This window comes from Buteo buteo, chromosome 23 (assembly GCF_964188355.1).
Source record: "Buteo buteo chromosome 23, bButBut1.hap1.1, whole genome shotgun sequence".
NCBI lineage: Eukaryota > Metazoa > Chordata > Aves > Accipitriformes > Accipitridae > Buteo > Buteo buteo.
In genome coordinates this window covers 204,196-344,700 of record NC_134193.1, presented here as the reverse complement: position 1 = coordinate 344,700, position 140,505 = coordinate 204,196, and the positions used below count along the sequence as shown (strand labels likewise).

The 140,505-nt window shown below is 41.4% G+C and overlaps 8 protein-coding genes across 16 annotated transcripts in view; 3 read left to right on the top strand and 5 right to left on the bottom strand.

Moving 5' to 3' along the window:
• DENND2C (DENN domain containing 2C) overlaps positions 1–25,737 on the bottom strand; it is a 26,298-nt gene extending 561 nt beyond the window's left edge. Inside the window, exons 1-19 of one of the 5 annotated variants that reach the window (XM_075055884.1) lie at positions 25,486–25,613; positions 18,165–18,290; positions 16,703–17,658; positions 14,836–14,984; positions 14,167–14,279; positions 13,625–13,792; positions 10,764–10,860; positions 9,968–10,012; positions 8,480–8,667; positions 6,182–6,291; positions 5,613–5,682; positions 5,179–5,256; positions 4,207–4,347; positions 3,703–3,851; positions 3,133–3,310; positions 2,760–2,801; positions 1,679–1,784; positions 594–833; positions 148–234 (exon numbers count right to left, since the gene is read on the bottom strand). In XM_075055884.1, the coding sequence (XP_074911985.1) occupies positions 148–234; positions 594–833; positions 1,679–1,784; positions 2,760–2,801; positions 3,133–3,310; positions 3,703–3,851; positions 4,207–4,347; positions 5,179–5,256; positions 5,613–5,682; positions 6,182–6,291; positions 8,480–8,667; positions 9,968–10,012; positions 10,764–10,860; positions 13,625–13,792; positions 14,167–14,279; positions 14,836–14,984; positions 16,703–17,658; positions 18,165–18,197 (2,950 nt within the window). In that variant the 5' untranslated portion in view covers positions 18,198–18,290; positions 25,486–25,613. The other 4 variants (XM_075055883.1, XM_075055887.1, XM_075055885.1 and 1 more) reach the window with 4 other exon arrangements.
• Positions 25,738–25,869: 132 nt separating this feature from the next.
• On the bottom strand, positions 25,870–36,500 carry AMPD1 (adenosine monophosphate deaminase 1). Its single transcript, XM_075055888.1, has 15 exons — positions 36,376–36,500; positions 32,815–32,989; positions 32,141–32,306; positions 30,861–31,023; positions 30,412–30,631; positions 29,852–29,981; positions 29,380–29,574; positions 29,012–29,143; positions 28,758–28,921; positions 28,497–28,623; positions 27,881–28,044; positions 27,368–27,488; positions 26,715–26,888; positions 26,413–26,523; positions 25,870–26,184 (listed from the first exon to the last, which is right to left on the bottom strand). Exons 1-15 carry the CDS (start codon positions 36,395–36,397, stop codon positions 26,029–26,031), a joined length of 2,220 nt encoding a protein of 739 aa, XP_074911989.1. The 5' UTR covers positions 36,398–36,500; the 3' UTR covers positions 25,870–26,028.
• Positions 36,501–39,803: 3,303 nt separating this feature from the next.
• On the bottom strand, positions 39,804–46,812 carry NRAS (NRAS proto-oncogene, GTPase). Of its 2 annotated transcripts, XM_075055145.1 has the most exons (5): positions 46,565–46,812; positions 45,749–45,927; positions 45,131–45,290; positions 44,180–44,303; positions 39,804–43,498 (listed from the first exon to the last, which is right to left on the bottom strand). In XM_075055145.1, the coding sequence occupies exons 1-4, from the start codon at positions 46,673–46,675 to the stop codon at positions 44,184–44,186; spliced, it is 570 nt and encodes a 189-aa protein (XP_074911246.1). In that variant the 5' UTR covers positions 46,676–46,812; the 3' UTR covers positions 39,804–43,498; positions 44,180–44,183. The 2 variants fall into 2 exon arrangements, with proteins under 2 accessions (XP_074911246.1, XP_074911247.1); XM_075055146.1 differs by lacking the exons at positions 39,804–43,498; positions 44,180–44,303 and adding an exon at positions 44,313–45,037.
• Positions 46,813–46,908: 96 nt separating this feature from the next.
• CSDE1 (cold shock domain containing E1) lies at positions 46,909–71,607 on the bottom strand. Of its 3 annotated transcripts, none has more exons than XM_075055141.1 (20): positions 71,518–71,607; positions 67,294–67,716; positions 61,888–62,086; positions 61,005–61,114; positions 60,555–60,647; positions 59,933–60,030; positions 59,092–59,173; positions 58,609–58,737; positions 58,318–58,443; positions 57,267–57,479; positions 55,334–55,474; positions 55,087–55,245; positions 54,383–54,490; positions 53,338–53,513; positions 52,216–52,328; positions 51,376–51,495; positions 50,967–51,145; positions 49,830–49,993; positions 48,837–48,969; positions 46,909–48,240 (listed from the first exon to the last, which is right to left on the bottom strand). In XM_075055141.1, the coding sequence occupies exons 3-20, from the start codon at positions 62,084–62,086 to the stop codon at positions 48,193–48,195; spliced, it is 2,391 nt and encodes a 796-aa protein (XP_074911242.1). In that variant the 5' UTR covers positions 67,294–67,716; positions 71,518–71,607; the 3' UTR covers positions 46,909–48,192. The 3 variants fall into 3 exon arrangements, with proteins under 3 accessions (XP_074911242.1, XP_074911243.1, XP_074911244.1); XM_075055142.1 differs by lacking the exon at positions 71,518–71,607 and adding an exon at positions 70,347–70,564; XM_075055143.1 differs by lacking the exon at positions 60,555–60,647.
• A 787-nt stretch (positions 71,608–72,394) lies between these two features.
• SIKE1 (suppressor of IKBKE 1) lies at positions 72,395–77,821 on the bottom strand. The gene is given in 5 exon segments (XM_075055093.1): positions 72,395–73,991; positions 74,387–74,500; positions 76,625–76,767; positions 77,338–77,499; positions 77,502–77,821. Coding segments are annotated over 5 exon segments (681 nt in total). The 5' UTR covers positions 77,674–77,821; the 3' UTR covers positions 72,395–73,901.
• Positions 77,822–87,093: 9,272 nt separating this feature from the next.
• Positions 87,094–98,165, top strand: LOC142043709 (bile acid receptor-like). The gene is made up of 11 exons (XM_075055178.1): positions 87,094–87,122; positions 91,677–91,803; positions 93,009–93,374; positions 94,001–94,141; positions 94,762–94,901; positions 94,991–95,095; positions 95,193–95,292; positions 96,420–96,548; positions 97,089–97,208; positions 97,633–97,746; positions 97,927–98,165. Exons 2-11 carry the CDS (start codon positions 91,713–91,715, stop codon positions 98,163–98,165), a joined length of 1,545 nt encoding a protein of 514 aa, XP_074911279.1. The 5' UTR covers positions 87,094–87,122; positions 91,677–91,712.
• A 213-nt stretch (positions 98,166–98,378) lies between these two features.
• On the top strand, positions 98,379–125,935 carry SYCP1 (synaptonemal complex protein 1). Its single transcript, XM_075055181.1, has 31 exons — positions 98,379–98,498; positions 99,541–99,625; positions 99,790–99,836; positions 101,158–101,322; positions 102,165–102,232; positions 102,426–102,499; positions 103,818–103,876; positions 105,026–105,095; positions 105,738–105,811; positions 106,804–106,912; positions 108,119–108,213; positions 108,351–108,535; positions 109,474–109,541; positions 110,685–110,746; positions 111,825–111,929; positions 112,951–113,054; positions 113,557–113,674; positions 113,887–113,957; positions 114,633–114,714; positions 115,203–115,265; positions 115,615–115,677; positions 116,366–116,428; positions 117,640–117,756; positions 118,388–118,498; positions 119,174–119,266; positions 120,231–120,305; positions 122,718–122,777; positions 122,921–123,100; positions 124,073–124,216; positions 124,581–124,667; positions 124,753–125,935. Exons 1-31 carry the CDS (start codon positions 98,391–98,393, stop codon positions 124,894–124,896), a joined length of 2,949 nt encoding a protein of 982 aa, XP_074911282.1. The 5' UTR covers positions 98,379–98,390; the 3' UTR covers positions 124,897–125,935.
• Positions 125,936–127,811: 1,876 nt separating this feature from the next.
• TSHB (thyroid stimulating hormone subunit beta) lies at positions 127,812–138,266 on the top strand. Of its 2 annotated transcripts, none has more exons than XM_075055179.1 (3): positions 127,812–128,213; positions 137,065–137,227; positions 137,977–138,266. In XM_075055179.1, the coding sequence occupies exons 1-3, from the start codon at positions 127,960–127,962 to the stop codon at positions 138,217–138,219; spliced, it is 660 nt and encodes a 219-aa protein (XP_074911280.1). In that variant the 5' UTR covers positions 127,812–127,959; the 3' UTR covers positions 138,220–138,266. The 2 variants fall into 2 exon arrangements, with proteins under 2 accessions (XP_074911280.1, XP_074911281.1); XM_075055180.1 differs by lacking the exon at positions 127,812–128,213 and adding an exon at positions 136,137–136,207.
• Positions 138,267–140,505: the final 2,239 nt, after the last annotated feature.

The following is a 140,505-nucleotide window of genomic DNA, read 5'->3' as shown; positions in this document are numbered from 1 at the left end:
AACGTGAACAAAAGGAACACAAGCGCACAAGGCAAAGAATCGGCCCTGCTCTCTTTTGCATGCAATTAGTTGTTCAACAGCTAAATTTATTTTAAAAAAGCATACAAACCAACCCCCCTCCCCCCATAAGCAAGGGTGTCCCTTTACCAAGACTCCGAAGGATTTTGTTCATTCCACTTGGTTCCGTCTCTGGAATACTCTCCAAATACTCCAAGGCACGGACCTCAAAAAGGCCTAAAGAGGGGAGGAAAAAACAAAAACAAAAACAAAATCACACAACAAAACACACTCCCCTAGATGAGCTGTTCCACCTTTTAGCATGTGGCATCTTACGTCATTAACAAGGTTAGGAAAAGGAAATCATGCATGTAATGTAAGCTGCAGGATCAAGCCCAGAAAGGAGAGAAATGCAAAAATTCTTTGCTTTGTAAGATGAATTCTGCTGCATACTTAGAAGGGCAGAGAGCCACTACATACACCAAAGTGCCAAGGTGGTAACTTGCCAGGACAAAGGGCTTCTTAAGAGTCAAAGTCACATGACATTATACTTTGAAAGTGAGTTTGTAAAACAAGAAATTAAGATCAAACCTCACCTTTGGCCACGTTCTTACTTAGCTCTCGATCCTGTATGAACCCTGCAAACATCTGCGTTTCCATGAAGAAGTGCAAGAAATGACGCACATTGCGTGACACATGAGATTTACGGAATAGTTCCCGCTGAAACACCCGCTCCCCTTTTTCTGTGACATTCATGTGCAGGGAGTAGTGTCCAACAATCTCCACAAAGAACTGCACAAAAGCTTCAGAGACCAGGGAGTTAAGAGGCATGTCACCTGTGAAGAGGACAACAGAGGAGAAATTTCCCTCTACATTCATCACTTTGGTCATTCCTCTTCTAAAAGAGGAGCAGCAGTTACTTTTCAGGCTGTCTGTCTCAGACTATGAAATTTCAGATGAGTGTTTGATATCAGAGAAGCCACAGCCCAAATATTAAGATTTCTCTTCCATGTCAACTTTCTGCTGCAGCTGAGACAGGTTCCATTCTAAAGCTTTTCCAGTAGCTAAAGCATTCATAATTTCTTTTTCCCTGTTAAACACCTAGTGTCTAATAAGCTGTAAGCTCTTAACAGTCTAAATTTAATTCTCTTAAAAAATTAGGCAAATTACAGAACACAAACCCACTGGAAAACTAACTTTGTTACTTCTGATGTGCATGGAATTATATAATTTGCTGATGCCATTCTCGCAAGCTACTCAATGCTTTTTAAAATTCTCACACGTATTTATCTGACAGATTATGTATAAAGCAGTTCAACTTTGAAAATGATCTGTCAGGTTACCCTCTAAAGTACAGAAACTTGCTACATTCTCCGTTTCAGAAAAATGTTCTCTCTGCCACTTACAAAAAAGCGAAGAAAACTCAAAGCATGGGAACTGATGCACTTGGCCCAAGGAAAACTAGAGCTCTACACATACTGATCGTGAAAAGAGGAACAACTGTTAGGACACCAAGCTTCTTTCTGACACGTTCACAAGAAAGATGTTCTCAGTAAGATCACAGGAAAATAGCTTTCTAAAATGTCGCTTCCTATTGTTTTTTCTGTTCACTCATTTTTATATCAACTACATAGAAGCTGTAGAGATTTGCTAATGTGAAAACACTTTTCCATAGAACTACCTTGTGTGTCACTCTGCTCATGTGACAAGATTTCACTTCGTTCTTCCAAGATTTGTACAAGCGCAGCTTGGAGTTTATGAGGCAGGATCTCATCTTCATCTGATACCTAAAGAGAAAAATGGCCATGAAAGTTTTTTGTGTTATATCTATCATTAGTAGAACCTTCTCATTGTGAACAGATGGGGAATACTTGTAACATGCCTCAAACAGTTACAAGTTACTCTGTGATATGGTATATCTTGGTGGAGACAATATATTTGTCTTGTAGCCACAGAAATGAAGAATGTTTGCTCAGCACCCTCTGACTACATACTATTAGAGTCACACACACAGCTGGCCAACACAGAACAACGCGTGCTATATCCACGAGACAGACTCAAGGCTTATTATACCAGTGATAAAACACACAAGAACAACAAAAGTCTGTTGAGAAAATACTACAAGTCTCAACATTATGGTTAAAAAAACCCAATCCTTTAATACCTTTCTCCAGTTGCAGGCTGCAATGCAAAATAGAACAGTAAGGCAAGGAAAAGGAGATGGAAATATCCTCCTGAACTAGTAATACTCCAGTATGTTTATAGCTACTTGTTTGGTGATGTAGAAGCACATTAGGTACAAATTCAGCAGAGAACCACAAGTGAACTGTGATAATTTGTCTCCTAGACTATCCCTCCCAGGGAGGAAAAAAAATAAAAATAAAACCAACAAACACACCCCCGCTAGACAAGAGAGGAGAAAGCCCTGTAGAGAGCAAGGACACAGAAAGACAGCCAGAAAGCAGCAAAGAATCTTGGTGGTCCACTTTACATAATGAACCAACTAGTACCTGTTTTTAAATTCAGCTCAGATAAACAGCACCTTTGGCTTCGCAGAGCTCTGTACCTCATGCGACCTCAATCTTGCAACAAGGATTTGTAAGCCTGTTCTCTCCTCTATTGATCAAAAAGGAACGCAAGGTATTTCTTCAGCCACTGGAGTCTACATATGAATACTAGCTGATTTCTTGTTTTCATTTTCTTTCATTGATGCCTTTTCCTGGCATATAACCATGAGTGACTGATACTGTTATTTCACTCACCTCTTGCAAGAACTTGTCAGCACAAAGATCAACAATCAGAACCTGGGGAAAGATGTACAAAACACACTGACTCATATAACCAAGTATGTTGCTGTACAGAAAAAAAACCACTTTTTTTTTTTTTAAATGTCCCCAGTGGCAGGGGATGTCACACGAAACACAAGTTTTGCGTAACTGCAGCCTGTCTATAAGAGCAGTGAATATTATTTATCTTTGATAACAATGGAACACCCTGACATGTATCTGGCAAGTTCACCATCTGTCTCAGAAAAGTTTAAGAGTTTATATTAAGACAGAATCCAGAGAGATTATTCCAGAAGTCAGCCTCATACCACTGACATTGTCCCTCCACTGTGCTTCACCCAATTCTCACCTCTTCTATGGGCAGGTCCTGGAGCTGTGGTAACGAGCAGGAGAGAATGCCAATTAAGAACGGGGTCGGAGAGCACACAATATCAATCATAGAAGTTGGTAGGACTGGTATGTAGGTGTGTTGCCAAGTGAAGGGATAAAGCGTTGCAACTGCTGCATGGCCACATTTAGACAGAGTGCTAGAAAGGCAAGAGAAGCACAGAGTGGATTGTCAATGTCTCGTTCAGTACTCAGCTACAGACACAGGTTAGAAATGCTCAGGGAAAATGTAATTCACATACATTGTTTATGCATCAGCAGAAGCCCCATGCATCCACTTTTAAAGTCAGTTATGGGGAGCTAGGAATAGCATCAACCCAGACTAAAGCAGTAAAGGAGATGTTCCCTTATCTCCTCTTGGGTAAATAACATACTCCAAATTCTAAGCATGCACATGTTGTGTGGAAAGTCTGGAAAAAGCTTTTAAATGTAACTACAAGAAGTTAGACAAGCTTCTACATGAAACAGGGCCAAACACAGAAATAAAAATAGTATCCTCAGAAAGAACTAGTCGCTTAGACTCATTTTTTACCTTAAGTTGTCAGCAACAAAGATCACCCTCCTTTCCAGCAGGAGAGAGGCAAAGACCCGAATCGTGTGAGAGACACTTAGACACTTAAACAGGCATTCAAAGTCAACGTGTTCAAGTCGAGAATCCAATGGACGGCAGAGTTCCATCACCTGAGAGGCAAGCAGAGATGCAGAGCGCTGGAGGAGAAAGGCACGGCACAGAGTCAGGCTGGACGAGGGGCAGCCTGGCTGGACCACAGAACTGGTGGCTCCTCACCAGTGGAACCCAGCGGCCTGGGCAGTTGGCATCGCAGAGGATTCCCAAGCAGCCCTTCCTTAAAAAGCTGTGCATCACTTCCACGGTAGATGATTCAACAGGAAGGCGGTTTCTGTGACAGCCTCCCTTTGGACTTCAGGACATGATCTTCAGACTAATTATTTACAGGCAGCATCACTCTACAGTGCAAACTGCCACTATGCCCCAGAGATACCATTGACAGAGAAAGCCCGTCCTGATTTCCGTTACCTCATGTCCTGCTCCTGGCAGGAAACTCCTCACAGTAATTGTGCGTCCAGGAGCAGGGAAAGGTGCCTCCATTACACTGCGCATAAATGGGTGTACTAGGGCTGGGGACATCTCTCGCCTCTTCTCCACTTCATCCAAAATCTGCAAGAAAATACACCGGACATTGGTTCAATGCCTGCTGGTGAGCCAGAAGAGACATGAGCCTCTGTTAGAGTATCCCGTGCCATAGCTACGTGTGAAGGCTCCAACACTCACAGCCCTCTCCTCCCTCACTTGGGATCCCCGTGAAAGCTCCCCTCAAATGTCTGCACAATCAAATGGGAATAAATACGTGTGAGTACAACCTTCCATTCTCAAATCCAGTCTCCTGCGACTGCAAGAAAACGTTTTGTATGCAGTAATCAAATTCTCATGACTAGTTAAGAGGAGTAAGAAGACCAACACCCCATCCACTTCAACAAGAAATCTTCCTGAAACACTGTTCTAGAAACTCTGCGCTACAACAATTAGAAATCAGCTTTCATCATAAGCTTGCCCCTATATTCTTCTACAATAGCTGCCCTTTACCTGCAATAGCTTTCCCCAGTCTTTACCTCTTTATCTACTCTCCTCATGGTGCTAGGAGAAACAAGCTGAGATTTCCACCCCACCCCCCAAACTGATTTTCCATTTCCAAGTCATGGAAGAAGAGGATGAAGGGGCACCATCAGTAGTATCAGGTATTAGAAGCCACTTCCTGACAGTCATTTGCTGAAGGAATAGTCATCTGTGTATTGGCTGACAAGTCTCAGCACTAGTATCATTTTATTTGCCCTGTCAAAGCAAAGATGGCAAGGAAGCACCACCCTCCTGGGATGCGTTACAATCGCTAAGCAATTCTAGACTGGACAGGAGCATCCAGTTACTTTCCAGAGCTTGCAGGTTGTCAGAGACTCAAGTCGGATAAGAACTAACAGGCTCTCCCCACTTCACCTTGGAGAAGAGGTTGAAGCAGCCCAGGCGGCTAACGATGCAGTATACCTCAGGAAGGCGCTTCCCTTTCCCTTCTGGCTGAAAGGCAACAGGAACAGTTATGCTGAGAACAGGGATGCAATAAAGAACCTAGCACCTACGCTGTAGCTGATTCGCAGAATTCCTTCTGCTGTAGTTCCCTCTACACTTCTGACTTAAAAGATTCCTGAGGAATGACCAGTTCCAGGAGCTGTCCTTCACGCCCAGAGCCCATATCACTGTATTGTTGGGCATCACCATGCTCCTTCCCTTATGCACTCAAAGGGCTGGTAACCTGAGCAACAGCACAGGCACTACATAACCCACACGGGAAATTACCACTGATTCACGTCCTGCACTTGACTGTGCATTTATAAGTGCATTCTTTACCCTCCACCCAATACACAGATGCTTACCAGGAGCTTCTTGCAGTACCCAAACCAGCGGCTGCCATCCTCACCCGTCAAGACAAAAGAAAATGTTTCACTGGGGAACCAAAGAACAGTCAGGGTTAAATTCACCATGCAGTTCAAAGAAGAGACCAACAAACAAAGCACACAAACTACAAAACACTATTTTTCTGGTCATGCTGAAGACGCCCTGCTGTGGTTAGCAAGCTACTTTGGGCTCTATTCAGGGTAAAAACCTGCAGCCCAGGGACTATCATTGAGCTACTACAGCTCTCTCCTTCCCAGCTGCTTCTCCATTCTGCCAAGGAGCAACAGAAGCACTTGCCAGCCCCGGGATCCGGCCTTGAACAGACGTTACAAACTTCCTTCTTAGAGCAAAGACAGTGCTTGGGCAGAAGCAGCACTTCTGAGTCCACCTCCATATCTCATCTCCCTCTATCACAGGAGTTAGCGATTCAGCCTTTCCCATTTTTTCCTTGCTCTGGCTGCAGTTCTTCTGGTCCAGGAAACTGGCACACACCTAAGCTCTCAGCATTGCCTGTTTCAGGCATGAGTATTCAAAAACAAGTCTTTACCTTTTAAGGTCTGATGCAGGACACCAGTCTTTGGGATCTGGAAAGCAGAATTTGGGAATGACCTTTAGCCTCTCTTCAGTATCCTTTGACTGTCTGAAGGGATGTTCAGGCTGGAGGGGTAACACATGCATTTGAAGTCACTGAAGTGTGGTGCACAGCTGCAGCATTTAAAATAATGGGAGACAGTATCTTCCTGACACTTCCAAATGCTGAACCATCAGATAGCTAATGGACAAGTATAGGAGAACATATTCTAACTATAACAGATTCCCAGTTCCCTCTTGCATCTTTCCTGCTGTAAAATTACCTGACCTTTGTAAAATTACCCAGCTAGTCTTGGTAAAAACTGAGTAAGGATTTACAAGCATGGCCAAGTTCATTGGGGAATGAAGCTAGAACTGAGCCCCCAAATGATGGTTGTGTCAGCTTGCCTCAGGTCTATTCCTAGGAGATTTGAAGACAACAAGAGGAACGGGAATATTTTCAGCTTGTAATGTGTCATAATTCAATTGCAAAAACAGTATATCTGAGTCACACATTCCAGTTACCATCTGTGGGCTCAAGTCAAATCCCTCAAAGATTACAGGACAACTTTCCATGCTCAAAACTGCCCAGAAGGGGCAAAAGGAAGGTTTTCAAATAATAGAGATCACATTTAGGTAGGAAATGCCCACGAGGAAAGTTTATTGCATAAAGCTGATTTTAGACATTGTACTCTCAAGTCAGTGCATCTAGGCTATTCCAGTGTCCCAAGCTGTGACAGCAGGACAGAGTGGTTAGAAAAACAGTACAGCATTTTCACAGAGTAACAGCTGTACAAAAGCTTTTGTGTCCTTCAGCAATGCAGCCCAAAGAAGAGGGTGACAAGCAGATTACTTGGGAGCAAAGCTATTTTTAGAAGGGAGACAACTCTGTAATCAGAACACCTCCATAATTACTAGGCAATGTTTCCTGCAAAATCCCACGACAGACTGTCCTGTATAAAGTCATTCACCAAAACACTTTAATTTGAGCAGAGGATAAATAAACACCAAGAAAATAATTTGGTTTGTTAGTGCATTTATAAAAGCCAGTGAAGAGCCACATGGTACAGTTGGGTGTGATTGTCTGCTAGGGCAGCAGGAAAAGAACAATGCACTGCCCTCCCCAAAGGCGATGAACAGATTGAGACGTTGCACCAGGGAAAAGCTAAATCTGGTTACATTCCTTTCTTCCTCCTAACACCCTAAAGCTTGCACTTTTAGCAGATATTACTTATGTATGTTCAGTTTTGCCCACTAAATTAGGACTGTGCACTCTTTCTGGCTGTAGTCCCTTATTAATTTTGTGAATCCAAAACTTTTACACATTTAAGACACTAGAGTTATTTGCACACAAATCTCTTATGCAGCTGGACACTATGGGTCCTGCTGGAGTCCCACATAACCTCCCTTAATGAATCTGACATCTCCTTCTCTATTTGGATGACATGCAGATTCCTTCATAATCTCTGGCTGACTCCTGACAGCACTGCTAGAATTACTAGTTTTGTTCTGGTTTTTAGTGGAAGGCAGCAGGTACAAGCCTAGATGGTGAAAATTGAATATTCCTTTCAATCTGGAACCACAGAAGCAAGCATCAAGGCTCCATCCTCTTAGCATCACAGTACCTACTGTGTACACTGAGTCATAATTCCGAGTCACATACTGATATTGTCATCCATTTGGGCTGAACAGACAGAAAGAAAGCTTATTTCAAATGGCTTGTTCTAGCTACAGTACTTTAACTTCCACAGTTCTCCTCTGCTTTTTGGGGGCTAGTACACATGGCTTTGCCATTTTAATTTTTTTGGTTTTTTCCAGAACAGTATAAATAAGCATAAAAGCCCTGGGATTCTAGTTCCTGTACACCATCAGTCAAATTGCTTCACTCCTTGTTTGTAAATCACAGACTACCAGGATGAGGTCACACCAGCTTTGGGAACAGAGCACTGCACTCCTTTTCCTCTCCTGCAGATTGCCTCAGCAGTGTATCACAAAACAGTATGGCTTTATGATATTTCCAGGCAATTAGAATTAGAGTAGGAGCCTTCCTAGTTTCAAAAAAAGACAGTAAACTCATTATCAAGGAAGATATTAAACAACTGCCCGACTCTATATATTAGATCTGTAACAGAGCAAGGTGCTTCATATTCCAAGCTTGTATCCTAACCGGTGGGCCAGCTTTACTAGTATAGAATTTAGGAAGGGATACACACTGCAAGAGGAAATAAACAGCTGCTGAGTGTGTTTTGTGGGCAGGTTTCCTTGCAGCTCCTACCTTGATGGGAAACTGCTGTATGATCTGTGGTGTGTATGTCATCTCAGATGCTTTCTTATGCAGAGACACCACCACAAACAGCTCAAATAGCCGCTGCTCCTGAAGCTCTATCAAATCCCTCTCCAAAGTCTGGTAGTGCGGGCTCCTGTTGGAGGCTGACTGCACCCGCAGCAGGCACCTGTGTCGACCTGAAGAAAGGAACAAATCCAAAACCAGCCTGTGGCTATCACTGCCACACACCTACAGGACACAGAAGAGGACTCATCACCACCTTAAGAAGGGGGAAAAGAAATGGGTGCATCTGCCTAACATCAATGCTGCGCTCTACGGGACTTGGACTCCTGCGTCAGCTCCTCAAGCGTGGCTGTTCCACAGAGGGAAGCACTGGCCTTGCAGCAGCTCTGCAAATTCCCTCTTGACCAATAGCTAGCATTCTCCTGCTGTTCTGACATTCTTTCCACACATCTCAGAGCAACGTGCCGTGGTAACAGTGAGGGAAGCCCAGCTCCACCAGTTCAGTAATTGCCAGGTCTCAGGCAGCTACTCTGTAAAGCAGCATGGGCATTCAAAAGGGGCAAGAGCCAGTTTCCTGGCCAAGAAACCTCCAGGCTTGGACGTCTTGACAGGCAGTACAGACTCACAAGCACAGGCACAGCACTCTGATGTAAGAAATCCCTGCGGCCCAGGCACCTTGATGCATTCCAGACACTTTGGAAATCAGGCAGTGACTCAGTCACTGTATTTCTGCAGAGACTCTTCATTCTCCATTACTCTCCTTAACATAAAAAAGTAGAATTTCCCTATTCACTCCAAGTTAAAGCCTTCTGTATGCTTCCCTCCAAGTAAATGAAACGCCTAAAACAATTCCATGGGTCCTTTTCACTAGATGCTCGCTTAGAGACATGGCAGAATCACTGATCAGGGCTGCTGGCCAACCATTACCATATTGCATTCAAACCTTACCAGCATAGAAGCTAAGACCTCTTTGGTCCTTCCCACACCAGCTAAAACCAAGTAAGTATTTCAAATCTGTAGTTTGGGCCTATGATCAAACTCAGGACTGTGGAACCAGACAAATAACCAAGTGATTTCTCCCCAGAGAAAAGGGCATTTCACAACATATAAAACTGAACCAAGGGAAGGAAGTAGGGGGAAAAATAACCCCAAGTGTTAGCAGCAAAAGTGAGCCAGGGACAATCTCCTGCAAGACATATTTTAGTTAAGTGTGACTCTACCAACCCAAAAATGAATCTACTTCTAGCGACTGGTAGATTAACGGCATTAAACCTCAAGGGCTCAGGAGAAGTGGCAGAAATAAAGGTTGATTTGTCACAGCAACAGCTCCCCTGTCTTGGCCATCCTGCTTCTTAGATGTTCCCTTTCTCTGTCTCAGCAGAAGCCACAACTAGTCAGTGTGATTATCCCATTAGAGCCTTAGCCAAATGTGCAGTGCTATGGGGACAGGACCAGCCCCTGTGATTCACTCACTTTTTGGCTGATTTTCCGTATCACTTTCATTCCCGCTGGTTTCACCTGTAACACATAGTTTTCACTTATTAGCCATGCAGAAGGAAGATAGGCAACACCTGAAGTTGGGAAAGAGAAAGAACTTTAGACTCATCAGACCAACATCACTCAGGGCTGCCCACCTATCCTGCTCGAAGCATCAGCAAAGAACAGCCAGTACTGGCAAATGTGCTACAACAGTAAATTTCAAAAAGCTGAGTTGATATCAAGTCACTGTTTCCAGTAAACCACCTGTAGGTCAGCTGAATGAAGGCAAAGAACAGAAACCAGGTCGTTATTTGAGGCTGCTACAGAAGTTGACAGAGTTGCTGAACAGAATATACTATAAATAAAGACCATAGCACAGCTATGGAATCAGAAGAACACAAGAATATCACTTTAGAGGCACAAAAGCGATGAGTGGAGTAGCCAGTGGTAGTTCTTGTGCCAAGTGGTTTTGTGGAGAATTTGGGGGTTTGTTCTGTTTTTTTGAAAATGCACGTTTAACCAGTACCCCAGCTCTTCAGGCTCAGATCATAGCGGAATCTTCCATTTGTGACAGTGTTAAACTTTGTTTATGCAAGTGTTCCCAATTATAGCGGTCCTGAAAGCTCAACAATTTCACCTGCAAGACATGGGGTTTAGGACTGTCGAGTCAGCCCAGCATGAGCTGCAGGAGGTGGTGGTGCCTGGCCTTTTAGGAGTACCTGAGGATGTACAGGAACTGTGCCACTCAAGAGGTTTGTAGTAAAGAGAATGGTGCTGGAGACCTCTATACCTTTCACTGGAGGCACTTCTCTCCCAGCAGGACTGCACAACTTCACCCTCTTCTTTCCACGCTTAGAATCAAAGATCTCCTGTATTTTTAGTACCAGCTGAAATCCAAAGCAGAAGCAGAGGTTAATGTGGGGGTCCAGAAAAGAGTCCAGGTGCCAACAGGACTGCAGCCCAACGGCTACCATCTAGCACCACAACACTTGGGAAAGGCTGCTCAACTCCTGCTTGCTAGACTACTTCTAGCGCAGCTCACTGGATAATGGATGCACACAGAATTTCTCCTACAAGAGAGAGATTACTGTTAGCACCACCCAAAGCTGACACCAAACCATACAAGCATTCTGGAAGTTATCATACTTTGCTTACCAAACAGAAAGCAGAAGCAGCAAACTGTCTGGCATCAGATCTCCATTTTCTATCAGAGACGCCAACTGCAAAGGCACTTGCAAGCATATCTTAGAAACCCTCCACCACAAAGGACTCTGAACTCCGCATGCTCTCAAGCATCCCAATTCTTTCCAAACCCAGACAAAGCAGAGCTCTCTCAATGTAACTTGGGATTTGGTTTTTGTTTGTTTGTCTTGTTTTGTTTTTTAGATTTGCTGCTGTAGTTGGATGTCAGACAGCTAGAGTAAGTTCTCCAAAGCACCATGTCAGGCACAGAACAAGACTGCTCTAAGCACAGTCCTTGTCCCAGGGTAGTTTGCTAAAATGAAAGGATTGTGTACTTTCATTTTGCATAGGTGAAGAAAGACAGTGGGACAGAATAATGGGTCTATGCTGCAGGGACACCAAAGATCTGGTCCACTGGAAGAAAAAATTTGGAAAAAAACATAGCCCAGTGCAGACTAAGCTACAGACATTAGACGCTCCAAGTCAATGCTGTTAACCGTCCTTCCACTGGTCACAACAGCCTTAAAACCAAAGTCCTAATGCTGTCTGTTACTCCTGTCACGGGCCTCCCTAAACTCCACCCCCCCCTCAGCTGCCAGGTATACAATGCTGCAGGTGGCTCGTTGATTCTGCACATCAAAGACAGCTATCACTTCATTGTGAAGAAGGATTTACGCTAAATGCAGTGAGCAGGTCAGGTTCATTCTTGTCTCAAGTTAAGAATTCATTAAATGCTCCCACTGAATGTAGGAGGGTGGGGCCCAGCCATTTGTCACCACAAATACTGCATAAAAAGGAAGATATTCAGCAAGAGAACCTGTTTTTCAGCTCAAGCCTTTATCCCCAGCTCAGCAAACTAGGCTTAGGCTCTTCTCCTTTTCAGATCTATTTCTCCCCATTTTCTGCATTAGCCAGTCCTCCTAGCACCATGAGGCTGCAAGAAAGAAAACAGCCCGCAGCAGAAAGCAGTGCTTCTCCTGCAAAATCTGCCTTCTTTCCCCTCTACCATCCAGCCTTACCTAGAGGATTTCCATTTCTGTTCTGATTTTTGTAGTTGAGTCACTAGTGAAAGATATTGGGTGTGTTTAAGGCAGCTACGTGTTTCTTAAGCAGTAAGAAAGTTTGGGGTTTTTTCAGACTCTAATCCTTTTCTCAATCTCTTGAGCAATCCTGGCTCAATTCCTTGTGAGCAAAAAGAGTAAAGTGTGCTTCCTGCATGTAAATTGTTACCAGATTTTTGGATAGGTTTGCTTTTGGAGACTGTTTTATTTTCCCCCTCCAAATGAAAAATACTCTTCATCACAGCATTTTTTATAATCCTGCCATCTCCTTCCTGATTTTCCAGGCTTACAGTTTGTTTAAAAACAATACAGAAGTCGCTTGTTACTCTAAAGTACTTAACGTTTGAAGTACTCTGCAGCTGTCCACCTCTACCTCAGCCTTGTGCAATTTGAGCAAATACATCCAATTTTCACAAGAAATAAAGATCTGCAGAAGTTAAATGATTTTACCGTGGCAAAATTAAGTTGTTGCCACCACCACAACTGCAATTCGAGTCTTATGCACAAAGTGCTACTACATGCTGCATTTTATCACTGAGGGACATGAGCTGGTAACCCATACTAGTATCTAGAAAGATTCCCAATGCATCAAATGAGAATGACCTTCTATCGTGAAGGTGGATTAAAAGCCTTTCTCACTACTCACCTCAGAAGCATATCTGCCTTTGCACACAGGCAGGAGGGAGCAGCCAGAGGCACCAGAGGAGAGAACTCTATGAAAGCTTTGTGAAATGCGCTTATCCCTAACAGCTGCTCTTCACCTTTAGACTATGAAACAGCTGCCAGGGTATGTTCCTGTTGGCAAGTCAAGGACTCCAAGCCAACAAACCAAGTAACCAAGGGCCCAGCCAGCTCCCCACAGCAGCCCCACACTGTCAGTCATCTAACAGCTCAGTGCCTGCAGCAAGAACGTAAGGGTCAGTCTGAGAAGTCATCAGGAGCAAGGGACACATAAACACAACTGTGCAGAGCTGGCCCTTTAACTCACAGAGAGCTTCCTTGCATTCCTGCAAGACATTCAGCACAAAACCAGCATCATGACACTTCATGGAAGCACTGGGAACAAGGCTTAAATGACAAAGCACAAGCAAGAGCTAGTATTCACACACAGCACTAATCTCCAGGTCAAGACCTAGTACTCCATTTGCAGATTCTTGGCCAACAAAACCACTGCTGCCCCACCTAGAACTGGCACTCTGTTTTTTGATCCCCAAACACCTGCCCTACTACTTGGAGAGGAAACGATTCAAGCAGGGTCAATTGTCCACACATACAGCAGTGCTAACCAGCATTCACCTGCCAGACACACAGCTCCCTGACCACTTACAAAGCACTTAGAAGGTGCTAGACAAAGCAGCAAGAGTTTGAAATGCCATGCACGAAGTAATGTATCATGCGTAAATCTCACCCAGGGCAAGTTCTTTTTCCTACTAGCAGCCTCTACTGCTCGGAACAGCTTCCACTCAGTCAGCGTGACAGGCAGGGTTGTGTCCTTCACCATTTTCCCTTGGAAACTTGTCTGGGAGGGCTTTAGCTCAAGAGTCTTGCGACTGAGGAAGGGAGGTTTTGGGGGAGGCTAGAAAACAGAATTGGAAGAGATGGTTAAGCATGAGATTAAGCTTTGGTCCAAGCTCAGAGTCAAAGGAGTCAGATTACAAATGATAAACTTCCTGCAGCCTCCTGCTCTACCAAGCTCTCCATCCCACCCCCAGTCCACACACTCAAGCATCTCATCAACACTATCTTGTTACTATTCTTTTGCTCCTTAGCAGCTTAATCAACTGCCGCTGCCATGGCTGTTCATTTCCATTTGCATTAATAACAAACAACAAAAAATAAGGAAAACCAAGGACGTAGCAGTGGAGAATGTGGGGCCAGTGGGGAGCACAAAATAGGGCCCTTGTGAGGATGACTCTGTAAACACATGACAAGTTAATCCCCTCACCGTACCTTGGGAGCCCTACTGGTGCTCCGGGGGGGTGGTAGCTTCCAGACAGATGGGACCTTCCACAGGGGTAAGGGCAGTGCTCCAATATCTTCATAGGGGTTCTCTTTTGTAGGACCTGGAAAAAGCATTGGATGGGGGATTTATGAAAGGAGATAAAGTCCTGCATTCTTGCAAGGGATGTAAGCAGGGAGAGCGTGCAGTTGTCTGTCAAGCTTTAACAGGGTCTGAGGGAGACCTGTTTTAAGATGGATTAGGTTCCCACCACTCAAAAGATCCTTCTAACCCACTACCATCAACTTGGCAAACTGTACACAGACTCAGGAAAACAAAACACTTCTATCACTGCAGAGAAAGTAGCTCTATTGCAAAGTAGCTAATTTTGTCAGTGTTCACACTGATCTCTGTGCAGCACTCAAGCAAAGCGTTTGAAGAGCTAATAAAGAAATCAGTTTAGCACAGGCCAATTCTAGCAACCTTCCACGACATCCGAAATCAGGCTGTTCACATGCAGATAGATACTAACATCAACAAAGAACCCCAGATGGGGAAGACCTTAAAAGTCACAGAGCTGGAAAGGGCCTCAGTGCATTCTCATCTTCATTCCTCCCCCCCCAGCAAATTTGCTACCCTTAAATAAAGTGAGCTCATCCCCCAGAAGCACAGGCACATACAGATAATGTCCTCGTAGATGTTGTCTTCTGACTGTGTGTAGACTAGCCGGGATCCTGTAGTGCCATTTGTCTCTTCTCGAAGTCTGTGGGAGTTGGTGGTTGCCATCCGGTTGCGGAAGCCCTGGATGTCCTCAAACTCAAAAGATTTCCTAGAGGAAAATCAGTGTAACTTCTTCTAAAGGCACTTGCATGTACCAGTGAGTTGCTGTCTCCAGTCCACACAGAGTATGGTCCTCCTTGAGGCCATCAAGCACATGGATGCTCCACTCTGGACTCTCTGATTTCCAAGTGTTGAGGTTTAACCCCAGCTGGCAGCTCAGCCCCACACAGCCGCTCACTCACTCCCACCCAGTAGGATAGGGGAGAGAATCAGAAGGGTAGAAGTGAGAAAAAGCGTGGGTCGAGATAAAGACAGTTTAATAGGTAAAGCAGAAGCTGCGCAAACAAGCAGAGCAAAATAAGGGATACATTCACTATTTCCCCTCAGCAGGCAGGTGTTCAGCCATCTCCAGGAAAGCAGGGCTCCATCACACGTAACGGTGACTTGGGAAGACAAACGCTGTAACTCCAAACGTCCCCCCTTTGCACCTTCTTCCCCCAATTTTTATTGCTGAGCACAACATCATATAGTCTGGGATATCCCTTCAGTCAGTTGGAGTCAGCTGTCCTGGCTGTGTCCCCTCCCAGCTTCTTGCCCACCCCCAGCCTGCTTGCTGGTGGGGTGGTTTGAGAAGCAGAAAAGGCCTCAAGACTGTGTAAGCACTGCCCAGCAATAACTAAAACACTAGTGTGTTATCAATACTATTTTAATCAGAAATCCAAAACGTAGCACCACACAAGCTACTATGAAGAAAAATTAACTCTATCCCAGCCAAAACCAGCACACCAAGCAAGTCCTACTCACTTACTCTGGGAGATTTTTAAATTAAAAAGGAAGTTGGAGGCTCCATGGCCAAGCACACTCCAAGCAGGTATGGCAAGTCCCATCCTGTCACAGAGGCAAGAACCCAAAACACATTTTGCAGACTAAGCACTTGCAGCAGTACTCAGAATTAAGGCACTGCTCTCTGCGGGACCTCTCCTACTGCTCATCCTAAGGTGTTACCATATTTGCGAGTTTGCATTTTCACACACTTGGCCTCCATTTCAAAATCATTGTAAAGAGCTCACAAAAGAGCTGGCAGGTATTAGCCCATCATCATAAAATTTGGCTTATTGCTGCACGTTTTGCCATGGTGAAAGAAGGTTTCAGGAGTCCTAGCCACATCTCCATCAATAATGTTCATGCTACTCTCTAGCACAGCTGCCCTAAGCAGCTCGTCTGTACGCAGAACTACCACCAAGCTAGCTCAGAGGCTCTTTACTCTATAACAGGGACCTACATACAGGGAAGAGGGAAGAGTAGCCAAACCTACTGGAACAGGGGTACCCACAGCTGACAGCCTCCAACTTTAAGCAACGAGAGAATCTTTCACTCACAGGAAAGCCGGAACATTTAGCAGCCATACTGCCCCAAGAGAAAGCTATTCTGTAATCCACAAATTGCAGCTGAGGACAAGCTCAGGGCAAGAAGCAGGCAGCACTCTCCCTGGGGCCAGCATATTGTCACTCAACTCTGTTTTAAGGTGTGGGACTGACATCTGTTTGGAGCTTTTAGCCTTCTTTGCAAGATTATCAGCAGCAAAAGCAGTGCACACGCAATGCTGGAAAAGGGATACTTTCATCCAGAAATATCCTCTCCCCATCAACAAAGGCATCATCAGTACTAGCACTTCCACAAGGATATCGTGGCAAGCAAGCTGTTTAAACCCATCTAGAAAGCGATTTAAGGAAATATGTTTCAGACATGAGAGATGAATCGATGTACCTCTGGGTTCTCCCTCTGATCCTCCTGCTGGCTATTCTCTTCTCAGGCTTGTTGGAGGATGACACCAAGTCTCCTTCATGCTGCTTTTGCAGGGGAGCTTCCCTGGTAGCACCGGCATCACTACAGCTACTAGCACCCTTTTCTGCAAGATAGCGGAAAGTCCTACGGGGCTTGGGTGGTGGGACAGCAGCTGGCTCCTCTTGCCCCTCAGCCTCAGAGTAAATGTTTTTCAAGCTCCTCTCTGCCCTGCAGAGAGAGTCCACTCCTTTAAGTTCTCTCTCCGTGGAGCCACAGCTCCCTTGCTTCCTCTGAAGGGCCAAGGGAAATGGTGGGGCTCTGTCAGACAGAAGGGGATCTACTCTCCTCCACAGAGTTTGTGAGGTATAGAAGTTCCCTGGGGGCAGTGTCGCCCCTGGGTCCAGGAAGCCTGCTTGCCACTCTCCTTTCTCCTTGCCTTGGGAACCTAGGATGCACGCACAGGGCTTGAGGTCACCACAGTCACCAGTCTGCATGCAGCTCTGTGCATCTTCCCTGAAGTCCAAACCCAGGCTCTTTGGATCTTTGGACCCAGTCTTTCTGCCCTTCTCTGTATGTTCTGGCTTCACTTTGGGTACAGCATCGCAGCTGGTATCATACTTTACTCCGAAGTCCTTCAACTGCTGTTTCTCCTTGCTGGAGCACCCTCGTGTCCTCCCCTCCCACTGGGAGATCTTCTGTTTGATGTTGCGGCAGTGGCTCCGGGAGAGGGTCTGCACAGCAGAACGGGAGAAGCTACTGTCCACTGACCCTGTTGGGTGCATGGCAAGTGCCAATGTGCTTACAAACACCTCATCTCCAGCCTTGTCCAGGTCCACCCGTGTTCTGCACGCATCAAGCTGGCATGAGACTCCAAGGCACCCAGTAGTGTCCACGAGCCCCTGGGTGTCAGCTCTGCAAGGACTGCCTGCTGGCACAACCTGCGGACAAAAAGAAAAGAACCATCAGCTGCACTCCAGCCATACACACCACCGGGCACTCCCAGCTGCTCTCTGGCAATTGCTGAAGAACATTCCTCCCCAAATCACATGTTCAAGACTGGCTTCCAGAGCATGCTCCACATGAAGCCTGTTTCTGTAGCACACATCTGGGAGGGTTAACCAAAGGAAGTAGGGGTCTCACCAGCTTAAAAAACAAACAAAACACCACAACAGGAACAAAACACAGCCGGGGATCCCAAGGGTCCAAACTCAAGGAAATTATTTAATGACACAGGAACACAGCAGCACAGTCTGTCTGCAACAGAGCTCTCAGGCAGCCACTCCGCAGTTTGCTTGTACCGATGCAGGTCAGGCAGGAGTGCTCAGTTTCTTCCGATGCTCCGTACTGCTCAGAGCACCTCAGGCAGCACATAGCTAAACCACTGCAGCACGATGTTTCTACCAGAGCTCTCAACACAACAGAGACACAGCAAGATACAAGATACCACATCAGCTCTATAGAAAGGGAACCACATCATCTTCTCCAGAGAGTCAGCAGCAGCAGGACTTGGACAGTTGTGATGACTGGAGAAAAGCCCAACTGCACTCCTCCTCCCAGAAGTGTTCTCCTGCTGCAAAACACAAGTAAAAACCTGTCTGATGTTCTGCTTGTCAACACCTGACCTGAATTTGCCATCAGTGAGACTGGAGGGCAGTGGTGCCCAGCCTGTGGCTTGCAGCCAGGGAAGTTTTAAAAGGCATACAAACAGAGGCCAAAAGGCTGAGGAAACTGGTGAGTTCTCATGCTCAAGAGGAAAACAGCCCTGTGTTTAGATTAGCAGAGGAGAAGGAATGCTAAAGACCCAGCACCTACAGGTCCTGTATGACCTCAGCAGAGACATTTCATATGTGGAGTCAGTCCCCAGCCTCGGAGCCCTTTGGCTCTACTTGTAGCTTACAAGGCAACCCCAATATTTTTAGATATCCCAGCACAGTTGAAAACTCATCTTGGACAGTAGACAGCAGCCCACAGGCTCTAATATGCTCTGTTCCTCCCATTCTCCAGGCAGTTACCCCATTTCAGAAGCTCCAACCCTCCAGGTCTATTTAATGTTCTCCATTTGTATTAGGAGACAAGCACTCAGCAAAGCTTGGGTTCAGGCCAGGTCGCCATGCAGTAAGCCTGACCACGCTGGCTTCAGTAACATTCCCCTGGCACTAAGAATTCTCCCTGCAAAAGGCAGAACAAGAGCAGCAAGCAGCCCCCATTCCAAACATACAGCAAAAACAGAGGACCTCTGCAGAAAGCAAGCCAGACTTGCTCCAGGTGGGAACACAGGTCATAAGTCAAACAAAGCCTGTACTCAGGCTCCACCTGACAGATCCAGCTAGCCCTTACGGCCAAAAACTGGGTACGTGTCCTCCAAAGCTGCTGTTACGACACCCAGTCTTCATTGACTCACCAGAGCCTGTAAGAATTTGCAGAACCAAGGATGGGAAGAAAACCAAGCTGGAAGACAGGAGCTTAAACCTGCCTGACAAGGGTTCATGCTCTCCACACACCAGGCTGGGTGTGGAGAGCCCCTACCACAGCAGAGGCCCACATCCTTCCCACCGTTGATACCACACCTCAAATTCCAGGGCTCCAGCGCTACCCTGGCTCTATCTCTGGCATTGCTGATCTACTTGGCAGAGGCATATGTGGTGCAATTAATAGAAGAGCACTGGCCTTGGCAGACCTACTTGATATAGTTAGTGAGAAAGCTCATTGACACAGGACAGCCCAGGGCTCCCCAAGCAACCCAGTGATGGCTTGGGCACACATGGCACCAAGCCTCGGCTTTCTGCTGCACTTTTACACTCTCTACCAAAGCAGCATTGCCTGCTGTGGCAAGAAGCTCACTGCTGCCTGTCTCCAGAGAGAACAGTGTGGGTTCTTGCAGTCTGGCACTGCTTATCACATTGTCCCAGACAGCTGCCGGTAACTCTCCCACTCAGCAGTGAATGGGCTAAACTTGGACAATCTGGGTAAGCAACTGAACTTGCTGATATTGCAACTGGTATTTGCTCCATCATCAGCCCTCTTGTCCTTCATCAGCATTCTGCCCTGTCCCCAACACTTTCATAGCCACACCGCTCCTGACCACAACCCAGCACGTCCCCAAAGAAGCGAGGTGAAGCTACTACTGTGCAGATGGCCCTGCAGCTCCAGCGCCAGCTCCAGCGCAGCACAGCACCCCCTCCCCACTCCCGCCAGTAGCAAGGTGCAGGCAGGGGACAGAAGAGGGCTGCTGATCCCCTAACAGAGGGGCAGGGAGAGAGCAGAACAAGTTTGAGAATGACAGAGAACACCCAAAACAGCAAACCACACCTACCCCACTCTCCCCGACTCCCTTGCCCAGGGTACTGCAGTGCTACCGCACCCCACTGCAAGACCCTCTTCCCGCGCAGCCAGGCTGCTCCAGGCAGCGAGGGCCCCCTGCCCTCTCCTATAAATAGGCATTGTTTCCAAAACATCCTGAGCCAGCGCAGAGCCATCCTTCCTCAATCCCTGTCTGCACAGCCCTGATTAGCAAACAGGAAAGCAACTTTCCCCTTTCCTATGCCATTGCAACTACTCTACAGCAACAGTGCTCAGGGCCGCTCCTGAGGACCTGAAGCACAAGCTAGCAAAGAAGCTAAGGGTCTGATGGGGAAAGCCAGGCTAGGAGAGGTGCGAAATGGCCTCTTCTCAGCCAATACAGCTTCAGACCAGGCACCTTTACCCCCAGCCAGGTCTTCAAACACGGGACCACTGGATGCAGAACTTGCACGGGGTACCTGAAGGACCTTGCAGTGTGGAGCAATGGGCTTATTCACAGGACTAAGCACTTCGAGGCCAGGATATGCACTCAGGGAGCACATGCAGCTCCATGCTGACAGCAAGCCCAGACACGGCACCAAATGCTCCCTTGCTTCCCAACAGCACTGGCAGCTTTCTTCTGCGAATACACCACCTGTCAGCTCCCCCTGGGCTCAGACCAGTAGCCTGGCAAAATGTCTGTGTGCAGCACCCATGAGGGCAAATCATTGCACAGAATAGACTGAGTAGCCCTACTCAGTAGCTTTCTAGTTGGGTCCACCTCAGCGTGTGCAGGGCTGCCAGTACTCAAGCAAGTCAGGTCTGCTGGCTGCCAGTCTGCCCCATATCCTTCCTCCGACTCACATTGGTAAGGGCGCAACAAAAAGTGCATTTGCTGTAGCTTCCTCAGCCAGTCTGCCATATTTCTGCTTCCTGATATAGAGCCATGGCCCAAGTCAGGCTAATGCTCCTACCTCTCCTATTGTCCACATCTGTGTTTCCATGATGAGGCACAACCAGCAACTGAGAAACACAGTGAAGCAACACAATCCCAGCTAGCATACAGGTACTGGCAAGACTTGAGACTACGTCTACACTGCTGCCACCCATTCTGCTCACTGAAGAATGCCTGGAGTTCAGGCAGCTCACCCCGTGCTCAAGCAATTACCTGACTCTAGCATCCAGAGCTATATAGACCCATACGCAGAAACAGAATCCACACTGAGTTTATTTCCTCTCCTTCAGCAGAAACCTACCAAGTAATATTACTTCTCCAGCCAGTGAAGCTCCATGCACTGGCTGGTGAAGTAGTATTACTTAGCAGGTGAAGAAATAAGCTTCACTCACCTAAGAAGCCATACGGTTTTGAGTGCAACAGTGAAGGTCCTTCCAACGCATATCCTTGATCTTTGAATTACCAGATACAATTAGAAACACATGGCTCCTGGATTATGTTAAACACAGACAGTAGAGCACAAGCTTAAAGCACCCAGTGTTCTCTCCTGCTCAGTACTGCTCTGCCAGTCACAGGCCTGAACTGTATCTTCCAAGGTAACCATTCAAGAAGGAGAAGAATGCAGCTTTTTACCTGTCCAGGCGTGCAAGGCAGGCGGCTGCTATCAAGAACTAGGTGTTTAATCTAAGCTCATCATGTGAGCCATGGCAAGGGTAGAGACTGATCTTTGGTGAAAAAAAGAGCAGACTGGGGTGGTCTGACCCAAGCTAAGTAATCCTCTGAGGCAGTCTGAGATAGGCCAAAGCACAGCTTAGGAACACAGAACTGGTAGAGACCACCTGAGTTAGGCAGCCAGCACTTGTATCTCAGGGACCACAGACACCATTCCTTTCACAAGCTAACCAGACTTAACATGACTGCTGCTCTCCTGACCACTCCTTCCAAACTTCTTCAGTGGCCCCAGTATGCTTCCCAGTATTTCCACAGAAGCCAAACTTATCATCCTTACTGCATTAGTACTTATAGTAAGTAGTCAAGAACACTGAATTATTACATTGACAGCAGTAGTTTTGGGCAAAGAGAAATTAAATAATTTCTAGACAAAGTATCACACATTTCTTCAAAAAGACAGCCTCTCTGATCCACACTGTTTGAAGACAGCTTCCATATCTTTATCCAAAGCAGAAGAATGAGGCACATTCACACCACATGATAGGCAGCCCTAACTCTTTTTCCAATTCTGAAAGCCAGAGAGCACACTAAGCATTTTCCATGCAAAGTTTCAAGACAATTCCATTTCCTGAAACCACATACTCAAGGAGAGAATGTGGTCAGTGCTGTTCAAGAATAAAATACTCTTTGATGCTGAGGTCAAGCCCACCCACAGCAGGTGCTGCTGGTACCCCACAAGACCCCGACCACACTCACATCAGCACCTGATTAGCTAAACAAAGGCACTAAGACACCACCTTACCTTATCCTGCTGCACAACAGACATGAGAACACACAGATCACTGACTTGGCAAGCCCGTGCAGTTCTGAAGCAATCTTTCACTCCTTTTATGAGAGCTGTGCAGTTCTAAACCACCCAAGAGACCTCCTTGTCACCAAGACTCCTGTGTTGGTAGCCAAATAAAAGACAGTTTCTGGTCTTCTGAAGTCTCAGGAAGCTGCCAGCTGCCAGTCCCGGAGGGATGAGGGGACAGCCAGCACAGCAGCAAGGACCCCTTCCAGAGTTCTCAGCTACTCCCATTCTGTTCAGCTCCAGAACAAACCTGATGTTTTACTGAACAAAACTCTGCCATGCTGATGTCTGAAAGACACGGGCAGTACCAAACAAGCAGATGTTATATCAAAATAAGTAACACTTCAGGAATGTGGTATGCTTAGTCATATCCATCTCGATACAAAGCAACTCTAGTTATTAACTCGTTCGAAACTTCTGCATATCATGCTGGGGAATGGAGTTCCACCTCATCAGACACATGGCCATGTAAAGCACAGCCCCTGAACATAGTAAATGTGATGCTAATCTTAATTACACGGCAAAAGGAGGTTAAGTCTGACCTCTGCCATGGGTCCTAAGACTTTTGTACTGATGAGAAAGATGTATCCGGATCTTTCAACTTTCAGTCTTTTTCTGAAGTGATGAAATTCAGCTTCTTGAAAGTAAGTTTTTACCCATGCTAAAAAAAACCCCAACACTTTAAACATATAAGCCCTGAAGGCTTTTATGCCAGAGGACACACATACAGAACCCACAACGTACTATTTTTAAAGTAATAGTTTTTTAACCTGACTCATAGTATCTGAATGCTCAGGTTAGCAATACTGAAAACAGCAGTTGACTCAGACACTACACCACAGGCTGGCTGCATGCCCCAGGAATGCTGCAGCTTCACACAAGAACTAAGACCTAAGGTGGAGACAGAGAAAAGTTAAACTCAAAAATGAGTTATCTTGGAGCTGCGTCTTGGTGCAACTGTCAGACGTGAGATTCCAGGCTTCTCCCAGGGCTGACATCACCATAAAGCCATGACCACCTTTATGTTACAAGGGCTGCCACAGATAGGCTGTGTGGGGCCACAACAACCAGCCACTCATTCCTTTGGAGAAGTCTCGGCAGCATGGAGGCTGCTGCCCCAAGAGGTTCAGAGGCTGCAGACCAAGGTAGCACCATAAAACCTTTCAGACACACATCCAGATAACGTGTTCCCAGAGCTACATACATACTGGAAGACTGAGATAAGAATTTTGCCAAGCAGCGACACACAGTACTAGGACGCAGCACTCTAGGACAGATCCTCCAGCCAGCTATTTCAAGCAGAAATGTTTTACAAGGCCACCAACACCACCATTTATTCCCCCCATACCCGACACCCTCAGACATTCTTTGCACATGCCTTCCCTTCAAGGCAAACTGGAGCATACAGCCCAAAAGACATGCTTTTTGGGATGGGGTGCCCAAAACCTTTCAGGGTCCGTTTGTTCACTCACTACATCCTACCCCTGCAGGAGTTTAACTTCTAAATGCTCAGAGAGTAAACAATTCGCCCAATCCTGCCTGCAAGCCCCTGAAGGGACAAGCCGTCTGAGTAGTGATTGAAAGACACGCCACACTCCTGGGGAGCCACTGTGCTCCTGACCCTAGTCAGGACACTTCCATTGCTCTAGCAAATACCCTGCTTAGGGCCTTTCCCTCACTCGCCCATCGGTGACTGAGCGGACAGCTGGACCAAACTCCCGCACCTCCCCTCTGGCTGACAGAGCCCTGGAAGGGCAGCAGATGGGTTTGTTCAGCAGCTTCTCATTTCTCCGTTCCACTCTCCCTTTCCATGCAGCAAAGTCATGGCTCGCTCCTCATCCCTCCCTTCTGTAACTCTGACAGACAGGGACAGCAGAAACCACAACCACCGTTGCCTGAACACACAATTCCAGGGGCTGTTTCTCCTGCAACTCCTACTTTTCTTTCATTATTAGGGCTGATGCAAGTCCTAGCTGTCAAGAGGAAGAGCTCCCACCACTACTAGGGCTCTATCAGAGTTGTGGCAGCCAGGTGCCCACTCAGACAGGCTGCGTTCAACCATGGTAACTGGAACAGAGGGGTCTACACAGTGAACTGGGAAAGGCAAGGGGAGACTGGTCCAGCATGGCAGCCTACACCCCAGGCTCTAGGACAGCACTGCCAGGAAGGACCTCTGTAACTACTCAGGCCTGCGTACCTCAGTGCAGCAAAGCACAAATATCTAGCGCTACCCAAAACATCACAGCCTACTAGCAAATAATTTGCGCCAGAGAAACCGTACAGAATCACAGAGTGGTTGAGGTGGGAGAAGACCTCTGGAGATCACCTCGTCCGACACCCCGCTCAAGCAGCGGCACCTACTGCAGGCTGCCCAGCACTGTCTCGGGACAGCTTTTGAGTATCTCCAAGGAGGGAGACTCCACAGCCTCCCTGGGCAACCTATGCCCGCGCTGGGTCACCCTCAGAGTGAAGTGTTTCCTGATGTTCAGAGGGAACGTCCTGTGTGTCAGTCTGTGCCCATCACCGCTGGTCCCGTCACTGGGCACCGCTGGAAGGAGCCTGGCTGGGTCCCTCTGCACCCTCCCTTCAGGCCTTTGGATACGTTGATAAGACCCCCCGCCCCCCCGAGCCTTCTCCAGGCTGAACGGGCCGAGCGACCGTGGTGAAACTCGAGGCTGGCGACTCCTGCAGGGCAGCTGGCGGGCTGGAGCAGGCACCTACTTCCCCCTGGGTCCAGCTCCCGTTCGTTCGCTCCCTGCCCACGGGCGAAAGCGTCCAGTCGCCGCTTCCCTGCCTGCCCGGACACCGAGTCACGGGGACCCCTCGGGACAGAGCTGCCGGCCCCGCCGCAGGCCCTGGAGAGCTCTGCGGCCGGCGGGGCTCCGGCCGGGGGCTGGCCGGTGCCGCCCCGCAGGCACGCCGTGCCGCAGCAGGGCCGCCGTCTGCCTGCAGCATCGCTCGCCTCCGCGCTCAGGGGCGGGAAACGACGCCGCAGCGCTTCCTTACCCGATCCCAGCAGTCCCAGGCTCTCGCTGGGGCCGGGGCCGGGGCCGGGACCGGCAGCGATCGGACCGCGCCGCGGCCAGCAGGCCGGCTCCGCCGCCAGCGCGTCCCGTCCAGCAGCCCCGAGCCCGACCGCGACCCCGCGGGAAGCCGTAATTTCCACCCCGCCCCGGGCCGGGCCGAACTGCCCGTCCGGAGCCCCAGGCGATGGGGCGCGGGGGAGGAGTCCCGCCGCCCCGCTCCCCGCCGCCACCTCCCTTCGCCGCCCCGCCTCACCGGCTGCCACGGCCCGGCCCCAGCCCCGCTCCCTCAGGACGCTCCCGGCGCGCACCGAGCCACCGCCCATTGGCTCGCGCGGCCGTCACTCAGCCGGCAGCCCCGCCCCCCTCCCCGCGCAGACGGCACGCAGCTGCTCACAGGCGGGTTTTACTGCGCGGCCGCCGCGCGGCCCCAGAGCCCGCCCCGCCCCGCCCCGCCCCTGGGCGGGCCCGGCCCGGCCTCCAGCCGCCGCCGCCGGCCCGCGGGTGCAGGAGCCCGTCCCCGCTCCTAGTCGGTTTTCAGGCCCTCGGCAATGAGGTTGAGCTCGTAGCACCAGGTCTCGTAGCGGTAGGCCACGCGGATCTGCGCCACGTTTGTCTTCCGGATATCGTTGCCTTGGGGCCCCTCTTCCTGGTAGTTCTCACCCAGGAACTTGGCTTTCTCCTGCCAGAGACGAGGACAGCGGTACAGACCGCAGAAGCCCCTGCGGGCAGCACCTGAGGGAAACGCTGGCAGCTGCCAGGCTCCCTCCGGGCCTGGCTCAGGAGCCCTGCCCCGGGAGCCCTGCCCCGAGCACGACGCCGGCAGAGCCGCTGTCCTGGTCCCCTTTCTCAGGCAGGCAGGGACCACTGCAGGCAGGGCCACGGCCGCCCTCCCCAGAAGGGCACCTACCTCATGGGACAGGCCGCACTGCAGGACACTGTTTCTGGCAATTTCACACATGTCGCAGGTGCTGAGCTTGAAGACCTGGGCAGCAATGGCATACTCCTCCATCAGGGGCTCCTGCAGCCACAGGCGCTGTTAGAGGCCAGCAGCTTCTGCCAGCACAGCCCATGCTGCTGCAAGGGCTGCCCCAGCGATGGCCCGGCGTGCCGGACCCTCTGCAAATGCTGCTGGCTTCCCCGAAAAACGAGGCCCACACGGGCCCAGCCCCAGCACCTCAGACAGTAGGAGGTGATCAGCTCGCACTGTACCTTGGTGTAATGAAACTGCATGGGGTCATCTGTAGAAAGGGACACCATGAGGCCCTTCTGATGGAAGTCAGGCAATGGATTTTTTGCATACTCCAGGAAGAGGCTGTTGTTGCTGAGTGGGGACATAGCAATGGGAATTTGGGCAAGGAAGTACAGATACTGCAACACCGGGCTCTGCAAAGATGAGCAGAGTTGCCAGGTTAGCAATAAAGTTGCTGCACCCTTCACCTCTCCAGAGTCAGTCCTCAGATCAGCCCAGTGCCCCAGCCAGGAAATCTGGTGCACACAGCTCATGTGTGCAAGAAAAGAGATAGGCAAGCTAGCAATCCTCCAGGGCCCACACGGAGCACAAGAGGCCAAGTGAGTTCAAAGTCGTTTGATTTCAGAACTCGGCCAGCTCCAGTGATAACGGACATATCCAGTGACAGGTCTGTGAGGCTGAACCCCTGCAATCTCAATACGTTTCTCAGCTACATCCCCAAATATGCCTGGAGAAACCCACAGAATCATGGAACACCTGCCTGAAGCCAGGCTCTCTATGCCAGCCTAAAGCAGAGGCACAATTAACTGTCAGCTACAGTGGAGGCCAGCTGCAAACATGTTTTTCTCCTCTGCCACGCCTGGGCTGCTCTGTGGCAGACTACTCCACTTACCTTCTTGAGGTTGAGACCATGGGAGATATTATCTGCTGTCATGAAGGCTGCAAGCAGATGCGTGATGGCCCCAGCTTCCCCACAGTGTGGACGGAAGAGGAATGTGTTCATACCACGCTGCCTAGGCACATGGAAGAAGGACTCAGAGCAGGTAAGCAGCAGGGTTAGGTGGCATGTGATCCAAGATCCCCTGACTTTAGGTCCAGCTCTGCCCCTACCAGTGGGTACCCAAGAATCCAGCTTGACCTAGGAGCACATTACTTGTTCTCTTTTCTCCTCTGTGCACACAATAGATGCATCTCTGCAATCCCAAAGTTTTCACCCCAATCCATCACACTTTCTACTGAGGAGGGTTTGGATTGCTCTGGGACATGAAGCTCCAAACTACACTGGTGGCAGAGGAAGGAAGGCCCCACTTCTTCCACACCAACAATCAAAGAGCTGAGACAACTCATGAGGCAGCCCCCCTTCTGCCAGCCCTTCGCAAGTCCCTTAGCCGATCCTGGGCCTCACCTGCGGAGGTTGTTAAGCACCACAATGTTGGCATACATATAGTATATATAGTAGGTGTAGGATGGGTTCTTCTCAGAAGTCCACTGCTCTGGTTTTGGGCTTTTAGTGCAGAACATATGTCCACTATGCTTGGATTCGTCATCCACGCTGTCGAAGCCAGTAATCTGCTTGGCAAGGTAACAAAAAAGCTGTGCCTCAAAGCTCCCCACTTCATCATGCCCAGGTAGGCTAGCTCACCCTACCCCACTGCAGCTTGCCATAGCCCAGCTGCAGCCTGTACCCCTGCCTCATCCAAGAGCAGAGACAGGGGCTAGGTTGCAGACCTTGCTCCTCACAAACCCCCAAGCTCTATCAAGGGCTAAAAATAGAGCTCACACCAAACCACTTCTCCAGGAGGTGTGTGGGCAGCATTTCTCACAGCCCTACAGCAGCCAGCTCAGGGAGTCTGATCCCTCCCGGCACTTCTGGACACACACCCCCTTTCCCAGAATGTGGCAGTAGGGCCACAAGCACACTGATGACATTTTCCATGTCAGGGCTAATATACCGTTTCTTGTGCACAAACAGGAATGTGAGTGCTCGCCACACCCTGACATCATCATCAGGTGACACTCACATGGCGTAGAAAGACACTCAGCTCTTTGTGGGCTTGAGGATTGACAGTTGCCTCAAACACAGGAACAAAGATATTTTCCAGCATCTTCCCAAAGTGTGGGAGGAAATTCTTAGACCTGAACACATCACTGTGGACAAAGACAGGGATTAGCTGCTAGCAGAGGAACAACATGGCCCACTGTCCCCATAATCCCTTCAGGATAAAAAAATGAGGTATAGTCCACTGTAAGGCACAGTGCTCTCTCAGACCCACAGCACATACTAAATCCTGGGTACTTGGATCATCCATTTCATGTTGGGGGAATAGACCCGATGTTTGTTGAACCAGCTGGCTAGCTTGGGCCACTCCTCAGCTGATCGCCCATAGATTGAGAGGCGAGGCTCTGCGTGCTGGTACTTGGCATCCTCCAGATCAGAGCCAACCTCCTGCAAACCAGGACAGTTGCATGGGGACCCTCTAGGCCCTGGGCACAGCAGCATCACAGCTTAGCTGCTCTCTCCTCCCCGTATTCTCACCTTGATGATGGTAGCAAAGTACTCGCCATTGATAGCATTCTCCGTCTTCAGATAGAGGTCACGCAGCTCGCTGGCACCCACGGGGTTGTACTTGTCATTGAACTTGTCAAAGCGCTGAAATGTCTGCCGCCCCTGGAGTAGGGAGGATCACGGCAAATACTACACACACAGAACGGGTCCAAGCATACCAGCTGAGCAGGGACTGATCTGAACAACCCAAAATGGGAAAGCCAGGAGCTGCTACATCCTGCTACAAACGCTAACATGCACAACATGTCATAGGTGCACAGGGAGGTGAAAAGCCATGCCTACAGGGGTGGACGACAGTGACCCAAGAGTGGTCTTACAGTAAATGCCCTACCACTTACAGCATGGACATCCAGGGAATCCACTGTCAGGTCATAGGGGTGCAGATTGAGCTGCTGGAAAAGCTGTTTCAGGGTAAGCTGTTTGCCCTTGGCATCATAAACTACACGGTCAGCATCCATACAGTATGATTTCTTGATGAAACGCAGAAGATGCTTCTGGTTCATGCAGGCTGCAGCATGGATGTGTGTGTCCACCTGAGAAACCAGAGGGACAGCTATCTAGCTTCAAGTTGGGATGCTCGGGTACCATCACAGGGAGGCTAACAAACCCCGTAGGTGAGTCCAAGTTGAGTGAGGGGCACAGCTGAGCCCAGCAGATGAACACAACAGGCCTAGGCCAAGAGCACCATCCCATTAGCAGGAACAACGTAGATGCCAAAGACCTTGACTCTCATATCCAGTTCTCAGGGAGGGGAAGGCACCAAGACAGCTTGTCTTCAGAGTCACTACGGCTGTAAGCCTTGCCATTTACCTTCCGGCAGTTGTAGAAGTCTCGGTGGGGGTTGTTCTTCAGCTCTTTCATCTCCTCCATCTCATTTAGCATTTCATGCACTTGGAACTTGGATGAGAGGAACTTCAGGCGCCGATGAGCATAGGTCTTACTAGTGAAAGCAAAGGGCAGAACAGTGACTAGGCTCCTTACCCCTCAACACAGGGGCATGGCACATCAAACACAGGGATGCAGCTTTCACCTCAGGTGGAGAGCTCACGCTGGCCTGGCCTGCTTCCCTATGGTGCCTCTCCTGGCTCTAGTACAGAGCTTCTAAGGAAGGAAGGCCTGGCCACATGTGAGCATAGCTGCAGGCCGTCTCTCCAATCCCTGACTGCTGACTTTGCTTAAGACCCCAATCAAGACAGCTAACAAGGGCCAAGGACACTTTGGTAGCCAGCAGGCTGCAGGTGTGTCATCAGCAGGTTCCTCCCTCCTCCCAGGGAGAGGAGGGAGCAACCCTGGCTCTGCCCTGATCTCCCTCTGCCTGCAGAGGCAAGACCTGTTCAGCTGCACCCAGCGGCACCGGGTTGTGCACTTACACAGGCCCCTGTGCAATCAGGGCCAAGAGGAAGTTCATGTCATCAACGAAGTGCTCGAGGCTGGGGTAGGGCAGGTCCTTTGGCTCATTTCTGCCAACCGCTGCCTTGTCTCCATAGATGTAAACCACCCCATCCTTCATCTGGACATGGTATCCCAGGTTCTCAGCAAGACTCCCAGTTTCAAAGGGATCCTGTCCATCCTTCACTGGCGGGGTGAACACTGGGCCAAAAGGAGAATACCATGAGGCACAGGCTGCCAGCCGAAACCCCACAAGCTTGCCATGCTCCTCCACTCCAGGCAGAGGGCAGGGACAGCCCCGCCACTGTGACACTGAAGAGGAGGCCTGGGCAAGCGACTACCCTGTGGAGCACTTCCACAACACCCTTCTGACCCCTGCCCACCCCATGCTGAAGCCAGAGAGGAAAACCCTCCAGGTGCCTAGGTATACCTGGGCCAGCGTCACTCGCCCTCCAGACCTCGCCTTCGATAGCACGCAGATACTGAGATGGGGTCCTGGGGAACCTCTGCACAGACTGCTGCATGTACTTTTCCCGGATGCACAGGGCACGGTACAGGCCTTTGCAGACAACTTCAAAATCTTCAACTGTCACCTGCAAGAGGGCTGTTGCTGAACACAACCACACAACTGGAACCTAGCTGCCCGAGAGATACCATGGTGCACCAAGACATAAAAAGGACCATTTTGTTCACAGTAAGATACATACGTTATCATCCCCTCCTTCCCACTGCTCTGCTTGAGCAGGGTAAAGGGATGATAGGCAAAGTCCTAGACATGGCAAAGGGAAGTTCCTCACACCAGAACCAATGAATTCCAGCCATCATCCCCCCTTACATTCCTCACTGCAAACTGTAGTTGGCACTGAAATGGAAGCCAGGCCTGGGCAAAACACTAAAAGCTATTTTTGGAGCACAGGCTGAAACTGAAGCAGGACCAACAACATACACTGACCCAATCTGTCAAGAATTTTTTATTTATTGCACAGACAAGTGTTTTGGGCAGTCAAGAGAGGTCAGACTGGAGCAGCATGGGAGAATACCATGCAGCACTTGCAGCTAGCTACAGTCATGGCAGAAGGAATGTGCCTGTGCATGGAGGGATTTTCAGCTTCCCCTAATTGCTCCTCTGCTATGCAATTCCAAGCTGAGCAACCTGCTCCAGCCCAGGAGGGAGCAACCTGCCAGCAGTATCTCAGAAGCAGCACAAATATAATAGGAGGATGTGGAGGAGGAGGAGGAATTAGCACAGGATGTAATAGCAGCCCTGGTCAACTGGCTCTAGGTGACCCTGCTTGAGCAGGGGGGGTTGGACCAGATGACCTCCAGATGTCCCTGCCAACCTCAGCCATTCTGGGATTCTATGACATGCATAGGTCTCAGACAGATATAGCTGTGTGCAAGCAGGAGCAGGCTGCGACACAATGCGCATCACCCACCCTGCCATGCTGCCCCCTTGCTCTGTCCAGAGAATCCCATGGGAAGCATGCAGTACCCCACAGACTCCTGCTAAGGAATTCAGCTCTGGATCCTCCGGGGATGCAGCAAGGCACCATCAGATGTTCAAGAGACACAGACTGAGCTGGAAGATGCAGACTATCCCCACTGCACCTGGTACAGAGTCCTGTGACACTGGGCACTACTGAGGGACAGGCAGGGACTAGATGAGATGGTAGTCAGCTTGGGGAAGGGTATAGCCATGCAAGTACCTACCCCAGAGGCATAATCCCCTGTGATCTGTACCCGCTGGAAGTCAGGCACAGTCTGGTAGATGGGGGAGGTAGAGATGACCTCATCAATAGTAGACAGTCTGGTTATAGACTTCTGAGCCACAGGGACTGCCAATGCAATTGTCTTCAGGCGGAGCAGGCGCTTCTTCCTGCCAGGGAGGAAAGCCTCAGGCAAACAGCCCCAACTCCATGGCCACATGCAGGTGCAGGGTCAGGGGCACATACCACAGCCATGTCCCAACTGTGCACAACATGAATAATCTCAGTGGTGCTTTCTGAGCACCTTAAACAGACACTGCCAAGAGTAGAGCCCACAGCACACAAAGTAGTCACAGACTTTCATGCATGGTCTTTGGAAGTTGCACCTTTCCAGAGAAAGGTCTCCAAGTCTCCCTCTCCAACAGCTCAGTGGCCTTGCTGTGCTGACACCCAGGGAAGAGGCCAAGGGTGTCTTTCTGTCCAACAGTGGGAACAGTTGGAGAGGAAACCCTGAAGTGCCCGACAGATGCCCTGGGACTACCAAGGATTTATCCCATGGGTGTGGTGAGCTGTTTTCACAGGCCTCAATTTGTGTTCCCCCTGCTTTCTTCCAGCTCTGGCTGGGGATGTGTAGACAATGCTCCTCTCCTTTCCCCAAGTGCCCTGGTTGTTGCTCACCGCTTTTCTGTTGTGCCAGAGCTCTCCTGAAGCATCATGTACGCTCTCATTTCCTGGCGTGAGATGGGGCAGATCTCTTCCACATCAAAAGGAGAGATCTCTTGCCTGACCTCCTCATCTTTCACCTCAGAGGCAAAGACCTTCTCTGCAAAGGAGCGCATTGCCTCATCCATCTCTGCAAAAAGGAGCAGAGTGCAGGGTCGCACAGGCATCTGGTTCTCAGCTACCCTAACAGGCAGGTGCCCCTTGCAGTCAGCTTAATGCTCAGCTGTCATTTCCTTATGACACATACACCTCCATGCTGCCTGGAAGACTCTGAGCAACCTTCAACATTTGCAACAAGCTTACAGAGGCAGGGCCACACACAGTGGGCTGGAGACATACATAGGCACCCCCAGTACACCAGAAAAGGTAATACAACCCACAGTCCAAGAGCAGTGCAAAAAGGCCCAGAAAGAAGCAAGTCCTTGGGAAAAGCATTTACGAGAGCATGCACTGGGGGAAAGAGGAGAGGACTGGCAGAGCCCTTACAGCTCTAGGAAGCCTAAGACCCACTTACTCCACAAGGCTTCCAGTCAGGATGAAGACAGAGGTATAGAAGGAGATGGAAAGAGCTGGCAGCCCAAGCATTTAGTTCCCACTATCACAGAGCAGCTGAAGAGCTCCTAGCTAGGGAATCATCGTGGGGACGAGACCCCTCTCAGCCCATCATGTGCAGCATGCTGCAAAGGTGCCAGCTAATAACGGCCCTGTGAAAATCACCATTGACACAAGGTTGGCTGGAGCCTTATGAAGTAGGAGAAAGGAGGTTAAAAGCCCTTCCATTGCCAACAAAATACTGTAACAGAACAACCCAAGGGCTCTTCTGGCAACATCTTCCGGAAGCACACATTTGCATAGCAGCATATGGACACTAATCGAGCAGGTTTTGCCAGCAGTTGGCAGCTCAGCACGAAGCATAGTGAGGATCGATGCTGAAAGATGGGCCACACCATTGACGTGTCAGACAGGACATGGTCAGCAGAAGAGGACCAAAGCAGAAAGGACTGACACGCATGGCGGAAGTGTGCCGGACCTACAAGAGATTTTCAGTAATGAACCATTACTAAAATGAGCCCTTTTTTTTTCCTACAGGGTGTTGGGTGGGGGGGATCAAAACAGTTTATCCTTGTAGCTCTGAATTTGCAGTTCCAAGGTCCTAGCTGTGGGTTAGTGGGGGTCGTAACACAGAGGCTTCCTTTCCCTGCTGTTATATGGTAAGGCAAAAGGGCTTGTGCTGAGCTAAAAACACATGGGAAAATTCTGGCACTAGGTCCATTTCTCAGCAGTGCAAAGTCACAAAAACAGAATTTTGGTAACAAAAGTTGCTTGCTGCTGTATCAGCAATGGGCCCCAACATGCTTCTTAGAAGACAAAATGCATTTTTTTGTACTATCCCATTATTGTTAGGGACTCTAGGATGACAGGTGTCTCAGCAAGAAATTTTTTCTGCTGACACATAAGGCCTCAGCAAACGTGAAGTAGGAAGAAGAGGGCAGGGGCACCATACTGTGGACTTCAACCTGAATAAAGGAGATGAAGCATTGGATCTGTCCCCTCATGGATCAAATCCACTAGGAGCAGGATGTATTCAAAAGAAGCTACTTTAGGCTGGATATCTGTTTAAAAAAAAAAAAAAAAGGAAAAGAAAAAAAACCAAACCCCCAAAACCAACAAAGGTGTGAATAGGTGCAAAGAAAATTGAAAAATGTTTCACTTCTGCCACAAAGAACTCCACTAAAAAAAAGTTCATCTCCTAAGCAGGAGCTCAGGGGTGCTAGGACAATATTTAACAAACAGCAGCTTCATATATCAAAGGACCAAAAAGCCATTCCATGAAGCAGTGAGGGGCACAGCTGGCACTGCTGAAAAATAGGATCTTCAACTGCTGAAGATCACCATGATCATGTAACTGCTGTTTGTTTCCAGTGATCACATCTAGGCAGTAACACAGCAGAGCATATAAAAAGCCTAGCAATACTCACCTTTGTCTTCTGCTATTTGAGATAAAACAGAAACAAAATAAAAACAGATGTGATCAGCCTTTCAAAATCTAAGCCTTTTGCCTAATCATCACATCAGCGATTAAAAAGGGATTAGTAAAGTACAAGTTTAGCCAAAGTCTTCCACTTAAAAAGAAAGAACAGTACTTGTCACTTTGTACAACATAAAGATGTAAGTTCAGCGTTGACTGTTCCATGATACAGCCTCGGTGGTGTGCGCATAAATGAACCACATTGCAGATGCCATCCAACCTGAGGCTCTTTGGCAGAGCTTCTGCCTTACAGCAGTCTCTGGGTTTCCCTGCAGCTGTCCAAGGGGAACGCATTTTCTAGAACCTAGATCACCTCAGCGAACACTACAAGCAACCAACAGATACCTAGTCATCTAATAAGACTGACTGTCTTGGAAGGTCTCTCCCTACACCTGCCTCCAGGCACAGGGATGCAGAAGAGCATAGGAACAACTTAAGAGGGCAGAATGGCATTCTTCTTCCTGAACAAGAAAGCAAATATTTTAGTGACTCGGAGCACCAGAGCTGCTTTGCTATTTTTTGTCCATGACTCGCCATCCTTTATGAAGATCAGGATGGATGGTCATTTCAAAGATGCTAAGTTTCATTCTCCTGCCACCTATGGTCACATCTCCAATTATTCACTAACAGGATCAGACAGCTGAGGCACTGCAGTTCCACAGATCTTCACTCCTGGTCATACAGTGTGGCATCAACATTTTGGGGGTGCAACTCGTGCCCTTTCCATCTGACCCAGAAAATTCAGACTGCAGCTCTGGCATCACAAGTCACCAGCTGCTGACTTCCCAAAGTCCAGCCTGCAGAACATACTCTCCTGGCATTTGAATTCATGTATTCATTTGCAAACTAAGCATCCCAGAAATGCCTAGTTTGACCTTTCATCTCTTTAGTGGATGAAAATTACACTCATGAAGGTCAACAAACTCTTACTGATGTTGCAGGGCCAGATTTTAATACTAGCTTCACGTACTAGGACAGTGTCTATCACACCACACAGCACTGCAATTCTAAACATGCTCTTATCAGGACTGTTTGGTGCCGATACTCTTCAGGGCTCTGTAATAGCAGTCGCACGTCCCTCTGTACTGTCCTGCAAAGCCTGGCTGGCCCTACCTCTGTTGCCCAGCTTGTGCTCCCCATCCCCTCAGGACTGCAGCACCCCACATCTTCTGAGCTTACTAAGGCTGACCAGATACTCCTGAAATTCCTCTGATCCCTTCCACAGTGATTTAACAGTATCATTACAGGATACGTTACACTGCAGGAGGGACAATATTTTTCTTCAGTACGAGCAGAGCAAGATTTAAACAGTAATGCTATTTCTTTCTGCACTATCCAAAAATTACTCCAAGCAGGAAGAAAAATGCTCAAAGTCCCCAGCGAGGTCCCCTGGACTGCAAAGATACCACACCATCAAAATCCCAGAGGCTGCAGGTTTACAAACCTGCCCTGTGGCTCCTTGTCTTGCTACTTGCTTTCAGACCTACCTGGAATTTTCACCCGTGACATCTTTGCAGCAAGCTTGCAGAGCCTCAAGTAATGCCCTACTGTAATGGAGCAAAAGTAGCTGACTGACTGCACAGCAGCCTAACACTAATTTTACCACCTTCCCTTCCCTGTAATTAGACTCTCCCACTCTAAAAGGAGAACCGAGGTCAACTGTAAGACTATTTAAAGTGCAACCACAAGCACTTGCACTGAAACAGGTGAAACCAGGGCTCAAATTTAATTTTTTTTTTTTCCCCTTAGGCTTTCATTTTACATTTAGTAGAGTTTCACCTGTTGTCTGGCCAGATTACTACTTCTCAGGACAGCTGCACCTTTCTAAAGTGGACTGTGGAAGTCAGTCTTTTAAGAGAGACTAAAACTGATGTCTTATGTGCTGAACCAAAGGTTTAAAGGAAATCCCTAAGGCACAGGGATGATGTTTTCATCTGAACAGGAGCTGTGGATAGGTACAAATGATGTGCCACAAGTTTCTCACCAACCACTGTGCTATTCAGAGAAGATTTTTCCTGAGTGACGGGTCTAGTTGACAGACTGGATTTTAGCAACAGGAGTTGCACAGATGTCCTTGCATCTTCCCAGCTGAATCAAACAAAAGGGAAGTGCAAAGAATTATATATTTTATTCCTGAGCTTTTCAGGAATTGCCTTTATAAAACTTTGTATTACAATAGTAAGGCGATTCTCAGTTCTGTATGCAGTGAGCCATAACCAAGGCATACCTGACAGAGACCAGCACTTAGTACAATCCAAGATGTGGCAAGAAACTCCTCCCTTAAGCTGCACATGGTGTCTTGGATTTGGCAGAGCAGGGTATCAGTTTGGGAAGTACCTCTTGGCTTGTTTTAAGTAGATTCTTTCTAACATACGGGTGTTGAGGGCTGTACCCAGTCCTTCAGGGTCTCCTCAAACCTACTTCAAATCTCTCACATGAAGTTGGAAAACACCTCCTGTCTGAAGAAAATGGCCGGAATTTGTAGTGCCCTGCATGTTGCCAGGGTAACTCTGAGCTTCTGACTCAGCTTCCTGATGGGAAGCGGTAAGCCTAAACAGGTCAGAAGGATACAATAGTTTTGATTTGAAACAGAGTCTTTTCCTGTTTGTTTATACTTCACTTCTTGATGGAGTTGAAAAACTGCACTGAAATCAGGACAAGTCAAGCAAAGCATTCAGGCTATAGTCAGCACAGTCTTGCTGCTGATTTAAAAGTTGACTTTGGTCATAACATTGAAGGGAACGGAAAAATTAGCACCCCTGGAAAAGACAACATTGTCTGGAATTACACATGCATGTAAGGGCTTCCTGTGCTATATTTTGTAGGAACAGCTATGAAAAGGCCTTGTCCCAGAAGGCAGCTGCAATAAGTGAAAGTTACTTGCCTAAGATACAGAGCTAGAAATAACAAGTCATAGATTTTGTCCATAGGTGCATGGGAAGCTTGTGGCACAACTAGTCAGTGAAGTCAAATGGCACAGCATCTCCAGCTCAGATAACTTCCAGAGCATCCAGAAAGTCTCTCTGAAAGATCACTGTTTGATGTGCACAACTTCAAAACATGCTGGGTTACAATTGAGAAATTCTCCAGAATTCAGGGAGGTTTAGCCCCACTTCCCAGATATTCCCCAAGAATATAAACTGATTTCCCCCCCTGCAACACGCAGAGGTGCAGCCAATAGGGCAGAGCTGGGATGCTGTTACAGTCTTGATCTGTAATACCTGGTCTCCCCTCTCATGCAGATAGCAGTCTGCAGTTTCTTAATTATTCTTGTTCTTACTCACTCCCCACTTTGTGAGTCTCCACACTGCATGATTGTTTAACTATTTCATTTACAGTCAATAAAAACTGGCTCCTGCTTGTTTGCTCTCCCACAGGTACTCTATCTGCCCCTAACCTTTCTGGATATATCAAGATCTTAGGATTCACATCTGAAACCAGAAATAACCTTTAGGGTGCAGAGGTCATTTTCTTCAAGAGGTCTCTTGATCCCCTAGCTTTGTAAATCCCAGGGTCAACTTAGTTGGGTTCACAGTAGAAATATGAGTAAAGCCTGGGTATGCTGTGCTAAAGTTAGATCTACAGCCTCTTTAAACTGAAGTACTGAATACAAACAAGCCATCTTCCCACTCTCTTTCAGCTGGAAACTGACTGATTCACACCCAGAGGCTTCAGAGTGGCTTTAACACCCCCCTCCCCCCCCCCTTCATCTCTGAGCTGCCTTCATTCCACCTAGGTCTAGCCAAAGGAAAATGGCCAAACATGCCAGAAATTTGGCAGGTTAGGGTATTTAGCAGGATCTCCCTCTAGTTCGCCTAGCAGAGCAGCCGTATCACAGCTGTCCAAATAGATGCCTAGGGGCAAGTTTTGCTAGAAAATGGTTTCAATTCCTGAAGAATAAAAGTATTAACAGATTGGGGATAGTCTGGAAACTCACGAGGGCATTTCTTGATGTGCTGTGCCTTTGACCAACAGCACCTTGCACTAAGAAAAGCCTCAGCAAGTTATTCTCTCCCCACATTGCTCTTAGTCATTCCCTACACAGATTCCTCTAGAGCTTTTTAAATCAGCCTCTGTTCCAGTATGCAACAAAAGTCACTAAGTCCTTAAGGTGTGAACTAGTTTCTCGGAACAGATTGCTACAGATAACAATCATATTAGAGGAAAGCTTTCCTAATAAGCCAAGAAAACCCTTGCTTTTAAGCACCCATCTGTACTCACATTCTGAATCTCTCCTTTTGGAACAGGCAGCAACTACTGCAGCTACACAGTGCAAGGAGTTTTATATTCCTGTTACTAGGAGTCTGTTCTTCCTTGCACAGAAAACAGACTGGACTCTGGGTTCCAGAGGTCTGACACAATGTCTTAGGAGAAATACACTTAAAACACACTTATTTTGTGGTCCGACACAATATGCCTTATTGCAGGAGGAAAGCCAACAGGGAAGTATTTTAGAAGACTGAATTAAGCAACTGAAAAGCCTAACAGAGAGCATGATTTGGACACAGCAATAACTTTATAGCTGATTTCATTCTTGGAATACCAAGTAAAGAAATTTCCCCTCCCCCTTTTTTTGACTTAGCAAGCATCCTTTCCAAGGGCAAAGTCAGCAAAAATATTATGAGGGACTCCACTACAAATAGACTCAACATTAATGCAAGATGCATGATGGCAGAGATTGGTGAAGTCATTAAAAGTGGACTCTGGAGCAAGCCTATGGTACATCTCAAAGCCACTCTCACTGCTTATTCATGCTATATTGAACATATATGATACAGCTGTTCATGCCACATTACAGAAGTGACAATTTGTGTAAACCTAGATCCCACAGAGAAAGCAGACGGCATTGTGATTAGCTTTCTGTAAGCCAGTTGTGGATCCCGTGCCCAAATCACTGCCACAAAAGAAACAACCAAAGAATTCAAAGTTTATTCTTTAAAAAAGTTATTTAAGAAGCAAAATAATTTACTTCAAACCAAAAGAGATGCATTATCGAAAGCAAATAATTATACAAAGTAACAACAAATTAGCCCTTGGATAAAAAGTACAGATTCCAACAGTTCCCTAACATCCTGGAGGTTATACACGAACAGTCACTCAAGGCTTGGGGAATGAAGGACCACACACACATAGGATCAGAATGTAACTCAAACTTCCACTACTCTCCTTCCCCCCATAGGCCTGAAGTTGCTTCAAATCCAATTCTAAGTCATTGAACTGTACTAAAAATTATGATGGCTTAAGCATCATGGTTACTATCCAAAGTCCTACTAATGACAATAAGAACAAAATTTGAGCACTGTTGTTTGAACAAGACCATGGAGTGGGGACACTAACAGTAACAAGCCACAGAGTTATATTATGTCATTAGACAGCTGTTCTCAGTCCCTAATAACAGAAACATTTCTTTCAGTTATTGGCACTTATAATTTTTTAACAAGATCTTTCACTCCTTTTTTTATATTTTACCTCAAAGTTGTTTACGCTTGTTCTTCCCAGTCAGGATAGTAAAGTTAGCTTGGCACTAACATGGTGTTGTGCTGTTAGTTCTAAATAACAACATTGGGACTAAGTCTACAAAACACCTTTTCCAGGGACCTGTCTTGTGCAAAAACTTCTGTGCTTATCTTCTAAATAATTTTCCCAAAAGTTCTTGGGGTTTTGTCTTTCCACAGCTTGCTCTCTGTTGCCACCAAAATCAGGGTTCTCTTATATAGGCAGCTGGAAACAAAGTACAACCATTTACTTCATACTCACAACTAGTAGTACAACACCTTGATTTTGTATCACTTGCTAGATTTGAAACTGTAATAATGCAGATGGGACTGCCACCTGTGTAGGTCAGCTCTGCAGCTTCCTAAAAGCTGATGCATCCCCCTCTAAGGTTCCCAAGGTGAAATACATACTGACCTATCCTTACCAGGTCTTCTTCCCTTTTAAGAGTTTATATAGCCCAAGAGAAAGCGAACACCGAAGAGAAAGTAGATGCATTTGCCAGTTCCCATAGAATTCTGAGAATTCACAGCTTTTGGAATTACAGCTAGTACATTTTTAATGACAACTAGAACACGCCATGCAATGTAGAGAATTATTATGATGAACCTCCATCCAAAAGATATAATTTTCCATATTTGACCACACAACCTTCAAACATCAAATGCCAGGTGCAAAAGGTTTCCCATGGCCACGGGCAGCAGGCAGTTATGCTCTGAACTCTGCAATCCTGCTTGCCAGGAAAGAAACCCCCAAGTTTCCCAAATAATCAAAAAAACCATACATGGACCTGGATGACAAGATCTCACCATTCAACATATTGCAAACTCCACATTCCTGTCTTTCCAAAATGAGTCTATGTGACCAGATGTGTATCCCAAAAGCTATCATTTTCCACGTGTAATTTTATTAAGTGGACAACAGTATGTCACATAACTCTTCAGAAGCAGACAGTCATCTCCTGCCACAGTGCTCAAAGAATGCTTTCACAAATAACTTCTCTTCTTGCACCAAATAAAAGAAAAACACTGCTTACTGATTACAGACATGACAGCTTGCAGTAATGGTAATTCTGTCATGTTTAACTTGCGGGCATGAGGTCATCTTCAAATGAACTCAACTCAAGTCACAGCCAGTGCTATCCATAATGCTGCCCACTGTTGTGTATGTTGCTGGAAAATAATATTTTATGTAAAAATGTTGTGGTTTTAATTCTTATCAGTGTCACATCAGGGTAAAATAAATTGCAAAAAGTACTTACAAGGATTATCACAGATAAAGAAAATGTGATGCAGATTGATCCTCTTCATTCCAAGAAGAGAATTAAGAATGTAAGTAGTGAAGGAAGCAATATTAAAAGGAACAATTTATTCTCTCAGTATTTACTGATTTCTAATTTCCATTTGAAACTGAGAACTCCAAATTAAGATGTATGAATCTGACACGAACAAACCGAAATTAAGCCTCTTGCAATTTCTCTGTCTACACTGGTTCGGCAGACTGACTGAACGCTCCCTCTGTTGGCTGAAGGCTCATTACTCTTCCATCAGAGAGTAACTGGGAATTAACTTTGCTGTGGGATACATTGTCTGACCACAAAGAACAGAATCCAGTATCAGCAGCACAAGAACTAGGGAAGGACACGGTATTCCAAGGAACACTGGTAGGTTTTGCAACAGTGACCACACTTGTACGTCCCAATTATATGCGGTGACAATGTTTTGCTCTAGGAAGAACTCACACAGCTTATGCAGTAATTCCCTCATACTGTGAGGCTCTTAGAACAAACCCAGAATTCCCATCAGTATATCATACACCTTCTGCATAATCATCACTGAACTCACTTCCTTCCTCATTTTGCAAGGATGCTGCAATCAGAAGCTAGCTCAGTTTTCTGTTATAGCTCATTGCCTTCTCCCCCCAGTCTGGACATACCAAGTCTGTGATAACCACTGCACCAACTACAGTCAACCTGAAATCCCACACTCCTCCTCTGACAAGGAGGCTCTCCAACTACATTTTACAGAGAGATGTTTTGAAGAGACTATGTTTACAGTCTGGTGGTAAGAAAATAATTCAGAATAAAATAATTTGCAAGTTACAGACAGAGCTGAATAACAGCTGTCCAGACTAACTAACCTCCAGTTACTAGATTAACTATTGAGAAGCTGCCCATAAATGTTGGCAGTTAATGTTAAAAATGAACAGCTGACTAATTTGGTCCAACTTGGAAAAGGAAGAGATCTGAATGCTGCAGAAAAACAATATAGAATATAAACAGTTCCACCTACAAAGAAAGTAAAAAACAGATGCAGTATGTCCCCCTCCCTAGTTCAAGCGTCTTACAAGCGCCTGCTAGATCTCCCAGCCTACAAATTCCTGTTTTAGTATCTTGTCAGGCAAAGAGATCACCCACACAAGACTTGCCTGCTTAAGAAAATGAGGTCCCAAGAAATTCCAGTCCTCGAGGTTTTCCTCAACCCAAGGCAACAGGGGACAACTTCAAATCTTCTTAGCAAACAGGCACTTAAATTAGGAAAGATATCTCCTTTTTATTACAGAAAAAGAAGGATCAATTAAGTGGTACTCCTGGCATAAAGGAGATATTGCAAATATGCTGTACGGGCGCACAGAGAGCAGATACCAATCTGACATGTGACAGGAGCATTCATGGTGGCAAAACCATTTCTGACATTACCTGCCAAGCAATGATTAGTGCCACTCCTCTGACAGCACTGCAAATCAGAATCCAACAGAAAGGGGACAAACATCACTTCTAGCTTTTACTCTAGAGGTAAAGTGTCATCTTTTTCACAGCATTTAGTCTCTATAGTTCACTTTTCTTGTGACTGGTTTTCTTCTTGAACAAACTCAGATACACAGTGAGGAAAGAATCCCAGTACACCAAGAGATGCGACTGCTCCATTAGCTGAGCAAGGAGGTAGATGCCATAGATGTTCTCTTCAGATGGAGCACAGAAAAGGACCTTGTGCTAATTAACTGGTACCAAGATTCTGGTCACTGGCACCAAAATACTGCAGGGCATCAGCATGAGACGCAATACAGTAGCATCGAGACTTGTCCAGCAGCTACATCTGAACCATGTATTCTTGGCATCTGGAACAGAAAGGCATCTCTAATTAGCTGCTGTCCAACTTTGTGATGGATGTGTAATGCAACAGCATAGTACAAGTCCTGAACTGGTCTACCTGTCTTTACAGTGATGAGCAACACGTTTTAGGTAACTGTTGAAAAGAACTTCAGTCAGTTGGGGAACTCATAAATTTCATTACTTGCATTATTTTATTTGGTTAATCTTTGAACAGCACATATTTCAGAGGAACACAGCTCAAGATAAGCTGTGCAGAAGTCAATCAATCATCAGCAAATGGTGACTGCAGAATTGTGCACACTCCTCTTTCTACTTATGGTGTTTCTTGTGTACAAGACAGAAATTACACGTTCTCCAAATAGTCAGAATGGTTTACCAAAGGAAGGAGACACTGACAAGAATGATACAGAGAATCGCACAATTATCAGTTCAGTGGAAATCCACAGGTTAGAGCCAAAAGGTTGCTATGAATAGAATTTCCTTTTCTTAAGCTTTGCTATCTACTTAGAAGGGAAAAAAAATAATTTGGAGAAGTAATTAATTGTAGGATCTAAACCTCTGAGTATCAATGGGTTGTATAATAGGGAAAAAACCAGCTATAGCAGCTAGTACTTCTAAGCCATGCTTATCAACAACAGAAAGACATACAGACAGGAAGCCAATGAAAAACTTAAATTACAGCTCACCTTATCACATCACAATGCAAGACAATCCCATGCAGCCTTGATTCCCATCTTCATTGCTGTTGAGTTTTTTCATCCGATACTGCCGGATCTCTCTCACCAGTGTGTAAAAAGCATCTTCCACACCCTGAATGCAAATGATCCAGGTAAAGTATGTTCTTTCCTGAAGCTTTTGAGATCACTGTTCTTTCCATCACAGAATCCCTTAATATATTTGAAAGACATACTTCTACAGGAAGAGTAGTAGCCAACTTATCCCATAGTTCATAAGAAGAAACTAGCACTTATGTCCAAAACTCTCCAATTACACTCTTAACTCTTCCTCTGAGGCAAACATCCAGGGTAACAGCCATTAAAAGAAACAAGGCAAATTGTAACTGTAGAGAGGTCCCATGCAGGAAACAAGCTACTTGACTAACCACCTCTGTTTTAGAATTCTTAGAATTTTCTGGCTACTGCTTAATAATTGCACCTTTTCTGCTTCATTCCACACTGATGTAGGTAGAACACAGGCTGACTGGACAGAGCCACATATTCAATGCAACTCTGAAGAAGTCTATTAGTCTGTTCTGGGAAATTCTTTCTGTAAACATAAATCTTACAATTGGCCTTCATTAAGAAGCCAAGAAAACTGAACAGGTCTGGGATGACTAACCACACAGTCTGACCACTTCTCAGCAAGAGCAGATGAAACTCTCTTCTTCTTACGAACATGACCCACTTTAAAGAAAGTCAATGCAAGTCTGAGGTGATCTGTGTACTAACCTAGCCCAGTGATAAAACCAGAACTCTTTCAAGCTAAGAGTGAGTGGGGAAATCAAAAGCTAAAAATTGCAAATGGATTAAAAAAAATGCTTACTCCTGTAGATAAGAAAAAAAGTACATAGGAAAAAGTTAGAGCATTCTGTGTTTAGCATACAGGAAGAAGTCAGGCCAAGAATGGATGCACTTTACCTGTCTCGTTTTAGCAGATGTCTCTATGAAGGGGATTCCATAACTTTTTGCTAATTCTTGAGCCTGTTTTGTGTCTACTGTTCTCGTGGGCAAGTCACACTTGTTCCCAACTAGCACCATCGGCACATCATCTGAATCTTTCACTCTCTTGATCTGTTCTCTTTAAAAAGACAAATTAAAAAAAGTTAGGAACTATTTTCTAAATATAAAAGCTGTTTTAGTTCAGTATTCAAACAACCTTGTGCTACAAAAATATATATTAAAGCTGGACGGGACCTCAGGGGTTCTGACCTACAGCAGTATGTCTAATAACTTCATACACTCCATCTTCTAGTCTCTGTATAACTCCACTCTGATGTGTGTTTGCCTTCATTTTCTCAGAGATCATGTTCTGTATGCTCTAAATATCATTTGATTAGCACAGCCACCCAGATAACTGCCCCACTCTCAACTGACTAATAATGTATTAACGCAGAATGTAGATAAACTTGAAAAAATGTCTGAAAGAAGTGGGAGATTTAATATTTGCCTATTACTTAGTTTTCACTGAGTTGAACAGCAAATGGGTCTGATGCCTTTTCCAGTCTTCCCTCCCTGCGGTAAAGACGCAGATCATACCTGTAAAGGTTAATATCAGCAAACGATTTACTGTTGTTAATGGCAAAAACACAGAGGAATCCTTCCCCAGTTCTCATGTACTGATCACGCATGGCACTATACTCTTCCTGTCCCGCAGTGTCCAGAATGTCTAACAAACATGTCTCTCCATCGATAACAACCTGCTTTCTATACGAATCCTGCAAAATACACATGTGAATTTTAGATTAGAGAAAAAAATTGTACTACTACTTTCTGCCTCATGCATTATCAAGGGAAAATAAAAATAAAAATAAAAAAGGAGAGTATGACTCAGAGGAGCTTTTCTAGCCCAGCCCCCCCAACGAAAAAAAACCAGTATCTAAACCAATCAGCATTTAAACTGCTACTCTTAGCCCCCTCAACCTTTCTCACAAAAAAGAAAAATCCTGTTCTTCCTAATAAATTCCTTAACTGGTAGACAGAAAATAAGCATTATAAATACCATCACTACAACACTACGACTAGAATCTACCATCTGCGTAGATAGCGGTCACTTTTTTTATTGCCATTGTTGGCTGCCTACACTCTGCTTTAGGAAGCAAGAAGTAGAACAAGCAAGTTTTCCCGGAATTTCTTATCTGTGCACTCTGATCTCACATCTGGCTTTTTAAGCAAAAAAAAACCCCAAAACAAAAAAAAAAAAACAAAAAACCAACACCCACCCCCCCACCCCCCCCAAAAAAAACCGGTAGCGGCCTCCCGTCCCAGCTCCCGGAAAGCTCCCGGCCCGCGATCGTCCCCGCCGGCGGCACCGCAGCTGCCGCCGCCGGCTCGGCCCTGGCCGCGCCGGCTCACCTCGATGGTGGGGTCGTACTCGTCCACGAAGTGGTTCTGGATGAGCTGGATGGTCAGCGCGCTCTTGCCGACGCCGCCGGCTCCCACCACCACCAGCTTGTACTCGGTCATCGCCCTCCCCGCGGCCTCGGGCAGAGCGCGGCGCCGCCCGCCGCCGCCAGCCCCCTCCCGCCGCTCCCGCGAAGGCGGAACACCCTGCCCGCAGCCCTTCCGGCTTCCGGCCCCGGCGCGCCGTCATCACCCGCCGCCGGAAGAGGCGCACGGCGCCGCCACCGCTTCCGGGCACGTGACACCGGCGGAGGGCAGCGCCCCCCGGGGAAGGAAGAGAGGGGCCAGGAGGGAAGCTTTTTTCAAAATCAGTAAAACTTTATTCTATTTCCATTCTTTGCCATTAACAGAAAAAATTGGAGAAAGCAATGTTTGTTTTACAAAGATAATGCATCTCCCAGAGAAGAAAACCCTAAATTGAGAATAGAGGTAACATGAAAAAAAAATAAAACCAAACAAACAAACAAACAAAAAAAAAAACCCAAACACAGTACTGCCCTCTATTCAAAGAAAGTAACTCCTGATCTTTTTGGTTAAAGTAATACTTAGACCAATCATTCAGTTTTCTTGCTTGATAAAGTGTGACGGGGGAAATGGGGGATGGGGGGCAGGGGGAGGAGGAGGAAGGGGAAAAAAAAAAAGCACACAGACATCAACTATTTCACCTTGATGAAAGTCTCAATACAGCTATGGAAAGCCTAAGTATTTATTCTTTTACAGTACACTGGGTGCCGGCTGCAAAAAAGAAAAAAATGTATTCACTTCAGGCACAACTTCTTTCTCTTTAAATTTAAATCAGTAAAAGAAACTGGGTTTAGAAGCTGCAGTGTTCTAAGCAGCAGCAGATTTGTGCATTGTTTTAAATATATTTAAATTACCACACTGATGGCACACCTCAGCCTTATGAAATTCTGCACTGCATGTGTTTCAGAACGCTACAAAAATAAGTCAACCCCAGAAAGAGACTTTCATTGAGCTCTAACAACTTTGCTGGCTAAAGGACTCAAGTTAAATGAAATATGAAAACAGTGTAACATTTGGCCATCAACTTAAGTTATCTGAATGTTCATACAGATTTTATATAAAGTTGAACTTATTCCACCCTCATGTGGTCCTCAGAATTTGAGTGGAGCGAGCTGAAGCGAGCCTTCTGCTTCCACTTGGAAGGAAAGACATAATGCAACTGAGCACTAAGGCATAGTAATACCCTGGCCAGAATAACAAAGATAAAGCATAGATAACTGTAGTGCAGAATTCCATAAGGTCTACCAGAGTAGAGCTGTCTATAATGTTTACTCACATAGGCAATGTAGATTTGCAGTTACCAGTTGCGTTAAATGCACCATTCAAAACAAGCTTCTAAAATGTGATACTATAAGGCGCCACCTTAAGTTCTCCAGAATGCAACTGTGCATAATTTTAAAATGGTTTCATAAATTTATTTTAAACATAACATGAGAAGGTGTTAAAACTGGTGTAATAGCTTCTTAGAATTTGGAGGAAGGGATGAATAGGGAGATATTCAGTACCCTTCACCAGCCCCCACCACTCAAGTCGTACATCAGGTATGGGTTTTGTGATCAGTCTATAACACCAGCTTGACGGATCTTTCTCTCTGCACCAAATCCCTGCAAGGAAAACAAAACAAACTTTTAGCTCCAGCATCATGCTTTAAAGCAAACCTGTTCTGTTCCAACCAAGTACAGCATTAGCACATTCCCAGTTAGCCACCTCCATCTTCAGAAACAAAGACGGTAACAAAACAGGTTCTGTGGGTTGCTCTTTATAGTCCTAGATACTTCACAGATTCCAGACACTTTACTCCTTCTGCTTATCAAGCAGAACCTTATGTGAAAGCCAAGTTCAGGTAAAGGGATTTCACTTGCTATCTCTGAGAAGGGGAGCAGGATGTTTATAAATGAAAAAAAAAACAAACAACAAACCAAGATAGTCATTATGGGATAGAACACAAGCAGCAATTGGTTTCTTCTGTACTGTGTGCTCTCCTGAAACCACAGTATGCATTATTCACACAGGGTACAGCATCCTGACTTCACACAAAAATAATCTTAATCACACACACAGAGCAGGTGACTAGCTCACTATGGAATGAAAACAGACACCACATTTCAAACAGTTAAGGCTTCCAACAGAGGAAACAATATTATCTAAGTTGAAACACAAACTGCTGTTATTCTGCAAGCTAGCCTTTTATCATACATACCTTTGAGTTATCCGGTCCCCTAGGCTGACGAAGAACTGTTAGACGAGGAGCATTGGCATCATCCAGATTAATGCTCTTTAAACGATTAACAAGTCTATCAGGACGTGGAGCAGCAACAGCCTTAGCGCCTTCACTGTAACAGTCAACCATACAGAGCACTGATGACGTCCCAGAGATGGTGTAGGCTACCTAATTTATAGTCACTTTCCCCATTAAGCCATTAGCATAATCTGTCCTGTGTGAAAGCAGACCTTCTAGATGACACCACATATGTCTGCCTCAAAACCATTACTTTAAACACAGGACTCTGAAATAGCAGTAGGTCAAAACAGTATCCTCAAAAGGTTATCTTTAGTGAGTAGAAGTGTCGCATTTACTCTCATGCACACGTCAGTAGTATTTCCTACATTTCTGTTCCCTTTAACTGCAACAATAAAAGGCTTACGAGTTGCCAGTTCATAATGGCACAGCATTAACATCTCTGAAGATTACAAAACCAGAGAATTTTCAGTGAAAAAAATTAAATGTTAGCTTCCTGTTGCTGTAAAAGCACTATCTCAAGCTTAAGCAAAATCAAAATTGTGCAGTTTTCTTCAAAATGTGCAAATAGTTCAAAAGCAAAAAAAAAATTACCCACCACCATTAAGAAATGACATACCAAAAAGAAAAGAGTGTCCAACAATGTTGGTTTTGTATTTAAAAATGAAAGTTGCTCTTCAAAAAACAGGTGGAAGCACTATGTACTATGCTGGCCAGAGAGTTTAAAAAGAACAAGCTATCTGTAATTAAGAAAAGGCAAGAGTTCTGCTGCTGCACTGTACTGGACACTCTACAAGTGCTGGCAGTTCTCAGGTGAGAGGCTCTCACTGATGCCAGCTGAAATTCAGAGCTCCCATTCTAGGAACAGCTAGCTCAGTTTAGAAGCAGCACGTGCTTCACTACTGTGATGCAGACAGTGTGCCAGATTAAATCACTTTAATTCTAAATCCTCACCAGACACGCCACACATTACAGGCACTGCATTTTCCTGTGCGCTGGTTCAGGATTACCGAGAACTCCACTTCATCCCCAGCCTGTAGCTCCACACCATCCTGAACTTCTTTGACATGGAAGAAGAGCTTTTTGCTGTCACCCACTTCATAGTTAATGAAACCAAACTGAAAACCAACACATCACAAGGTTATTTCTTTCCTCTTGATCCAAACAGATGCAATGACTTACTCATTACTGCAGTTTAACTACTTTTTCTAGAAAAAAAACCTCTGAAGTGCCTAATAGAGGTGGAAATGCAATTTCTACACTGAACAGAATATGCTGTCTGTAAACAGTACTTCTGGAAGTCTAGGCACTCTTCTTGGGTTTGTAAAGTCACATTTAAACCCCAAAGTCTATAGAACAAGTTCTGAAAACTGCCAAAGTCCTGGCAGTTGTATTAAACTGAGAAGAGCGCTGCTGCATGTTCTTTTCTAAGACTCCACCTTAAAAGTTACACAGTAGAAACCCATTTTTTGATCTGTCACTGGTGTAAGAAGTCAGTTACTGCCATTTACTGTTCTACTCATGTATAAACCAGCAAAACTCATCCAGCCTCTCCATAAATGACTAGAGCTTAGTGCTGCAGAATAACTATAAAAATAGAAAGCATTCACAGCACTTTAATTCTAATCATTCTGAGATGCAACTAATGCAATGATCAGCATTCACATTTCGGGTGGACTGTAATCATTAACTGCTTAATGCTGTGAAGAAGCTTCTTCTGGAAGCAGAGTATGCGCAGTTTTGTTTCTTTTTTTGAACACCTTTTTTTTGTTTTTCAGTGCTTTGTTCAGCAGAAACTAGTTAGATCAACTTCTAGGACATCTCAAAAACAAGTGTCTTCAGAGTCAATCACAGCAGGAACTGCTGCTAGTAGTACTGGTATATCAGCATCAAACCAAGTACTGAGTTCACTCAGCCAGTACTTGAGTTACACAAACTTAATTCCCTAGAACCAGAGTACAAAGCAATCTATTTGTGCACAACAAGCTTCCTGGATTCAAGTGCTGAAGTGGGTTCTCATCTGCTCTATGCCAAGCCAAGCAGCAATTTCCTATTAACATGCATCTTGTCTTCATAGCAGCAGTCACTCACCTGATCTTTCACACATTCCACTGTGGCTCTGCGGAATGGTGTGATGTTAACAGCCATTGTCTGCCCATTTTGACCAAGAACACAGAGCTGAAACTTTACTGTCTCTCCCTTTTGAAGACAGTCACCTTTGTTTGCCATTCCAACAATTCCAAATGGATAGACCTCTCCTTTCATCTCACCTACAGGAGTAAAAAGCACAAGACAGAACTGAGAGGTATCCTTTCCTACCTGAGGGCATTCAGAATTTATTTCCAGTATTAGAAGCTGTACTCTTATGGTCAGCTTAGTAGTATGAACATTGCCTGTAGTGTGAATATAATCCTCAACACCTCTATTTACAGTTTATTAAACTTCTACGCTTCTTATGCATTTGTGAAAGAACACGTAATTTAAAAGCAAAAAATCTTACCATCCTCCATGACTTCAATCATGCCCTGGTATTCAGTTTGTGTGGGATCTACACTCCTCAAAGGACGAATTACTTTACCAGAGTAAACAGTTGGATCAGCTTCTTCGGTGATACCATTCACTGAAAAGAAACAAGACAGTGGAAGAACAGGATGTTCTAGTCACACTTTATTTTAAAAAGAATTAATAAGCGCTTCAGATTGACCAGGAGCCAATAGTTTGCACTGCAAGACACCTAAGGCAGCGCACTATCACCCAGTAAAACTGGAACAGCTTTAATACAGCAATAAGTAATGATAGCTTTTCTAACCAAGACCACACCAACACTTCAAACATGGAAGTAGAAAAATATTAGTTTCTCATGAAACTAGAGGCCATAGAACTTGAAAAGCAAATCAAAATATTTTACTTCTCTTCCACTGCATTCCCATTCCCTGCTCACTTTAATCATTCAATAATGTTTAAGTATGCTTTTTTTGCCGCCAAATTCTTAATACCCCCATCCGCATTCCTCCTGCAATTTTCCTTCTGTGAGGTAAAGCACAACTAGTGCAATTACTAATTTGTCTAATTCTGCCACTAGGTCTCTCCTTATAACTCTCCAATGGAAGAGGACAGAGTATGGTAAAGGTCCAAAGAGTTGCTACTGTCTATAGGACTGTTGGTCTGCACTTGTCTGTTCTCTGGAAACACAGGCAACAGCTTTCAGGAAACCAATGACCACCACATTAAGCATCATCCTCTTGGTTTAAGGTCCAACTGTAAATAGATTATTAACGAACTTTATCCATCAGCACCTGCCAAAAGCCTTGTAAGCAGAAAATACAAGGTATAGTCTTACCTGCATGTGTTTTGTTCACTTTTTCTGCACTAACTTTGTTTCCTTTGCCTTTTGACAAGCTGTATTCAACAGTGTCTCCAAGTTCCAGGCTATCAATATCACCACAGTATTCACTACAGGAATAGAATTATGTACAGTTTTCCTTTAGTTACATGACAACAGTGATGCTCATCCAACATTTATGTAAGTTGATCAGAAACTCTTTAAGTAGCTCAGCACCTCACATTTTCAGGAAATCCTCATTCAAGAAAGCAATGCATTTCAAATATACAATACAACTGTATTTCTTTGCCTGGGATTCAGAGGCACAGAACACCAAGACTGCTGATTAACAGAAAAGCCTGAACCAGTCCAGCAGAGATAATAAATGGAACCTGAGACACCTAAGCATATATATGTGTGTCCTGGTTTCAGCTGGGATAGAGTTAATTGTCTTCCTAGTAGCTGGTACAGTGTTATGTTTTGAGTTCAGTATGAGAAGAATGTTGATAACACACTGGTGTTTTCAGTTGTTGCTAAGTAATGTTTAGACTAAAGTCAAGGATTTTTCAGCTTCTCATGCCCAGCCAGCGAGAAAGCTGGAGGGGTACAAGAAGTTGGCACAGGACACAGCCAGGGCACCTGACCCAAACTGGCCAACAGGGTATTCCATACCATGTGAAGTCACATCTAGTATATAAACTGGGGGGAGTGGGGGTGGGGGGGAAATCGCTGCTTGGGCACTAACTGGGTGTCGATTGGCGGGTGGTGACCAATTGCACTGTGCATCATTTGTACATTTCAATCCTTTTATTACTACTGTTGTCATTTTATTAGTGTTATCATTATCATTATTAGTTTCTTCTTTTCTGTTCTATTAAACCGTTCCTATCTCAACCCACGAGTTTTACTTCTTTTCCCAATTTTCTCCCCCATCCCACTGGGCAGCGGGGTGGGGTGGGGTGGGGGGAAGTGAGTGAGCAGCTGCGTGGTGCTTAGCTGCTGGCTGGGGTTAAACCACGACAACGTGTGTTAAGTCCAAATGAGTTTAACAGTCAACCCTACGAAACCCTGCTGCTGCAACAAAACAAACACCACCACCAGCAGCAAACAAACAATAATAATAATAAAACTGTCATTCACCTGTAGTGGAAAAAGATCTCCTTATCATGATTGGCTGTTTCAATAAATCCAAAGTTATCTTTCAGGGCTGCCACGTATCCCAAAAGCCTCTTAGAGCTGTAATTGCGTCCTAGCATTCTGACAGAAACAGCTGTTTGCAGACCAGTTCTCTTCACTTCACAAACACAGAACTCGACCTGTTGAAGAGATGCATATCAATACTACATAGAAAAAACCTAAACAAACCACGACCACCAGCAAAAAGACCCCGAAACAACTCGTTTCAAAGCTGTGTAGCTCTAAACAATACCTAAGAGTAACAATACTCTCCAGGAAAGCAATTTTCTAGCCACTACTCTGCCATAAACACCTGTCAGTCATTGACATTTACTACACTCCAGAGAGTAGCAGTCACACCAGTGACTATCTGCAAGGCAAGACAGCCTCTAGCACTCAGCTTCTTTTACCTATTAAAGATGACAATCTTTCTAGTTATGTGATTCACCTCCTTTCACTACACTGCTCACTGTTGCCCCCTGGTGATAATGTACCTAGCTTCAGTCACTTGTTTCAGATTTTTAGAAACAGTAATCAGTGCCTTCCTAGCATGGCTCCTGATCACTGACAGTTTTTAGGCTGCTCTTCCAGATCTCTGAGCTCTTCTTCCCTTTCCATTGTCTCTCATGCTAATTTGCTCAGCTCATAAGGGTACACTCTCCCTCTTCAACATCCATCTCAAAGTCTCTATGCTAATCTCCTCTTGATTATTCACAAGTGGAGTCCACTGTCTTAATGATCAGAATTCCTTGTTTAAAAAGCATCATCTACATTGTAAGATGCTATTTTCATATATGTATCACCAGGTTTTAGGATATTTTTCTTAGTTATACAGAAGATTAAGCCACTAAAACCTAGGACAGAAGAAAAGAAATGGGTAACATTATGCAGATGCCTTGTCCTTCATTTGTTCTTAGAGGGAGAACAAGTCCAATAACAAGGCAAAGAGAAGCTCCCATCTCACAATGCACAGAAAAATATTTCCCAATGGTATACTTAGTTATATTGCCTTATCTCCTATCTGGGGATTAGCAGATCCTTCCACATCCTTGGCCTGGTAAGGAATGGTCAGTTTTACTCCACAGTCATCATAAACAATTATTCCATCCTCAGCTTCCTAAAAAGAAGACAGCAGAATTCAGCAATTGGTGCCTTATTTGTAAGCAAACAAGTTTACTACATACAATCCAAGCACTGCTCATTTGAGCCACAGTGGTTTTACAGTAACTGCTCAGTAACTGGTGAAAAACACACCACCACAATCAACTCTGAGTAAGAAGCTTTAAATTATACTAAACAATATTTTTAAAGAAAAAGTATTATCACCACTTCCAGTTAAGTATTTAGTGGAAGTTTAAAGTGTTCTGGCATTGTTTAAAATAGCATGACAAAACAACAAAGGTTCTCCTCTAGCCCTAGAAATTTAATTTTAACCAATTCTACCCAGCACCTGATGTAGTAGGAGGCAGAAAGAAACTTCCCATCAAGTTCCTGGAAATCATCCTCAACGTGATCATTAATGATGCTTTTATTATATTGTTTCACACAAGTTAGTTTTCACTGACAGCTGTCATTAGCTATTCAATGCAGTTCACATTTATACAGGATAAACAGTGCTTCAAGAAGCTGAATTACAGATTTTAAGTAAGCAGCCTCAGTCTCCAAAGCCAGGAATGCAGAACAGGTACTTCACAAGTAGAAGAGCAGCATTACCTTCTCTTTGCCTTTATTTGGGCTAGTGGCTTTGGCTGGAGTGGCTTCTTTGTCTATAGTGCCCACAAAACGGTGATCTGATTGGGTGTGGAAAGAAACCGTGCCCTTTGGAAGTTTTTTAATCCTTATAGCATGATTTCTTTGGGCTGACAACATATCCTGAAAAACACGATTGATCAGATTTTAGACAGGTTGCACATAATTTCTTTAAAAACTAAGATTTCATAAAAGTATTAATCTCACTTACAGGAACGACAGTAAACTCTACTTCGTCAGAAATATGGAGTTGATTTCCATCCATAATTTCACTGAAGTGGAAGAACATGCGAGCATCTCGGTCCACGCATTTAATGAAGCCAAAGCCATCTCTCATTGCTGCAATCACACCCTAAGAATAGTCAAATGTACAATTACAGTTTTACTACTAGTATGCAACACCTGTCTGCAGGTACTCCACATCTGTCTGTGGAGCACGTTAATAACAAGGCCTGAATCCTGTGAACACACTTCTTGGTTTATGCAATATGCTTCTTTGCAAACTGTAGTGCTAATGGCTATGGTCAACCTGAAATGCAAACAAGCTGTACTTACCTAGCTTCTCAACTTAATTTCTTATGATGAGTGAAGTGCAAAAGATTAATTTAAGCCATTAACAAGAAAGACTGCAGTTAAAGAACCTGACATTACTACTACACAGAGAACACAGTCTTGAAGGGGGTAACTCTTCAAATACATGCATCATCTATACAGGTATGGAATACATACATAAACACATACAAAACATACAAGAAACGATATAAACAGGAAATAAAACCAGTGGTCGGAGGGAAGTTGAAGAGAAAAGCCATCAGATTTCCAAACACAAATGGAGAAATTAAAAAGCTTTTTTACAAAGAAGTTTGTTAAAACAAGACTATCATATCCATGTGTGTCTATTATGGCAAGCATGTTACGTAGTATTTTTTGGCCTTCCTGGTAACCACTAAAAATGGAATTCTGAATGATAAACAGCACATGCTGTGCCCCATCAACTGTCAAAAAAAATTAAAATAATCCATTTGTCACCCTGAACTCTGTTAAAAAATAAATTAAAGGGGGAAAAAAAAAAGAGGCTCTATAAGGTTGCTGAAAGAGTTCATTACTCAAGTTAGGAAGAACTAGTACTAGATCATGCCAGAGGCACTGAGCAAGATAGAATTCATGAACATATTCAGTTCAGCCCAGTTACTATAGAGCCCTTAACTATGACAATGCAAAGGCACTTTCCACCTTTAGGAACATTCTTCTCTCGCATAGCTTTCACAAGCTCAGGAAAATGAGCTAACCTTTCTAGAAGCAGCCAATACTTTTCACCTCAATGACAGCTCAATTCAGGCAGGCAAATATATCCAGCCAGAGTAGAAGTCTATAGGATAGAATGCCAAAAACCAAGAGGCTGAAGCCAAAGTTCAGTGGTTTCCTTAAAGCAAAGGGTCCCTAATTCAGAGCCTATTGAAGCAACAGCATTGTAATTGGACTCCAATTGAAAAGGAAGGCAAACTTACAGTTCAGTTGGAACACAACCAACATTCCAAATTACAGAAATGGAAGATATTCTTTAATACTGATAAGCACATCCATCTTAGTCCCTGTAACCCACAAGGAGTTTTTTGTCTCTGATAAAACATAGCTCTTTACCATCCTTCTGCTGGAGCCTCAGACAGAGAGGGATTGGTCAAAAAACATGAAATCCAAAAGCTGCACACAGTACCTCCTCTGATTCTTAAGACTTCTCACTACCTGAACCAGAGTAGCCCCAGGTTCTTCCAGTTTTCCTAAGGAGTAGTTACCTATTTAGACTCAGGCATGTGAATTTTTAAACTAATAGTTCAAGATTGCATTACTTCTCTGTCTGCTGTAACCGGCTAGCAATCACCCAGAGAGGGCCAACTGAGGTTTAATTTTCTATTTACTCCGTAGTTAACTTTTTATTCTTTTAAAGGAAAGGCGCACAGCATTAATCCTGAATTTTAGACCATTTAAGCACTTTGTTTGAAGTGTACATCTGAGGACTGGATTTCAGAAAAGGCAATGGAAGACAGTAGTGATTTTTATATTACGTTACCATTTAAGACAAACCCCCCCATGTTTTAATTCCACTTCCCCTCAAGAATTAAAAACTTCTAAAGATAGATACTTGCCATTTCCCTAGTTTCATTAGTAAACTGGAAAGTATTGGGGAGAACCTCAATATTGGTGGCTCGTTCCAGTTTGTCACGTCTGTCTGTTGAAATATTGAATCGAACGTGGTCACTTTCCAGCAAGGTCACCTTGGATTTTGTATCTTTGTCTCCAAATGGAAGTTCTTTAGGAATCACAAAGTCAACTTTGATACGGCCAGGTAATGGATCACTCTAGCAGACAGAAAACCCAACACAAGTTAGTTTACCTACAAGACTCAGCGTAACTGCAGACAAGAATAGTTGGCAGAAATAGTAATATTAACGGAAGTATGGATGACACCAAATGCCCGCTGGACTCAGACCACTATGCTTCATTTCTGCCATTCCTAATTTGTAATTTACTGTCCACAGGCAAATGCAAGATGGCTTTTGTTGTTGTTTGGGTTTTTTTAAGCACCAAGCATATACTGCCAAAGAAATTAAGACTCTATTTCAAGAATTAAGTTTACAAACATAATTACAAAACTTCTAAAAGGCAGTGTCTTCCTTAAGTGTTCAAAACACACAAAAAACTCCCACCCCAAACAGTAAGACAGACGTGCCTAAAACCTTAAGGGAAGTGCTCATGTACACTTTTTCCTCAAAGCCAAACATTAAAGGTCAAGTTATCTCTCTGTCAAAAACCTCATTAACTGTTAATGCTCACAGGAATCCACAGATCAGGCTTATTCCAGCAAGTATTTTCTCCCCTTTTCCCTGTGCTTTTGCCTTAAAGATACATCCTAAACCCACAAAATTCAATGGGAAGTATTTGAAACATTAAAGAAAACAGACACCCCCAATGCACCACTACCCTAATTCTTCCTCTTTATAATCTTTAGAAAAAATTGCATACTGTGACTGCTATCAGTGTTTGTTACAAGTTAAGCCCAAGCTTACTCCTCTACTCTGACGCGATGCTTATGCAGCAGACTGTTACAGGGAAAGGGGAACATTTTTACTGTTTGACTGGAATTCAACACAATCAATACAACATTTCACATAATCTTCAGTAAATACTGAAATTCACCTGGTTTTTGCTGGGTACTTTTGGAATTACTTTGGTTACGGTTCCTTCAAAATGTTCAATGCTGATATCTTCAAAAATGACAGTTCCTTGAGGCAGCAGTCTAACATCTGTTGCAACTTCTTTACCCTAAAAGCACAAAATCAGTCAAATACTCATAGAGGAGTTAAGTAACAGACGTTTTCCAATCAACCTCCTCCCCCCCTTCTTTTTAGAAGTTAATTTGAGAAAACAGACAGCTGTCCAGTTATGCCCTAAGATCTTGTCTTCAGTTTTTACTGGATTTCATCTTACATTTCTGTCTTTGATTGTAAACTCCACATCATCACCAGGCTGTAAGGCTTCTAGGTCACCTTTAAATTCACTATAGTGAAAGAATATCTCCTTCACGACATCACCCCTCTCAATAAATCCAAAGGCTTCCTAAGAACAGAACAAAGTGTTTAATAAATTGCCTATTCTCTTAACATACCAAGACAAAATTTTACAGATTCTATGAAACACAATAAAAGACTATGACATACCAGTATAGCAGACTTATGAACGCACAGAGCTAAGACTACCACAAGAAATATATAAATGGAAGTAAACAGGACTTCCTTTGTTAAGGATGGTATTAGTATCAAAGATTAGCTCTTTAAACCGTTTCACCCAGTTTACACCCACAGCTCCAAATAGTTAAGAGCTCTTAATGCCCTAAATATATGACTTACAACACCATGTTTCGGAACAGGATTTCATTTTCAAATGAAACTTTAAAGCTAAAGCATCACTTACTTTCATGGCACAGACTACTCCTTGACAGCGGGCTTGTTTCTTTTTTAATAGCATAATGTTACGAGCACTTACAGCACCAGTACTAGAGGGAAAAAAAGTAAACAGAGCAAACCTGAAACAAGTAAAAACTGGAGCAAAAATTAAGATTATATTTCATAGTGCCATTTCAGTTCTTGGAACAGGCATAAATTCTGCCTGACTGCTGGTCCTGGTTTCAGTTGAGATGGAGTTAATTTTCTTTCTAGTAGCTAGTATAGTGTTATGTTTTGGATTTAGGATAAGAATAATGTTGATAACACACTGATGTTTTCAGTCATTGCTAAGTAGTGTTTATACTAAGTCAAGGATTTTTCAGCTTCTCATGCCCAGTCAGCAAGAAGGCTGGAGGGGCACAAGAAGTTGGGAGAGGACACAGACAGGACAGCTGACCCAAACTAGCCAAAGGGTATTCCACACCATGTAACATCACACCTAATATATAAACTGGGGGGAGTTGGCCTGGGGGGGGTGGATCCCTACTTGGGAACTAACTGGGCATCGGTTGCTGAGCACCGAGCAATTGCATTGTGCATCACTTGTTTCGTATACTCCAATTCTTTTATTATTATTGTCCTTTTATCATTGTGATATCATCTTCATTATTTCCTTCCATTCTGTCCTATTATACTGTTCTTATCTCAACCCACGGGATTTACTCCCCCCCCCCGCCCCTTCCTCTCCCCCATCCCACTAGCTGGAGGGGAAGTGAGCGAGCCACTGCATGGTGCTTAGTTGCTGGCTGGGGTTAAACCACAACACTACTAAAACAAAGTATGAAATCAGAAAAGCAATACCAACTTACTGTTTGTTTGTATCAATTACAAAGTTTATTTTATCTCCTGTTTCCAGCTGTACATTTCCTTCAACATCCTCTGGGGTGTAAGTCAGGTAAAATACTTCCTGTAAATTAAAATTGACTAATATTACTCTATTTTCAGAATAGTTGTTTCAAAGAAAGATTAACACAGTTTTGTTTAATAACAGTATCTGCTATTAAAGAAAATAATTTAGTGAGAAAAATCACAAAATGATCAAACATGGCATGCAAAAACACTCTTTCTTCCATTGTGCTGTTTTGATGAGTCTGTAACAAGCAACTTAAGTTGAAAGGTTTGTACGTGGCCATTGTTAAATGTCAATTTCTAAACTTTAAAACTTCAAGATAAGGATACATGAACATTACATAACCCAGCTTCATTAAGTTTTAAAAAAGAAAAACAACTATTTGTCTCTATATAAAGTTCTCCATAGATATAAGCAAGCAAGTAACATTTCTGTTTGTAGTAATTACCAAAGCATGCTTTTGGCCAAGAACTACAGTTCTCAGCAGTGTCAATTGCCTATGTTAAATTGCGTCAATTCTTTTGCTCATAGGCCACAGTGATGGATCAGTGAAGAGTTCAAGTAAAATACGTAAGCTTTACCCCATTACGTTCGTAGCATACACTCCCTGTTGGACTCTGACCCGGGGCAGCTGGAGATTTACTCTCTAAATTGTGAGGAACAGCACACACAACCTACCAGTCAAAAAAAAAAAAATAAATCCATTGCTAGTCATTTCAGGAGCAGCACTGTTGAATAACAAAATGAATCTCAGTATCCTCTACTATACACTCAGGGATGTACCCCTAGTGTAACTCAACAGAGAATGCCACGTTGCAAAGTTTCAATCTTACAGAACACCTGTTGACTCTAAGAACTGTTTGGAGCCAAGTAAGAGGTCAAACTAAACCTCTGAATTTTTATCAGAACAACAAAAATATATTTCAGTGTAACCGTATACTGTATGTAGTTAATATGCATGCTAAATGAATGTAGCCTTCTGTACTAGAGTAAAGGATGGAAATTATGCATGTATAGAAACAGGCACTAACTTGTCCATTTATCCGTTCTTCAGGTAGTATTTCTGGTTTTATCTTCACCAATTTAATAGCAATGGGTTTTCCAGTTCGGCGATCAGAAGACACTTCAAACTCAACATCGTCTACAAGACAATCAAACATGATAATGGCGTCAGAGTTTTGTCTGGGTTTGTTTTGTTTTGTTGGGGGTTTTGGGGGGGATGGGGGGTGTGTGTTTGTTTGAGGTTTTTTAAGATCACTAAATGTTTACATTCAACAATTTGCCACTTGTAGCCAAACACAACAAAGTAAAACTCGGGTGCTTTTGTTACCAAGAAAGGACATTATGTGCAAATATTTCTCTAGTTATTCTGCTTATTCACTTTTGTTGCTAATGAACTATTCTGTCATAATGGCTTGCCCCTCAATAATTCCCTGCCACGCTCACTATACAGCGGACTTCACACTGAAGTTCAAACATAACATATGCCATTCAACAGTTTAGAAACTTCACTGCCACATTAATTAGTAGCATGAAATAGCAGCCTCCCCAGTCTGAAAAACAATAGGCCATCTTCAAACTAATTCTAAAAAAAGAAATGCTGAGTACATGAAGTATATTCTTCCACAGTCTTCCACAGATGGAAGCACTTGCCTTCATCTCAGTTATAGAAGTTTGACCTAAAGCCACACCTTTTCCAGAATGGCCACAACTGTATTCATATAAGCTGCACAAAGCTTAAATGCTGTAAAGGTCTCTCATTAGAAGTGACAAATTATTAATTCAGTTGTCTCCTTAGCCCACCAGAAGCAACAGCACACATCTGTTCATGCCACAAGATAAAAGGATTTTCTACGGCAAGTGAAAGAGACTGGTCTTCACTCAGTCAAGAAGCTCTGAAAGTTGCCTAATTACCTCCTACTTTGAGCTCCTGCAAGTTGCCATTATACTGTGAACAGTGGAAGAACAGTCTAGCTTGCCGTTCTGAACACTGAATGAATCCATAAGAGGTCAGCAGTTTTTCTATAACCCCAGTCTCACGCAGCGCTGCCGAAGTACCATTGGGGTACCCGTTGTGTCCATTGTTGTGGAGCAGGTTTGGGTCAAAGCTCATCTGTTTAAAAGAAAGCATAGGGGGAAAAAAACCACAAAAACCACTCTACTTAAAATAAGTTTCCTTTCTCCATGCCCATATAACAGAATAACAAACACAAAGAGCTTGTGGAAGTTACTGTAACAAGCAAATTCTAACCATTTTTAAAATAGAGTAAGAACACCAAAATAGTTAAGCTTTTGTAAAACAATAATCCTTAAAATTTAGACAGGCAACATATTTACAAAATAGGCTAGAAATACAACACCAAAATAAAGCTTGCTTAGACCAAAACAAACTTCTGACTTTCTTAAGTATTATACCTCAAAGTACTCCCGCATTCACTATTTCACACCAGAGCCCGAAAATATCTCAATTATCTGCTCTTCCAAATTAAACAGGCAATTAGGAAAATGCAACTGTTATGAACCAATAGAATTAGGTTCACATCCCTGCAAAGTTTGTCCCTAGTTTGCCTGTTAAGTCTTTCACACTAAAAAAATCATTTTAAGTATTTAAACATTTTTGCATAGTTATGGAATTAATGCCCAGAATTAAACTAACATTTCTGTGGCATAGGAACTCAAGTGCTAGAGAGACTGAGAAAACTTGAAAACAGCATTAAACTTAAAAAGTTAAAGCCATAATGAACTGTTAAATTAACTCACATCCCTGAAAATTTTTTTTTTTTTGGGGGGGGGGGGGGCGGGGGTAGGGTATCTTTTCTTTTCAAGGCACAGACTCAACCTTGAAATATTGACAAGTCCCTTTACTAACTCATCGGCTTTTTGATGTGCAAGTCTCATTTTTAAAGGAAGCCACTTCTATTTACAGGTTAGCAATTAAATGAACTGAAGTGTATTACACCCCATTAAACACTGTAATTCAAGAAAGACTACTGAAGCAACCCTCTTCCCTCCCCAAACAGTCAATATGCATCTTTATAAAATACAGTATTGGAGGCTTTTATTTGCTGCAGTTTCCAGAGTATTTATTTTGGAAACAGAACAAGATTGTATCTATTCTCTGTTTTCTTGTTGCATCAAGCAGAAGAGATTCAAAATTAGTCAGCAATATGTTTAGTGGAGATAAAAGACAACTTGTAAAATGGTCCTGCTTCTTACTCTAATACAGACATCGAGTTATTCAATGTATTAAAAGGTATAGTTACAGCATGTCTGATTAGGCTGTTTGGAAATCAGTTTAAAAGTGATCAGAGCACTGAAAAACACCTGCTGTGGAGTTCTTGGGCAGAAATCTTTATATTTTGTTAAGCGAGACTGACATTAAAAAAATACATTAGGAACAACCGCAAGAAATAAGGATTGACAGAGTTCTGACCTCCAAGATAAAAAGGAAAACATCAGTCCTCACACCATTGTACACAGCAACTTCTCAAAAGCAGTTAGCCTTCAACCATTCATCTCAAATGATTCTAAAAAAGATGCTGGTACTGGTTAATGGTGAAACTGTTAAGCATAACCCACACTGGTTTATTTTTCCTGGAACATTTCCACCTTCATGCTATGGCTTACATGTTATTTAATTAGACTTTCATGCAAAGCGGATGTCATACCAGAACCTAAAGGGTATTTTCACACATTTCATTTTGCAGGAGGAAGTGATGTTTTGATGTCAGAATTTCTAAAAAAGTTTCAAGAAAAATACCAAAACTGGTACTTCATAATTGCTTGGGAAAAGACCAAATGCTTCATATTTGTTGAAAAATTGTTGATACTAAGAACATTAAGAAGTGAAAGTATATTCACAGGGTAACCAACCCTGTGAATTCCTGTGCTACTAAAACATGTTGACATTGCTGCCCTGACCTACAGTCCTCAGACACAAGGGAGTCCCCTGCTGTTTCAGACCCACATGTGGTAGATGTAGATGAACTAAAATACAAAGAAGAGAAATTGGGGGAGCTACAGGAGTAGGGAAAAGTATCTCATGACACTGAATAATGGTTCTCCATCTCATACAGCTGTGATAGCACAGTACAGTGTCAGGGGACTACAGAACTGGTCAGTAGTTATGAAGTACAGTGTTAACCACCCCCAAGCTCTTTAAAAATTCAGTGAACTAGTAAATCTGTTCTGATATAATTTCTGTAACATGCACTACTTATTTTCTTGTTTTACACCTCATTTTTGTTTCCATTTTTTATAATAAGTAACAGTAGTATGGCCAACTGTTGCACAAAAGCTGCAAGTCTCAATAAGAAAATGCTCCAGAGGCAAAGATGCGCACATACACCCCCCAATGCAGAAATGGCTGCAAAGGCTGTATGTTCTCTTAAGCTATATTAAAGACAACTACTAAAAGCCTAATTTTGAGTCTCTCTCAGTACTGTGCTTCTTCCCACATGCTATAAACTCCTGCAAGGAAAGGACTACCTTACTACCCAGCTTCCCCTCTCACACTTTAAAGGGAGGGTTCAAAAAGTTGAATGAAAAAGTTGAATGAAGGGGTTAATATATAAGCTAATGAACTAGAAACTAATAACTTCACATAACTGACAGAGGTCTTGGTATGGTTATCAGAGCACAAGTATTTAATTAGTATATTGATTCAGATGTAATCTTAGCTCCATCGTATTAGTATTTGTCCAAACCTTTGAGTCCCAAGCCTGGTAATATACGATGCTATATAGCAGTTCCTGTATGTAAGCCGATTAAGTTGAAGAAAGTTACATATGGGAAAACTTAACTCTCTAAGAACATTTGAGCTTCCTCTCTCATTGCATTCACTAGTAATTTTCCATGCCTTGTGAGTTTTCCTTTGTCAAGAAGAAAAAGTAAAGGTGAGACCAAACTCAGAGGTCTACCAAACTCAGAGGTGTACAAACACCTGAAGGTCCCCATTACAATAAATAAAAGTTACAGATGATGATCATCCCCCTGCGTTGCACCCTTGAGGCAACTCCCAGAGGACCTGCAACCTAGAACCAACTTAATTTGTAATTGTTTTAATCCTTTTCTACTTTAACTAACGTCATGTACAGTAATTTTGCTACCAGCTTTAGAAATGCGTCTGTTCAGGCACATTTGACACTGTCAAAACTTTGGGAGAATGAAAATACTCTATTTCAACACAGAACCATAGCACCAGCGCAAGAAAACCTTACAATACGGTAGTTTACAAATATCAAGCAAAGTATGTAACTACTATGTAAACAGCTGGTTCACAGCCAGGTTAAATATAAATTTTATTGCCAGCATATTCAGATGGATAGCCTCCATACTGTCCCAAAATTAAGTGACAAACTGCATTACATAAGGTCTTCTAGAAAAAGACAAATAAACAGAAAGATGCAGTATTGTCTGTTAGAGTGGCATGATAAGCCACAGTACAAGGGACAAGCAGTTACTCAATCTCTTAATTTTAATCAATACTTCCCTCATTCTACAATTACAAAAACTCAAGTATCAGGATACCCTACAACTGGCATAAATGAATACTCTTACATGTTCAAGTAAGCCCTAAAATACTAACATATCAAAAAATAGCGACTCAGAGAACATGACCTCCAGCAGAGACCCCTGAAGAACTCTAGTCTATCCTCCTCCTCCTCCTCAAAGGCCTCTTGCCAACAACAAAGGCAGACATGCCTTTGTCTAGCTGAGTCTTGAAAACCTCCAATGGCAGAGGTTCCACCACCTTTCTGGGTTAACTGTTGCAGTGCTGTGCTACTCTCCTAGTAAAGATGTCTTTCCCTCATGTCCAGCCTGAACTGCTCAAGGGACAAAAGCCATGGGAGGTGCATCTTTTTTACGCAGTGGATTATGTTTAAAGGACACATTTTCTCAAATTATCTAACAAAAAAAGCACTATACAAAACTGCTAAGAGTTACAGACTAGTTCCTGTCAGCATCACATCCAATGTATAAACACTCATCTTTTGAGGAAGGCAACCCCTAGGACATTCCATACACAAGAAGATGCCCTTGTGGAAAGGCATCAGCTGAAGTGTTTGATTTTAAGCCACCCTAGAGTTTGAAATACTTTTCAAAAACAAATTGATCCTGCAAGTAAGGTGGCTGGGGGAAGGGAAAATGATATTTTATTATACTTTTTCCCAGGAGAATAATAGGCAAGACCATTAACCCATGCTGAAAGCTCAAATGAGTGACACAAATGTTTTTTGTGAGCCATTAACAAAATGGCCACTTCACATCTGTGATACAAGGTAAGTACACAAACACACGTACACCCCTGCCACAGACATTAAGTAGTAGACTAAAGGCAATACTACTAAAGGTACATAAGATACTGAAAATGACAAAAATCTACCTAAAAATCAAGTTCAGAACTGCCTATCCTGGGGTTAGAAAACCACTCTGTTATAATCTCTTGCTCAAAGACTACCATTGCATGATACCATTTGAACAGTTTGACTTTAAAGGAGTATTAGCAGTACAGCACAAAGAACTCAATCATCTAAAGCCTGGCAACTGAAGTTCAAAGACACACTCCTCAGGGTGGCACTAAAATTTGCTGTAGAGAGAAGGATACGTTATAATATTGGCAGTCTTTCTAGATGCTTGTCATATTCCTACACCTGTTCAAACACAACGTTGTAACAGAGCGTTAACAAAAATCAAACACAATGTCCATTTATACATGTCACCAGGAGTATCGACATAAAACTGTTCTTTAAGAAACTTCTAGTAATAGGCCACAACCTATCAATGCACAAACAAAACTTGCTCGGACCTACAATATAATGGTTATATACTGGACCACGATGACTACCTGGCTGTGCTGTCCACTGCCAACAGTTCACTCCCAGCATTGACTTTTAATACAGCTAATCTGTCAGTTTACAAGAATAAGAACTATGAACCCCACAAATACAAGTACTCAGAAGAAGGAAAAAAAAAAAACCAAACCAAAAACCCACAACCCTGTGCAGTAAGACTTAAAGAAGCCTAACCAGAGGTTATTTCGAAAAAAAAAAAAAAAAAAAAAAAGAAAGAAAGGATTGGAACCACAACACTACTGTTACTGGAAGAGAGAAACATTAACAACCAGCTCCCTAGGGTTGTAAGTATTGTTAAATAGAACCATACTGCATGTTGTATTAATTCATCACACTACTACTGTACCAAAGTAACAGCAAAGAATTGAGAAAAAAAACCTAACAAAACCCACACCCTTCTGTTGACAACTTGTTTCCTATTAAGTTTAGGAATATATGTAACTCTTTATATAACACATGCACTAACCTCGCAGTGATATTCAAATATTGCACTTTCAGTAGTATTAGCCGATTCTTCTGTTCAGCACAAGTTTCTAATGATGAAGACTGCTATTATTAAAAAAAAGAGAGAGAAAGAGAGAGAGAGAGAAAGAAAAAAGATAGCAAGAGAACGTGATCTATCAAGCTAATAGAGAATACAAGTGCTGCTGCCCTGGGCAGTTTCAATGCAGCACTGGAGAAAACAAAGACTACTAGCAGCGTTGGGACGTGCTCTTTTGAAGCTGTTGAGTAGGCACAAACTTCTTGATTCAGATCAAGCCTTGTATCTTCAGTGTAAGTTTCCTCTTCTTTGGTCTTGAGTTGTTGTTACGATGTGGTATATTCTTTTCCTGATCTGAACTTGAAGCAGCAGTTTCAGGTGGTAAATTCTGTTCTGTTCCACTTCATACTGGAGAAAGGAAAAAAAGACACACAGTAAGTATCACTTTAAAAGAAATCATACATCAGTCCTAGGTGTTCTGACAAACAGGTGCATTTCTTCTACCTTAATACTGCAGGTTTGATCCATGCTAGGAAAGACTGTTTTACAGATATATTTGGCATTCCCATTTTCAGTTTTGTTTTCCAAGAAACACTACCTCCAAGCCAGTGATATGGTTATTTCCAATTTTAAACCCTTCAGATACAGTTAGGCATTTCAGTAAAGGTCCCAGTTTGCACAATTAAAACAGCAACTTCATTTTGATGAATAGCAACATCATTTAATGCAAGTCTTAGTCCTCCTATCAATAACTTTATATGGGTGTTGCCTCATAATTTAATTTATAAGTGCTTGCACAGACCTTCAGAGTAGCAATAGAGTGTATGCGTGTGTGTGAATTAGAATTTCCTGGTAATTTTTGTTCCAAAAGGTAAGTCAAGGACTAGCAATATCAGAAGCACCTTTAGCTTTGTATAAAAATAAACTTCTCAATTATATGTACAGATGCTGCATGCCTGTTCTACACAGACCATACGCACCCTGGCATAGCATGTAAAATAAGCGCAGAGCCACTCTCTGGACTTCTTCAAAGTGTTTGCAAAATGTTGATTATATTATTAATAATACTTGTGTTGATAACATAACAGAGAAGCCTCTCTGCAACAGTAACTTGATAGTAATTCTCTCCTAAAGTTTTGCAGTACCACTTGGTGTTTTAATGAGAAAGCGGTTTAGACAAACTGCCACCTATCACATAAAACTGAAACCTTACAGAAACAGAATTTTTGAAGAGAAATAAAATAAAGTTTTGATTTGAGTTTGTGGCTTACTCAGTAGATAAAGGAAAAAAAAAACCAGGGAGGAGATTTTTGTGCACAGAAGCTGGTAAGAAGCAACACAGCTATGAATCTATGGATAAACGAGCATGTTATGCAGTAATTTAAAGGCATGAAGCATCAGAGCACAGCTCTTCCCCAAGTCGTTCCACAAGTCCCACACCAAATGAGCAAAAATATGGACAAAGCCTATTTCTCCACTGTAGCGGGAAAGAGAATTTCATAATTTACATTGAGCTTTGAATTCCCTTTAGTGAATTTGAATGAGTCAACTTAAGTGACTGAAACATGAATGCAAAGACATTTAACTCTCAACACAGTGAAAATGCTGACTGCAGTCAGCTATTACAAATAAGAATTCTAAACTCCAAAAGCACACAATAGCTGTAGGCAAACTCATCAACCAGTTTTCACAGAAGTATGTATTTGAATGGCCTCTCCTCCAGATGAAGCATCTTCCTCTAGTCACCACTCCAAAAAACTTTCAGCTGAAGTTAAGTTTTCTTGTCAGACCATTACACATACATGAATGAGACTAAATATAAAACTGGATGAGGGCAGTACAAACCAGTATCTGGTATGAAAGGTTTGCAGTGAAAGATTCAATTATAAAAAAATATAAATCAGAAGACACAAAGCTATTGCAAGAACAACAGGATCGCTAGACTTTTCACCTAGCTTTGTATTAGATTCAGGCAACCGTTACCAAAATCTCTTTCAGGATACTAATATTTTTTGGACAGCATTTCAGATCTCAAATGAACATCCCCCCAACCAAGTTCAGAAGAAATGAAGCAAGCATACACTGTATCACAGGAACTACACAGAGACACTTCCATCTAATTAAGACTAATATTATTAGAGCTCTACCTTGTATCATATTACATTTCTCATTTTCCTGGGCATAGACTATATTACATTTTCATAGAATAATCAAAACACCTTTCTGCCCAAAGACAACTAACACTAATTTTGTCAGGTAATGGAATAAGGTATAAGCTTTTCCCTTAAAAGCCAGTTTGATGTGGTAACTAGATTGGTTGACTACACTTAAGTTATTAAAAAAAATATGGGGCTGTCAAGCAAGCATAACTCAAGTAAAAAAAAAAAATCTCACTGTGTGTGTCTGCCTCAAATTCTTTACTTTTTAATTCAGCTACTATAAATACTCCTCCAAATGGTAAACACCCTAAGCAGCTGCCCAGCCCCAAGTCACGCTGGGTTCTCCATTTGTATATTTACAGCTGAAAGGATTAATGCAAAGACAGGGAAGACCTGCACAAGTCCTATTCTTGAAATCTTTCAGGTGCAGGCTCTGCTAAATGACAGTAAGTCACATAAAGCTGTCCACAGCTAGAAACCCATCTATTCAGCCTAACAGCAGAACGTGCTGGCTTACAAACACTGTTTTGTTTCCCATTTTCTTTACAAAAAGAGCTAACTGCAAGAACATGCATTTTTACAGGATTAGAACATGTGCTTCTAGAAATAGCCATCTCTTACATAACTAAGATCAAATTTAATAAAAAAATAAAGCTTTATATTTTCAGTATGTATGCACAAAACAGCTACTCCGTATCTTTTCCAATGAATATCGGAAAGCAGTACCAAACACTAGCTCTTGAGCCAATCCATGACAGCTACGAGATCAGCTACCAACATTCACTATGTTAGTGAAGTCAGTTTTACATCAAAAAATACATCTACGGGGGAAAAAAAAAGTTAAGGAACTTCCAAGGACATCTGTAAAGGCATATATACCTGCAGAATACTAAAAAAAAAACAACCCACAACCGCAACACCAAAAATCCGCTTCCTTTTAACGGGTCCGGAGTCTGGGAAAGAGCCCCGCGCTCGTTACTCATCCAGAGGACAGAAAACCGGACCCGGACCGACAGAGACTCGCCGCAGCCGTCAGGAGGGGGCCTGCGGCGCGGCGAGCTCCGAGCGCGGCCCTCTTCGCTGCGCTGCAGCAAGATGGTGGCCGCCGAGCGGAGTCGCGGGCCCCGCCGAGGGGCGGTGCCAGAAGCCCCAGCCAGCCGCGCGCCGAGCGGGGGCTGCCGTCTGCGGGAGGCGGCCGGCCGCGGCCTACGCTATGACAGCGCAAAGGCCGGCAAGGGGCCGCGCCGGGCGCCGCCGCCTCCCGGCGCGGGGGAAGGGCCGGCTCGGCGGAGGGAGTGGCCGCCCCGCCGCCCTCCCCGCACACAAAGGGGGGGGGGGATGGCGGCCGCTCCCCCGCACACAAAGGGACGGGGGCCTAGCCCCTGCGCCGGGTGGGGCTGCGCGCGCGCGCTGCACGCCGGGAGCCGCCGTCCGCCGCCACCCCTCCCCGGCGGCCGCGCCAGCCCGTCCCCAGGAGCCCCCAGCGCCGCGGCCCCGCCCAGGGCCTGCCGGGACCCGTAGTCCGTCGTCCCCCCGTCCTCGTCGTTCCCCCCCACCCACCGGCGCCGCCACCCCCGGCCAGCCCGGCGGCCCGCAGGCCCCAGCGAGCCCCGCGGTCCGCCGGCCCGCGCGGCCCGCCGGGAAAGCGAGTCCCGGCGTCGCGGCGGCCCCGCCTCCGCTGCCGGGCGGCACTCCAGCCCCCAAGAGCCCCGGCGGCAGGGCGTCTGCCCGCGGGACGCCGGGAAGCGTAGTGCGCACGCCGCCACGGCCCAGCGGCGTCCCGTCCCCAGGAGCGACGGCCTACCGGGCGGGCGGCGGCCTACCGGGCGGGCGTCCGCCCTCCTCCCCCCGCCCCGCACGCCGCGCGGCCGGGGCGGGGGGCGCCCCGGCCCCTTCGCCTCGCCGAGACGAGAGGCGGGCGGGAGGCGGGCCCGGCGGTGCCCTCTGCCTCCTTCGCCGGCTACCCGGGGGCCCCGGCGCCCCCTCGCTCGCGCGGGCGCCGCCGGGGCCGCGGCGGGAGCCGCCGAAGCCCGCCGTCCGGCGTACTCACCCCAACAGCTCAGCGCCCCCGCTCCAGCGCCGCCATGAGCAGCACGGCACAGCACGTAGGAATAAATCCCGGCCTCTCGCGAGAGCGCCGGGGCGGAGCCGCGCCTGCGCCCAGAGGACCCCAGTGGCTGCGCGGCGCGCACGCGCGCCTGGCCGGGGGCGGGGGCGCGCGCGCGGCTCTCCCCGCCGGCGCGAAGCGGTGGCTGCCGCCGCGCGGCCCCTCCTGCGCCCGCTCCGCCCCGCGAGGGCGCGGGAAGCGGAGGCCGGGCCGCCTTACCGGCGCGGCCGCGGCCCTCGGGCAAACGCTGCGGAGCCCCGAGCGCGGCCCCACGGGCGGGCGAGCGAGCGACGGCGCAGAGCGGCGGCTGCTGCCACCGCCCGGCTGCCGCCACCGCCCGGCTGCCGAGGCGCGGGGCGACGGCGGCTCCGCCGGTGCCGCGCGCGGGCAGGCTCCGTGCGGCCGGCCGCCTCCCTCGCCCCCAACCCCGCTCCCCGTCGGAGGGAAGGCAGGCAGAGCAGCACTGCTTGCCGGTACCTAAGGCCGCACCCCGCTGGAGCAAGAGGGAAGCGGCTCTGTGCCTGGATTTCAAGGCCGGGCAGAGTCAGGTGAACGCTCGGTTCCAGGTGAGCGGAGCAAGTTCTTCAGCAGTCACCCGGCAGAACCGGAGACGGTCACGGACCCAGAACAGGACAGCAGCCAAGGGAACATACATCAGCTTTCCCTGCTAATTACAGCCCACTGCTAATTAATAATAAACTCATCAGTCGAAGCGACTGCTATTTAGTGCCCATTTTTTCAGGCTGCACAGCAACTAGTCAATTAGAGGAATGTTAACCTGCACTAGGATAACGAAGGTAAAAAGAAACGTGTCGCCACAGGCATTGCAGATGATGTTAATTTAAAAGAGATAAAATGCAACATTTTTGGTCACTGTAGTATTATTTCATTCAGGCAAAGCAAAAATGGGAGGGAGTGCAAGAGGCTTGGGGACATGCAGAACGGATGGAATTATCCCCAGGATCCACAAAACAATACACCTGAGAAAATACTGCCCCACTGGGTTTTTTTTATTCCCTCTTAAATGGCTTCTCATAGAAAAGGATTGTATACAAGAATACTCCTGTACAGAAATCCCTTATATCTACCAAACAATCTTGCTGAATATTCCAAATGGTTCCAAGAAAATATCTCTTAATAAGCACAGGAACGTAAATCACTTTCTGCATCTATCAAAATTCTCACTTAGGAAAAAGCGGCATAATATTTAAACTAATATTGGAAATGAGATGTTTACTGTTCTTGGAGGATCATTCCTTGATCACAGGTAAGAAATCTTTATATAAAAACATCAATAAAAATATTGCAATATTGATAAATTCCTACAACGCTGCAATTCGTAATTTCACTCCATATAGGGTGCTGCAGTAACTACGTAACATCTGTTACTAGACTTACCTGTGATGTAACATTAAAAACCTGTCTACATGGTTGGTTTTGGTTTAGTTTTGAGGCAGACCTCGGTTCACTCTTCCTGAAGTCCAAAGTGGTGGGAGGCCCAAGAGCTTTGATCTGAAAGCGCTGTGTCCTGTGCAGGGTTTGAGTGCACTGCCTTTAGATCAGAGCTAGCCAGTGTCCACATACCTTGGAGCTTTGCTAAAGCCAGAACAGGTCTACCCATAAGAAAAGAAACTAGTCGGATACGCAACATCCTTCAAAAACGCACAGGTGTCAGAAAGGGTCATCCACTCTGATTTTCACCCCTAAATCAAGGTAAAGTGTGCTCCTTATATGAGTTACTACTTCAAGCGCTCTACCGGCTATATGCTGTTCTCTTGATCTGCTTCTAAGCAGTTGTCCAAGTAACAATGTTAACCCAGCCCAATACTGAGTGTTAGCTCTTCAAATCAAAACAAAAGCTCTGCCTGCCTGCGTGCTTTGTGCAGGCAGAGCAAAATGTGTTACCTACCATTTACAATGTAGTTTTCGAATAACCTCTTACTCCTATCAAATAAAATAATCACAACCTGTACTATGTTCTCTAGCTACTGACAAGGTAGATTTAAGTGCCATCTGCACAGCTGAAAGTATTAACTAAAGCTCACAAAAAATAACAAACGGGAGAAAAAATAAACTATCACAAGGGAGTACACATCAAATACTTCATTGTTAAGCATCTGTATGCTGCAATTACCAAGACGGAGCAGTGATGCAAGCCTTTGCCATCAACAGTATGTAATTTCAGAAAAATGCAGAGAAAACAGCCCACGCATTTTGAAAGATGAACATACAAGGAAACACCTGAAAGAACAGATCAAAACCCATCCTTGTAGGGTAGTTTCATAAGTCTCTGAAGTCAAGATTTGGAGATACGGTTATTTTGTGACCTAAGCTTCACAGTCAGGCAGATCTTCTCTCCCCACCTCAAAAGATTCTTTGCTGATTGACAATAGTTCACGCAGCTCTTTGTTTTCAAGCTGCAAAATCAATATTTTTGCTGAAATAGAAATGAGCTAATTCACAATTAAAGGACTATAATAGAAGTGAGCTAATTCACAATTAAAGGACCATAATCTTTAAATAGTCCTGCTCCTTCACAGCTCAATAAAACACTGGTTTTGTAACATAAGCATTAATACAGTGCTAGCAAGAGGAGAACCACATCATTTAAAGCTTATCTTTTGCTTCTGGCTTCATATATATAATACAAACATCAAGAACCTGAAAATAAAACAGATCATGTTCTGCATTTCCTGAGCCCACCCCCAAATTTTTGACTGTTATAAATCCTGGACACAAACATAGAAAGTCCAAAGTAAGTCTAGAGACACCCAAAGCTTGATCTAACCTTAGCAATCGTATCTGTTCTTACCTCCAACTGAGCTAGTTTCTCCTGAACTTTAAAGAACTGATCATCATCGACTTGCATAGCTTTTCTCATCACCTCTCCCATCTCACATATTCTGTCTATTTGACTTTCAATTTCCTGAAAGACATAAAAATGATATATTCAATATGTTCAGGCAAAAGCAGCAGTAATGATTTCTCTCTTCTAAAAAAATTACTTTCATTTTCTTGATTTTGGATTATTTCCCTGTTTTGAATTTTAATCCTTTCCTCCCAAGTGCTTGCAATCCTCTCTAATTTGTATAATATTTAAAGATGAAAACACGTACCTTATCATCCATTATCAGGAGTCATCAATGAAAACAGTGAATAGAATAAGGTACCTTACTTACTAAAATGGAAGTAATTTCAAGTGTGACAAGGACTGAGACAACAGACTCAGGTTCATGTGAATATGGTTAGTATGCAGCAAATTTTATATTGCTTCATTAGGAAAGCCTGACCCTGAATTGGTAAGAATGCCAAATACAAAAGCAAATGAGGTTTCAAGACTAATTAACAGTGTGAAGTAAAGAGCCTCATCTCTGAAGGAAGCCAAGCCAGGAAAACTAAAATAAGTTAAGACCAGAACCTCCTGAGGCAGTTTTTACAGAATCTGTCTAGATACAGCTCTAATCCTTTGGTGGAAGATGCATTTTGTTGAAGCTCAGAAATGCACATATAATGAACACTGAAAAATTCCAACATGTAATGTAGCAACAACTCCTGTTTGAAGAGCATTCCATTTCAAAATACAGTATTCAGAGAGCAACTCAAATGTGCAAACACAAAAATGTCAGTAATTGGCAACAAGTAGCAAGATAAGAATTTGGAAGCTTTTGAAGCATTTTAACATAACATAAACATATGAGGTTATCACAAAGCACTTTGGGGAATATGAGATAATGTTATAGGGTGAAGTTTCTTTTCTCTAAGTGTCAGTAGGTATTCCACTGCCTCTGGAAGATAAATGTATCACCAGAGCAGGGAATTCAGTTTTGAATACCATTATTCAGAAAATATGTGAACAAATTAGAGCATCTAGGAGAGAGCGGGAAGAACAAGAAAGATTTAATCTGAGAAGAATGATTTTTTTTTTTTCTTCTAAACAGAAAGATGGTTATAATAAGAATATAGCTCTTTAAAAGATATTTAAAGGCCGTTACTGTTCTCCAAGTGGTGGGTAGGAGAAAAAACTCATGGAGTTAATCTGAAGTACAGAAGATTTTGCCTAGATATCAAGATAGTCTAGGTACATTCCATCAAAGGTTTCTCCAGAGCCTTTTCAGCTCTGCATTTCCATGCCATTAAAATGGAGCAAAAGCAGTGCCAGAGGAAAATATTAGAAGTTTTGTTCAAACGTCAAGTCTTGATAAACGGAGCGATTAATGTACCTAAGCAAGCACTGGAAGCAAGACATTGCTACACTACCTAACTTCAGAGAACTGAAGCAACACAAAACAGAGGACTAATGAGTTGCCACATATCAGCGCAAAGAGACATGTGCAAAGAATTAGGCTGGCTCCAATTCCAATTAAAAAAACAAGATAGGAGTTGTCATTAGGTTGAACCAGCTTGCTGTTCTCTAATCACATAAAAATGCATCTTAACAAAAGCCTAGCTTAATTCATAAGACTTAAATAGAGATTTAATGTTGTTATTATTATATTGTTATTAGACACCTAAACATAAAACAGGTGGCAGTTATCAGTAGCCACACCTTAGAGTTCCAAAGTCACTGCAACAAACACGGACAAAGGGACCCTTTTAGGCCACTGCACAGAGTATCCGGATTTAAAAACATCTGGGAGTGATGATTTCTTAAGAATTAAGCATATTGCAGCTCACAGAGATTTAGGAGGTTCTTCTCCCTTCGTTACAATTACTGAACGGGAACAGTAATAACTTTGATGTCTTTGACTTTACTGTAGAGAATCATGTACATTAAGCTTAACCCAGGGAATTCACCACCTAGTGAATAAAGAACAAGCTTTCACCTGGGCTGTGAAAGGGTTATGCTTTTCAGCGTCCTCTGTGATAACTGTTACAACCTGTGTGCTGTAAAAGGAACAGAGAAAAAAAATACCAGCAAAGAGAGACAAGAGTTTCAGAAAATGTATTTTGGAGCACATGTTCCATGAATGGAAACCAAGGTTGTATGAAAGCAAGCGAGAGACAGGGAACAGGGGTCTTAAGCCCCCCTTCTGTCTCCATCCCACCTTACCAAAGAATTAGCCTGATGAACTTTCAACACTGGTTCAGCATCTTCACCTTTTCTCCCTTGCAAAAGCTGTAACATCTGCTTTCTGTATTTGCTCATGATAAGCTCTAACGCATCTTGGTGCTCCTCCAGTGAGATCCATAGCTCTGCAAAATACAGTACGTCATTGCCACAAACTACATGGAATTTTTCACGGCAATGACAGCAGGTGCCCAGAGGTACTCGGTACCAGCTGCTCGCTCGATTCGTGCTACCCCACCACTCACTCCCCTTGACAGCGCAGCCCTGGGACTCCGGCCCGGGGCGGCTGGCTGTCCGGACCTCTCGGCTAGCCCAGAAACCATCCCGACGCCGGCAGCCGCTTCCACACCGAGGCACCCTGCGACTCTGACAGAAGCAAAACAGATGCGTTCCCCGGCTCGGCCCCCCCACCCCGAGCCCCCTCCCGCCACGAAGCGCGCAGCCTCCCCCAGCACGCCCCCCCGGGAGCCCCTCTGCACACACCCCCCCAGCACTCCCCCCACCCCCCCTCGATTTCCCCCAGTGCACCGCCCAGCACGGCCCCGGGGCCTCCCAACACCCTCCGCCAACATCCCCTCCGGCTCCCCCACCCCTCCGCCAACACCGACACCCCAAGTCCCCGCCCCACCAGCGCCCCGGGGCCCCGCCGGCAGGCCGCCCCCCCCCAGCTCGGTCGCCGCGGGGGGCAGGCTCACCCCTGTTCTCCTGCTGCAGGTCGCGGATCTGCGTGTTCTCCTGGGACAGGAGCACGTGCGGCCGCAGCCGGGACGGGTCGGCCCGCTCCGCCGCGGCGCCCTGGCCCTGCTGAGACACGGCTGTCGGTCCGGCCGCCTCGCCGCCCGCGCGCCGGCCCGCCCGCCGCCCGCCCTCACCTTCTCGGCCCACGCCGCGCCCGCCTCTCTCATGGCGGCCACGCGCTGGTGTAGGACGGCGGACTGGTCGATGAGCGACTCGGCGGCGGTGTCGTGCTCCTTCAGCCGCTCCAGCAGCGTCTTCGCGTCCGTCAGGATCTTCTCGATGGTGCAGGTCATGGCGGGCGCCGAGGCGAGCAGCGCTCCTCACCTCCGCGGCGGCGGAGGCCCCATGCCCGGCCGCGCAGCTCCGCACCGGCGGCGCCCGCCCGCCCCTGGCCGCCGCCTTCGCCGCCGCCGGGCGCGGGCAGACGCGAGCCCGCGGGCCGGGGACGCCGCGCGCCCGCTTACGCACGCCCCTCACCGCTTCCGGCCGCGGCCCTCGCGCCGCCCGTGCGCAGGCGCGGGCCGGCGCTCGAGCGCCGCTCCAGCGGCGCGCGAGGGGCCGCCTGGCGGAGCGCGGGCGCCAGCGGCGCCCCGGCCCCGCGGCCAGCGGGAGGGGCGGGGCGGGGCGGGGCAGGCGGCCCGGCGGGGCGGGGCGGGGCGGGCTGCCCGCCGCTTCCCGGAGCCGGCAGGGCCCTGGCTAACCGCGCCGTGTCCAGGGGAGCACTGGGAGCCCTCGTGCTTTTTCGTGGCGTTGGGTGGCTTTGCGGGGAGGGGAGACCATCCCCTCCCCTCCCGGGAAACTGCGGTAGTCCGCATCAGGTGACGTCCTCGGCCCTTGGGCGTGCAGTCACTGGCGGCAGCCTGGCGCTGCGCGTTCTTTCTGAGCCAGAACTCGTACGCGCACAAAGGTTCGTGCTCCGTGCCCGGGCTCTCTCGGGGGAAGCCCAGGTGGAAAGCCTCCGGTTCAAACGAACGCTGCTCTGTGCGGCGCAGTCTGTTTGCAGAAGGGCATAGATCCTTGACCCGAGGGGCTTCTGGTTATCTTTTAAAATACTCCCTTAAACAGCGTGCGATAAATTCTGGGCTGAGATCTGTTGAGCTGTCATCTTATCTAATATTCTTGTTTGTCCCCTTCAACAGTAAACATCCTCTACTCAAGTTAAAATAACAAGCTTTGTAATGCTGACTTGCTGCTTTGATATTTATTTGCTAACTGAAGCTACTGTTAGTGATCTCTGATGTCCTTGATGCTTTGCTTAACTTCATGCCACAAAGCTTTTTTATTTACTATTACCAACTTTATTAATAATGTTTTCAACAATAATGTTTTAACAGGACTCCCTTTGACTTGGGTCATCTTTCAAGTTTAAATCCCCATTCAGACAGACACATAGGAAAAATCTGGGATGCTTTATAAGATAAATGTTTCTTCGTGATCCCAGAGATAATCAACCCTAGTGCAGAAGTGCTGCATAAGATAATTCTATATAAGCAACAATTTAAAAACATTCATACAATCCAGAAGAGAATAGAGTAAGCAGCTGCATTTGGAGTATTTCATCAGAATTGGATTACTGAGTAAAGTATGAGATACATTTTGCAAATTTGGGAAATGTAATGCTGCTTTATAGTAACGTCTGTGGAACTAAAGGTCTAGAACATGATTTAGAGCACATTTTACCTTCTGGTCCTTCCTTATTTTTCTTCTTATTGGAGAATACTAAAAAGTTAAGACAACTCATTATCAGAATTCCTTTTTCATAATGGGTGATTCATGAACATTTGGAAAACTGACAAATATTAGTCTTTACCATCCTGGTTACGGAACAAGTTGGCAAAAGATTGCCCTGTCCTAAGACAGACATGACATCCCTAAGTTGTAGCCAATGCCTTTTCCCCCTGTTCTGCTGTCTGTCCCCACTGTTATATCCTCAAATGACCCTACCTGTGCGGTTCAGCACCTACTGTTGCTTCTCTCTGCTCATACTCCAAACTGTGTGGCTGCCTTTAAAGCCTCTGCCAGTACATTAACTTTTGCAGAGCCTTTGAGCAGCCACACAGGAGTAGGCCTGATACAGCTACATGGAATGGTATATGTGTACCAGTTCAGTATCTTCCTGTTTTTTCACTTCATTCAACCTAAGGAAGTTCTGCAAAATCAAACATGCAATCTCTGAGGTTCCACTTAATTCAGCTTTACAGCACAGAGGCACTCAATGAGTCATTTAGAAACGCAGCACTGGAAATTGCAATTCAGATCTACTAGGAAGTCAGCTAAAGGAACTACCTGTTTGTGCAGTGTGAAGGATCACTACACCTCAGCAGAATCTGCACTGGTACGTCTGAATCTCTGGCCTGTTCTTTTCCTTGCGTTTATACTTATGATTTAACACTCACTTTTCTCTGGCTTCAGAGATAACATCCTGGCCTTTTCATGCCAAGTAGAGACAAGCAAGGGAGATGAGGGCCAGCAGTGCTGTATCAGAATTTCATTTCAGGATCCGTGCAGTCCCTCTGTGGGATTCTGGCTGCTTGAAATAAAATTGCAGAATGAGAAGAAGATAGGAGTCTATGATACTACCGGCACACAGCGCTTAGTCTTGTGTTCTCACTCAAGGATGTGGCTCACCCCCTCTCCAGCAGATCTTTTGACACAGAATCATTTGTTCAACTTCCAAAGGACAGTAGAATAAGCTAGTGTGGCGCCAGGACGCAGATCGGATCCCAGTAGGACAAAGCTCCTTGATTTAAATGCTGGGAATGCTTGTCACCAAAACTTCTAGTATGTAGCAAGAGAGCTTAAACAAATCAGCGGATGAGCATTTTCTGAGTAGTGGTGTCTTGTAATTCCTTTGGCTTATCACATCAATTCTGCATAAACTGAAGAGAATGTATAAATTTGGCCTCTCAAACTTTTTAGTGTTTAACTTCAATTCGATTAAACACTTATGTATGTGTACAAAGTGAAAAATGAGGTTACAGAGGTTAATGCTTTAATGCTTTTAATAACTCTTAACCACATGGCTGTATTTTGTCAAACAGAACATGGATTTGTTCTAGCAGGAAAAGTATACGCTAGATAGAAGCATATTGAGGCTCTCCAAAACAGCAAAGCTGCTACAGAACCAAAACCATTTCTAGGCCATCTTTGAAAAATCATAAATAGTATTTCTGTGATGGAATAAATACATAGCATTTCAGAATATAGCTGAGGAGGTTCTTGCTCATAGTGGGAAAATAAAAAAGAAAAGAAATCTAGACAGACCAAAAGCACAGAAAAAGTTGAAGAGATTGGTAACAGATACAGCACAGAATCCTGAGCACAACATAGTATCTGTTTCAGGCATCAGTACTGACCATGTTAAAACAATGTGCACCAGGTAATGCCCGTAACTCAGCCAGAAACTGGCAGTGGAGTAAATGATGGATAATAATGCACAGAGGAATTGACTGGTAGAAAATGGTAACATCTGTGACAGATCGAGTGGCATCTAAATGCTGGAAGTAGATAAAAGAATAAAGGACAAGTTTCTAGAATAATTCTTGGGTTTTGGGCAAAATCGTGTTAATTGTAAGCGTGGTCAGCACAGCCTGAAAAATTTTGGCTAAGTCTCTCAAAGCACAAGCCTCACATAGTAATGCAGCAGACACTAGCTTTTCAAAAGTTAAAGGTGACATTTCTTATTTCCACTACGAGTCCTTCCTGGAAAAACTTGGTGTCTAACAGACACATATTTCAGCAGCTACAGCTTGTTTAAAAAGCAAAACAGACCTCTCTCACACCACACACCCCAACGCTTTTTGACTGCTCGCTTTTAAAATTAAGTGATGGTATTAACACAATCATCAGCTACTGTCACAGTTTCACTGGTATTGCCCTCAACAAAATCTGTAGCGCAGAGACTCGCAAACCAGGAGGCCAAGTGAATCCTCTTCTTGCACTTCGTAGCCTATACTTCAAGGTGGATTACTGTTGCATGAAACGGAGTCATTCTGTGACAAAAGTTATTAGCGAGAAATGCGGTCGTATTGTTCATCTTAATTATCCTGCTTTGATAAATCTTGGAGAGTCACCCATTGCACCGCAGCACTCACACTTATGAGTCTAATACTCTTTTTACTATTAAAACAAATGTCCTTAAGATGGAATCCAGGCTGGAAAAAAGAGAAAACATTATCATTGATAAATGGATATAACCAGCTATTTCAGTCTCTCACCAGCAAGACTCCACCGCTGATAAAATGCTGACCAAGGGATTCCACAACAATTATTTTGTAATGCTTAATACAGAGTGTCAAGATATTCTGCTTTATGGAAATCAGGTCCAGGACTTGGCTTCTCTTTGCTGTACCTACGAAGAAGTACAGTCATTTAAGAATCTCAATGCTTAAGGTTACATTTACCAGTATTCTCTATGAACTATCAATTCTGAGATCATTGCAGGAGATTGTAATCAAGCTTTAGTTGGTATCTTTACTTTCTTCCACATTGTGCCTTGCTGAATATTGATGCACTGGAGCATTTTATTGACAAGTCCTGGTCTTCCTGCCAAGGGGAAACACATAGATCTGGCACAGGGTATTGACCTGTGGAGATGTAAGGACACCCATACATTTTGTTGGTGTTGAATGGATGGGCTTATTAGTACTGTTCTGCCTTAAGGTAGTGAGACTGCCCTGCATACCAAGCTTAAGAGAATGCACAGAAGAAACAAGAACATTTTGTAGGGTGTTTTGAGATTTTCAAGTAAGTTTAAAGCAGTTTGGCTCTTGCATTAAAATTTAACCTAAGTCAAGTGTTTAGCTCTTCAAGATGCGTGAAACGCCTGTAAGCAAATGCATAGTGAACCTAACAACTTCATGATTAAGAAAAAAAATAAGTCTTAAAAAGATCAAAATTGGTTTTCCTCACTGATCTGATATGGTCTCCCATTATTTCATCCCATGAAAACATTTAAGAACTTAATGAGAACTTTCATCTTCTCCTGAATTATTTCTCTTCTAATTTGACTATGATGATTTGTCTGATATATTTGATGCAAAACAGAAGAGTATCTATATTACCTAACACTAAACCACCTGAATGAACTCATGCTCTACAATGCTAAATGGGAGCTGTTCACTGCATAGATCCCCCTGTCACCCCTTTGGGAAGAATAGTTGAATAATTTCCTATTTGAACACTATATAAATTCAGGTTGAAAGGTGCTGCCTGATGAAATTTCCCTGGCTAGTCTCACTCTCATTCCTCTGCTGAAACATACAGTTTTTCTCTGTAAAGACTATTTCTCTATTTTTTGCAAATAACTGTACTGCTTTAAAAAGCCACATGTAGGGAAGATAAAAGTTTTGCAAACCAGTGCTCAAAGGAAATGACACACAAACCTTGTTGCTTGAAGCTACAAAAATGAGTACATGTTTAAAACCTACAGAAGGGGGGGGGGGGAAGTACTGGGTGAACTTGTAGTACAAACAGCATCTTTTTTTATGTTTTGTTTCATCAGTAGAAGTATTACATTGGATCTTAAGCACTTCAGGCTGGCTGGGGCCCCATCCAACAGAAGCCATGCATGTATGCAGAAAAAGATAGTCCCTGACCTACTACACTCACATTCTTAACGTTTCAAGTGAACCAACCACGGTTCTCTCTCTGCTGCAGGCAAAATAGGCAAATAATGACAACAAAACAAGCACGTTTCTCAAGATTCAAGGTGAATTACATTTTAGGCAAATAACAACATAAACCAAACAAAGTCATCTTTGACAGACACTCCCATGCCTCTTCTGTTCTTTGCAACCCTCCTCGTCACTGATGCCTATATACAGTTTAGTACCGTTCCCACACAGGCTTCATTTGCCTGTCCTCAAGTTTTGCATCCAAATTGTTGGTGAATGTGCTGAATACAACAAGGGACAATTTCCTACTACTGTAGCTTCTGGACCTGATACTATCTTGGAACATGTGATCCGACAATCAAAACCACCACATACAACAGATATGCATCCTATTCAAATTAAATCTTTCTCTCTGTTGAGAGTCAGGAGTGCAAGATAGGCCAACATGCAAAAGTGCTAGTCACAAGGCTTTGCGCTGTTTCTCACCCAGGGCTTAGGTTCATCCATGCCATGCAGAAAATCCTAACAGTGCAGAAGATTAAGAAATAATCCAGAAGAGAGGGTGAACAGAAAGCTTGCAGTTTTGTCATGAGTTCCTTAACAAACTGTAAATGCAAGTAGCTCTCAGAACACACATTTTTCGGCATGTATTTGTCTGCCAGTGTATTTTATGCTCTAAAACATTTTATTTCTCTAAAACAAAAATAGGTGAAGATTAAGTTACATCATTTTAATACATAAGCTGTATTGTTAATACTCGACTTTCTTTAATATTCTTCAGAACAGTTTACTAACAGGAGAGACTTAATTCTATAATGAAATAATCTATATTTCAATATAACCTTTAACTCACATATAACAACAATTACTGTAATTAGCAATTAGTTTTCCAAAGGCTCCCAGTTGTTTAGTATTTGACTCTTGCTTTCATCATTTAATGATTTACAGTAATGAGCTGGAACATCAGTATTTTGTACTGAAATGGCCAAAATAGTTGGCCAGGCATCATTGCCCTCATGTGACAGATCTCAGATGTTTTTGTGAAAAGTTAGCCAAGAGCAATAGACCATGCCATCACTTCTGTTTCATTTTTACTGAAAAACAACAAAGTGACCATAATGACTTGTAGTCAGAGTCTCAGTAGCTTTTGAAGGACTGTTACTTTGCTGAGATTCTGCCCTTTAAGTTTTGTTTGACAAATGCTTTATAAATGAGCAGAAGAGGTGGTTTATGTTTCATTAATGAGGCTGATAGTGGTTAATTACTGAAGTTACGTAAACAATCCAATACCAGATCAAGCCAAATGGGTCAGTTATGTAGAGAAGATCCAGCTGGAGTAGATATGATTTCCTTTAACTATTTGGATACCAAACAAATTACAGAGATCTAGAATCTCTAGTTCAGATGAACAAAGAATTCTGCGTAGTTTGAAAATTAATCCTCTCAACAGATAGCGATCTAGGGAAGCTCTTTCTTGATCTGCAGTTTCAGCACTCATCAAATTCTTAGACCTAACTGCATAAAGGCAGACATTCTGTGTAGATAAGATTGCACAGAAGCTCATAGTTTACACTAATGATGGAAATGAGGCTGCAAAAGCTGTGCAATGCAAGGTGTTCAGGTCAGACTGATGTCATCAGATCTAATTATTTTCTATGGAAAACAAGTGTGTCTCTTACTCTCCACTTCAGTGGCACTTCTAGATTTTGGCTCGTGACATGAACTTGTTCAGCTAATATTTTCAGGCAGTATCTATAAATAACATTTTGTTTAACCACCTCTACTAAAGCATGCTTAAAGTTATTTCCTTTGCCCATTAAAACGGTCCTTTGCACATGAAAATGGCACTAGGCATGTTACTGATCAGAGTCTATCAGTGTTCTACAAAACTGACATATGTAAGGAAAAACAACAGAAAATAGAGTTGGAAGAGATCTCAAGAGTCCTTTCTTCTCCTTTACAGATCAAAATAAGTCAGAACAATAAATATCTGGTTGCCCAAACTGATCTTCAAAACATCCAGTGATGAAGATTGTACAGGCAACTTATTCCAGTGCCATTTTTACCACTGTAATTGCTTTCTCTAGTATCTAATTTAAATCTTTGTTACTCCTAAATAAGCTTATTTCTTGATTCTTTACAAGCATGGAAAACAATTTATTTTCCTCTTCTTTGCAGCAGTTCTTTATGTGACTCAAGTGGGCTCTCAGGTCTCTCATTTTTACTGTCACCCTAAGCTTTGAATAGGAGAAGTGATCTGTTAAAAGAAAGTAAATATATGTATCTAACATGGACCAGTCACCTGGTCTGAATCATTGCATGACTATGCAAAAGAGTTTTATTACCACAGCTATGAAGATAGCATGTGGGTTAGAATAAATGACCATGGGCTAATACTTAATGTGGCACTGCAGTTAATTTCTACTACGACTAAGTTTTAGGTTCTTACATACTTATTTTAGAAATTGAATTTACTCTGAATCCACTAGGTTTACACTGAACAGAATGAGTATTAGATACCTTCTAAAAACCTGGGCTTCAGACTTAAGTTTCCCGAAGTCAATAGGCTTTAAATACTCATGTCCCATAGGTACATTTGAACAGCTTACAAGTAAGGTCTTTTCTATCAGAAGAAGTACTAAAAAAGTCAGTAGTATTTAAAAGCTAAAGGCAGTATTTCACAAACCTCTGCTTGTTTTTTCCAGCTTTCATGAGAAAGGCTGAACAGCTGGATGAAAAAGCCAATGGTATATGTGGAAGAGATACTGCTATGAAAAAAAACTTAGTTCTAACAACTGTAAATTCTTCATTTTTATCACTGAAGTTTTGACAACTTAGTAAACTTGCAAGATCATTATCTTTGTCTCTACTGCATCATCTATGCATTCCAGCCCTCTGTCACCACACACTATCAATGCAGAGCATTTGAAAGCTCAAAAAAAACCCATAAGATGCTCAAATAACATCTGTGAGTCAATCTTTTTTGTTCTTCAAAGCCAGACTCAACCATTCCACCTCCAAAGACTTAACAGATTCCTAAACGGTGCCAGGCTACCTGGAAGTAAGTAGCATGCTCTTCTCTGGAGCCTATGAAATACAAATATAACTCTCCTTTGCAGGGAAATGTCTGTTTGCTGTGTATTGTGCCACAGATCCATGAAAACCTATTGTCCCTAAGACTATTTTAAGTGACTTTGCAGTAAGATAACCAACAGGAAATGAGTTTTTCCCTTTGCCATCTAATTCCATGACATATACAACAGAACCAGTTTCTCCTGAAGTAAACTGAGAATTTCTCTTACGCAGAAGAAAAGTGACCTCCTCCTGGAGTCAGTATGTTTGCAACCTGCTGTGCATCATGTTAGGGAGCAACTGTAATGACAAGATACCTAACAAGAAAATGCCCTATCCAAAAGATCACATCTTGTATCTAGGAAATGATGAAAACCTCCAATTGTAATGATTAATGTATTAGAAATTATTAATAATGGAAGTAACTTGTTTTTTTTAAGAATGAAATTTTGCAAAATTAGTGGCTGTTATGGGGGCATGCATGAGCCCTGTGTGTGCTGCATCAACATAGGTATGTCAGAATTAGAACAGGAAGAACAAGGTAAGTGTTTTGTGTTTGGAGATACTGGCCTAATCAGGTGTTTCCAAATTCAATTATTATGTCGTGTAGGCATCTCCAACTAATACTATTGCAGCATTTTCTCTGCCCAGGAAATGAACATTATCCATTAACACTCACACACGTCAATGTTAAGCAATGAAAACGTGAGAATTTCAAATTTTACCAAGAAAGCAGAATATTCAGTAATCAGACAGGGAGAACTCTGGGAAACAGTGACGTGAGGGTCCCCATGGCCTCTGTCCCTGATGACCCAGTTATTATTTGATTTATGTGGACTTGCAGCTGCCCTTGCTTCGACCCCAGAAAAGGCTGTGTGGGAAGTTTGTGTCTCAGAGCCATAGCATTGCTCTGCAGAGTGTCTGGAGCCTAGTGTATGCACAGAAACTGATAAATAGGGAAAAGGCCCAGTTTGCTCCAGCTGGACTCAGAGCTAGGATCAGCGCTACAGCCCAGCGGACACAACTCTGGAAGCAAGAAACTCTCTGGAACTACTGTAAGTATTTCATTTACTTCTCTGAATGCTCTGGGATTATAAGTTGTTGCTCTAGCCATAAATCAATTTGCCATATGAAAATATTTCAGGCATTGGGCTTTTTTCTTCCCCGCTTTTTTTTTTCTTTCTTTTTAAATGGCTGACTAAATGAAAATAGAAAACATGCACTTTTACTTAAATTTGGTATCCTACTGCCAGGAATTTGTTCCAACAGTACTTCATTTGATATACAGAGTGAAGTAAAATGACTTTTAAATTCAATTATTTCCTTCCCTTCCCCAAAGTACCTGTAAAACTGTAAGTTTCAAACCATCTCTAACCTCTCATTTTACAATGTATAAAAATTATACCTTTGAAGTAATTATTCATGGGGTAACAATTCCAAAAGAAGATTTCAAGATAATTGCAACACAGTCCATTAGTGAAATAAGCCAATTCCTGTTATGGTTATTATATGAAAAGGAAGGAACACATTTAATGAGAAGTGGGGTTTCTTTGAACAGCAGCTTTGGGGAGCTTCCTGGCACATTAAAACTGGGAGAAACAGATAAAACCTTAATAATGCATATAAGCTGCATACAGGATTAATCAAGTGATCCTACAACTTCCCCTGCAAAATCATTCCAGAATTACATGAGTGAAACTGACTATATCACCTGCCATCACACACAGTTGCCACTGATTGTGCTCAATTAAAATTTTTTTTGGTTTTTGGTTTAAATTTCACAAATTAAAAAATTAAGCTATGCTTTCCAGAAGCAAAAACAGTACAGCAATTAACACTGAGATTGAAATGTGGTATCTAGTTCCACTACATGATCATTAACATGCCACAAGGTGTGTTAAATAAATGTTAAAGACCTTCAGCTTGAGTTCCTAAAATTCCCCATAAACAAGAAATTTCCCTATGACTCAACTGTCAAAATATTTACAATAGCAGTTAAAGTATTGCCAATACATACCTCCTAAAGAGTTCCCTGGAGCCTCTTCTACAAGAAGTATGTTTTGCATCTTAATAAAATTGATAATATAAGTTGAGGATATGTTACTTTATGATATGGTATTTTATAGCAATAGAAATGATAAAACCAACATATTTTACCATAAATAACAATAAATAGATGTACAGTATGTATTCTAGTCTGAATGTGTACATTCTATTAAGCGACTAGTTTGTGATTCTACTTTACTTTTCTCAATGGCTTCTTTTTTTCTTTAACGGCTTCCATCTTTGATAAACTGAAGTCTTTCAGTTAGGACTAAAAACTGAATGTTGCTGAATTTCTTTACTAGATGGATAACCAACCCCTTGAATCAACATACATTCCGGTTTCTATTGAACATTATTAGTTCAGAAGACCAATTACTGTAAAAAACAAGCCTGTAAAAGCGCAACATTTTCAAGCGTGCTTAAGCAACCTAGAGTCTAGGTCACATCATCTGGGGGGAAAAAAAAATTATTAAAATCTCCTGCTTATAGAGGCTTTTAAAATTAAAACCAAACAAACACTACCCCCACCCCCAATGATGAGGATTTCACACATGAAAATACCCAGCAGAAATAGCACCTCAGAAGTAACCGAGAAGAAGGAAAAGCAGGGAACAGCATGTGCCTTTATGCAGATGACATTTTCTTTCAGGTCAGTATGCCTGACTAAGGACTGAAGACTTTCATCCTAACTGTGTTACTCCTTGTGATTCTATGAAACAAGTTATTAAAAAATTCACCTCCTTCTGTTTTCAGTTATTTCCACTTTTTAGGCTAAAGACCTTTATGCATCATCTCTAGGAATATATTTCTTTTTTTTTTGCTTCCTTTTTAAAGCACACATACACAAAACATATGGCTATATTTTGAGTACACAGAAAAGAGAAAAATGGGCACAAAATATTTTGGTTTGGGAATGGCATGACTATAAGTGCCCCAAACACCCAAAGCTCTTACTCCAATCTTATTTAAACTTTGTCCAAGTTATGTTTTGAAAATTACAAATGGGCATGTATGCTACTTTCCATCAAGGATTCCACAGCTTCACAGTGTGTAGCTAAGCTTTATGTGTGTGCAGAATTGACTTGCTTGCATAGTAAAGGGTTAATGAATGTATGTGTGGGCTGAAGAAGTGTCCTTTAGGTCATGGTTCACTCCCATGAGGTGTGGGAGATGAGTTTGGGCTACTGAACTTTTGAGAGACCAGCATATAATGCATCACAAACTTTCAGCATCTCCAGAAGTTTGGAAGAGGCTTCCCTACTGCTGACTGACTCATATATATAGGGCGAGACAAAGGTTGTTAAACATGACTACAACAGTCAATCTTATAAATAATCAAAACTTTCCTGCCCTAGAAAATTAAGTTCCTTCCTTATATTTCTTATTCTGTTCTTTACATTATTTGTTTCAAAAAGCCCAATGCTATTTTATGTCAGAAGAACAAGCTTGTTAATGCTAAATTCTCCAGTGTCAGAAAATGAAACAGTTAACATTTATGCACAGGCATGACCATTAAGTCTCATTTCAAGACAGTATAGCATTCCTCAAATAACAACAGGATTTACTATTAATACTGTCATAACATTCTCTTAATTTAAGAGTTTCAATTTACAAAGTCTCATTCTAGGCTGGGAATTCTGTGGTTGCAACTGGTAAGTTTTATTAGCCATAAAAATCAGTAAGAAGGGCTAAATCCTCAAATCCATTCTCATACAATACCTAAGTTGAGGAAACTTTGCCTAATGAAAGTCTGCTTCCAAGATTTAGAACGTTTAATCAACTGACGACCTTGCATTTGGTAATATGTACTTCATACTCCCAACATAGTATTTTTATCAGACTGGGTCAGTGTAATTTTATTTTAGCTTCTGTTCTTCTATTATTTTTCTTTGAAGAAACTACTGGAATCCAGAAACACATTTCTTCAGCAAATACACATTTTTTGGGGAAAAATGTGGACTTTGCCCAGGCCAAATTGATCTAACTGATAAAGACCTCATGATTCAGTGAGTCATTTCGCTCTCAAATAAATATTTACTAGCAGAGATAACAAAAAAAAAAATCAGCATTCCAGCCTCACTGCATCTTTTCACCTTCTGCTGACAACATGAAGAGAAAGTGTTCAGTTCCAAAGATATGTCCAGTTTGGGGGGAAGGGACGTGTGTCTTTCACAACATGACTTCAGTTCAGGTTCCCTGAAATCATAGATCCATTTTCTCAGCTGTAGCTAGGTATAGGTATTGCACAAAACCCAATGTGTGAGTCTTTAAAGAAGATCTTTAAATCCAATTTGCTGTAAATTCTGCAAGAGGCATATACAGAGAATCCCATTGCACACATAGGAGTTTGATTTGCTATACTTTCCAAATACTTGCCTTTTTCATCTTTTCTGTCCTTCCCGTCTGCTCAGGGAAAGCCTATGAATAGTTCACTGGCAAACTGTCTTGTAAAGTCCTTACTCAATGGGCATCAGATACAACATACTTTTAACCAGTGACGCTCTCATACATTCCACACATGCAGAGGGACAATGGGGCAAGGAAAAGATTTCCTACTTATTTCTCTAACAACTACTCCATTACCACATGATTGCTAAGCAATACCAGAGACTGTCTATACACACACATAAACTCAAACCCAGCTCATGCTAGTGTCCATATAGACATTCTTTTTTTCCCCTAAAACTCTTGCAAGTATTTTTAGAACACACTTTTTCACAACCTCTCTGTAAAGTCAAATTACTGAAAAATAAGATAAGTTTTGAACTTAAAGCACAATAGCTATTCTGCACCAACTGTGTCACTGTGAGCTCTCAGTACACTTTGTTACGGTGAATATCAAAGCATCCAACCAGGAGCCCAGGCTCCTTCAGTAATCAAGGGACAGGGAAAACAGAGGGCAATACATCGTATATGAGATACTGATTTTTTTGGTCTTCACAGGATGCTTTGTACTCTTAAAGGAATACAGGGTCTTAAATCTGGAACCTAATGTAAGTTAGGCAGCGCTTAAGTGAGGCAAAGCTGACTTTATTGCATAAAAGAGTATTTACATGGGGAAGAAGAGGTATTCTATGCTGGCCTTTCCTGGCTATTTTCCTATATTTACTTGCTTGAAATCTGCATAAAAATGGAATGAAGCAAATTCATGAAGCCCATCTTTGTGCTGAAACATAACATCCACCACATCCACATTAGTGCAAATGCCCTCTTTCTGAAAGGAGTTTTTTTCTATCCAGTGAAGCTTTTAATCTCTTCCTTAACTAGACAATTTACCAATGATTAGTCTGATTCCCACACATGGTTTTGTGTAAAATTTGGAGCAAAACAGTTCTAAATATAACTTGGACACTTAGGAATGGACTCTATCCTGAATCCGTACTATTAGGACAATCAAATGTTTTGCAACCTCATTGAAAGTATTATGTAACTTCGCACATACCTCTGATTTTCTTATGATCTGCAAACTGTTCCATGCTCTGGAGTCTTCTGGTTTTAGCTCTGTAGCTAAACCTACCCAGCAATTCTTTCTCACATGATGTTTCTCTTTTCTACTTCTCTAGGTTGCCTTCTTAACAGTCTATCACAGAACAAATTGAATGAAACAGTGCAGTTGGGAACAGAATATGGCAAATACATTTGTCACTGTACCTGATGGGTATTGTCTTCCTGAGCCCATACAGTATTATGGTGAGTAAAGCAAAACTTTTACATTATGAAAAAGCAGCACAGTAAAATGAGCATCTGTAAGAATTCCCATTATTTTCTTCATTTTAGTTTACTTTTACAAGCTCTTAGAAGCTACACATTTGAATATCAAGCCAATCCTGAAAGTGCATTGAAATATACTAGCATGTTCTCATCCAGATTTTTGTACACAATGGGATTATGCTTACCTATCATTTCATATAAACATTACTGGTGCTGTCTCCCTTTGACTTGCATGAAGAAGATACAGGTTTTATTACAGTATTCCAGATACATTATAAATAGAAAGTTGTTATTCTATATCTTATATAATTGCAATAACTAATTTGATTCTGGATGAGTAAGAGCAGGACCCAAGGCCCATTAAGAAAAAGACCTCCAAACTGCTTAAAAAAAAACCTTTCCAATTTGTTTTTACAGAGATTTGAACAATCCCAAAGGAAGAATGAAACATGATGCATGTTTTGATGTTGCACAAGCTTTCTTCAGTACAGCTGTGTACATTTAAGGGAGGCTGGATAAAATTAAAATTCTACAAACAGGAAGGCAGGAAGAAGGTCTCTTCATAATTCTGTACCTACATTTCGATAAAATAACACTTCATAACTATAAAGGATTATATGTGGAAAAATACTAAATAAAACAAGCCTCTGCTTTTTACTCTACTGAATTTCAACTTTAAGACTCCTGTCACAGTAATTTTTACCACCTTATAATTTCTGGACCATCTCTGTCAGACTCTTGGGCAACATTTTCAAAATTATGCCTGAAATATGTATCAATAACAAACACTTCACTCATTAACAAATTCACTTACTTATGGGAAAATATTCTTCTGTATTATTAGTGGACAACTAATAAAAACAACCTCTAAGTGTAAAAACTAAGGGTAGCTATATCGTCAGTTGGCAAGTGATGTTCAATTACGTACTAATAAGGATCCAGCAGCTCCCACATGACATTGCCCAAACTGTTACCACGCCATTTTTACCACATCTAAGATTTTACTTAAGAACACTACAGGTAGTACATTTAAAAAGAATGTGTCAGACTGCCCTTCTGAAAATGTGTTCCTCTAGTATTTATGATTAAATATTTAATCTATAAAACATTTTAAAACTTTCAAGTAGGTGATGTCGAGATACTCCTCAGGTTTTTACTTCATTTTCAATTTCTTCTGTATCTAGATGTTTTACCAGAGCACATCAACTACCAGCTGCAAGACACCGATTTTCAGACTGCGCCTTACTGCCAATACTCAACCGTTCAAATTCCTCCTCCAGTATTACAGTCACAGCCTTCCCAGTCCCAATACAGCACATATGGCCTGGACTCCCAGTACAGTGACGGGCAGTGTATCATCAGCAGCTGTGAATTAAGCAAACCCCCTTTCACAGCTCCCCACATGGATGATGGTGGATACCAAGTATTAAAACGGCCAAGATTAAGTCACTCCTCTTTGAGGCTGAAGGGACAGGAGGAGCTGTGTGTTGTGTGCGGTGACAAGGCCTCAGGCTACCACTACAATGCACTTACCTGCGAAGGCTGTAAAGGTGAGAGATCGGGCTGACCTGTGTCTTACCCAGGACCGTGGCCCCACAGTGCTCAAAATAATGTTCCACAACTGTGATTCACGCAAACAGATTTCATTATTTTTTAAGTTGACGTTTCTACAGAGGATTTTAATTTATTCAAGGAACGCTTTATCTAACACGCTTGCTCCAGATTCACATTTTTATAACATATTTTGAAGAAATGCTTTCATAGTGTGTATTTAATACAAGCATTTCATGCTTCTCATTATTGCATTGATTATTCACTAGAATAGTGTCTGTTTAAATAGGTGCTGATTGTCTCATGACCATTTATTATAGATTTACTTCAGTGTTATTAATTTTACTTACTATTAAAATAAAACCAAGTAATAATTGCTTGCTACTTATATTTTAACTTGCTGTATGGGAGCTGTCTTGATCAGGTAAGGAAAACAGCAATAATATTAGTCAGAAAGAACAAGACATAACTATCTTGTTAAAAAGCAAACTTAAAATCAAGGTAATGTTTCCACTGTAAAACAAACAAACAAACAAAAAACCCCAAAAGAAACTTTAATTCTTTAAATCATTATGAGAAAAAGCTCCTTAGATTCCTTCAGTCATAACCTGATCCTTGTCTGTAGGCTTCTTTCGACGTAGCATAACCAAAAATGCAGTGTATCGATGCAAGAATGGTGGTCATTGTGAAATGGACATGTACATGCGAAGGAAGTGTCAGGAATGTCGCTTGAAGAAGTGTAAAGCTGTGGGAATGCTAGCAGAATGTAAGTTCTCCTTCCATGCTGGCTACTTTACTAATCAACTCAGATAAAACCTTTTCCAAAGTCAATCCCTTCTCCTCATTAGAGCTAAATGGTATTGGTCTAAACTTCATTTAGCTGTAGGAAAATTTAACTTTGGAGTCGGTAGCACCTCTAGTATCTTCATCTGCAGAAACCACCAATGCTTGGGAAGTATCTCCTGAAGTTAAGAGGACTGCTGTTCAAAGACATTATGAGGAAAAAAAAGAAAGTACAAACGAGAGACAGCTAAATATCCTGTACCTTGACAGGACAGCAGTAAGCATATCAGATGTGCTTTTGTGTTCGGGGAAAAAAAAAAAAGCACAAGAGTTTTTCATGAAAAATTCTCACGCTTGTATATCACAGAGCCACAAGCACGATAACATAAAAAGACTGCAAACACTTAGGCCATTGGTGAATACTGAACACTAACTTGCCTAATGAATAACACATTGCCATATTCTCTAGGAAGCGTAGTTTCTTATAGGTGATGGCTCCTGTGATGCAAGACTCGTGTTATCTATAACAATAATAAAAGTGATTATTTTAAATTGTAATTATTTGAAAATATACATATTGATATATGCTTCCATGCCTCGCAGGTTTGCTGACTGAAGTACAGTGCAAGTCAAAGCGACTCAGGAAGAATTTCAAACAGACAAGCAGTTTTCTTTGCAATGTAAAACTGGAAGATGAGGGACTGAATAGTAAGCATGTATCATCTACAACAAGATCTGGAAAAGTGGGATATTTTTCTGTTTAAAATATCTCTTTTTGTCATTTATTTTTGCCCCAAGTCATTGTTACTTTATTGGTTTATTTTTTTAACAGATCCCAGAGAAGATGGAACTTACTCCAGGGGAACATCAGCTTCTTGACCACATTGTAGCAGCACACCAGAAATACACAATTCCCCTTGAGGAAGCAAAGAAGTTTGTACGTATACAGAACAATCAGCCTGCATTGCTAAGTTATTATTATCCTAAGCATTGTATCTTGGTTATATCAGATGTCTAAATGCTCTTTCATGCAGCTGCAAGAAACTGCAAGTCCTGAGGAAAGTTTTCTCCGTCTCTCTGAGACAGCAGTTGTCCATGTACAAGTGTTGGTGGATTTCACAAAAAGACTTCCAGGTAAGTTTCTTCCTTTGGGAAATATTACAGAATAGTGTGATGCTTTTTTTTTTTTTAAGAGGCAGAAAACATACTGATGGCATGAATCTGAGAAAAATACAGGCTTTAAGAAAACCCTCATTCAGCTGACTATTTTTAACTCCAACTCCAACATGAAGACAAGTTAGAAGCATTCACTTCAAAAGCTTGCTATGATTAGATTTCTTTTCCGTTTCTGACATGGAGTAGAGACATTTTCTGAAAGTACATGGACTTCAAAATACCATCTAGAGTGAATTACTATTTCAACACATTCTCTGAAATCCAGTTCTGTTTGCAATTTATCATAATCATCAAAGAAAAAACCAGATGTTCCTTCAAAGGAAAAGGAAGCACAGAAGGGACTTAGCCAGGTGCTCCTATTCGTATTTTCCTTTAATCAAGAACAAGGGAACATGCAATTAAGTTCACTGCATTTCAGTGTAAAGTTGACAAAGTAACATTTGATAGGAAGGGTGATAATTTTTTCACTATTCTTTAATTTGTAAGACTTATTGACAAAAGTCAATCAACATGTCTAAAGCAGATATTTGATGTAATTTAGCACTACTGTGGAACAGATCTGAAAGAATGGATAAGCTGTTTATTTTCTTAATGTTACATATCCTTCTTTGATCAGAATTCAGAAAAGAATAAGAAAGTTCCTTTGCTTTTGAATTATAAGTGCAGATAATGAGTTTGTCAAAAGATGAACACAATTTCAAAAAAGATCAGGTATCAGTGAATAAGGAGAATATCCACAGTCACTAAGCAACGTAGCTAATTTATAAGGTGTTGGGTCATGTGATATAAATCAGATATTAGGAAGAAGTTTTCAATAAACTCTTGCTTAGTCCCAAAATTCTTACTTGTATCTTCCTGTGAATCATTCTAACGCCGGACACTGACAACTGCACTTTGTTTGGTTTTTGTCTCAACTGCAAACTAGCAAGAAAGATCCCAATAGTCTTTGGTACATGCATCTTTTAACTATGATTCCTCCTTTCCAGTAAAGGCATTTATTTAAAAAATCATTTTATCAACTCATGTTAGGGGCTTAAAGGCAGCCACAGACTTCCTCGATTCTTAACATGTATCTTTCTCTGCAGGATTTGAAAGTTTAGCTAGTGAAGATCAGATCGCGCTGCTAAAAGGGTCAACAGTTGAGGCGATGTTTTTGCGTTCAGCCCAAATATATAACCAAAGGATTACTGAATGCCAGCCATCAACAAGTGAAAGTAAGTTTGACTAACAAGCTTTATATTAACACCAGTAGGAGGTTCTGCCATTTTGAAACAACTTCCATTCGTTTTAATTAGCTTAATCTCAAACAATTTCCTATTCAAGCATAGTGGTACTTAGAATAGTACTGGTAATGCCTGCATACCTTCTATAGGCCTTTTTTTCAAACAGCATACAAAAAAATTAAAAAAAAAAGAAAAAGAAAAAGAAATTAATTGGATCTCTGTTTTCCTCCCATCAGTTCCAAACAAAGAGCAACATTTTGGAGTGTTTGCACAAATTGTGGGGTGGATGGATAATATTAGCTATATTAATGACATATTATATATTGTGTCAAGTTTAACACAAGAGACTCTGACCAACAATAATGCAACCAATGAACTTGGTGCTGGATGACATAAAGAACAATTTTTTTCTACCTGCATGGATCTGGGAAAAATTCACACATTTTCAGGTATATATCTGCAAAGCAGATGCAGACAAATATTTGAAGTCACATTAAGCTTGGCTGGGAACCGTCATCTGTCTTGTTCCAGGTCATGTAAGACTTTCTGATCATGGGACATGTTGTCACATTCAAAACCTTGATAAAAACGACATTTATTCCATGGAAATGTCTCACAATGAAGAGAGTCCAACTTCCACTACTACCACAGGTAACAGAGGTCTCCAAATCAAAATACTTGGGAGTCTTTTGCTTTGCTGGCACCCTGTTCTTAATCACACTGCACAACACCGTTGGTGTGGCTGCTGTTCTTCTCTTTTCCTTTTCCTCTGCCTCCCCTGGAGCTGCTTTGTTACGTGCACAAACGTTACATCCTCATGGAGGGAAGAGGTGGTGTTCATGTTTGCTTATATCCTAGGATAAGGCCTTGAGCTACATATATCAAAAGCTCCACTGTACAACTGCAATACAACTGTTGTTGCTACTTCAGAAATTAACATTGTTTTCACGATGTTTGCTATTTCACGCAATAGAACAGCCTGGAGCCTTTTAAGATTTGGACAAAGATGATTTGTAATAGCAGTGCTTGTTTCTGCATTGAAATAACATTCTGATTATTTCGTTTCATTTTTAAGGTATAACCGAGGAGTTCATTACCGCACTGTTTTACTTCTACAGAAGCATGGGGGAACTGAAAGTGACTGAGACCGAGTACGCCCTGCTTGTGGCAACAACTGTGTTTTTTTCAGGTAAACTGGGAGCCGACTAGCTGTCAGGCGCGTTCTAACGAGCTTCCGCTCGCCCCGGGCGCTGCCCGCCTCCGCCCGTCGAGCCCTCGGGGGCGGCAGCGCCCCGCGCCCGCCGGCCCCGCCCAACCGCCCCGCGTGCTCCCCGCAGCGCCCCTGCCCGCTAACCGCGCTCTCCCGCAGACCGCCCGCTCCTGAGGAACAAGCGGCACGTGGAAGAGCTGCAGGAGCCGCTCCTGGGCATTCTCTACAAGTACTCGAAGATCCACCACCCGGAGGACCCCCAGCATTTCGCCCGCCTTATCGGGCGCCTCACGGAACTGCGCACCCTCAACCACACCCACGCGGAGGTGCTGGTGACATGGCGAACAAAGGACCCCAGGCTGACCTCCCTCCTCTGCGAGATCTGGGATCTGCACTAGGCGACGGCCGACCCTCGCGGCGATGCGGCGCCCTGGCGCAGCCGCGCTCTCCTGAGGCATGCTGCTCCGCCCCTGCGCGCGCCGCGCCCGCCGCCTCCCCTCCCGCCTGCGCCGCGCGCTTTTGCTTCCCGCCTTTTTGTCTTCCCTCAGCAGCCGGCGAGCTCGGGGCGTTAGCGTGCCCGTCGTGAGGTGTTGGCTCTGAGTCCTGCCCTTTTCTCCGAGGCCATGGAAAAAGAAAAACCGTTTAAACTGTTCGTGCCGCCGCGCCTGAGCGGTGGTCAGGTGTCTGCAGTCAAACCCCAGACGAGCACTCGGACAACGGGGCTGTGTCAGGTAAACGGTGTTGCCGCCTGCCTTGCCTTGTGTTGCTCTGGAGGCGACGGCTGACGAGCGGGCGGTGGAAGAGGGCAGGGGCCCTTCCACGGGGACGCGGGGGGGAGCGGTCCTCCCGGGTGGTCCCCAGGCAAAGTCCTGAACCTCCGTCCTGGAAAGCGTGGGCATACATGCGCGTGAAAGTGTGTGCACTGACCTCGTTTTTCTGCAAACTGTTAAGACCGGTGCTGGGGGGTGGACACATCTTGATTTTTAATTTCAAAGACTTGCTTTTTTCTATCAAACCCGAAAAGAATCATCTTCTCGAGCACCTGCTATGTATTTTAACTGTACACCACCGATGATAAATACGTGTTTGATATGTGGGTAATTCGAACAGTAAGTGGAAAGTACACCACTTAATACCTTTACTGGCTTTGATTTATTGGTCCCACCAGACCAAGTGTGCAGTGCAAACCTTCTGTCGCTACGCTCTGAGTTATGTGAATTCAGTAACATATTTTTTCATGTTGAGGCTCCTTGTGAAATATGTTTAGATTCAAATGTGATATTCTGACAGGAGATGAGTTATGCTATTTACGAGGCAAATTTCTGTGACTTATAACACCTTGTAAAATGAGATTTTCATGCTAAAACATTATCAGATGTGTTTTAGAAGTACTCTTGGGAATAAAGCAAAAAATAAATATCAAGTACTGGACTTGAAAAAAAAAATAATTTTGCTTAATGAGTCCTTTACCATGCAACTGTGTATAAGCACGGAATAGCTAATAAGTTCCTGTCATCAAAAGCTTCCACTTTAGCCACAGTGTAGTCTACAAAGCAAGCTACAAAAGACCAACAGTTCCACAAGCCACTGTGAGGTAAGAATCAAGCAAGAGAGTTACAAAGCCATTACCAATACCTTAGGCTTTGAAAATTGTACATAGATGATTTATTAATGGAAAATTCTATTTTCACATTAGCTGTACTTTTTTTCCTGGGTTTTATAATCCTTCATTACACATCTACCCATAAGAAACTAATTTTTAAATTTATGCAGGGTTTTAACAAATGCCCAGATGATGATTTGAATTTGCCATTTGTAATGATGAGTACACCGAACCGTGGTGAAATCACTGAGTCAGGTAAGAGTAAAATAAGCATTTACCTTGCACATTCTTTAAAATTTTTTAATACTGTCAACATTTTTCATGAGTAGTTTAACAATTTCATAGCTGTAACACTGTTAAATACAGTTCCACTGTTATTTTTTTAGAAATACATTGATCAAAATCTCTTCATATTTCAGATGCGATTTCACAGCCAGTAAAACTTTGCTCTGAGGTAGATGGAGAGGTCAGCTAAGTATAAACTCTGCATACCTAATTTCTTAGGGCCTCTTAATTTGTTCCCAAAACAGTGCCCAAAGCACCATTCAGTAGATACTTCAGGGCTAAAGGAAGTAGTCAAAGGGAAGTAACAATTTTCTGTCTCCTGTTGAAAGCTGAATCACTTAGAGGAGGTATTTGTGATTCAGTGAACATGCCTGGAGATAAACCTTTAATTTTAAGGTGATTTCCAAGGTGGTTTTTTTGTGTTTTTTTTTTAAAGTGCCTGGGGAGTCTGGGAGTTTTAATCACAGTAAGATTTAGGCACTTAAATATCTTTGTGAAACTGCTTCTGAATGGTCTGTTGAAAGGCAGAAGGATTGAAGTCAGAGTATTCTTTGGAAAATTGAAGCAGATTATCCCAATTGCCTTGTCTGGCTTTATTTTATCTATAAAACAATTAATTTAGAGGAGTGGTTTCCTCAAGCATTTTATTCCACTCATAGCATCTTTACCAACATTTTTCTCCTTTAGTATAACTCAGTAAAGCTGATTTTTTTTTTTTTTTTCCTGCGGTAGCTTCCTGTGCTTCCCTTATATGAAGTGCTGTTTGCTGCAACAAAATGGAACATGTTTCTTGCAGCCCTCCTAATGATTTTCATATCCCTGAGGACTAAACGTCTTTTAGCCCTAGCAGGTATTAAAGTACAGTCAGGAGTGGAGTAGTACCATGATGCTGCCAAAACAAGGATAGTGTTAGGTGATGTCATACCAAAAACAAACTGCAGAACTGCCATGTGGCCTACTGTACTATTCTTCCCTGCCTAAACCACTGATCACGTGCTGCTTGTACAGTGCTTTAAAGATGTTTTAAGAGCACAAGGTTGGTTTTTCTTCCTGCTTTGTGTATGAGTTAACTGCAAAAACATACCGCAGGTAGTCTTGGAGAAGATATCTCAAGCTGCTTTTACTTAGCAGTATCTGTCAGAGTAAGAGGAGGGAAATGGTGTGAAGAACCTTGGAAGGGATCTTGGCTCTACTGATAATTCTAGCAAAACTTTTATTGACTTTTGGTGGAGTGCAGTTATCCATATCATTAAGACTATTTAGCAATGTCACTATATCTGAAGGCAGTGGGGTATTTTTCACTTGGGTTTGTGTAATGTCTGTTGATACACACACAGTGGATGCACAAAGATTTAAACTTTGGTTCCTGATCGTATATAAGCTTGTGTCACCATCTGTGAAAAAAAATTTACTCATGAGATATTCCAAAGAGATAAATAGGAATCTAAAACATTATTAATTAAATAGCATTTGAGATTAAATTGTGGAACCTGTTTTAATAGAATATAGAAACAATGAATGAACTGTATTCAAAACTCTACAAAGAGGCTGAGAAGATCAAGCGGTGGAAACTAACTGTAGAATCAGAACTAAAGCAGAAAGAAAGAAAACTGCAAGAAAATAGAAAGATAATTGAAGCACAGCGTAAAGCCATTCAAGAATTGCAGGCCAGTATTGTACAATATACATTGAATATGTAAAGTAAAGAGAAAGTTCCTCCTGATTTAGTATGAAAATATTATTCATACAATTAAATACTAAAGAATGTTGCAGAGGTTGAAGACATTTTGAACTGTTAATGTGGTGACTTCAAAGAAGCCATTTGTCTAGATACCGATGACCTATGGCTCTACTGTTACTAAACGCAAAAGTAACATTTTGGTTTTTAAAAATGGTTTTCCTCTTTTTAACAACACGCATTACATCTTTGTATTATTTACACGCACACGGTACTGTGGGTATGCAGAAACCTGTTCAAGACTGAATAAGTTTTCATCTTCCTGGTGTGCATATAGTGTGCTCATGCATATTTCTGTATTCAACACATACAGGAAGTAGTGCACTCTGCTTTATCCCAGTTTCTTATCTAGCTGGTAGTGATGGACAGCTTTGTGACTGAAATTTTAAACAATTTATTAGTCCTTTTTTTTTTTTTTTTTTTTTTGCTGTTGCTTGTTTGTTTGCGCTGGCTTTGGTAACCTGACTCATCTTTGAGTGACTTTTGCGTTGAGAAAATGATTATTCTGAGAACGGGTGTGCACTTGCAGTGGGTGAATGTATGTATGAATAACATACCTGCAAGTGTTTCAGTTGCTGGTAAATTATTGTTTATTATGTCTTTCATGCAAACTATAACAAAAGATGGCTCAGCATGTAATATCAGATAAATGGATTTCTGTCTTCTGATGCAGAAAATTACTTTTTCGTGTGAGATTTGAGAAGTGAAACTGTATTGCTAGTCTATATTTCAATAACAAGGTGGTTTTGTATTTGTTCCCTATGAAATTAGTTTGAAAATGAAAAACTAAGTTTAAAACTGGAAGATGAGATATGTGAAAATAAAGATCTCTTAAAAGAGTAAGTAATACAGTCAAATATATTTTTGTGACAATAATTAGGTTTTGTGCTGAGAACTGTATTAGTATGGGATATTGCATATATCTGTTAAATTGTAAAGGTCATTGGGGCATTTACGTTGTTACTACTGAGGTATGCAGAGTACCATGCATTCCTATGACAACATATTATGCTATTTTTTCCCCTCTTTTAGAAACAGTGCTTCAAGGCATCTGTGTAATCTGCTCAAGGAAACCTGTACTCACTTCACAGAGAAGTCCACCAAATGTAAATAGTATTTAAATTTTGATTCACGAAAGTAAACATACTTCTAGCTTTCTCTAAATTCACAAAGGAAAAAAGCTATCATTCTGTTCCAAATACATTCTCCTGTTGAGATAAACTGTATGTGGTTCTGCATCAGAGCAAAATCAGAAGTGAAGTCCTAGGTCTAATACGCGTATCTTTTGTAATGCTAAGTCCAGACGTTTTCTGAAGTCAGTATGATTGTTTGCTAAAAGGTTACAAGCCTGAGAGCTGTTAGGTGTCTAAACACTGATACAGGTTTAAGGCAGTGTAAGCAAACCTGATTAGCCGCTGGCAGCCACTGCAGAGTAGTGCAGGTCTCCTGAAGTCTTGTCAGTCCATTGACGTTTTTCAATCCCATCCAGATACCTTGAATAGATTAAGACATATGTGGTGGCACTTCATGCCTGTGTTTAGCCAGTAGAATCTACTCTAGTTACCTTTCCCAGCTCTCTTTAACAAATTTCCAGAGATGGCATTATCCTGTTTGGAGCAGTTACAGGTTCTTGGGGAAAAAAGGTCCAAAGCCCAAGACACTATGAATAACTAGCATTCTTCTCACTAAATTGACCAAGCCAGGACAGCTGGATAACTTAATGAAGTTTAAATTCTTGAGGTTTTAAAGTATGTTCTTGACTTGGATTTTATGCTATATGAAAGTCAGAATTGTTACTATAATCTTTAAAATTTTACTAACTTGATCCCAGATACTTGAGAAGTGTCTGTTTCTTTTTAGCTTTGCTTCTACAAACACCTGTGTATAGATGTACTGTACTTTGATAGCTGTGTTTCTCACTGTTCTCTTCTATAATTCTTTTCTTAGGGAAAAATAGTATCAATTACAAAAATGAAAGAAAAAAGAAAAAGAGATGGAGTATTGTTGTAATTCTATAATGACAGTTCTGTGGTCATGGGTGTCTCTGCTGATGGGAAGAAATTTAGTGCTAAAGCTTATATTACAGTTTTTCAAACACTAACATTTTTGATGAATTAATATTCAACAACACTAATACTGTCAAAATTAATAGAGTTATATAAATTGATCCGGAATTACACTATTCACAGAAAAAGTGAGATTGGGAAGGAAATTTAAAAAGCTGAGCTTCCTTGATGTTTCAATGAAATATACATTTTCTCCAGATTATATAACTTCTGGCACCCTGTTTCATAATGATTTTTTTAAATAAGAAAAGAGCCTATAATTCCTTTTTTTAATTCATTATGCTGTTTAAGCGTAATGGCTTGGACAGCTGGCATTCTTTTTCAAAAGGAAAACTATGGTACATTCTTACTTTGATAGATGAACATGAAAGAGAAGAAACAAGGCAACTATACTTGGAACTTAATAACAACGTTGAAGTAAGTGACGTAGCTTGTTAAGAGGCACAAATGTGATCTGAATTATATGGATATGTTGAGTTATCAGAGTTAGGTGTACATGTTGAGATGCTATTTGTACAAAGAACATTCTGTGATAAAGTGATTAGAACCATCATGTGTGATGCAGGAAGTTGGGTTTTCAGTCCCTTTTCAAGAATTATTTTTGTATTGTATAGAGCACATTAATTAGACAAAATGCAGCAGTGTTTGGGATGTAGATTCATATGATCTGCTTAGTGTGAGGTGACTGCCGTAACTTCTGTTGCCTTTTTGTACTCTGTTTCACCTATCTGGTGATTTAACAGAATGGCTGAGGTTGGAAGCATCCTCTGGAGAACTTCTGTGAACTTCCCCTGCTAAAAGCAGGGTCAATTAGAGCAGGTTGCATAGGGCTTCAGTCAGGTTTTGGGGTCAGGTATAGTAGGGTTATTCTATTAGATAATTTTATTTAATGTAAAGTGCAATATAAAATAAAGATGAACAAAAATAATTTAGTTCAGTTTTGAGTGTGACACAGAACGAGAAAATTCATTATGGAAGCTGGTGATTTTGTGTGGAACAAGAAGTATAAGCTGTGGATATTCCTTGACTTAAAGTGGGGTTTTGCCTTTTTAATTTGTAAAAGAAGTGCAGTCTTGCCAAATAAATTAATTAATCATATTTTTGTTATTAATTATTCCAGTGTGGAAGATGAGACCCTAGTATATTTATATATATAAAAGAGAAATGCAAGGCATCATTTGGGAGTGATGAACTTGATATTGAGCAGAGTCAGGGAGTACATGGTATAACAGTTGAATGTTAATTATAGGTTGTTGCAGCAACTAAGTAAAGCACAACTCCTCCTCCATTGTGTTAGGGATCTACAAACGTGGACCAGTGAAAATATTTTGTCCTAGACATTGTTTAGATCTTGAGTACAGAAATTCTTAAACGTCGAACTTTGAATAATTATAATATTCTGTTAACTCAAAATATGTTTGTGCTTTGAATTTTATTTTCAACAAAATTTATCCTACCAATATGAATGAGTTTGTAATACTGTTTGTTTACAAATCGTAAACATAATTCTTCACTACTGAAAGTACTTAGTTTTATATGAACGTATATATGGAATTTTATTTTTAGAGAATGATAATGGCATTTGAAGAGCTTCGTGTGCAAGCAGAGAACGCCAGATTGGAAATGTGTTTCAAATGTGAGAATTCTCTTTAATCTGTTTATACTGCAGGCTTTACAATTTTGTACTTCATAGACTTATTGCATGCAGTTTCAGGCCAGAAAAATAAGAAGTGCTAGAATGGTGAACCGTTAACACTGTGATAGTCTGGACACTCTTTTATTCATGCTACCTGCTGTTAAATGCCTGGGCCCTTTTATTGTTTTTCCACTGGATCAGATTTGGAACTTTATTTTTCAAATAGTCACTCAAAGTCTAAGTTTTGTCTATGAAGTACAGTCTAGAGATCACTACTTGTTTTATGTAGTTGGTTTATTTAAATGATAATGCACTAGTGTGGAGCTACAGAAATTTTAATTAAATATTTGCTTTATTTACATTACTGTGTGCCTGTTTCATTTTTACATGTGCATTTCTGTTAGTTTCTTATAACAAACTATTAAGTAATATATGGAATAATGGACTAATTCTGTGGAAACCTGGCACAAAAATTATTTTGCCTGATTAGAAAATAATTTCAAACATGACCTCAATAATTACTCTTTAGAAAACAAGTTGTACAGCTGTACAATGGTAAGCACTCTTAAACTGGAAATTGTATTTAACTTGGAGTATATTTTAGCTAGTATATTAACTATGGATATTACTGTATCTCAAAAGTAAAAGAAGAAGCAGAAAAAGTGGACAAGGCTGAAAAAGAGTGGAAGCTGGAAGTCAGTATGAAGGAAAAACAGGTATGTTCAGTTTTACAATCTAATAAGTACAGCTTTATTTTTGAAACAAGTCTTGCAGTTTTGTTAATATTTGAACTCTATTTTGCTTTCATGGCTTACTGATGTATCAGATGCAAGTAATTATTTTAAAAGTGCTTGGTGGTTTGTAAAATATTTGTGTTTTGGAAGGATGGAAATTAATATTACAAATTAACTTTTGATGGTGTGTTCCTTCTGTATTATTTATTTGGAATGAAATGTGAATAAGGCTGCTCTATTGTAACAAGGGACATCTTAATGACAGGATTTAAAAGCCCCATCTAAACACTGAATACTCTTTCTGTTCTCTATGCATATGCTTGTCTTTATAAAGTGGCTTGTACAGAAGCATAAAATTAGCAAAGCAGTCATCACTCCTCATAGTGAAGAAAGGTATAGTTCATATCTGGTAAGAAGGAAGGTGGGAAGAAGTATTATAATGTGTATCAGACCACAGGCTGGTAAGAGGGTTTAGGAATCTGAGATTAGAGTAGGTTTTTTGTAGTGGTGATGAGGTAGCCATGACAGAAGACTGATTAAGTTGAAGAAATTAATTGTGATAAGAGTTTTTAGTTTGTAAGCAGGACTCTGAGAAGCTGAGCATCTGTCTGTGTCTGGGAAGGTCAAGAGTTGTTGGTTTTCCTGAGGATGGATGTGACATTGCAAAGGGGCAAGGAGTGTTTCTGGGCATCAGTAAAAAGGACAAAAATAACAGCTGGAGCTGCATTTAGGTCAGATTCTGCAAACTTTAGTGATGTTCCAGTATCTTTAGTCTGTTGGAATTCATGTTTTGATTTTGAGCTGAAAAGCTTTTTCATCCGCAGTAATATGACTTGATCAATACTTGGCTAAGACCGACCACCTAATTTAACTTGAATGACAGCAGTTCGTATGCTAATTATACATGGTGCACAAATGAAAATGGGAATCTGTCCTTTTTTCTAGACTTCATTATGATATTTTAATTTTGTTAGATTTCAGTTCTTACTGTACAGAGTGATGAAAAAGATGATATAATAAGAGACATCAAGACTCAGCTGCAGGAATCGAGAAATAAGATTGCTGACTTAGTAGAAGCAAAAAGTAAGAGTTCTCTCTGCTATGTTAAAATATAACTGGTTATAGAAATATAGGAAACAGGATGATGATGATTTAAGCCTGTTATTAGTCAGCAGCAGACTGGGATCTTCCAGGCCATATTTCGGTTTGGAATAGAAGCTGCTGATGTGGGATCAGGACTGGTAGTGTAATCTGCATATGTATAAAGCCTAGGCCTTTATTTCATAACAAAGGTTTTCCCTTTAGGCTTAGGCTACACCCTGGTTTTGTATCAACATGACAGCTTCATCGCAAGGGATTTTTCTTTTACTCTTCAATAGACTCTAGTGTGAACATGCTCTACTACTGTAAGGGTGTCATATACCCTGTCATTCCTTTTCTGTAACAGAAGTAAGTTTTACCAGGAGACTGTATAACCCTGCCTCTGTTCTGAAGATTTTTCTGTTTCAGTTAGACTTCTATAGTAAACATGGCATGATAATAGATAAAAGTGTTTTTCCTGGCTACTGGATTGATCTGTTTCAAATCAAGTTAGTGAAGGGTCTTCAAAGCATAGTATTTGTTCAGTAGTCCATAAATAGTAGCTTTGTTCTGTGTTCAGCAAAACATATTTTCACATCTTTGCCAAATAACCCCCCAAAATGTTACCGATTTTAAATGGAATCTTATTTGCAAATAGACAAATGATTGACTGGGATTGGAAGTATAACTGTTTTTGAAGGGTTCTTTTTCAAGGGTGAGTCAAGCAGTGAGTGCTTTTGAAGGTTGCAAGGGGAAAATACATTTCTTGAATTTTGCAAACTTGCAGTCAAGTGCCACTGAGGAAACTTAATTTTCAGAAACTTGATTTTCAGTATTTTTAAGCCATTTATATTACACAATATTTAAAGTATATGATGCAAATACCTTTGTTCTTTAGAACTGAGGTAGCTTTCAGCCTCCACTTCCCTGGGAAGTGGGGATGAAGGTTTTAGTATCGTTTTTATGCCAGATACATATAAGTGGCTGCATTTTGTTAAATTCGATAGATGTATGTAATTTTACATTTTGGTTACTGTTACTTAATAGGTTGAATAATCATCTTGGAGGCTTTTTCCTTAACAATGACATGAATACATTATGTAACTTGGTTAAGTTGTAGTAATGTATTTATCTGTAAAATAGAAATGCAAACATTTTTTAGTAAATATCCTGTTTTCCTTAAATGTAAGCATATATCTTTTTGCTTAGGATATGAAGGAGAAATGTTAAAGGAATCCCAGATCAATCAAGAACATTTGAGGGCAGAACTGGAAGAGGCCAAAGTTTCTTTGCAAAAAACAGAGGTACAGCTTGCTTATAATTTTCCAGTATAAATAGATTAGATGAGTAATTGCATAAATAATTACTGATACTTCAGATATGAAACAGTTGTCGCTGTTTGTTGCAAAACATGTTTAGAAATTATATAATTTTTTTAAAGGTTACTCAAAAGAGCTTAGAAACCGAATTGCAGACTGCAGTGAAAGCATTAATTCAGGTCACTGAAGAAAAAGAAGCACAGGTGGAAGAATGTGAAAAAATGAAGGCTTTGCATGCATCCCTGATAGAGGAGTTTGAGACTTCTATTTCCAATTTGAAAAGCTTGTTGCAAAGAGAGCAAAATAGGTAAATTAAACAGTTTAAAGACAAAGAATGATCTTATAAGTAAAAAAACAGATTACCAAGCTGCTGGGAATAAAACCTAAACTTCATATGTGATCTGGTGTAATCACATTTTTTTGTAATCACTAATAACCTTTTTTTTTTTTTTTTTTTAAGTCCTTCACCTGTCTGGTTATTTGAATTATTAGCACTTGTAGATGTTTATGCTGTTTGGTTTTGTGTGGATGCAGCTCTTAACTAACAGAGCAGTAATCTCATTTAGTACTTGATGGTTCTTTATAAATAGAACATTTAGTGAGCAAGATATTCCGTGTGTGATAATAGTACTGTTTAATACCGATGCCTATTATTAATGTATTTCAGGTTTTCTGTAGTTTTAAAAATTATGTATTTGTCAAAGAACCTGACAGCAACTAAAATCAACCTTCCTAAAAATAAGACAGAGCAGTAAAGACATGTTGTAATACATTATTACAACTGAGTTTTTCAAGAAACGGTGATTTTGGGGTACATGGCATTAAGGTGTCTTCTAAGTAGTTGCAGTTTATGACAAATCCAAGAACAAAGGGATATGAAGCTGAAATTTGTTTTTTTTGACACAGTGGTCTAAGTGCAGAGAATTTAATATAATTTTTTTCAGTTGTCCTGGTTGATACTGTCTATAAGAAAGTAAATTTTTGTCCCCTCCCCCTGACTTTCATAATTCTATTTTTAAGAAATACAGATTTATGTATGTATATATTTGCTTACTTTTATGTCTGCTGTTCCGAAGTCGTAAAAGTGAAATTTGATACATGTTGCAGGCAGATACGTGATCTGCCTGTTGAAAGGCAAATGTTCTTAAAATGCTTGTGGTAAGACTTTGTCTTATTGTCTTTCAAGTTTCAAATGCAGAGCTTTGTACTAATACAATTTTTTTTTTTTAATTACCATTTTCTTAGATTGGAGAAATATGAAGATGAATCAAAACTACTTACCTTGGAGCTGAGAAATAAGTCTGCTGAATTGGGTAAGGTTTGTAGAAAGAAAGAAAATGAGCTAGGTAGTAGTAATAAAAATGTTTTCTGCTGTTTTCTGAAAATGGACTGTCCCTATTGCTTGGAAAAATGGTTTTACAGTACCCTGAACCTGTGAGGAATGCCTAGATTTATTTTTAATCATCTTTACCCTTTTCTTTGGTAGTCATTGTAGCTGGCAACTGTCAAACAGCCGTGCTGTGCAGACCTCCAATAGTAAGACCATACGTGCATGGCTTCTCCTTGAAGTCATTTTGGTTTCTCTGCACTCTTCCAATTAAGACTGATAGCACTGCAGACCTGTTTGAGAGGTAGTGTTAGACTGCTGAACAGTAGATTCCAGGAGTGACTTCTGTAGCTTGTAGAAGAGGTAACACACTTGAATTAAGCTTTCCTGCAGACCACTCTCCCCGTGTCAGATGTAGAGTCACACTGACAGTGGTTAGCCTTAAATATTGCTTTGATATTGTGTGATTTCTAGATATGCACTGCTTAGCCCCCAGAGTAAGAGATGTATCTTTAGCACTGTTTTCCCAGCGTATGTCTCTAGTCCTGATACGATAGATGAGAAATAGAATCTGATGTGCTTGTATGTATTGAGGGCATCTAAAGATAAGTGTTCAGAAGTTAACTGCTGATGCTTGTCTAGAACAAGGTGAGATGTGACCTGTGAGAATTCCAGAGCAAAAATGAGTTTAGTGTCCAGTACTTGCAAAAAATACCAGTAATGTGAATGTGCACGTAGAAAATACTTTGAAGTTACTAGTAAGTGGTTTCCTTTTTCAGCATATCCGTGTGAATATCTTCAGCAGTCCAGATTTTTTTCTGGAAAAATGCAGATGTATCAATAGTTGGAGATTACTCCATTCTTACAGTCCATGGTTTATTTGAAGCCGTGATTGTGGAAAACATAATAGGCTCTGAATTTTATTTAAGACAAATTATTAATTTCTCTTCAGATGCATATTTGCTAATGTCTTTCTGAATCCTTTTTTCAAAATTTAACTTTACAATTTCTGAGCTTAATCCATTAAGTTTTGAAAGTTGGGTACTGCAAAGGGATAAATGCTTTATACTGCCTGTTAAATATGTAAAATTATTTCTGTTCAATTAATTTTACATTACATGTGCTGTAGAAGAGATGACTAAACTAAAATGTGACAAAGAAATGCAACTTGAAGAGCTGTCAGAGACACTGGTAAATGTTCATTTTATTAGTCTCATGGAATTTACTTTTCATGTGAAGTCTCTCTTGCTTTGTAAGTATCTTAAATGCCATATATAAACACTATCTAATCTGCCGTAATATTGCTACTAAACTTTCTTACCTATCTTTTAGATGATTTTGGTGTTTTCTTTGAAGGTCCTGATTCTTTCCACCGTTTTTCTTGTTTTGCTTTACTTTGTTTTTGTTCTCCTTGTCAAGATTTCTGGTCATTTCCTTCTTCATTCACACCTATTCAAATGCCACTTCCTCTGGACATAAAGATTTTTAGTTATGCCTAGTAATCACTCTTTCCTCATTCTGAACCTTTCTGAAAAATACGGTTGGGTGGGGTTTTTTTGTGATGAACATTAGCTCAAACCTTGTGAGCACGACACATGTGACGTTTAAGGCTGAGGGATCAACTAATTTTCGACAGTAAAGTTAATTCCTTGAGTGTCTAGCTTTCTTCGTAATAATCTTCTAAAAATTAAGCCTTGTAAAGACTGACCTCATTTTGGTGTTTAAAGGATAACCAAGCTTCCGACACCATCCAGAAAAGGCAGTGGAATCCGTGAAAAGGTTACGTGTGACAAAATGAGGAAACTAATAAGCAATTTCATAGGTTTATTACTTCACAAATCTGTTGTGATTATTTTGCTGTTTTGGGGGTGTTAGTTATGGTGAGGTGTCCTCCATACTGCAGTGTTTAGTACCTAGAAAGCGTTGCATACTGTGTCGATACATGTCCCTTTTCAGGGAAAAGATTTAAGAGCCTGCAGTGTTCATTTCTTATAGGGAAGTTTCCTGAGGTAATTAGCTCTGGTCTCTGTGAACCCTGCTGGACTGTGACAAAGGCCCATTTTCTGTTACAGAAGTCTAAGTTATATGAAGTATGCTTTTAATACAGGATTATTGTAGTTATGATCTTGTATTTACAAGTCTAACAAGGAACTGCATCAGCTAAAGTAAGATAGTGTGAAACCAGGTTTGCATTTTACCACATACGTTTGTTCCTTAGATACAGTGCATTGAATTTTCTGAACTGAGTTTCATTAATGTTCTTAAACAGGGAAAAGTTGAAGGACTTCTAGTGGAGAAGAAAGATCTTGAGGCTACTGTAGAAAATTTGCAAGAGAGAGAAAAAGAAATAAAAAATGTTCTCCAAATCAGAGAGGTCTGAATAAAGGGTGATAGTAACATGGTTTTATAAATAGTTAAGTTACACATTATCACTTGTATACAAGAACATAAGAAATATCACATAGTCAGAGCAGTGCTTCACCTAATACACTGCTCTGCTCCTGATGATGACAGCAGAAGATACTATGTAGTAGAGGAGCCTGATCATTATCTATGGTCCGTTCCCCTTACATTCCTACAGTAGCTGTATTAAGGATGTTTGAGGATGCATCCCTGTCAGTTGCCTTTGCTATCTATATATGGACTTCTTCATGTTCACTTGTCTCATCTGTTTTTTGGAACTCCTTATGCTATTTTCCTCCATAGCCTTCTGTGATAAGAAATTCCAGAAGTTCATTATGTGCTGTGCTTAAAATCTAATCCCTCTCCCTTCCTCCCACCCTCCCTGCTGCCCCCCCTGCCCATCAACTGCCTGCCAGTGCCTGTGGTATCAGTGTATTGCCAGTTATTTGGAGTATTCAAAGCATTTATATATTATAAACTACATTACATTACAAGGCTTGCCTACCTAATCTTGTAATCACAGCAAATTTCTGAGGGAAGAGTTTTGCTTTGTGGTTTGGGGTGCATTCAAAATATGTGCTTATTCTATCACGTAGTACTGGAATTCACATATTACTGGAATTCTGTGATTTTGTTTGTTTGTTTGTTGGGTTTTTTGTATATATAGGTGAATGCAAAAGCTTATGATGTCTGAAACAAATGTCTTTATTTAAAATAATGTCCAAGGAAACCTAATTTTGTCAGTAATTTTGCAGACTAGTGGTAAGTTAGACTTACCACAGAGGACACATTTAGCACTTATATCAGAGTTCAATATCTCACACTACTTCCACATCACACCAGAGAGATGTAAAGATACAGTCTGGGTAATTTATGGCATGTGTGTTGTTTTGTTTCATCTTAAAGCTTTGTGTTGTCAGTTCATTTCTGATAGCCTTCATGACTTGTAGTTTACATACGTATACTCAGAACACTTTCTTTTTCTTCTGCAGAAAGAAATCCATGATCTGAAAGTACAACTGACTAGTACAGCTGAAAAGGAACAAAATTATTTAAAACAGCTTATGACACTGAATACAGATCTTGAGCGAGAGGCGTATGATCGTTTTTGAAAATACAGTATTAGTTTAATTTTTTTGTCTTGCATAGAAATTACTTAAATATACAATGAAATTATCTATGATTGTTTTCTAATGAAAATTTTGAACCTATGCACACAGTATGACATCTAGTACATACTTATATTTATAAATTACATTTACTGTATTTGTACATATGTAATTGTTCCATATCTCTGGCTTAGTTGTGTTAACCTGAAGAGAAAGTTTCTGAATTCATTATTAACCCTGCTTTGAGCTGGATATTGAACTACATCATCTTCAACAACCATTATATTTATATAAAAGTTGACTCTCATTTTCTTTCCTTCTTCTGTTGCCTTTTTGCATCACTGTAACTTTGCCACAAAGCTTAAATTTGTAGATACAGGCCTGGACTTTTTTCAGCATGAAATAACATTTTGTAACAGATGAATTCAACTTCCAAGGAAATTTCAAAATCCATATTCTGATTTCTCTTGACCATTTGTTTTAAATTAGGCTAAAGAATGAACAACTAACAGTGTATATCAATAAGCTTTTATTAGAAAAGGAACAAATAGCCCAAGAGAAAAGTGGTATGGCTACAGAACTCAAGAAACTGCAAGAAAGTCACGAGGCAAGTTGTAAACTTCCAGCTGTTTTTAAAGGACAACGTTCAATTTAAAATACAAGTCATATGGTAAACTGCAATATGACATGGTTCTGTAGAGTATCTGAACTATTTTTTATAAGAATAAGGCAGGTCAAGATATTGCTTAAGATGTCTTTGAATTTTTTAAGATGTGACTTTGAATTTTATTCATTTTGCTTACATGGGTCTTTATTTAGGGTAGTAGAAAAAAAGAAGAAAATGCAAAGCAGCTAGTTGAAAACCTGGAAGAAGCAAATGGCCAGCTAAGGCAAGTAAAAATAAATACTAATATACAATTTTATTAAAGGAAGTAGACTCCATTCCTTCACACTTAGTCTGAATGCTGTGTTCATATGCTGCTTTCTGTGATTTTTAGTTTAATGGTTTTTTTTAGGTTATATAGCTAAACAGAAACTATTTAGTATTGATGTTGGCCATGTAGAAGTTTCTACAAATTAGTGATACCAATTGCTACAGGAACAATTTTTGCCTTAGCTTCATATTACATACAGAGAGCGATCTTGTTCTGCATTAACATCTTAGGTGTGAAGGAGATGAAAATAGAAGTTAAAGGTTATGGATTAAATGTGAAAAGGTGAAACTGGTTAAACGTTACTCTCTGAAGTAGTGTATGTACCAACAACCCAATAGACAGGCAGCCTTCCATGTTTCATAGACACATGATATTACAGATTAGAATACACTTTACTCAGGTAAGGGGAACATCTTTCCATACTTACAAAAAAGTATATACGGGTGAGACATTAACTTACCAGTCACTTTGCATCGTTTTAAGAACATTTCCATTGAACAGTGTATGAAGTTCTCATCAATATTAGCAGCTCTTTTTAGAAAATAAAGTATTGGGTTTATTTAGCAGTAGTGAAAAGAAGGTAAAGTTATTAAGTAAATATTTACTAATGCTTGTTAACTTGGCATTTAGAAATGAACTGGAGTCTTTGAAGGAGAAGATGGTAAAGAACAGTGAAGAGATTAAAAGTAAACTGGATGAAAGAGAAGAAAATGTATGCCATATCATGTGCTTTATCATGAAACTATATAATATAACATGTAGGACAAAATCTAAATGTAAAACTTTTTTTTTTCTTTTTCTGCAAAGCTCTACCTAGGGCTGTCATCTCTTGCAGAGGCTTTCTTCTTTCAGTGCTGCTACCAATTGAGTCAACACATGTACACATGGCTGAGCCCTTTTAAAATAAAAGACAAGGATCTTCACTGGGATGTTTACTCTTTACATGGAGGCTTAAAAGTCCAGATTTGTTAGATTTCAGGCAGAGAACCCTCTTTTTTTTTATTTCTGTATACCCACTTAGTGATGGATGGAGTATGGATTAGCTTTCAATATGTAATATGAGTTTTAGTTTAAATTTGTTCAAATATTTTTACTTTCTTACTGTAGTTTCAGAGCATACCTGTTGTGGTTTTTTTTAAATATCATAATGGATTTCAAAATTTTATTGTAGAAGTGAAATATTTATAATTATAATTCCAGGCTAAGAGTATTGAAAATGAAATTTCAAGAAAGGAAAAGCAGTTGAAGATTTTAGAAAATAAGGTATGAAAATTCATTTTTTGTCATGGACTGGGGAGAACTTCATACAAGGTTGGGTTTTTTTAAATTGCAAAGTTACATTTTTTTTTCTTTCTTTTTTCTTTCTTTCTAAACTCTACAACCACTGAGGAATTGGTTCATTGCTATTAATGTTGGTGAGATCGGGCTAGCAAAATTCTTGTAGTACTTTACGGTTAAAACTCCGATCATTGTAACACGTTAGCATGTGTTTCAGTCCAATTAGAATTAATCAGACTGGTGCATATGCATGTTTAAGAACATTGACAGTAATCTTTAACAGTGCGTAATTTTTTAGGAGTTTATTAATTAATGTTTTAAATATCTCTTTTAGTTGAATAATATAAAGAGACAGGTGGAAAATAAAACCAAATGTATTGAAGAGTTGCAACAGGAGGTATGTACAGTTTTTAAAATTCACAAATACATAAAACATGGTATTTTGTGGTAACTTACTTTTCAACAGTTTTTTTTCTGGTGTGATATCTTTAGATATACCTATGTAACTTATAACATTTCCTTTCTTATCCTAACTCTGAGCAAGTTAAGGAGTCACCTTTGGAATCACGATTTGTAAAATTATCCTTTACTTTTGAAAAATGCAATTACAGAAATAACATCTTTAATAAACTCTTACTGCTTTCATTTAGTACATGGTATCATTGATATACTTGAAACAATGACCCATCTCAGTTTCCAACAGTAGAAAAGAATTGTGCATTAGGACAAATTGTTAATAACAGTACTGTAATAATAAGTAACTTGTATTTTTTTGTCATGACATCTGTACATTTTCTGTCAGCAGCATCTTAGTTTTTCTTTCCATTCTGCACCCTCTTTTGTTTTTCTCTGCTGTTGCCCATGAGGAATCTTTCATAAGGTCATGAAGTAATGGTATTATTAAAGTAAGTAGTCGAGCACTCTTGTTTGGAGAATCTGGAACCTGAACTGCACAACAGAGAGAGAGTTATTTGCGTGCTGAAAGCTGGAATTTTGAAGATTCTGACCTACTTGATGCAGTTAAATCATTACATAATTCTATTAACTTATTAAAGTATAGTGTTTGTTCTACTTTATTTTAACAGAATAAGTTGCTGAAAAAGAAAATTACTGCAGAAAGCAAGAAAACAAGTATTTATGAAGGGAAGGTATGTTTAAATAACTTCATGTACAAGATGAGGGTAAAGTACAAAGACTGAATGTTTTAAGTCCCAGTGTAACTAATCATAATACGTGTTAAGCGCATTTTTAACTGTTTTATGGATCTGGGAAACAGATTTTACAGGAACGAGCCCATAATTTTTGAAAAATGCTTCCATTTTTAATCATTGGACACTGACTGGGCTATCAGACATTTATAAGAGATACACATCACATCTCAAGGAATTATGTTCCTAATCAGTCCCTTTCCTTTTTGATCGATAGTGTATGGGACATTATTCAGTAACGCCACCCTATTGAAATAGAAAAGCATTTAAAATAGATGCATATATTATTCACTTTAGGCAATTCCTTTACTGTGTTCTGCAATGGTAAGTCCCTGATTAGAATATTGTGTCCAGTTCTGGGTACCACACTTCAAGAAAGATGTAGACTGTTTTGAGGGTATTCTTATGAGAAACTTAAAAAGAATTATAACCAGAATGCACACTTGGGAGGAAAACATACCATAAAACAGTTAAAATCTTAAATAGATTTACAATGGTGGGAATCTGTATCTTTTTTCGAAGAATTCACAGCACTTAGGGGACTGCTTAGGAATAGACTCTTCCTATTTGTTTCATACCAAATTCTCATGAATATTAACAGCTAAAAGGAATTAATCTTTTTTAGAACTAAATAAAAATCTGAAAATTAACTGTTTCTTCACTTCTTAATTGAAAAAAAAAATTAATTGTAAAATTAGTACAGTCATACTGGTAAGTCTTAGGAGACTATCAGTTACTCCTCATTTTCTTACCTTGCATTCCACACCAACAGTACTAAAGAGCCGTTTGTACAAAGGCAGAATAGTGTCAGATCACTAATGGATTGGTTCCCTTATATTGGGATGATTTTTGTGTTTGACTAGCCTTTAGCTTTAGGACCGTTTTATTGACTGGCGTGCACAAAACTGGTATGGGCTGTCTTTCCCATTGTAGTGTTGCCATTGTTTCTATGAGTATTTTCTAACTCACTTCAGGCCAAAGTTCAACTCTTTATGAAAAAAAGCTGAACATTAAATAGGGAACAGTTCAGTCATACACCTGAAAAGTAAAGGAGTGATTCTGCTTGAAAATAAGAGGTAAAAAAAAATTAAAAAATCATTGGCATATTTATTCCTGAACAACTAACAGCAATAATTGTGCATTCTCAAAAGGTGAATAAATTACAGTTAGATATGGAAACTATGAACAAGCAACATACGGAAACAGTTGACAGCTATCAAAAAGACATTGAAACAAAAAAAGTAAATGAAAATAAACTTCGCGAAGAGGTGAGAGTTCTTAATTTTTACTGCAATGTTTAATTTTTTTTTTTCTATGATGGTTTTATGAAGCTATATCAGCCAGAGCCCTTGCTCTTATGTAGCAGTCTCATCAACATAAATGGAACTTCTTGTGTACGTATGTGAGCAAAGCTTTAGTACATTAGATCCTTAAGTTCAAGTATTTGTATATATCTTTAAAAATAAGAACTGAGTTAAAAATTCTTTTTGTCAAGATATTGTTCACAGAAATTCTATTCTTGGTATAAATACAGCATAAGAAAATTAGATTATAACTTTTCCCTTATTAATATTCTCCTGCCCACCCTTTTTTTGATGGTAGCATCAAAAAATATTAGGGTAGAGTGCTTGAAATGGTCTTGTGGTTCGAAATGACACTTGTCTGCCATGGAAGAATAGATGTACTTTTAATCTAGGTTTATTTGCCCATTTTAACAATATGTATAAAGGATGTAGGATTTGAAAAGCATCTTAAAAGCAAATGAGGACTACACTAAATGAGACTATATACACACTCACTATATATGCACCCACAGGGGTGAGAAGAAATGAAACTAAGTTTTTTTTCTTAAATATATTGTTAATTGTTCATGAATTAAATGAAACTTGTTACTAACAGTTAGAAAAGATGAGGTTGCTTGCTGATGAAGCAACAATAACACAGAGAGAAACTGATATCCGATGTCAACACAAGATAACTGAAATGGTGGCACTTATGGAAAAACACAAGGTAAAAGATTTTACTGATTTCTGTGATTTGCAATGTGTGATACTATGTTAAGTAAAAACCTTTCAAAACCAGAATGTTATTAATTAGAAAGTGAAACTTCATAATAAAGACCTGAGTCTAGGAAAATGTAAGTTGAACACATGCTTGACTTCTTATGATCTAAAAATAAATCCATCTTCAGATTTTGAAAGCATGCCTACTGGCAGATAAATTCCATTTTTCTAAATTTCTAGGATTTTATATTTAGGCTTCCTTTGATACCATCCTAAAGCACTGTTCTTCAGTATCAGTTCAGTAATCTCTTTTTATGAGGAGATTACTGCGTGACCTTCAGCAGTTTAACTTAACATATTTTAATTTACATTCCTTATTACTCTGTTTTGCAGTATATTTAGCAGATACCATTAATAAAAATATAGCAAGCTTTTATGTGCTGGAACACATACCGCTGCCTAGAGATAAAGCGTTCTCTGTCAGCCCACAAAATAATACTGCTTGTGCATGTTCTGTTTTACAGTTTCTGCTGAAGCATCAATGTTTGTTCATAGTGCTTTCTGAATCTTCAGAAGAACCTTATTTGAAAAAAAAAGAATAATTTTTTAAGACTAGGTAGATATATAATTATAATATTTAGTCAAATGTTTTGAATTTTTTTGTTTTTTTTTTTTTACACAGTGTGAATATGATAAAATGGTTGAAGAAAAAGATACAGAGTTAAAACTTTATAAAATAAAAGAGCAAGAGCAGTTATCATCAAAAAGATCATTGGTAAGTCATACTCTTCAGCACTAAATAATTAAATGGAGGGGCTGCTGTCCTTAAAGTGTAATATAATTACAAATATATTAGACTTCTTCCTATTTAACACTTGGGGGGGTTAAGTGTCTGCTGTAGTGGGACTGAACAGTAAAGATCAACCCACTAGTTTCTCTTTACTGTTACTTTCTTACAGATTTTATTATGTGCATTAAAAAACCCCAGATGTTTCTAAAAATAAATTGGAGTAGCTGTCCTTTTCTGTCTACTCTTTCTGATGGTGCATCATGTTCTAACCTCACTGTCTGAATAAGAAACTTTTGTATTAAATAGTTGGATTCCACCCCCCACTGCCCTGTTCTCACGAGAGTTTTAAGTTCTTACCTTGAACAGTTCTGGTCAAGTACCTGTTTCTTAGTAGTACTTCAGCTCTTTTTAAAACAAGCTAAAATAAAACAAAACTTAAGTTTAGAGTTGCATTGCCTTTTTTTTTTCTTCTCCCCCCCCCCCCCCCCCCCCAGCCCCCAGCCCCTTTCTGGGAAGCTTAGCTTTGAGAAACGTTTTGAGAGCCAAAATCCCCTCGAGACTTTCACAAAAGTGTAGTTCTACAGCATCTCCTTAACATGCAGTATTTTTCTGACATTTCCCTTCACAGAATATTTCTTCACAGAGCTTTCTTTCAATTAGATTTTTTAATAGAAGGAGGAGTGACTCAAGTCTACGTGTTTTGGTTTTGTTTTTTTAATTTGGTAGCTGCTTCTTTGATCATCTGTATTCTAGTGATTGAATCATTCTGAAAATTTATTGTAGATACCACTCAGCATGCTAACTTTATGGATAAGTTAGCTCAACTGAACAAATGGAATTTTATTTTGTTTACAATGAGTAACCTTATTAATTAGTGTCTCATTTTGGACTGTTTTCTTTTTTCCAGGTTAAGCATAGTTAACGCTATCCTTTATCTAATTATTTTTAGGAGAGTGAGCTGTCATGTTTGAAAAGCGAACTATCATCCCTTAAGGAACAACTTAAAGCAGAAATTGAAGAGAAGGTCGTTTGTTTTTGTTTGTTTTTTTTTTAAATGTAGCAGTACGGGTGACATGCTTGGCTTGGCCTTATGCACTATAATAATGACAGCTGTGAAGTGCACTTTTGATTCTAGGTCTTGCTCTCACTTGCTATCTGATTTCAAGAGCTTGATGCTCTCTGAAGTCATTATGTCTCATTTCTGGTGGTAGTGAATGTTTTGCATTACTCCTTAATTGGTAAGTACAAGGGAAGCAGGGAGAAATTGAAACACTATGAAGAACTGTCCAAGCTTGCAGGGATGATATCAGGAAAACCAAAGCCAATCTGGAGGTAAAACTGATAAGAGAAGTGAAGGGCAACAAGAAAGGCTTCTACAGGACCTGCTGCTGAATGTGGCAGGAGTTCTGATGACAAAGGACAAGGAAAAGGCTGTTTTTCAATGGAAAGTCTGGAGAAAGGAAGACTTACCCTTGGTGGAGGAGGATCAGTTTAGGGATCTTTAAACAACCTGGACGTACGTAGTCCATGGGATCTGATGGGATACACACACAAGGGCTGAGCGAGGTGGCCAGTATCATTGCAAGGCCACTCTTGATTATCTTCAAAAGGTCGTGGTGATTGGCAGAGGTTCCTGAGGACTTGAAGAAAGCAAATGTCACACTTAACTTCAAGAAGGGCAAGAAGGAGGATGTGATGAAACGTAGGCTAGTCAGCCTCACCTCAGTCCCTGGAAAGGTGATGGAACAAATAATCCTGGAAACCATTTCCAAACATATGACGGACAAGAAGGTGATTTCAAGTAGTCAGCATAGACTTACATGAAGGGGCAATAACCAACCTGATTGGCTTGTACGACTGACTTGGCAGATGAGGGGAGAACACTGGATATTGTTATCTCAGCCTTATTAAGGCTTCAACACTGTCTCTTGTAACAGCCTTCTAGGCAAACTGATAAAATATGGGCTAGGTGAGTGGACAGTAAAGTAAATTGAAAACTAGCTGGGCTAGTTTGAACTGCTGGGCTTATGGTTTGCAATTAGTGTGGCACGAAGTCCCACCAGAGGCCAGTCACTAGTGATGTATGCCTGGCATTGATTCTGGGTCGTGTACTGTTTAACATCTTCATTAATGACATAGATGATGGGACAGAGTGCAGCCTCAGTAGATGATACAGAATTAGGAGAAATGGTTGATACAGCAGGTGGTTATGCTGTCTTTCAGAGGGATCTGAACAGGCTGGAGACATGGGTGAACAGGAATCCCATCAGGTTTAACAGAACGAAATGTGAAGTCCTGCACTGGGGAAGCAATAACTTTTAGAACCAGTACAGGTTATTTGCTGACAGGATTGAAAGCAGCTTTGCAGGAAAAGCCCTAGAGTTCTGGTGAACAGCCAGTTGAACATGAGCTAGAAGTGCACTCAGTGTCTGAGGCTGCATTAGGAAGAGTGTTGCCAGCAGGTTGAGGGAGCTGATCCTTTTCCTATACTCAGCACTGGTGAGACCACATTTTGAGTATTATTGAAATAATGCTGGGCTGCCCAGTAGAAGACAGACAAGGGCATACTGGAGGAAGTGCAGCAGAAGGCCAAGATCATTAAGGGATTGTAGCATCTGACAGAAAAGAGGGACTGAGAGAGCTGGGGTAGTTTAGCCTCAAGAAGGGAAAGCTCAGGGGTGTATTATCACTGTATATAAATACCTGATGGCAGGGAGTAAAAACATGGAGCAAGACTTTCTCAGTGGTATCCTGTGAAAGGACGAGACAATGGGAACAAAACAAAGTACAAGAAATAGCATTTAAACACAAGAAAAAACTCTTATTACTCTAAGGGAGATAAAATACAGGAACAGGTTGCCCAAAGAGGTTGTGGAGTCTCCATGCTTGGAGACATTCAAAACCCTGTTGGACACAGTCCTGATCAACATACTGTAGTTCACTCTGCTGTGAACGGGGGTATTAGACTAGATGATCTCCAGAGGTCCATTCTAACCTTACCATTCTAACCTGATTTTTGTGGTCGCTATATAGTATTTTTCAGCTGACAACAGAAATGCAACACAGAATTAAAAAGACAGCAAAGGAACATTTACTTCAATAAACAAGAATGCTTCTAGTTTCTTGCATGAAATAACAACTAGAAAATAGAGTTCTTTCTCTTTTAAATACAGCTGTGATAAAAATTGTATCCTGTTTTCTCATTAAAAAGGGATAGCATGTAGGTTCCTTAGCACAGATGGGAGAAGTTGTATAAGAAATGAAACTGCGAATACAAAAGTAATGTCTTTTGAATGTTGCAGTTTGACTAAATCTGAGTCATATATTTGTGTGAACTTTGTAACAGAGTATGATTGTGGACTGTGTTCTGTAATTACACCAAGAAGATTTTCAACTGAATTCAAATAAAATATTCCTGTCACATAACTCTTTTTAGGAGAATCTTGCAAAAGAACCCCCCCAAAATATGGCTCCTGAAAATGAAAAGAAGCACAAGGTAGCTTTAACCTTATCATTAATTATTTTTAGAATTTGTTAATATTTATACATATGCAATCTAATTGAAGTTCCACGATAAATTATGTAAAATTGAAAAAAGACGTTGAAATGCTTTTAATTTAAACCTTTTTTTAATTCTAGAAAATACAAACTCATTTTTCTGAGACTCCTAAGCCTCATTTAGATCTAGACTGTGAATCTATTAATGTAAAAAATAAAAAGTCTCCAAATGATATTCCTATAAAAGTCAACATGATGGAAAAGAAAAAGATATCTCCTTTGGTATCTGCAAAAAGTGCCTTGGGTAGTCCGTCATTAAAGGTTTGTAACTCATAATAGTGAATTGTTCTTGGTTTATTTTTATGACTGTATTTCTTACTTCTCTGTAGATGCTTATTTATTTTTTGTTGCGATAAGCAGGGATTTAAAAGGTAGATAGCCACGAAAAAAAAAGTATTCCACAGCAATATTAGAAAGCAGCTTGTGTAAGAGCTCCCACTGTGTAATTTTTCTTGCTCAGTTACTTAATTTGGCTGTTACTGATCAGTAACAATTCCTGTCCTAGAGGGACTGAATTTACTGATGTCTCTAGAATTCTTCTACTTAGTCTTAAAAGTGTTGTCTGTTTGTAAAGGCACATTTTTCTGTGGAACAAAAAATATCTTGTGTAGCTGTAAAAATTATCAAAGTATTCCTGGCTGCTTCATCATAACTGTAAAACCTTATGCTTCTAGCCTGTCAGAAGCTCACATGTGATGTTTATATCTTAACAATAGAAACAACTACCATTTTTATGTTATCCTTTCTAAAAAAGGATTGCATTGTTCCACTGCAATGTTTCTGAAAAGTTTAACTTCTCGTGAAAGAACTATTTAAGTAAAAACAATCTTGTTCTTGATATCACTGTTGATGTCTTTCTGAAAGGTTTTTCCTGCAGTTTGTTTGCGTTTTATTAAATGTTGGTTATAGTCTGCATGTAGTGACTACAGTTCAGAATAAACTGAATTTCTGCAGATAAGCATGAAGAAGTTAGATATAGTGTGCCATAAAACTCAGTTCTTCCACAGCTTCCTGTTCATTCTCCTTGTTTGGCAACAAAAAAAAAGGTTGGGTGTTTTTTTTCTCTTTGTTTGGGTCTTATCTTTCCATCCAAAATGTGAAGCAAATTGTTTCACAGCATCTCTGTAGTGTCTTCCTGGATACTCAGTCTGTAAAGTGGGTTATGAATTTGGTTTTAGATTCTGTAATTACCACTGAAAATATAATTTTAAATGCTATCTTTTTCTTTCCCAGACATATATTATAAAGACTCCTCCAGTACATAAACTGCAAAGTGAAAGCACAAATCTGCATTCAGAACAGTACATGAGGAAAAAGCAAAAAGTGCTTCTACAGCTAGATGCTCAGTCAGATAGCTCTGAACACAGCGACCTCCTGGTAAAAATCAGAGGACAAATTGTGTACTTAACAGTTCTTTATGCACACTGCTATATCTAAGAATGTATATAAACCATGTGGGGTTCTGTATCCAAGACAATATTTATGTATGTATTTTTATTTCATTGGTTCTTTCTGGAATTCTGTTTATATGTACATAATTAGTAACCATATGACAAACAGGACTGCTATACAAAAATATATATTTTTATAATGATTTTTCACATTGTTTTTATTGAACTGTTGAGGCTTCATAGTAACATCTTAACTTTTTTTTCTTTCCATACTCTAATATTCCTAGGGGGAAAGAAACTATATTTTTTAATATGATGTGATTAAATAACTTCTTTATTTTTAATTTAAGAGCATAGTCTCAGAGGAAGAAATGTTTAAGAAATTGTACAAAGATTATCCTCAAGCTTCACAATTATATGCCATGACACCAAAAAAGGTACCTTAGCTCTTCTTCAGATTAGAACAAACAGTTAATCAAATTGGTTGTAGAAATTGATGGATGGCTTAATTTTTCTTTTTAGAAACCAGCTTCATCAAACCTGAAAACTCCAGGCTCTGTACTAAAACTAACAACCATGAGAAAAATGCGTGAGGCTGGATGGACTGCAGTTTCTAAAATGGACAGGAAAAGAAAAATTAAAGAAGTTGAAAAGCTCTTCACTTAAAATGAAAAAATTACTAGTGCCCTAGCATTATTTGGTTAGTACAACCGCACTAGTAGTATTCTTTCAGAGTTAGTACATTGTTGCATTTTTCTGTCATACTCAGTATGTTTAATACTACATTCATTTTCTTTATATACATAAACTTTATAGATACATAACTACATCTACCTGTATAGCATTTGCAACATTTCATCCCCTATGCTATAAGAAGTCAGGAGACAAATTAGCCCATTTTAAAATTTTGAAATAAGTGTAACTACATAGAAAGCAGTTTCAAAAACAAACAAACAAAAAGTCTGGCATTAAACCCACTATTTCTAAAGAAATTTGGTTTTGTTCTTTTAAATTTACTCTCTTTTTCTTAATACATTATTCACAAAAAGATAGTATTTATTGAAAGAAATACCAAAGCTGTTGAAATGCATGGACTTTTACCTGAAGTCATCTTGCTTTTTCGTTCATTTTAAGTGTTATTAGAACTGTCTTTTTAGACTGTTTTTTTTCAGTAGCTACTATTTGATATGTTAAAACAGTTTTGAAATTTTTAAAATTGAATTTTCAATAGAATTACATCAGTTTAAAAAGATTTCAGCTTGGTAAGGAATAACATATGCACACGTTTTAAGATTGTAAAAACAATGTTAAGATGTCATTAAATTGTTTATTTGAAACAGGAAGTGTGGGACCAAATGCTGTTGCTTTATGTGTTAGAACACAGATTTAAATCACCAGGCAGCCTTCCTAAGGACTAACAGCTTCCACCACATAAGTGTAAGAGTAGTTTAGAACAACATATATTTCTGTGTTAATCCTTGATTAATCTTGGTTTCCCAAAAACAACAACGTGCTTCGGAGCCTAGAGATAACTACAGGTACATCTTAAAATACTATGAAAAATGAAAATCCTGAATTCTTCTGAAGTGGGCAGCAAAACATATGTATTTCATCTTTTTGTGTAGTAATTTTATGTATAGGCTAGTAGTTTAGGTTCCTTATGCCTTATTGGTTGAGCAGTGATAATAATGATTTTGTTATTGTATGTAACTGACAAATATTCTCCAAAGAACTGAAAGAATATATGTTTTTTTCATCCATGTCTGGAAATGGAATCTGTTATGCAAGCAAATTTTCTGAGAAGTTAGAATGACTTTTCTTGCTGGAAAGCTATTTCATATGTTTGCAGAATATTGAGGTTTTGTAATGTATCTGCTTAAATAGCGTAAATTAGACCAAATGTAGAACAGAGAAGCTTCTTATAACACACAAATTCCAGATGTCTGTTCTTCCAAGACATTATTTTACTGTAAGTAGCGTGAAGTAATCGTGCTAAGTCAGTTATTCTTCATTTCAGTTCGGGATGTTACTTACTAATACCTCCTCAGCTACTTTGCAGGGAGAAGAAAATGCAGTCACCAGAAGCGTAACATAGATCTGCAGTTTGTCATTTATTTTAATAGGGGGTGGTGTTTTATACAAGATCTAAATACTTGCCAAGGTTTGTTACTTCAGTTCAAGTTGCCATATTTCTAATTTTGACTGTTGCTGCTGTTGATATCTTCAGCAGATATGTAGACTCAACTCCCAAGCCAGTTACTGAGCAATCAAAAATGAAAATTCCAGTTGTTACTGAGCATAATGAGACTTCTACTATCTAGTCTTCTCAGCTATGGCTTACATACAGATCCATGAACTATAATTTTGCAATCTTGAAGTTAAGATTCAAAATCCACATCAAGCCTAGCCTACCCACGTTCATAGCTTTGCTAATTCCAGAATATGTGATATTTGAATGCCTTACTATAAAAAATAGGGTTTAAATGATTGTTCATTGAGACTTTACATGAAAAATAAATGTTTTTTCTTGGTGTCTACCAAACATGATTTCCAGTATAGTGGTATAGGTACAGTATCTGACATTATAGAAGAAATGACAAGAAACTTAAGCAGTAAGAATTAGAAATGCTAATTAACTATTGTAAGAGTTTCTGCATGTCACAGTGAGTCTTGTAGTAATTAAAATGTCTTGAAGGCGGAGAAAAGTCTTTCCACTTGAACAAGTAAAAATTCAAGTCTGTACTGCCCACATCTAGAATCAAATGGTAAGTAATCAGTTGGGACCTCATTATTTTCCAGTACTGTTGTGGCAGGGTTGTGAATCCATGGTATATCGTATAGTCCTCTTGGTATCATGAGTGTGCCATGTGGTGTATTGTATAAATAATCTGCAAAATTACAAAAATACTGTTAGTACCACTATAGAAAGTTTACAGGAAAGGTAATCAACTAGGAAGGATGTAAAATCCTATTTGCCTCATACTGTGCCTGTTTCTGTGAATGGACTGTATATGAAACTAAAAACATAAACAACTTTATGTTAGGCATTAATCCAGTTTGCATCAGAAGAGCAAATAAAAATTAATAAATGCATGTGCTTTGGCTTGTGAATCCTTCAGGTAGCACAAAATTCAAAAAAGTAAAAATTGAAAGCTACCAGTTAGCAGCTATTCATAGTAGTGAATATTGACGTTTTTATCTATGGAATTTTACTGAAGTTTTAAAGGCTATATTCTGACATTAGCCATTGTATTTGTTACTGGCTAGTCCCATTTACTACAAGTAAAGTTACATATACACACACACACACATATATATATATATTTATATAAACATGGTTTATTTAAAAGTATCAGCAAGGTAAGCTTACTTCTAAATGCCTTTTTCACAAGGTTTTAAAATTTATATTAACCTGTGCCAATAAATGTAGCTAACAAGTTATCAAACAGAATATTTCCTTTTTTCATTGTTATTTCCAGTGAAATACATATACATGATATATTTGTCACATTTCTTTTCACTCTGGGTCTTTACTAATCAATTCTAAGGAAGATGTGGCCTTCAGTGTCGGAGGTATAATATCTCTTCCAAGCAAGAATATAATTGATAATGACTGTGCAGACAGATACTGGCTTATTACTTCTTTCAATGGTGCAGATGAGGACCTGCAGCTTCCAACAGGAAGTCTGTAAATATCAGGTTATCTTAACTTAAAGCAAGCATTTGGAAATGTTGGTATATATTACTACTTTGCTTCATAATATTGCTAACAGTTCCCCAGTTCCTTTTCTGTCAAACACTTCTTCAAGGAGGGTAAGCAATACTCTGGCCTACCACATCTGCTTGCTTTTTTCCTGTCATCCTTATTTACCATGTGTGCACTTGTATTTTTCTCTAGTACTTCAAATATTTTTCCTTTTTTTCTATGGCAGATCCTGTCACTTTCCTGCTCTCACTTCTTCACCCACCCCATTCACAGAACGGTATGTCCTAGTCCTTCGAACATTTATATCGTCATCAATTTCTTGATACAGCTCTGCATCTGTACTGTGGCTTCAACTAAGACAAACAGGTCTGGCCCCAGCAATTCAAGGAAATGCTGCTGTCATGTGTAGTGACACCTGCCTGAAGCCTGGGTTGTATGATTTGGAGTCAGAGCTTCAGGGATGTTTACTGATACGGTTGTGAAAACTTGATTGCTTGGTTTCAGCGTTTCTGATGTTGTTTGACTCACAACTCTTTGAAATAATAAAAATTGAGGTGGCAGAGTGACAACCAACTTGAGCCTTGTGATATCTGAAGACTTCTTAGTGTAGTGAATGGTGTTACATGCAGCGTGCCAGATGTGACATGCCTCTATCCATTATGATCCTTTTGTATTCCAGCTGGTAGCTGCATTTTGCACCTTGGTTTGATTGACTTTAGCTGAAATACAGGATGCTATAAAACTTGTTGCTATTGTTTTTCCAGATCCACTCTCTGTCTTTGTTTGTATGGTCTCTTTTACAAGAAATACATAATCTTTGGCCTGAGCAAAGTACTTTGCCATAAGGTAACAACAAGAGAAGAGGATTAGAAAATGCATAGGTTGAATTCCATTCATTATATTGTCTCACTTTTCTTGTTCAGCAGCGGGTTTATTTGTTTAATCTGCTTTTTCCTCTTTTTCTGAATTGCCTTGGGAACAAATAATAGGATATTGAATTATGAGGTTTCTTTTCACTATTTCCAGTGGTTGTCAAATCAGACCTTACTCATCTTGAGCTTTTAGCCTCTTCCCTGACAACCTCAAGATCTGCAAGTCTGGTGGGGTTAGCAACTGAAACTAGAATTTAGAATTAAAACATTTTTGTCTTTGTGTTTTCTTTTAAAGTAAACATTCTACTTAATTTCTCTGCATATCCTGGGTTTTGATGAGAAGGCTTGTATACCTAAGGTAGACTTCTGACTAAAGAGATATTTAAATAGAAACCCTATCTATTTAGATATATTTTAGAAAGAATATTAGAATTTATTTACTGGATAACTGAGTCTATAGCCCTGGGTCTATAGATTGTAAAATGTATGTATTAAAAAAAAAAACAAAACGCTGATTCCATTTAAATACTTATCTTGGCCATATGTTTAATGCCTGATCTCAAATTTCTGGTCCAGCTACTTGCTTTTAATTGAGAATTAATTTTTGTGTATGATAAGTAATAACTTTTTGCTGCACCTGTTTGTTACAACAGCCTAAAACAAAGGCATAAGAGGGGAAGGTCTGCAAACTTGAATTGAAAATTCAGTTCTGAGAAGACAAATAATGAGCATTTACCTATTCTAATGCTTGTCTTGGATCTCTCATAAAATATTCAAATGTCAAGTCACTATCATTTGTCCATCATGGCTTTATTAAGCACAGGAAATTTCAAAACTCTTAGCCTGTTATTTCATTAGTAGGGAGTGTTGGGACTTTACTCAAAAGCTGAATTTTTTTAAATGAACATTCCAATACCTCTTACTACACAGTACTTACATTTAACTTCTATACTGGATAATACTGAGAGATTCAGCAAGAGGGTCACACCTTGTGGTACCACTGTATAAAGAAAGGCCTTCCCCCAGCAAGTGGTCCAAAAAAATATCTCTTTGGTCTGTTTTCTTTGTTGTTAAATGCACAGCATATTGTGGCAACAGTGGTTTTTATGTCATGAAAAGGAATACTCTAGAATTGTGAGAAAACTTGATACAATATTACAGATATTACAAGTCAGACCACAAGGTTATTTTGAGAACTTGAGAAAACCCATATTTTGTATCTTACTTAAAAAAGAAGAGTGTAACCACTGCCAGAATTTAAAACTACAGTAGGGGGTTAGTATGCAAGCACTTCCAGGTACATTGTAATTGTTACTTGACACTACTGATAGTTACTTCCACATGGTTTGTAAAAATCTGTTTTGCTAAAAGCTGCAAGAGCAGAGCGTGCAAAATAGAATGTGGAAAATAAGAACAAATCTTAAGAAAATCACACTTTCAGGACTCACCCAAGCTGACAAATGCAGGAGCATATAGACTCGCAGGTGGTACTGAGTAACAGATCTGATGTCTGAGGATGTGCGTGTTTGTTCAGACTCTCCAATACCTCCCGGCAGGGCTGGGCGAAACACGGGAATGTCTCTATGGAAACCAGTGAAGTTGCACTGGGGTTAGAGATTAGTCAGTATACCCACACTAGTGCTGACCTCACCCCACTGAAACTAACTGGGTAATACAAGAGGAAGGGGAATGTTACATGTCGGCAGTTGCTGATCTTTCTTCACAGTGGCTTTAAAAAGTAGCTTTATCAGAATCGGACACTGTACTGGGAGGATTGCTTTAAACAGTATTCCCCAAGCATATGTAAGGAAGATATTAAAATCTTGATTTAAAAGATACATTAAAAAAATCCTCAGGTATGTGTGATTGATAGTTATTGTAAAGCACAACTATTTCTAGAACAATAATATTCCTTTAATTTCTAAACTAAAAGGATTTAAGAAAAAGTACTGCTACAGGAGTTAAATGTCTCTAACAAGAAAAAAGCCGCTATGAAAAACAGTGTTATTCCTTCCACCTTTCCTGCCCCGAGTTATCAAAGTATTTAGTTTGCCTTGCTTCTACCAGGAGTATCTTGATGGGAGAAGGGTTCATGAGGAAAAACAGTCTTCCCTTTTCCTTCCTTACAGCCACTTTAATTTTTAGTCGGAATCTGCGAGTGGCTTCCTCATTGGGAGGCATTCACTTTGGCAGGCTTCACAGTCTGCCATAGCTGTGGTAGACTCTTCTTTTTCAGGTGGGCATATGGGGCTGCCTAAGAGAGGAATGCATGTTGGGTAAGAGTAGTGTCTGACAGGACTGCATGCCCAAAGCCTAAGAGGAGAAACAGAAACATACCCCAGTGTTCTTACTGAGCATTTATAATTTAGCTTAAATTCTGATCTGAAAAAAAGTCAGTTGTACACACATAGTGTCAAGTCTCCATGCCAGATCTTCATCAGTGAAGATCTTGTCTGATTACCTACTGACTACTTATCAGATTGCCAGTCAAATCAGGAGAACACTACAACCCTTAGAAACTGAAAAGTGTCTGTGACTTTTTTACCCCTTAGCATTGTTATGATATTGGGTGGGTATAGTCATTCATCCTTGATAATATTGCAGAAGGCTTCTGGATTGTTGTTGTTTGTTTGTTTGTTTTTTAGATTTTGTCCTCAGTGTAGCAATTGTATATCTTAGAATAACAGAAATATCTAGCACTTTCCAAAGAAATGAAACCAAATACAAAGTGGTCTATCATATGAGCCAAACAGCAAATAGGATTATGAAGTATTTTCAGACCATAAGTGGAGATCATTAGCATACGATATGCAACAAAGAGAATTGCTGTTTTAATCTGTGGTTGGTAGGAAATGCTGCAGCTAATCCTAGGAAAGGAAGAGAAGAGCAGGCGTCTGTGAATCTATAAATTTAAGAGATGAGAGCTATGTTTCAAGCTATTACAGAGAGACTTGCAATAGACAGATAAGCTTTGAAAATTCAGCAGCCACAGTCTGTTCTAATGCAAAACCTGGCAAAACACTTGTTTCTATGGCAGCGTATTAGGATCTTATTTCCCTTTATCAGTGGAGGTCTGCAACAGGATGGGGTTGGAAGTAATTCCTCTACCAGAATACTGATCTTAGAAATCTGACTGGCTTTGTCTGTTTTTCATCAGCACAGCTTCTAATTCTCTGTTGTTTGCAAGCATGGACATGTTTTTATTTTAATATCCACAGTGCTATGTGTAGTGGAAACAGGAGTTACTCTGCTCTGTAAATTGACCTGCTCGTAAGATCACAGTTTTCATTGTGTTGTACTACTAACAGGGGAAGAGTGAGTAGGAATAACATGTGATAACTTCTCATTGTTCCTACTTTTATCTTAGGTGTTGGTCAGTGACAGAGAATCCTATTAAATTACTTCTATACATAAGCTTCTGGTATGCATTGAATTTCTCCAGCCCATTACAGAGATTCCTGGGTAATGAACCCAATAATTTTATCATTACTAAATTCTGTTTACAGAGATAACTTAAAACACTTCTTGTACAACATCAGCATACTGTCTTTCACTTAATGAAAGTGTAAAACAACTGATGTCAGTGAATGGATTGGTTTAGTCAACAGAAAGGTTAAAGATAAATAATTAACAGTGTAACTGGCTGTTCCAGAACACGGCTACAAAGCTGATGGCTGTAAAAGAACATTAAAAATTTCTGTCACTGAATAGTGTGCAGGTCAGCAAGGGGGCAACCAAAGAAATTGATCATAAGCATCAGACTTTTAACTATGGATTTTAGGAAACTGTATGAAAGAAGCCTTTGGCGCTCATAGATTGCCACACTGGACTTACTTTGTTGTCCTACCACAGCCTTTTGTCTTGCTGCTCCCTGTAGGTAGTGGGATCTTGCTCCCATCAAGTGTTCAGAGAAGTCAATAGTGAATGAACTCTGGGATCATATACAGAAGGACAATCAAGGAAAAGGTTTTCTACCAGCTTAATAGTTTGTGTAAGTTACTGAAGAGATGTGAATGTGTATATCACTCTGGTGATGTTTAGTGCATCTCTGACAGATGGGCAGGCTAACATGATGCCAGCAAAGAAGAGGTAGTAGCCAAGAGGTTCTGTGTCCATATCGGTGTGGAGCTAACTTGAGTATGAGCACCTTAGTCTCAAGGGCCGCTCAGACTAATTAACTGTGCTTCCAGGTAAATGAATTTTCTTTCTTCATACTTGGTCAGATATTTCTGTAATGCAGAGGCTGGGTAAAAAAGTTGCAGTGAATAAATGCACTGCTGAAATTATACTACTTGCTCCAGTGATTAGTAATTCCTGACATTCAGCATACACCACATTGGACTCTGCTTAATAGCTCTAAATCTTCACAACAGTAGGGCTCTGGACAGATGGAACTAAGGACATTACATCTAGTTGTAGTTGCCTTAACAACGAAATTTGTAATCACCTCAAAGAATGAAATCAGGTTTGTGTGGCATGACCTATTTTATGTAACACCATCTTGACAGGCATTAATTATGTTCTCATCCATTAATTCTTTATTGCTCAAATCCTGTATCAACTTTCTGTTATTTTACCTGATTTATCAGCGATAGATGTCAGGCTAGCTGGTTGAGAGTTACCTGGGTCAACATTCTCTCTTTAAATATTGGCATAGTATTAGCCCTTTTCTTAATGTTTTGAAATTTCCTCAGTATTCCAAGACTTGTTGAAATTAGCATTAGCTAGCTAATGATGTTGATTTAAAAATATTTATTCCTTATACAATTTATTTAATAATTTTTGTTGCAAATGTTTATGTTGGTTGTTCAGCCACTACATTTTCAAATGTACTTGGTGAAGACGTTGCACTTACTCTGCATCAACAGCTTGTCTTCATCTAGTAATGTCCCTTGACATTACTGCTGGCCTCTGTCTTGACAGAAGTTTATTTCCTAGTCTCCAGCTTCCCATGCGAGTTTTCTACATTTTCTTTTTTCTAACAGTGATTGTTGGTTTTTTTCCTTTTTTTCATTGCTATAGTTTTTATTGTTGCATTCTCTTTCTCATCCTCACTATGACAGACTTTCAAGCATTGTTATAATTCTTTTTTCTTTGCTATTGATGTTTGTAGACATTTCCCTAAATCTTGTTAAAGCAAATTTTTAATCCTTTTTTACCCTAATCTGAATTCCTCCCTGCCCCCCTCCCTGCCCTGCTACGCCCATTTTTCTCAAATCAGAGAAATTAGCACTTTGAAGCAGCAAAGGATATATGCCTTCATACTCTGATCTGTCCTCTGCCTATGTTCTTACAGTGTATGTTGAGGACACTTTAAACCTGGATGTGGGGGTCTTCCTGTCAGGACCAGTGTATACACATATAGCTCCAACTGCCTAAAGCTGTGCTTGTAAATCACTATGAAATCTTTAGCGAAAAGAATCAGCTGTACCTACTTCAGCTGTGCATGCAAGGGTCACGTGATATTCTTGCTTTAGGAATGCTATTTTTTATTATTATTTTGAGCATTTTTTGTCCTCTCCAGGATTTAGTTGTATGAGTTGTTTCCTTTTCCTTTCAGATCATTGTCTCCTTTGAAATACTCTAAAGATTTTCCAAGAATGAACATTCTTTTCTGTGATTAAAGTTTTAAACCACCAAATCCATCCATTTATATGTAATGTGTATGCGTATATATAATGTGTGTGTATATATATACACAGTATCTACATATAGGTGTGTGTATGTGTATACTCATATAGCCTGTATGTTTAACTGCATTTAAAATATGTCAGAAAAATACAGAGTTAAATAACATACTGGAGTAGTAGCAAAATAAGTGTTATACTTCTGTTGCTAAGTGTAGGTGGACAGATGTTACTGAGAGAACAATTAATACTCTGCTCATGTCCTTAAGCCAGAAAGAGCTATATTTAATTCCTGAGAAGTTATATGGTAGAAATTAACCCAGAATTAAAAACTCCATGAAAACAGAAAGCATTTGGCTAGTCCTAATAGAACAAGAACTCTACCATGTTATCCAAAAAAAACCTTGGAGAATTAGTCCAGGACATAAAGCTGTGTGCAGCAGTCCAAAACCACAGGAAAAGGAGACAATATTACTCAGGAACTGGCTAAACACCAATCGGGACTGACTGGATCTCTCCTCCAACAGCCCAAAGTAACCATGTTTACCAGCTCAAACTCAACTTTATTATATTTCTTATGGCTATGTAAATCAAGAATGTGGTTGACCTGCACAAGACATAGATCAGATTAAAGTCCAAATGGCATTTAGGTGATTAACTGAAAGGGTAGGTGTGAAAAGAGCAGCGGTGAATAAGCATAGTGAGAAGGCTGGCTGGACACTGATGAAGTAGTAGAGGACAGTGGCTTTGTTGACCCTTTCTTACTTTTGTTCCTCCCAGGTGTTCCACAAAGCCCTAAATGCAAGTGGTTTTTCCCCCCCATCTGTGGACATCTCCGTTTCACTGGTGGTGGTGCAATATTTTGCTTCTCATTGTGCTACAAGGAGTAATTTCTTAAAAGTTTTTCAATTAGTCTTTCAGAGTGTGTTGCTTGTTACTTCAATATTTGCTCAGTATGTTCAACGCCAGATAATTTCTCAGTGTGTTTTATTTGAGTAGATAAGTCAGGCTGTACCTAACCATACTGTAGAGCAATTGCTTTGATTTGAGATATGTCACTTTATGTGTATAGCACTGCATCTCTCAGTTGTGCCTGCCTGGTAATAAGCAAACAGAGTGAACCAGACTTCATTAAACTTTTGCAAAACATAGGTGTGGAATTCATCGTATGTGATTCAGGATGACTCCATTTCCATGTGTATTGGGTCTGGCTGAGATGGAGTTAGTTCTCCCCACAGCAGGCCCTCCTAGTGCTGTGCTCTGTATTGGTAGCCAGAGAGGTGTTGATAACACACCAGTGTTTTGGCTGCTGCTGCACAGTGCTCGCACAGCATCAAGGCTGTCTCTCCAACATTTCCCCCTCCCTCACCGGCAGGGGTGGGGTTAAACCACGACACCGTGCTAGCCTTCCTATCATGATGTTCCTGTCCTATGTAGCGATTAAATTCATCAATAATAACTTTTTTAACGCAGTGGTTAGTTTAAAAGCCTGAGGAGAGAATGACTGTTAAAATAATTAGATTTCCAGCTCCAGTTTCCAGGTTAGGATCTTATGGACACATTTGTTCCTATCACATTTGCTTTGTGGTTCAGTATGAATTTTCAATAGATGACTTTGCGATAAGAAAGCAGCAATTCAGATGCAATTATATAAGCAGTAAGATTAGGCTGGAGAGTATAAAGCGCACACAGAGCTTGCGCTGGGTCACTGCTTCTCCCAGCTCAAGGCAGAATCAGGTTCCTGTAATAGGGAAGAATTCAGCTGACAAGAGGTTGGTCTTTCCAGACTTGCATTGTTGCAGCTACAGGGTAAACCAGACTGTGTAATGAATGACTTTTGCTATGGGAAGCTGACAGCTGGAAGAGACTAGAGGGTGATGTCCATATGTTTGTAGACACTGTCATTTGAAGTTTGTAGTTCAGAGGCTACAGAGTAGACCCTGGAATTGTCTCGAAACTAATCAAAGCTTTGTTCTCAGGATCCCCTAGCAGGTCTGAGAAATGAGGTCAGCGCAACAGACAGATAAAGTGGGAATTCATTGATTTGAACTCTTTGCTGATGTTCTTTATTGTAATTTGCTTGCATCTGTTAATTCTTGGCAGTATTCCCATTTCATCATGCCTCTAAGCCAACTGGAAAGTAAAAAATACAGTGTTATGCCTGATATGCACAGCTGTTTCTTTTTCTCTCTTAAACATTTTATAAGATGCTTTCTTGAGAAAATTATTTTTAAACCAGTGAGATTATTCTAGCATCTCTGGTTAATTCTAGAGCTCATGTTCTCTCACATATGTCACATTTTCAAATCCTTTAGCTCCTGTTATTTTTCTGTGTCAGCATTTCATCACTCATTAGTGAAAAGTTCCATGTAATATGCTTTAGTGGGGAAAAAATGAATTTGTTTTATGTTGTTAATGGCCTGTTTACCCTTCTTTTCTGTTTAGTGGTTAGTACTATTTCAATTAAAGGTCTAAGATTGTAAAGAAGTTGTCAGGCTGTAGCTAAAAAAGTTAAGATTACGTCTAGTCTGTGACTATCATAACTGTTCTTGTCAAATTCTGAGAAAAGGGCTGGAAGGTATATCTAATTTTACTTAGGGTTTGCTTTCTTTGTTTTTCCCCCATCTAGCATGAGTCCCTTCTTTGTGATGTCTCTCCTCTTTGGCCTGGCTTTCGGTCAAACAGCATCACTTTGTGCTCCTTCTGAGTATACAATCCATGTGGAGAAAAGGGAATGTGCCTACTGCCTGGCCATCAACACCACCATCTGCGCTGGATTTTGCATGACTCGGGTACAAGACGTTACTCTCTTTTAGGCAGTTGTTTCTATAATGGCCATCACTGCAAAACAAGTGCCTGTTCTCACTGGAAAATTGTGTGTAAATGATCCAATTGTAATAGTGTTTGTCACATACAGAAAAATCACACTATCATCATGTTTTCAAGTTAGCTTTTTGCAAATGTATGGATGAGAAATGCCAAGCCTTCAGAACTACAGAGTTTATAATAACATCAGTGGCATAGCACAGAATTGGCTGCTGCTGTCACTGCAGAGCCTCTGTAGTCAGTTTCTGAGGTCAGGATGGGACAGGTGAGAAGCAGATTATATTTAGTCACTCTTATTTAATGTAAACAACTTGGGTAACATCTACTCCCACTACTGTTAAGACAGCTAGCTGTGGAGAATATCTCACAAGTAGGCATGCCAAACATTATGCTTGAGCTTCGCTGTTGAACACAGCATTTTAAGTTCCACCTTGGTCAGCAGGTAGCCAATATGCATTACAAAGCACTGTTAGGGCTGTGAGCCAAGCAGATCAGTTAAAACCATATAAGCAAGGTGAACATCTCTACGGCTGTAGAGAGCCCCAGTCACATGCAGATTCAAAATTACAGATCTGAACAGAAGTACGCTGAAAATATCAGAGCTAGTCTAAGCGTAAAGAGTTTTGCTTTCTACACATTTGAGAAAACATCAGAGGAGGTCTTCTGACACTCATGTATGCTTCAGTGAAACAATGCATTTCTTTTTTCTTTGTAGGACAGCAATGGCAAGAAGCTGCTACTCAAAAGTGCTCTGTCCCAGAATGTGTGCACATACAAAGAGATGTTGTATCAAACAGCACTGATTCCGGGCTGTCCTCATCACACCATCCCTTACTATTCCTACCCTGTGGCTGTGAGCTGCAAGTGTGGTAAATGTAACACCGATTATAGTGACTGTGTTCACGAGAAGGTTAGGACAAACTATTGCACTAAACCACAGAAGCTTTGTAACATGTAAGCTTCCAACAGAATGTGGTCGAAATGTACCTCTCTGCTCACAACTAAACATAAATAAAAGTGCATTTCATAACAGGTTTGCAAGTTGGTGTGCACAAAGTTTTATTCTAAAGATGTATCACTAGTTACTTCAATTAACTGGATATTCTGTGACATGCACAAAGCAGAATCATAGGACCGCAGGTTGGTATTTAGAACCCACCTGTAATTTACTTTGGGGAAGAAGGAGAAATGACTATGTGTATATATAAGCCTTTCCTCATAAATCTGAGGTATTTTGTGAAAAGATACTCAGAGACAAAACATTTGATATATTTCAGAGTTAAAAAAAGGCAATGCATACTCTCAATATTGAACATTTTAATTAGATTTAGTTTTTGACATGTACTTACAGCCTTCATATTAGCAATAGTATTTTTCCATATATGTAATGTTACGTTTTTTGAGGGCTCTAGCTTCAGTGTAGTTAACTGGGACTAAGCACATACAGTTTGCTTATCTACATGATAGATCTATGTCATCACCGCTGTTGTCCAGACCTGTGTTCATTAGGCATACTTTTCATGTCTCTGCACTAGTGGAGTAAGTCTCTCTTTTCTATTGAAGCACATTATTTGAAAAACTTCTGTCTCCGTGAGCACTGAAGAATCAATGGAGCTTCAAATCTTGCTACTCCGTTCTGCAGAAGGGGAGTGTAATACCATCAAACTTAAAGTGAAACTCAGAAAAAACTCTTTTTCCCCACACAGGTCAGCTGGTCCCTTATGAGTGGGAAAGTGAGCTGAGCCCCCACCCTATGTGCTGAACATGCACAGGTGAGAAGTGCAGACCCAGGAACAAAGAAATAAATGTAAACTAACAGATTTTTTTTTTTTTTTCACTGAGATTCCCATCCTCTCTGCTCTCTGCCCCCCCCCCCCCCCGCGGTGCTATTGTTTCATTAGGCCTGATGACTCTGTGGCAAGCTATGATTGTACAAAACCAATCACTGAGAAGGAGACCTAGTTTCCACCTGGTTTAAGTGATTCCAAAACAAAGTAGAAGAGGTTATAGAATCCAGTGACAGAGTTGCAGCTTTGCCCCTCACCTACAACAGGAGTAATCAAATCACAGTTTGATTAAATTGTCCCTGCTCAAGTAAATGTGACCTCTGCTGATGCAGGAGTACTGTAGACAGGACAGCAAGACTACACTGAAGGCATGAACACGGCTGACAAAATTCTCCATGCTTCCTTAACTGAGGAACAGCACTACCATTCTGCATGTCTTTGCAAATGCAGCGGGGGGGAGGGGGGGGGAATCGAAATCTAAGTATATAAATAAATTAAATGATAGTAAAAGGATTTTTAACAATATGTAACTATACAAAAACCAAAACTATTTCAGAGCTAAGAATTTGCAGCTCTCTGCAGATGCACTAAAGGTTCAAAACCCCATTAAATATAATTTTCAGGTAATACATGCCACTAACGTGTTAAATCACTACCAAAACCTTTGTCTTTTTACACCCCTTCCCAGCCTTGTAAGCTGGGTTACTTCACTATAGCTCTCTTTTAGTTGTTCAGTGATTGCAAATGTGTCTTTATGAAAAACAATTTTCACTTTTAAAGTGGAGTATTAAGTGGAACAGATTTATCCAGGGATTCATATCAGGAGAGCAGCATTCATGCTTTTTCCATTATCCAGGCAGAGATTTGTTTTATTTTGGCAAGTAACAGACCCGAACAACCCCTAGAGCCAGGAAGATGAAGACTGACTTGCTGTGCCCAGTTTGAACTGTCAACTATACTCAAAGATTGCCATTGTGCCCACAGAGAATTAACCTGCTGATAACCCTCAGAGCCACTGTATACCCAGCTGTTGGTGTAGTTCTTTTATTTGTCTGTCTTTATGTTTATTTTTGCTTTCAGCAAAATCAGAAGATAGCAAAAACCAATGACACACCTACTAACATACTCCTGCTTTTATTGATATTAACAAAGTTTCAGTTTTGATTGTGCAGGAGGGAAGTTGCATACATCTGCTACACATTCTTTGGCTTTCTAAAATTCTCTTGTGTGTTACTTTAAACATCAGTATTTCTTCTTGGGAAAAGCCTCATGGTGCTGATAGGTGCCGATAGGTGCCAGTTAGACCTTAAAACTGTTTATCTACCTTCCCAAGAGTTTAACTTCATTACTTTTTATGGAGCAGCATGAGGTGCCATTCCATAGTTAAGCCCAGAGTCAAGCAGGGAACTATTGTGAAGAGTTCATTTTAGGGGTTGACTGTTAACAGCATCCAGAGA

Excerpts from the sequence above, each read along its gene's own strand:
- TSHB (XM_075055179.1), top strand. The coding sequence starts at position 127,960 with ATGTTGGTATATATTACTACTTTGCTTCATAATATTGCTAACAGTTCC. Across the intron at positions 128,214-137,064 it reads CCCACCCCATTCACAGAACG|CATGAGTCCCTTCTTTGTGA; the intron begins GTATGTCCTAGT and ends TCCCCCATCTAG. Across the intron at positions 137,228-137,976 it reads CTGGATTTTGCATGACTCGG|GACAGCAATGGCAAGAAGCT; the intron begins GTACAAGACGTT and ends TTTTCTTTGTAG.
- NRAS (XM_075055145.1), bottom strand. The coding sequence starts at position 46,675 with ATGACCGAGTACAAGCTGGTGGTGGTGGGAGCCGGCGGCGTCGGCAAG. Across the intron at positions 45,291-45,748 it reads GCTGATATTAACCTTTACAG|AGAACAGATCAAGAGAGTGA; the intron begins GTATGATCTGCG and ends GTCTTTTTAAAG. Across the intron at positions 44,304-45,130 it reads CATCTGCTAAAACGAGACAG|GGTGTGGAAGATGCTTTTTA; the intron begins GTAAAGTGCATC and ends ATTTGCATTCAG.
- LOC142043709 (XM_075055178.1), top strand. The coding sequence starts at position 91,713 with ATGAAACAGTGCAGTTGGGAACAGAATATGGCAAATACATTTGTCACT. Across the intron at positions 94,142-94,761 it reads TGTGGGAATGCTAGCAGAAT|GTTTGCTGACTGAAGTACAG; the intron begins GTAAGTTCTCCT and ends CATGCCTCGCAG. Across the intron at positions 96,549-97,088 it reads CCAGCCATCAACAAGTGAAA|GTCATGTAAGACTTTCTGAT; the intron begins GTAAGTTTGACT and ends GTCTTGTTCCAG.
- SYCP1 (XM_075055181.1), top strand. The coding sequence starts at position 98,391 with ATGGAAAAAGAAAAACCGTTTAAACTGTTCGTGCCGCCGCGCCTGAGC. Across the intron at positions 113,675-113,886 it reads AACTGCAAGAAAGTCACGAG|GGTAGTAGAAAAAAAGAAGA; the intron begins GCAAGTTGTAAA and ends GTCTTTATTTAG. Across the intron at positions 123,101-124,072 it reads TGGGTAGTCCGTCATTAAAG|ACATATATTATAAAGACTCC; the intron begins GTTTGTAACTCA and ends TTTCTTTCCCAG.
- AMPD1 (XM_075055888.1), bottom strand. The coding sequence starts at position 36,397 with ATGTCACGGGTGAAAATTCCAG. Across the intron at positions 29,144-29,379 it reads ATTCCCTGGATGTCCATGCT|GGGCGGCAGACATTTCAGCG; the intron begins GTAAGTGGTAGG and ends TCCCTACTCCAG. Across the intron at positions 28,045-28,496 it reads TGAGTGTCTTTCTACGCCAT|ATTACTGGCTTCGACAGCGT; the intron begins GTGAGTGTCACC and ends CTTGCCAAGCAG.
- CSDE1 (XM_075055141.1), bottom strand. The coding sequence starts at position 62,086 with ATGAGCTTTGACCCAAACCTGCTCCACAACAATGGACACAACGGGTAC. Across the intron at positions 54,491-55,086 it reads CAAATAAAGGCAAAGAGAAG|GAAGCTGAGGATGGAATAAT; the intron begins GTAATGCTGCTC and ends TCTTCTTTTTAG. Across the intron at positions 48,241-48,836 it reads GGGGACCGGATAACTCAAAG|GGATTTGGTGCAGAGAGAAA; the intron begins GTATGTATGATA and ends TTTTCCTTGCAG.